Here is a 144,179-nt window from a genome sequence, read left to right as displayed (position 1 = left end):
TGCAGTTGCTCAACTTTTTGTCAAGGGGGGGTTGGCTGCTTTGATTTTTCTGATCAATTGTGGAGCATTAAGATCAAAAAATGGAAGAGGTACCCATCCTTTTTATACCAGTAATCTCATTCCTGAAATTTGGAATTGGGCCAATACCTTTGCCAGATGGGCAATCAGAAGTCCTGCTCTGCCATTCTTCTGCCATTCAAATGACACTTGCGGAATTTTAGAATCCTAGTCCAGTAAATTTCATAATGGTTCCCTGACTTCCTGCTGATATTTTGAGTGGAGATCAGCCAAAACCCAAGAGAAATAGCATAAATGGCCATTTATGCTACTTCACTGGAGTTTGTTGACCTTCCAGTGAAGTTACGTCATGAAAATTTTATTCCTTTGTGTCCATATGCAACATCATTTGTCTTAAAAAAAAAGTACAGGAGATATGTACTTATGCGGATGTTCTTCTTGAACACTCCAGTTTCTGTGTCATTTGGACAATGGAAATGCCAGCAGTAAAATGCAAGGGTACAGGGTTCGATAATATAAATTTTAATTAGTTTTATGTTTTGGGGTTTAGTTCTGTTACCTTCAGGCATCAGGGCGTAACTTAGAAGGTTTTCATTTTTTGGCATTTTGATTATTGTTTTCTCAAGAATGTGAATCAATTGTGAATCAAGGACATGAAAATGTCTGTTAAAAGACTAATGGATTATACAGGAGTTGTTGTTCCATATGTCCTTAATATTATCAATGGCTAGGCAAGTTGGTAATGGTTGACCACACACACTGCCTTCTGGAATGGACAAAGGTTTGAACAATTATTCTAGAATAGTACATTTTGTAGCAAATGTATGTTTCAACTTTGCTTATTTTGGCTACTTTTAAACTGCAACTTAATATCTTGTGATTTGACATAAAGAAATGCATGAGGGTTATAAACAATTTATTTCTGCCTTCGTAGTTGTGATGCCTGCTTTATTGAGTGTTAGAATCTGCTTTTGATATGTTATCAACATGACTGTCATTTACAAGTACCCCCATCTCCATTTGATATTCTGGATGTGTGAACCAAACAGCTGAAAGACGATGCTTTATAGAGCAGTTATTTCTAGAACACGGATCATTTCAAGTTAGTAGGTCTTCTGTCATTTTGCTCGTCTGGTTGAGCAATTTGTCTGATCTCTGGAAAAGCAGTGAGCATTGCAAGTTGTTTCAATGACAATGCCTGTCTGGGACATCAGCCAAAATGTTGGAAGTTGAAGTATAAAAATCCTATGCTGTTTGAGTACTGCTACAGTTTCTAGCTGTTTTTTTGGCTCGACAGTGAAACATGTTGAGTTGTAGGTGTCCACTGATCCAAGGTTTTGCATGTGACTTCCCATTGGCAATGCTGATTGCAGAACCAGCATTAAAGAATAAGGGCAGCAATAGTGGCTGTATCACACTTTTTGACTTTCTTGTTATGTTCCTTTTCTATAATATAATCTGAAGCATTGAGAGCAACGGCAAGACCTGTTCCCAATATGTTGCTACTGTTTCATGTAAGAGACGGTTGGTTACTGTGCAGGCATCACTGTCCCCATTGATTTTTTCCTCTATGCCTAATTGTATCAAACAGGCATGCTAACGTTAAATTATTAAATTGAACCAACTGAGCACTAGCAGATTTTTTTTGTTGCAAATATCAAAGCATTTTATTCTCCACTTCTTGAAGCTGTCCTATTTGACACTAGTCAGCACTGGACAAAAAATTGACGGAGGAAACACCTTTGTTAAAATTTCACACAGGCATTAACCCATTAAAAATAAATAGTCTAATTTTTGGTAGTATTGGTTAAAATAGCAGACATGGATATCATAGGTATGCATTAATTAAAACTATCATACATCAAAATTTCAACCAAATATTGAGAGTTCAGAGAATAAATAAATTGCTAGGGGATATGCAGAATTAGATTTTATACATTCACGCATAGTAGTTGGTAGCATTGGCAGAAAGTTCTTTCTGTTCAAAGCCAGAGATGGTTATTGCCTCAGAGGCAAGGTGGGGGATGCTACCATTGGTGTGACCACAATTGATCCAACTTTATTTTTATTCATTCACGGGATGTGGGCTTTGCTGACTAGGACAGCATTTATTCCCCATTCCTAGTTGCCCTTGAGAAGCTGGTGGTTAGCTGCCTTCTTGAACCACAGCAGTCCATGTGGTATAGGTACCACGACAGTGCTCTAGGAAGGGAGTTCAGGATTTTGACCCAGTGACAGTGAAGGAACAGCAATATATTTCTAAGTCAGGACGGTGAGTGGCTTGGAGGGGAACTTCCAGGTGGTGGTGTTCCCATCCATCTACTGCCCATGTCCTACTAGATGGTCGTAGGTTTGAAAGGTACTGCCTAAGGACCCTTGATGAATTCCTACAGTGCATCTTGTAGATGGTACACACTGCTGCTACTGTGCGTCAGTGGTGGAGAGAGTGAATGTTTGAGGATGGGGTGCCAATCAAGCAGGCTGCTTTGTCCTGGATGGTATCCAGCTTCTTCAGTGTTGTGGGAGCTGCACTCATCCAGGCAAGTGGGGAGTATTCCATCACACTCCTGACTTGTATCTTGTAGATGGTGGACAGGCTTTGCGGAGTCAGGAGGTGAGTTACTCTTCGCAGCATTCCTAGCCTCTGACCTGCTCCTGTAGCCACAGTATTTATATGGCTAGTCCAGTTCAGTTTCTGGTCAATGGTAACCCCCAGGATGTTGATTGTAGTGGATTCAGTGATGGCAATGCTATTGAACGTCAAGAGGCGATGGTTAGATTATCTATTGTTGAAGATGGTCATTGCCTGGCACTTGTGTGGCGCAAAAGTTACTTGCCACTTGTCAGCCCAAGCCTGAATATTGTGCAGGTCTTGTTGCCTTTGGACATGAACTGCTTCAGTATCTGAGGAGTCGCGAATGGTGCTGAACATTGTGCAATCGTCAGCGAACATCCCCACTTCTGACCTCATGTTGGAAGGAAGGTCATTGATGAAGCAGCTAAAGATGGTTGGGCTGAGGACACTACCCTGAGGAGCTCCTGCAGTGATGTCCTGGAGCTGAGATGACTGACCTCAAACAACCACAACCATCTTCCTTTGTGCTAGGTATGACTCCAACCAGTGGAGATTTTTTACCCTGATTCCCATTGACTCAGTTTTGCCAGGGTTCCTTGATGCCATGCTCAGTCACATGCAGCTTTGATGTTAAGGGCAGTCTCACTTCACCTCGGTGGTTCACCTCCTTTTTGTTCATGTTTGAATCAAGGTTGTTCTGAAGTCAGGAGCTGAGTGGTCCTGTCAGAACCCAAACTGGGCATCAGTGAGCAGGTTATTGCAATGCAAGTGCGTTGGATAGCAGTGTTGATGACCCCTTCCATTACTTTAGTAATGATGGAGAGTAGACTGATGGGTCGGTAATTGGCCAGGTTGGATTTGTCCTGCTTTTTATGTACAGGACATACTTGGGCAATTTTCCAGATAGCCGGGTAGATGCCAGTGATGCAGCTGTATTGAGACAGCTTGGCTCGGGGCGAGGCAAGTTCTGGAGTACAAGTCTTCAATATATTGACGGAATCTTGTCAGGGCCCATTGCCTTTCCACTATTCAGTGCCTTCAGCCGTTTCTTGATATTACGTGGAGTGAATTGAATTGGCTGAAGACTGGCCTCTGTGATTCTAGGAACCTCCAGAGGAGGCCATGATGGATCATCCACTCAGCACTTCTGGCTGAAGATTGTAGCAAATGCTTCAGCATTATCTTTTGCACTGATGTGTTGGGCTCCCCCATCATTGAGGATGGGGACATTTGTGGAACCACCTCCTCCAGTGAGTTGTCTAATTGTCCACCACCATTCATGACTGGATGTGGCAGGACTGCAGAGCTTAGAACTGATCCATTGGTTGTGGGATCGCTTAGCTCTGCCTGTCACTTGCTGCTTATGCTGTTTGGCAGGCGAGTAGTCCTGTATTGTAGCTTCATCAGTTTGACACCTCATTTTTAGGTATGCCTGGTGTTGCTCCTGGCATGTCCTCCTGCACTCTTCGTTGAACCAGGGTTGACCCCTTGGCTTGATGGTAATGGTAGAGTGGGGGATATGCTAGGCCATGAGATTACAGATTGTGTTCGAGTACAATTCTGCTGCTGCTGATGGCCCACAGCGCTTCATGGATGCCCAGTCTGCAGCTGCTAGATCTGTTCGAAATCTATCCCATTTAGCACGGTGGTGGTGTCACACAACACAATGGAGGGTATTCTCAGTGTGAAGGCGGGACTTTGTCTCCACAAGGACTGTACAGTGGTCACTCCTACCGACACTGTCATGGACAGATGCATCTGTGGCAGGCATGTTGGTAAGGATGAGGTCAAGTATATTTTCTCTCACCACCTGCCACAGGTCCAGTCTAGCAGCTATATCCTTTAGGACTCAGCCAGCTTGGTCAGGATCTCAGAATCTTAACGGCACAAAAGGAGGCCATTTGACCCATCATGTCTGCACCAGCTCTCCAAATGATCATTATGACCTACTGTCATTGCCCTGCTTTTACCCCGCACCCTTGCACATTGTTTCTATTCAAATAATCATCTAATGTCCTCTTGAATGCCTCGATTGAACCTGCCTCCACCACACTTCCAGGCAGTGAATTCCAGACCCGAACCACTCGTGTGAAAAAGTTTTTTCTCACATCACACTTGCTTCTTTTGCTAATCACTTTAAATCTGTGCCCTCTCATTCTTGATCATTTTACCAGTGGGAGCAGCTTTTCCCTATCTACTCTGTCCAGACCCCTTATGATTTTGACATCTCTCTTAAATCTCCTCTCAGCCTTCTTCTCTACAGGGAGAACAGACCCAACCTCTCCAATCTATCCTTATAGCTGAAGTTTCTCATCCCTGGAACCATAATTGTAAACCTCTTCTGCACTCTCTCCAGTGTGTTCATATCCTTCCTATAATATGGTCCTCAGAACTGTACACAATATTCCAGCTGAGGTCTAACAAGTGGCATATATGAATTCAACATAACCTCCCTACTCTTGTACTCTATGCCAGTATTAATAAAACCCAGGATACTATATGCTTTATTAACTGTTCTCCATCTATCCTGCCACCTTCAATGAACTATGTACATATACACCCAAGCCTTTCTGCTCTTGCACCCCCTTCAGAATTTCACCCCTTTTTATATTGTCTGTCCATGTTATTCCTACCAAAATGCATCACCTCACACTTCTCCGCATTGAACTTCATCTGCCACCTATCTGCCCACTCTGCCAATTTGTCTATGTCCTCTTGAACTTCCACAATGCCGTCCTCACAGTTCACAACACTCCCAAGCTTCGTATCATCTGCAAACTTTGAAATTGTCCCCTGCACACCAAGAGCTAGGTCATATATCAGGAAAAGCAAGGGTCCCAATACTTCAAAATTTTCAGCCAATTTTGTATCAATGTTGCTACTGTCCCTTTTATTCCATGAGCAATAACTTTTCTCACAAGTCGGTTGTGTGGCACTGTGTCAAATGCCTTTTGAAAGTCCATGTACGCCACATCAACAGCATTACTCTCATTGACCTTTTCTGTTACCTCTTCAAAAAACTCCAGCAAGTTAGTTAAACATGATTTCCCCTTTAGAAATCCATGCTTGCTCTTAATTATTAACCCACATTTTTCCATGTGACTACTAATTCTAATAATTGTTTCTAGAATCTTGCCCACCACTGAAGTTAAACTAACTGGCCTGTAATTGTTGGGCTTATCCTTACAACCTTTTTGAACAAGGGCATAATGTTTGCAATTCTCCAGTTCTCTGGCACCACCATTGAGTCTAGGGAAGATTGAAAGATTATGGCCAATGCCCCTGCAATTTCTACTCTCACTTCCTTCACTATACATGGGAGCACCTCATCCGGTCCCAGTGCCTTGTCAAGTTTAGATAATGACAGTCTATTCAACACTTCCTCCTTATCAATTTTGAACCCTTCTAGGGACAGAGTTTCCTCGTCTGTCACCATAGCCTGGGTAGCATCTACCTCCTTGATAAAGATGGATGCAAAGTATTAATTTAGTTCCCTAGCCATGGCCCCTTTGTCCATGTGTAAATTCCCCTTTAGGTCCCTAATCAGACCTACTCCTCCTTTTACCACCCTGTTACTATTTATATGCCTATAGAAGACTTTGGGATTCCTCTATATGTTGGCTGCCCGTCTTTTCTCATAATCCCTCTTCGCTTCTCTAATATGCTTTTTCACCTCCCCTCTGAACCTTCTGTATTCCTCTTGGTTCTCAATTATATTTTCTACCTGACACCTGTCATAAGCACACTTTTTCTTCTTTATCTTAATTTCAACCTCTGTTTTCATCCAGGGAGCTCTGGAATTGTTTGTTCTACCTTCCCCTTTCGATGGAATATACTTTGACTAGGCCCGAGCCAATTCTTTTTTGAAGGTAGCCCTCCTCCTTTCCTTCCAGTTACAGCTTTCCCACCAATCTTTCATTCCAGTCTATCTGGCCCAGCTCCGTTCTTGCCCCATCGAAATCGGCTGTTGTCCAGTTAATTGTTTTTACTCTGAATTGCCTATCATCCTTTTCTATCATCATCCTGAAACGTACAATACAATGATCACTATCTCCTAAATGTTCCCCCACTGACACTTGATCTACTTGGCCTGCCTCATTTCCAAGAACCAGGCCCAACAGTGCATCTTTTCTTGTTGGATTGGACACATGCTGCTGTAGAAAATTCTCTTGAACACAACCTAGGAACTTTTGCCCCTCTCCACCCTTTACAGTATCATTGTCCCAGCCTACATTCGGGTAATTAAAGTCCTCCATTATAACTACTCTATGATGCCTACATCTCTCTGTAATTCCCTTGCAGATTTGTTCTTTTAAGTCCTTCTCACTATTTGGTGGTCTATAGACTACACCGAGCAATGTAATTGCACCCTTTTTGTTCCTTAGCTCGAGCCAAATTGATTCTGTCCTTGAACCCTTTGGGACATCCTCTTTCTCCAGCACTGCAATGCTCCCCTTAACCAATATTGCCAACCCTCCTCCTTTCCTTCCTTTCCTATCTCTTATAAACACCTTGTATCCAGGAATATTTAACACCCAGTTCTGTCCTTCCTTGAGCCAGGTCTCTGTTATCTCTACCTCATCTTTCCACTTGGCAATCCGCGCCTGTAACTCCCCAATCTTATTTACTATACTCCATGCTTTCACATATATGCACAGTGACCCTGATTTCGATTTTGTTACTTTCTTCCTTACCCTAACTTTACCTATTAACGTACTATTCTCTATATTTGTGCTAACTGTCCCTTGCAGTATTTTGTGCACCCTGGTATTCCTCTCTAATATTTTTTCTTGGTTCCCACACCCCCTGCCAAGTTAGTTTAAAGCCCTAGCAAACAACATTAGCAAAATGCCCCACAAGGAACTCAGTCCCAGCTCTGTTCAGGTGTAACCCGTCTGGCTTGTACAGGTGCCATCTCCCCCAGAGCCAGTCTCAGTGTCCCAGGAACTTAAAGCCCTCCCTCCTGCACCTTCTTGCCAGCCACACATTCATCTGCCTTATCCTCCTATTTCTGTACTCACTGGCACGTAGCACTGGGAGCAATCCGGCGATTACTACATTCGAGGTCCTGCTTGCTAATTTCCTACCTAGCTCCCTTAATCCTGATTGCAGGACCACATCCCCCTTCCTACCTAAGTCATTAGTACCAATGTGGACCAATGCTGATCAGCCTTCCCCAGAAGAAGAATATCCTGCAGCCTCTCTGACATCCTTGACCCTGGCACCAGGGAGGCAGCATACCATCCTGGAGTCACGTCTACGGCCACAGAAACGCCTGTCTGTTCCCCTAACCAATGAGTTCCCTATCACTATAGTTCTTCCTTTCTTCTTCCTCCCCTCCTGTACAGCCGAGCCGCTCGTGGTGCCACAAACCTGGCTCTGACTGCACTTCTCTGAGGAACCAGCACCCTCACCAGCTTCCAAAACAGAAAACCAATTTGTGAGCAGGACCCCAAGGGAGTCCTGCACTACCTGCCAACTTCCCTTGGACTGCCTGATGGTCACCCTCTCTGTCTCCAGGCCCTTAAGCTGCGGTGCGACCACCTCTCTGAACGTGCTACCCACGTAGCTCTCAGTCTTGTGGATGCACCACAGTGACTCCAGCCGTCGCTCAAGCTCTGAAACCTGGAGCTCAATTCTCTGCAGCTGACAGCACTTCCTGCACATGTAGTCATCTAGGACACTGGTAGTGTCCATGACTTCGCACATATTACAGGACACGTCTTCCACTTGACTGAGCTGCCCTGCCTTGTCTTAACTCTACTTCCCTTACATTAACTTTATTCTACTTTGGATTATTTATATTACTTAATTTTATTTGCTCTAAATTTCTCTTATTCCTTTGCAGTTAAATCCAAGTATAGGAACTTTAAAAATATTACACTCTCTACTGCAGTCAAAAACAGCACTCCAGTGTAGACAAAGTCGGCACTATAAGATAGCCTACTTTTATACTCTCTGAGTCTATCCTCTGAAAACTTGATTAAGCCAGTTATCTAATTAATTAAGATAAAAGCAAAAAACTGGATGCTGGAAATCCAAAACAAAAACAAAAATGCCTGGAAAAACTCAGGAACTCTGACAGCATCTGCAGAGAGGAACACAGTTAACGTTTCGAGTCCGTATGACTCTGCAACAGAACTAAGGAAAAATAGAAAAGAGGTGAAATATAAGCTGTTTTAAGGCGGGGCGGGACAGGTAGAGCTGGATAGAGGGCCAGTGATAGGTGGAGATAACCAAAAGATGTCATAGACAAAAGGACAAAGAGGTGTTGAAGGTGGTGATATTATCTAAGGAATGTGATAATAAGTGACAAAGCAGGATGAGCAAGGTAAAGATAGCCCTAGTGGGGGTGAGGTGGGGGGAAGGGATCGAAATAAGCTAAAAGGTAGAGATAAAACAATGGATGGAAATACATTTAAAAATAATGGAAATAGCTGGGAAAAGAAAAATCTATATAAATTATTGGATGAAAAGGGGAATTGGAAAGGGGGTGGGGATGGAGGAGAGAGTTCATGATCTAAAATTGTTGAACTCAATATTCAGTCCGGAAGGCTGTAAAGTGCCTAGTCGGAAGATGAGGTGATGTTCCTCCAGTTTGTGTTGAGCTTCACTGGAACAATGCAGCAGGCCAAGGACGGACATGCGGGCATGAGAGCAGGGTGGAGTGTTGAAATAGCAAGCGACAGGGAGGTCTGGGTCATGCTTGCGGACAGACCGAATATGTTAACTAATTAACTAGTTGGAGTTGCCAGTGAAGCCTGTATGCGCCCTGTTTTAAGCCTGGACTAAAACTTACCTTCTTCCAACGCTGACAGCAACTCTTAGTTAATTGCTAAATTAAAGCAAGAATAGACTTTAGATAGAATTTAACCCTTAATCTAACCCTTAAACTCCCTCAGTCACCAAACCTCAAGTGAAGCACTCTACTGCAGCCAAAAACAGCATTCCAGTAATGATGCCACCTAGTTACTCATGGTGATGGACATTGAAGTCCCCCACCCAGAGTACATTCTGTGCCCTTGCCACCCTTAGTGCTTCCTCCAAGTAGTGTTCAACATGGAGGAGCCCTGATTTATTAGCTGAGGGAGGGTGGTACATGGTAATCAGCAGGAGGTTTCCTTGCCCATGTCTGACCTAATGCCATGAGGCTTCATAGGGTCCAGAATCAATGTTAAGGACTCCCAGGGCAACTCCCTCCCGACTGTATACCACTATGCCACCACCTCTGCTGGGTTTGTCCTACCAGTGTGACAGGACATAGCCAGGGATGGTGATGGTGGTGTCTGGGACATTATCTGTAAGATAGGTTCTGTGAAGGTAACTATGTCAGGCTGTTGCTTGACTAGTCTGTGAGACAGCTCTCAATTTTGGCACTAGCCCCAGCTGTTAATAAGGAGGACTTTGCAGTGCTGAGTTTGCCGTAGTCGTTTCTGGTGCCTAGGTCGCTGCTGGGTGCTCTGTCCAGTTTCATCCCTTTCTTGAGGCTTTGTAGTGGTTTGAAACAACTGAGTGTCTTACTAGACCACTTCAGAGGGCATTTGTGTCATTTATGATCTGGAGTCTCATAAGGCCAGTCCAGGTAAGGATGGCAGATTTCCTTCCCTAAAGAGCATTAGTGAACCAGATGGGTTTTTACAACAATGGTTTCATGGTCATCATTAGACTTTATGGAATTCAAATTCCACCATCTGCCATGGCAGGATCCGACCCCAGTTTTCCAGAGCATTACCCTGGGTCTCTGAATGACTAGTCCGGCGACAATACCATTACCCCATTTCTCACAATCTCTTATGATTTACAAGCTGAAGATGGTGAAAGCATGCACCTCTTGCTTTCACCCCTCTCCCTCACTGCTACCCTACCCTCCTGACTTTCTTCTCTCAGGTACTCAAGAACAGTCACATGGCTAGGCACTGCTGTGAGACCGTCTAATCCAAGAGGAGGAGGTGGAGACTGATCATGACAAAACACCATTGCTCAATCTCACATTCACAGCCGGCAGCTCAGATAGTGGTCTTGTGCATTCTTTAGAAGACAGCATAGAGATGGGATCTGCATGTGGTGAGCCACTGGACACGAGTGGGCTGCAACCAAGTCAGGAGGATAGTTTCATGCCAGTGCTATCTCTCCGAGGGCAAAGTGTACACAAGTTCTGCTGCAGAGAATTCAGATGGGGACTTCAAAGGGTGATGTATGGAAGAAGGCTTATGGGCATACACAATGAAATGCTTGGAGTTGTGCAGGCCTGTCAGAAAGCCTGCTGTCATTATCAAGGAATATGGAGCAGTCCTGCACTAACTTGGCACAGGGCTTTGCACAGAACTTGGAGACACTCCTCTCCAGCGTGGGATGATAGACAGCTCCATTAGAACACTTGCAGAGCAAACCGTGATTCAGCAACTGATGTTTGATGTCTCAGCTTCCATTGCAGCTCAAGCAGAAGCCACCCAGTGCCTGAGTGTTGCATTGGAAGATCAGGCTGAGGTCCTGTAATCTTAACTTATTGTTCTGAAGGTTCAGACTGCTGCCATTATGTCTACAGATACTAGGGCTGGCAGGGTTTCACAATAGTCCAGCTTCCTGTCCTCCAACAGATTACTAGGATTGTTGAGGAGCCACCTAGGTTTTTTTTGAGGGGTGGGTGGTGGTGGGGTGAGGAGGAGGTGTGGTGGTGGCACTGGTTCCATGGAAAGGAACCTACTGATGTCTGTCAGAATGAAAGCATTCATCCGCTCATCATTGCGTGTCCAGCAGCTGCTGCCTGTCAGCCAGCCAGCCCACCCAGACTGAGGAATGGTACGCTAGAAGGAATGTCAAATGAGACCATATGGGTTGAATGGAGGAGCAAAAATGGGACAATCACATTGCTGGGAGTTTATAGATATAAAATTGCTGAGAAGTGCAGAAACCAAAGGGCAGTAATAATAGGGGATTTCAACTACCCTAGTACTCTAGCTGCAGTGTACCTAGTGTTTAATACAGTTATAGCATAACACCCCTGCTCTTCTACTCATAGCCTCAGCCGATAAAGGAAAGTATTTTATTTGCCTTCTTGACCACCTTTCTACCTATCCTGACCTATCCTGCTACATTCAGGCATCTGTGGACATGCACTCCAAGGTCCCTCTATCCATCTAAACTTCTTAGAATCCTGCAATTTATTGTGGATTCCCTTGTCTTGTTCACCCAATCAAAATGAATAACTTCATATTTTATAATTTTATAATTCCATTTGTCATTTTTTTCTCTCAACCTGGCCAGATCATTGTTATCTTCCTGCAATCTCCAGCTTATTTCCTGTCTAACAACCACACAACCTATTTTGGTATGATCTGCAAACTTCTTAATCATGGTCCCTACATTCAAGTCCAAATCATTGATGTATTCCACATACAGCAAGGGCCCTGGTACTAAACCCTGCACAACAACCTTCCAGTCACAAAAACACCTGTCTACCATAACCCTTTGCTTCCCATCACTGAGCCAATTTTAGGTCCAATTTGCCACTTTCTCTTGGACCCCATGGCCAGAATATTGCCGTTGGCATGCGGGGGGGGCGGGCCCAACATGCCAACACGCAAAATGATGTGAGATGATGCTGGGCGTGCGTCCAGATGTCATCACGCATCATCTTGATCTTTCATTCGGCGGGTGCGCGCCGGAAGCGGCTGCGCACCTGCCGAACTGTCTATGGCCTATTAAGGCCATTAAAAAAGTAATTACCCCTATTACAATGCTGCCTGTCCAACCTCAGGTTGGTGGCAGGTGAAGAGCCCAAGCAGCCTTAGTGTTTTCCAGGAAACCTCATCCACGAGTGGGATGAGGTTTCCTGAAGGTTTAATAAAATAAATTAATTAATTTTGCTACATTGACAAACGTGTCCCAGGGGACACGTCTGAATAATTTTTCACTAAAAAGTTTCACTATCAACTTAATCTCCCTGAGACTGCTCCGTGCCTCAGGGAGGTGCTGTGCTCTTTCACACACATGTGCGAAAGGCCACTGGCTCTAACTCTCCCTCTTCCACCCACCCGCACAAGGAGCACTGAGCGCTACTGGCTGTGTGTCACGCTGGGCGGGCCTTAATTGGGCCACCCGCGTAAAATGGCAGCACGCAGCCGATCGCGGGCGGCATTTGGCTCCGCACCCGCTCCTGCCCAGCACGCCCGACGTAGGTAAGACACAGCCCTATGAACTTTTAATTTTCTGACCAATCTGCCATGTAGCTCCTTGTCAAAATTTGCTAAAATCCAAGTAGACTCCATCAAACATAGCCTAACTTCGGCGGTGGGCAAATTATTGGAAAAAATTCTGAAAAATAGCATAAATCATGATTTAGGAAGGCAGGGATTAATTAAGAACAGTCAGCATGGAAGTTAAGGGAAGTCGTGTTTAACTGACTTTGAATTTTTTGAGGAAGTAACAAGAAGGATCAATGAGGTTAGTGCGCTGGTATGGACACGATGAAAAGGCTCTTTCTGTGCCAGAAATCATTCTATGGCTGGATTTTAAACTCTCCTGCTGGTGGGCTTGAAGAAGGGAAGGGCACTTAAAATCCAGCAGATAGCCTTATTCTGCAGCTTCCACACCCATCCCCAACTGCCTGAAATTTTATGGGGGGCAGAGGAGGCATCATGGGGGCCCACCACCCTTCGTCCTCTTGATGTTCTTAAGTGGTCAATTAATGGCCAATTAAGGGCCTTCTGCCACCACTGCCAGTATTCTACCTGTGGCAGGGAAAGGCCTTCACCATGAGATGCCTGGCAGCTTTAGCTGTCAGGGCTGATGTCGGGCAAAGGGTAACAGGGCCCTCCTTTGCAGGCCCTCTAGGCCCATCTGAGGCACCATTTCACCTCAAAGTAATTCCTCCTTTAAACCTCACTCATGGCCTCTTGAACCCAATCCTGCACCCCCCCCCATCCACCTCCCTCACTGAGACCCCAAACCAAGGGCTTACCTAAGCACCTCGGCATGATGGGACATCCTGTAGCCACAGCAGTGGCCAGACCTCCCACTGGCACTGCGGGGACCACAGAGCTTCTGGTCATCTGATTGTCTGGCAGCCTTCTAAGGCAGGACTTCCTCCCAAGAAAGGGGCAAAAGTCTCACCTTAAAGTGGTTAACACTGCTCCCAGCATTAAATTGCCGCAGGACAGCCATCAGGATCATGGGCAGGTTCCCCTCCCACCCCCCCAAACATTTTAGCCAGGTTGGGGCCCGAGGTGCCCTGTAAAATCCAGCCCCAAGTTTCTAACCTGTTTCCCCTGCCAAGATGGTGCAGTCCAAAAGGCAGGCGTGCTAGGTCCAGAACTGTTTAAGGATTCCCTCCAAGGATATCTGCAGTCTCCCTTGGTGAAAGCCTTCTGCCAGCCATTCTACAGCCACTGGAGAGCATTGCATTCGAGCACAAGGCCAGGCTAAGGCACTAAGGGAGTGCCCAATCGAGATTGGTTTGTATGGAATGTTGGATGGGTTTGTTTGTTAAAGTTAGTTTGGAATGTTTATTTTGAGGTAGTTTTTATTTCACCATTATGGCCAAGGAGAACACCATGATGGTCAGTGATACAGAGAAGGTCAGGTGTGGCTGTTTAGAATGGGGATTTTGGGTAGTCTTTCAAGGAACTGTAGTCAGATGAGGCAGTTTTGGCCAGCCCCCAGCTGAAAAAGGGATGTTTTGGTTGTTTTCTCCTTTCCTCCCACTCCTCCTCATCCACCTCCTCCATCTCCCCTTGCTCAGTTGCAAGCTCTATCCCCAGTGGCAGAAGCTCTGCTCTCATGATTATGCGGTAATGCTAGATGCAGAATACAGAAGGCCACAGTGAACCATGGTTCACACTCCAGCAAATACTACAGGGATCTTTCAGAGCAGTCATGGCAGTGGAATAAGTGCTTGAGCACCAGAGCCTGCTCAAAGCGTCCTGGCTCTCACCATATGCATACTGCCCACATGTGGTTGGGCTGCGGAATGAAGTCCTATGCCAGATCATCATTAGATAGCCCTTGTCACCTACCAGCCACTTTCTGGTTAGACATGATGACTAAGGGACAATGGACTGGTGCGGAATAAAGGCATCATAACTGCGGCATCATGAATAGTGGGCATTCACCTGCACAGTGTGTTGCTGAGGGTCACACACCAACTGGAAATTCAGGAAATGAAATCATTTGAGGTTGCAGTGCATCTCCACATTTGGATGCGGTGCCTGCTTGCAAAGTCATGTGTGTGCACTTGATGGTACCCTACACCATTGAGAAACCCACTGTCCTGGCAAAGCCAAATGCACACTCCACCTTGTTCTATCTGGTCAGAGAGAGCACAGTGTACTCCTCTCACCTGGGAAAATGAATGCTAGCCACATCCCTATGCAGCACTGGATGGCAAACTGGGAAATGCTCGAGATGTTGTCTCCTTCAGCTTGGAAGGATCCAAACGCAAAGTAATTCGTAGCCATGGACATCTTCATAGACATTAGTAGCCCCATCCTTGCCCTGCTCTGAGGCTGAAGGGCTGTCTGCAAGAGATGGCAGATTTCTATAAACACCTTATTGGTAAAATGGAGTTGATCCAGACATTGTTCCTGGCTTAGGTTGAGGTAAGAGAAGTGCCCTTTGACGAACCTAGGTAGATAAGTCCTCCTGCTAAGAGCCCATCCCTCCCTCCTCCTCCCCCTGCAAGTAGCTTGTCTTCTTCTGTGCTGGCCCTGTTCAATCTCTCACTTGTACTGTAAACCAATGGGGATGGTAAAGCCAGGGAGGAAACAGCGGATGCTCTGAGGATCATTTTCCAATCCTCACGAGATACAGGTGAGGTCCCAGAGGATTGAAAGCCTGAGAACATTGTACCATTATTTAAAAAGGGTGTAAGGGATATGCCTGAAAATTAAAGGCTGTTCAGCCTGACTTTGGTGGTGGGCAAATTATTGGAAACAGTCCTGAGAGACAGGATAAATTGTCACTTAGAAAGGCACAATTTGATCAGGATAGTCAGCATGGTTTTGTTAGGGGAAAATCGTGTCTTACTAAGAGGAAGTAATAAGGAGGATTGATGAGGGTAGTGTAGTGGATGTTGTCTACGTGGATTTTAGTAAGGCATTTCACAAGGACCTACATGGCAGACTGGTCAGGAAAATTAGATCTCATGGGGTACAGTGGAAGGTGGTGGGTTACATCCAAAATTGGCTCAGTGACAGGAAACAAAGGGTAATGGTCGATGGGTGTTTTTGCAAATGGAAAACGGTTTCCACTGGTGTTCCACAGGGCTCAGTGTTGGGGCCCTTACTGTTTGTTGTACCTATTAATGATTTAGACTTAAATGTGGGAGGCATAATTGGAAAATTTGCAGGTGACACAAAAATTGGCCGTGTAGTTGACAGTGAAAATGATAGCTGTCGACTCCAGAACTATATCAATGGTTTGGTTGAGTGGGCGAAGAAGTGGCAAATGGAGTTCAATCCAGAAAAGTGTAAGGTAATACATTTGGGGAGGGCAAACAAAGCAAGGGAATATTCAATAAATGGGAAGTTATTGAGAGGCGTTGAGGAAGTGGGAGACCTTGGAGTGCATCTCCACAGGTCCTTGAAGGTGGCAGGACAGGTGGACAAGGTGGTCAAGAAAGCATATGGAATGCTTTCCTTTATTGGGTGAAGTATTAAATACAAAAGCAGGGATGTAATGATGGAACTATATAAAATGCTGGTTAGGCCACAGCTGGAATTTTGTGTACAGCTCCAGTCACCACATTAGAGGAAGGACATAATTGTTCTGGAGAGAGTGCAGAGGAGATTTACAAGAATGTTGCCAGGGCTTGAAAATTACAGCTATGAGATAGGCTAGGGCTGTTTTCCTTAGAACAGAGGAGGCTAGGGGCTGACCTAATTGAGGTGTACAAAATTATGAGGGGCCTAGATAGGATAGACAGGAAAGACTTGTTTTCCCTAGCTGAGAGGTCAACTACCAGGGAACATAGATTTAAGGTGATTGGTAGAAGGAGTAGCGGAGACATAAGGAAAAACCTTTTTACCCAGAGGGTGGTGATGGGCATCTGGAATTCACTGCCTAAGTTGGTGGTTGAGGCTGAAATGCTCAGCTCATTTAAAAGGTTCCTAGATCTGCATCTGAAGTGCTGTAACCTGCAAGGCTCCAGACCAGGTGCTGGAAAGTGGGATTAAAATGAGCGGCTAGTTTATTTTTTCTCTTTTTGGCTGGTACAGACATGATGGGCTGAATGGCCTCTTTTTGCACTGTAACCTTTCTATGGTTAAATACAGTACCCATGACTGGGATGCCCTGAATGCATGACATCAGACCAAAGGCAGCAAACCCAAGGCCCTCTACACATGCAGCAGCACTCCTTGTCCACTTTTCCTTGTCCACTTCACCAACTTTAAAGAGTGGTAGAAAACTCACAGCACTTCTACAAACTCAGACAAGAAACACAGAGCCAATAGAAATCAATCAGCAACTAAACCAATTGTAGTTGATGATCCTTTTAAATAGCACTTGAAACGAAGTTCAAACACCCTCCGATCCTGCAGAGACCACACGAGACTCAAGCTTCTTTTCACCAGTTTATTCAAGCATATGCAGGGGAGCTGCATCCATTCTCAGATTGGCATACAAACTCATTGATTGATTACATTCCATTACCTTTGTACTAATTGCTTATCATAGTTCATTTGAATACGCCAACCAGTTATCGACACATTTCTTATTCTAATATCTCTACCCAATTGAACTCATCTACACATGATTAGGGTGTTCTATTACATTCAAGGCATGTATACATGATTACACTATCCAATTACATTCAAGGCATATACACATGAGCTCTGACCTTTGTCTCTGTGACTCAAGGCTACTTGTGGATTACCAAAGCTTCTTCCCTGTCCTTGTTCTAGTCTTCTAACTTTTTCATTTCCCCCTTCACACTGATGGAGTGTTCTTCCTGCTGCTGAATGCATGTTCAGATGTGTGTTGTTTAAGAGAGGATGAAGCTGGAACAGCAAGGTCAGCATCATAACAGCATTACACACTTACTGATGTCATGGTCTGCCTCTCCTGCAAACTTCTGGTGCACACTCCTAACGCTTGCACTTATCAAAATAGTGCAGATACCATTCTGTACCAAAATAACACCCGCAGGATCAAAATACAGGTGCTAAAGAGTTGAATTTTAAGGCCAATATGTATATAATTTTTTAATAATCAATGGCATTATCTGTACTACTTCAGTCATATATCATAGACGGTAATGCAACAAAATACAAAAAACATTAGAGCAGAGCATCATTGAGAACAGAGGTCAGCTGAGTATTTTGTGTTTTAATGAAACATATGAACATACGAATTAGGAGCCGGAGTAGATGATTCGGCCCCTTGAGCCTGTTCAACCGTTCAATAAGATCATGGCTGATTGATTTCTCCACATCCCTGCCTACCCCTATAACCTTTCTTACTTATCAAGAATCTATCTACCTCTGCCTTAAAAATATTCAGAGACTCTGCTTCCACCATTGTTTGAGGAAGAGTTCCAAAGACTCACAGCCGTCTGTGAGAAAAAAATTCTCCTAATTTCTGTCTTAAATGGATGACCCCTTATTTTTAAACAGTGACGCCTGGTTCTGGATTCTCCCACAAGAGGAAACATCCTTCCCACAGCCACCCTGCCAAGACCCCTCAGGATCTTTTATGCTTTAATTAAGTCACCTCTTACTCTCCTAAACTCCAGTGAATACAAGCCTAGCCTGTCCAATCTTCCCTCATAAGACAACCCGCCAATTCCAGGTATTAATCTAATAAAGCTTCTCTGAACTGCTTCCAATCCATCCTTCCATAAATGGAGACCAATATCGTATTTTAAACTTAAAAAAGGGCAACCATGTGGGCATGAAAGCTGAGCTAGCTGCAGTGAACTGGGATACTCGGCAAGGGGATAGATCAGTAGAGAAGCAGAGGCAGACATTTAAGGGGATATTTCAGAATACTCAGAATAAGTATATTCCTACTATAAAGGAAAATTCTAAAGGGAGAACCCACCATCCACGGTTAACTAAAGAAGTTAGAGAAAGTGTCAAACTTAAGAAAAAAGCATATAACTGAGCAAAGATGAGTGGCAGGTTAGATGATTGATCAGAATATAAAGAATAGCAGAGAATGACTAAAAGGTTAACCAGGAGGAAGGAATTATAGTATGAGAGGAAGCTGGCTAGGAATGTAAAAATGGATAACATGAGTTTATACAGGTATTTAAAAAGGAAAAGAGTAGGTAAAGTGAGTGTTGGTTCTCTGGAGAGTGAGAATGGGGAGTTAAAAGTAGATAATAAGGAAATGGTGGATGAAATGGACAAATAATTTGCTTCTGTCTTCACTATAGAGGACACAAAAAAATCCAGTAATAGCTGTATATCGGGAGGTGGAGGGGATAGAGGAACTTAGTGAAGTTACAATCACCAGGGAAGCAGTAATGAGGAAACTGATGGAGTTGTGGGCTGCCAAGTCTCCGGGTCCAGATGGACTTCATCCTAAGGTCTTAAATGAGGTTGTAGATACGTTGGTTTTAATTTTCAAAAATTCCCTAGATTCTGGAAAGGTTCCATCAGATTAGAAAGTAACAAATATAGCCCCTCTATTCAAGAAGGGAGGGAGGCACAAAACAGGAAACTTTAGACCAGTTAGCTTGACGTCTGTCATGGGGAAGGTGTTAGAGTCGATTATTAAAGAGGTTATAGCTGGGCATTTAAAAAAGTTCAAGGTAATCAGGAAGAGTCATCATGGTTTTATGAAAGGGAAATCATGTTTAACCAATTTATTGGAGTTCTTTGAAGGAATAACGTGCAGTGGATAGGGGCAAGCCTGTAGACAAACTGTACTTGGATTTCCAGAAAGCATTTGGTAAGATGCCACATCAAAGGTTATTGTGGAAAATAAAAGCTCATGGTGTAGGGGGTAACATATTAGCCTGGATAGAAGATTGTCAGGCTGGCAGAAAACAGAAAGCATGCACAAATGGGTCTTTGTCTGATTGGCAGGATGTGACAAATAGAGTCCTGCAGGGGTCTATGCTGGGGCCTCAACTTTTTACAATTTACATCAATGACTTAGATGGGACAGGGGGTGAGGGGCAAAGGCATGGCTGCTAAATTTGCCGATGACACAAAGATAGGTAGGAAAGCATGTTATGAAGAAGACGTAAGGGGTTTGCAGTCGGATATAGATAAGTTGAGTGAGTGGGCAAAAAATCTGGCAGATGGGATGTAATGTGAGGAAAGGCAGAGTTGCTCGCTTTGGCAGGAAGAATAAAAAAGCAGAGTATTACTTAAACGGAGAATGACTGCAGAATTCCGAGGTGCAGAGGGATCTAAGTGTTCTCATGCATGAGTCACAAAAAGTTAGTATGCAGGTACAGCATGTAATCGAGAAGGTTAATGGAATGCTATCCTTTATTACGAGAGGAATTGAACATAAAAGTGAGGATGTTATGCTTCAGCTATACAGGGTATTGGTGAGACTGTATCTCAAATTCTGTATGCGGTTTTGGTCTCCTTGCTTAACATGGAGGCAGTTCAGAGGAGGTTTACTAGACTGATGCCTGTAATGATCAAGTTGTCTTATGAGGATAGATTAGACAGGCTGGGCTTGTTTCCACTGAAGTTTAGAAGAGTGAGGGGTGACTTGATTAAAGTATACAAGATCCTAAACGGTCTTGGCAAGGTGGACAGCAAAAGGTTGTTTCCTCTTGTGGGTGAGGCCAAAACTAGGGGGCAATGTTTTAAAATTAGGGGTCGCCCTCATAGGACAGAGATGAGGAGAATTTTTTTCTCTAAGGGTTATGTGGCTTTGGAACTCTCTGCCTCAGAAGGTGGTGGAGGTGGGGGTCACTGAATGTTTTTAAGCTAGAGGCAGATAGATTTTTGGTAGGCAAGGGAATCAAAGGTTATCGGTGGTAGATGAGAAAGTGGAACTCGAAATACAAACTGAGCAGCCATGATCTTATTGAACGTGAAGCAGGCTTGAGGGGCCTAATGGGCCTACTTCTGCTCCTATTTTGTATGCCTGTATGCCAGATGTGGATGTACACTCAGACAGAGCATGTATGAGGATAAATTTATATCTTTGAGCGTTGAGAGAAGAGAGAGAACAGAAATGATGAAAATGAAGAGTTTCAAGTCAGTTTTGCTTTAATTTTCATAATTCGTGAGTAAATAATTTCAAAAATATGAACACATTTTCAGTCCTTATAGAGATCAATATTTCTCTTCTTAAAAAAAAAACCAGGAGCGTGTCCTTCTAGCCATTAATGACTGCTATAAAATTTCAGAAATCTGAGGCGTTGTGATTTCTGAAAATGCAATTTTTGAGTTTTTGTTGAAAGAAAAATTCCATCTTCACTATGGTTTCTAAGTCCTGCAATATCACTATATTATTTCTGCAAGATGGGCACATGCTAGGTTAGTGAGGGAATAAAGGGTGGAAAGAGCAGAGGCTCCAGCCACAACCTCTGAATCTGCATTGGATATAAACGTGGTGCTGGAGGACTGGAGGGTTCCGAATGTTAAACCCCTGTTCAAAAGAGGATAAAAATAAAACAAGAATTTGGTGGCCGGTCAGTCTAACATTGATGGTGGAGAAACTTCTAAAGACAATAATCTGATTATTTAAATTATTTACCACTAGGAAGAACTTGAGTTAATAAATGACAGCCAACATGGATTAGCTAAAGGTGCTTTGGGTTTGTCTAAGTTGATTAAGTTTTTCAATGAAGTGAGGGGCAGAATTTTGCCCTTGATGGGCGGGCGGGCCCCACCGGCTTGGCGGCGGGCAGGCAGCTGATCACCACCGCTGAAGCGGGCCCCGCCGCCATTTTAAGTGGACATGCCAATTAAGGCGCATCCAGCAAACAGCCCGATGGGAATGCGCTTCCTATGGTGGGGGGGGATTTGCCAACTGTCAGAGTGCGCTCTTTCACACATGCGCACGAAAGAGTACACATCTCCCTGAGGCAAAGTGCTGCCTCAGGGAGATCGCTGAAAAGCTGGCAAATGTAAAAAATAGAACAATGAATTCATTAACATGTACCCCTCATGTGAAAATGTCACACGAGATGGGACATGTTAATGAAATAAACAAAAACTTTATTAAACTTTTTTACACCCGATATCAAACCTCATCCCGCCACTGGATGAGGTTTGTAAAAAAATCATCTACCCGCCTGCCTGTTGGGCCCGAGCGCTGAGCCGAAGTTCGCAAGGGCCCCTTAAAATCATTGACAATTGGCAAGTTAAGGGCCTTAACGAGGCCTTTAATTAATGGTGGGTGTGCACCCCGCTGCATAGCGCGCCCGCCAACTGAAATATCGTGATGCCGCACGCTGACGTTGGGACGCGTGCGCGACATTTTAAGAGCTGGCGTGCGGACTCCGCCACCCGCACGCCAGCCAGAAGATTCTGCCCGAAAGGCTTGATGAAGATAGTGTAGTTGTTATTGTGCAGCTGGAAGGAAAGCGTGCAGAGAAATTTTAGCAAAATGGTTCCAGTGTTAAGGGGACTCAGTTATCTGGAGAGACTAGAGAAACTAGAATTGTTCTCCTTAAAACAAAGGAGGCTCAGGAGAGACCTTACAGAGGCGTTCAAAATCATGAATTTTGATAGACTAGATAGATAAAACTACACTAACTGGGGAGTCAATAACCAGAGGACACAGATTTAAGATAAGTGGTAAAAAAAAGACAGGGTAGATGAGAAGTTTTTTTTTAATGTATTGACTTATGACTGAGAAATCTTACTGAGTAGTGGAGCAGGCCCATGGGTTTACTCCTGCTTCTATTTCATATGTTCTTATGTGGATTGCACTGCCTGAAAAGGTAATAGAAGTTGATGCAACAGTTGTTTCAAAGTAGGTAAAGACTTAAAAAGGAAAAATATGCAGGACTATGGGAAAGAGGGATGTGAGACTAATTGATAGTTCTTTCAAAGAGCCATCATAAGCATGATGGTCCGAATTGATGCCTCCTGCACTGTATGATATATAATTCTATTTGTCATATCACAACAACTGGCTGCTGTTTGATTTATATAATATTCTTTTCACTTGCTGTTTGTTCTAGTTAGACTACCAGACAATGGCGAGGCCACTGGTCTGTTCTGCTATTTGAGGGAAATTGTCTTTCTTTCTGCCATCACATACACACAGAGCTTGACTGTACTATTTTTTCAAAAAATAACATTAATATGAATGTTTGGAGTGGTGAAAAATTGTGCCATAGTTCTAAATTGACTTAGCAAATGTGACTCAAAGCGTAGCCTATCAATACAAATACTAGCACCTCAAATTATAAACATTAATGTTAATATGATAACCGTGCACAGGAAAAGGGCTAAGTCAATTACAAGATAATTCAGAGTTTTTTGAACTCTCCTTTGCATATTTCAATTTTAGCTAAACGTTTGAGTTTCATTGAAATTCTATTTCAACACAGACTGATATTTTCACATATATTTGATAGCATCACTTGATCACTAGATTATAGAACTAATAGCAGCCATTGATATAAAGTGGTGATATTAGCAAACTACTTACTACTTGTTGGAATAAATGGGAGAAGACATGGTAACATGGGATTTAAGCACAAAGATGGCATGAGGGGTTAAAAAAAAAGTTTCCATTATTCCACTGGCATCAAAACTGTATAAACTTTCAAGGGAAAGCGTAATTCCAAGAAACAAACTATTACAGAGAATATTCACTGCCAGTGCTCCAGATCTCTGGCCTACTCGAGGCTTCGGCTTCTCAACGCAGTGACTCACCAAGCTTGTTCTGCTGCCCAGCTCCTGGCTACAGTCCTGCTCTGTCCCCTTCTTCATGAGGCTTCTCCTCCTCCTGCCTCCTCCTTCAACCTGTACTCCCAGCTCAGATTCCACCTCCAGCTGTCTTCATCCCATGAACTAGGCTTGGACTCAGCCACCAGATTCTTCAGGCCTTCAGCTATTGTTCCAAGTGGAGCCCCCAGGCTGACCTCCGTCTGATGCCCTCATGGGCCAGAGACATCTGCTGGTGAGGACGTAGTGCCCCGCAGTGAATGCCCTGCGGTGGATGGGGCCTGGGCTCCTGCCCCGCTCCAAAGTCAGAAGTCGGGGTGCCAAGGGCCGGTTCTCCTCTGCTGCTACAAGTGGACAAATTTTGTTAAACTCTGCCAGTGGCATGGCTATTGGGTACAAGGCATAAAATCAAATGTGATGTCATACACCTTAATTTGCTGTACACCCAGTTTCCCAAGCTGTGGCTGTGAAAACACAATAAGACCAAGATATAGGCACGGATGAGCTTCCTGTAAATTAGGATCTATAACAAATTCCATGTCCAAGGGTAATGCTCTTTACTGTCTGTGCACCTCACCATGTAACTTGGACTCATAACTGCTGAATAGACCGGATCTGCTTAAAGCAGTGTTGCTGTTCTTTAGCTGCTGTTGATGTTTTGACTGGGTGTGTTTATAAGAATGTATGGGTTAGAACCAGGAGCAGGCCAAAGTCTAATTCTGCATTAAATAGCTTGCACACCTTTAATTCATGCCATATTTCTGCCTTTTTGCTAAAGACTTCAGTTTACAACAATAATCTTATGGCGGAATCATCCTAGATTTGCACTAAGTGCAGTAAATGACGTTTTACCTGCTGGCCACAACGGCAGCTTCTCATGCTGCATTATCCCAAACCCACCGTATTAATTATGCATTCCCGGGCAACATGTCGTTTCCATCACAGGCAGGCTCTCATTCACCTGCCACAGCATCAACTCATCGTTTCATCACGCCGGGCACACCTCTTAATGCTTCCAGCACAGGACTGCTGCACGAAAGACATGGCCACAAGAGGCAAGAAGACTGCAGCCTCCACGTTCAATTACATGTCCCTCGGGCACCTTTCTGGCACAGTAGAGACCCATCATGATGTCCTCTATGCCCGCTCTGGCCAGAGGATGGGCAGCAACATCACCAATCTGGCTTGGGAGGCAGTGGCAGCAGGGGTCAGTGCCAACGTCCTGCAAAAGAGGACAGCCACCCAGTGCCAAAAGAGGATGAATGATCTCAGCGTAAATTACTCTTCTCATCAGTCTCAACTCACACACTCACAAACCCATCACACATCCACAGGGATCTCACTCAATGTCAGTTCAAGGGACATCACCATTCACTCTCTCATACATACCCTCATTGTCCTCATCCCATCCATGGGACCACTCACCACCCACACATGCCGGGTATACTTATCATCTGGCCTGGTGGGCATGCTGCTTACGCTCTCTCCATCTCTATTCAGGCACAACAAGCTGGCACACAACAAGAGGGAGAGGCCGCAGGCTGGTGAAGAAATGCCTGAAATCAAGGTCCTCATGGACTTTGAAAATAGTGCCATCCAGCTGGCCAGAGAGGATCTGGACCGTTCCTGTGCTGAAGGTGAGGTTGGCTGTGTTCTATCAAGTGAGGATCCAGCAGTGCACTATTCATCAGACAACCGTGCTGTGAGTGATGTGCCCTGTTTCACAGGCCCCTGGACCAATTATCTCTCCCTGATTTTGCTGGCATATCTGGGAAACAGCTTAGAGAGCCCATGACCCAGGGCTTCCAATCAAGCCCCAAGGGAAGATCAGAAGAGGAATCCATTGAAACCCTCCATGAAGACCTGTCGGGGCACTCACCCACATCTTCCACCAGCGCAGAGACACGAACTGTAGCTTTGCAATCAGAGTCTGGTGAGCACATCGCACTTTCGGATCCACTGCAGGCAGCAGCAGCGACTTCCCAGGAAGTCTGCTGGAGGCCAGAAATTTCCTGAGTCTGAGTCAGATGACAAGCCTCTGGATTCAGTCAAGTCACAGTTGCTGGAGCTGCAAAGGCAAGCTCGGGAACATCAGGAAGGGATGTCCACTGCACTCCTCAGATTGCAAGGCACGATGGAGGAGTCTGTCCTCCTTCAGGCTGAGGTGATAGCGCCGTTATGCCAACGTGCCGAGGTCAACACTGGTATGATGACAGCCGCCATGAAGACCTTTGTCCAGCACATCAGTCCTGCACTGCTGCGCAGGTTGAATTCCATCGCTGATGCTATAGTTGGCCTTCAACAGGGTCAACGCGAGAGGGGTGCGGGGCAGCTCAATCTCACTCCAGCTATCCCCTCTCCTCAAGGAGTCAGCCAGGAGCCCTTGGGCACCCATAGGGAGGAGGATCAGCAGGTGCACGCTCTGGGGCCATACATCCAGGTGACTGCAGGTGTGTCCAGCCCATCCGAATCCCCTCTTCCTGTGACCCCAGCAGCTCCAGCTCCACAGCTTAAGGAGGATGCCACTGCCACACAGAGGTCTCGGCCCTCCAGAGGACGCCCATCAAGTTCAGCACAGACAGGACATAGCAGACAGCAGACTGTCTCCACCGCTGTTGTGGATATTCGGGGAGCACCAAGACATAGAAGCAAAGTTAGGATGGTTAAGAAGATGTAACTCTTTCGGGTTATCAACAGTCACAGATTGTAACTCTTTCGAGTACATTCACAGTTCTTGGTTTCCGGGAGTGGGACATGAACCCACAACCTTCTGATTCAAAGGCGAGGGTGCTATGAACTGAGCCACAGCTGATACAGTTGCACAGCCTGGACACGGATGTTAATCACTTGGACATAATATTCACTATTGTCAATTAACTCTCTCTGCCTATGGCACCTTGTTCTGATGAGGAGTGTTCGTGTCACTCAGAAGTGAAATCTTTCTGCACAAGATAGAGGCAGGTGTCTCAGTCCAGGGCCTCTTCCTTGTGCTCTGTGCAGCCTTCAGACCAAAGTGATGATTCAACCTCACACTTTTTGGACCCATTAGTTATGCCTGCACTTCAAGGATGCTTGTAATTTCTACCAAAATGTCGTGGGCAGGCACCACAGAGTTCCATCATTCTCTCTGTGTGCTCTCAGCGCCTTTAAGGTGGGGCTGGCCCCCATCTGTTCAGCATCTGTGACCGGTGACACTGTGCTCCTGAAGGGGTCAGGTGCTGAAGGCGGACAAAGGATCAGATGCTTCTAAATTTTCATGGCTGTGTCTCTGAAATGGCCCTGATCATGGAGCGCAAGCGAGCTGCCCTTGGCCAAACAGGAGTCAGACATTCTCAGAGGCTATGTGAAGATCTATGGAGTGTCCTCACTGTATGTCATCATCATCCTCCTGGAATTGAGTGACTATTAGGGCCTCCACTGCGTCTCAATGACAGGAGCGTTATCATAGAGGCTGTATGTGCTACCATATGCCAGACTGGAGTCAAACATTCATAGATGTAATGTGAGGATTCATGGCATCTCTTCACTGCACGTTGTCATCATCTTCCACAAATATAGCAGCTATGAGGGCCTCCCGAGCAGGCCTGCCTTGTCTGGCCAGTGCGAGTATCTCCTCACCCTCATCACCGTCGATGTCCTCCTCATCGGAGGAGACCTCCAGCTCCTGCATCTCCTCCTCAGCTAGCTCCCCTCCCCATTGCAGCGCCAGGTTGTAGAGGGCACAATAGGCAATGACAATGTGTGACACCCTCTGTGGATTTATATTGCAGGGCTCCACCAGACCGGTCCAGATATGGAAAGCACATTTTCAGCATCCCAATTGGGTTTGCTCCACCAAGTTGCAAGTTGCAGTATGAGCCTCGTTATAACTTCATTCTGCTGCAGTCTGAGGCTACCACACGGGTGTCATCAGCCACATTCTCTGTGGGTAGCCCTTATTCCCAGGAGCTAACCCTGCAGCCTCTGTGGACCCTGGAAGACGTCAGGGATCTGTGAATGACTGAGAACGTAGGAATTGTGGGCACGCCTTGGAAACCATGCGCAGACTAATAGAATGTGTTTGTGGTGGTCGCACACCAGCTGCACATGCAACCAATGGAAGCCCTTGCGGTTGACATAGTTGACCCCTTGTTTCGACGGAGATCAGAGCGCCATGTGAGCACAGTCAAAGGCACCCTATACCTGTGGGAAATCTAATCAGTTTTGCATCCTGGCTGTCCTGGTCCCAGGCGAAATGCACAAAGCTGTGTGCCCCTGTAAAGACGACATCCACGACCACATGGATGCATTTGTGGTGGATGCTTGTGATATCCCACAGAGGTCTCCTGTGGAGCCCTGAAAGGAGCCACTGGCATAAAAATTGAGTGCCAGGGCCACATCCACTGGCAGTGGATGCCCTCCATGTCATCATGGCAAAATCCTGCAGTAGCTGGCAGATGCGACCGACCAGTTCCCTAGACATGCGCAGTCTTCAGGGATACTGGTTGTCGGTCTGCAGGAATGAAAGGCAGTGTCTCTAGACCCTGGGTTGAGCTAAGCGCCGACCAACAATGGCTCACTGTGGCTCTTCAGCAGCATGTGTGGGAGCCCCAGCCTCCCCTTCTTCCTGAGGGTGCAGCTCATCCCTCTGTGCAGCCAGGTGCCTCCATCGCTCTCTTCTCTGTTGTCTCTGCTCTCTACGCCACAAGGCTTCCAGATAGTTCACCAGGCTCCATGCTCCTAATGTACTCCTCCTGCAGGATGAAAGAGAGAGATGCATGAGTTAGCTTCGGTATGCTAAGAACCTCGCTTGGTTAAGTCTGAAGACCCCTTAACGCATCCTGGAGAGTGCTGGCCACCACTTGGATGGCCAAAGTTTAGTACGTTACATGGGTGCCCGGAACCCCAACCACATTCGCCCCAGTCTATATGACCGATTGACGGCAGCTTTGCCCCTTTGACTGCATGCTGTGCTCTCAGCTCAGGCGCAGGCATTCTCCTAACCCACACTGCATGTCTGCACTGTTAGCTTGAACCATGGGAAGACTGGTCCAAACTGGGATGATGACATTGCAAGGGGCTGTGAGCGCCTCCACCAGTGACTGCTCCATGGCCAGCTTTAGCAAGGAGATTGTACAATGTGTGCAGTCGTCCAACTGTTCTGCAGTCCACTAAAATGTTCATTAGTTTGCCGTCTGTGCCCAAGGACTGAAAAGCACTGGAGCACTTGGTAGCACTTTCATGCCTCCTGTGTTGCTTGAGTGGGCAGATAAATTAGAGACCCCACTTCACGCATGTCAATGTGGCTGTGTCTAAACTGTCTCAGCTGCAGAGGAATGGTCACCTTATATAAGGTTTCTCTAATGTGTGGCCACTTCCCTCCCCCCCACCCCACACTTGCTTGTGCACTACTTTCAACTGCAGAGCAGCCCTTCCCTCACCCCCGCCAAGTCTCCTCAACTGCAGTCAGCCCTTGCCCCCACCCCAAAGTCACCTCAACTGCAGGGCAGCCCTCACTCCCATGCCTCCAATGTGCCTCACGCTTGAAGTCCAACAGGCAACCCAGGCGAATGCTGCTCAACGTTACTGCGTACTCACCTCTGAGTTCCCCTCAAAGTGTAGCCTGCCAAGTGCATGCCTTATATATGCTGTTGTGAAACATGTCGGCGTGTAATCATGCTGACGTGGGTGGAATTCTGGCAGGCTGGCCTTATAATGATATGCAGATGTATTACAATGAGGTTCCCGACGTCTGGCGGCGGGAAACGCGGCCGGCCACGATGGACTGAGTGGACGATCACAAACTGCTTTCACAATGCCGTGACACCGATTTCTGGCCTTCTCGCCATATTGTTTGCTCACATCACCGAGCACACCTGATGCCAGCAGGCACGGACGATTCTGCCCTTACTTGCTGTAGTATGCATAGCACCTGATTAGGTTGAGAGAATTGGAAACCCTCTGTATTTTCCTAAAGTATGAAATGAATTAGAATTGTACCAATTTATGAAGGAGAAAATACCTATAGGTGCAAAGGCAATTCAAGCAGGGTGGTTACTAGCATTAAAATTCAAAGGCCCACATTACTGATCACACACTATTACCTGAGTATATCACAGGAGACCTGTGTTGATCATTGCATCTGCATTGCAGGAGCCTTGACAACGCTACTCGACCTGCTGTAGGTTGACTTAATGATAACCGAAATGACCCTTATAGTTCTCCCCATAATTTTGTAGGACACAATGGCATTAAGTTTCAATGCAAGAAAATCATTCCAGGGCTGCTGGAAAAGCCAATCTCCAAATCATACTTTTATGAAGTATTTGATGAACAAATGTTTGACAGGAGAAATACCTTTCTCACTTCCGCAATGATAGGAGACACCACTCGATAGGGCACAAAACTTCTATCACCTGGCTAACTTTTAAATAGTTTTGAGCTTTATAGATTGGATTTGTGTTGGCCAACAAGGCTCTATGTATCAACCTAACTGCACACATGAGCAGGAAATGAGAGCATGCAATGAATGTTCAATGATTTCACACCTGATAATATGATCTTGCAAGTCAGTGTCAGTTATCTGGGGAGCTGCCATGGTTCTTTTATTCAGCTTGAAGCCCATGGTCCAAGATAATGAGCAGATGGCTGTTGACAGATGAAAGCTAGTTTGTGCAACTATTGTTCATAACCTCAATTACAAGTCCTTACACACATACTTAAGCACCACCTGCATTTTTGTGCAGCACACCATATGGATCCTGAAGCAATAATTGTATTGTTTGGACTGCTCAAGAAATGTATTTGCTCTAAAGTTCAGCTAAAGCCTCCAAAATGATTCCCATCTATGCATAGTGCATAGTTTTGTCATCCAAAAAGGAGTGTGTGTGAACATAAGGGAACAGGAGTAGGCCATCTGGTCCCTCAAGCTTGCTCCACCATTCAATAAGTTCATGGCTGATTTAATTATGGGCTTAACTACACTTTCCTGCCTACCCTCCATAACCCTCGACTCCCTTGTCAATCAAAAATCTGTCTAACTCAGCTTTGAATATATTCAATGATTCAGCCTCTACTTCTCTCTGGAGTAGAGAATTCCAAGGTCTAACAAGCCTCTGTGAGAAAAAAAATGCTCCTCATCTGTATCTTAAACAGATGACCACTTATTTTTAAACTGTGCTGCCTAGTTCTAGATTCCCCCATGAGGGGAAACATCCTCTCAGCATCTACCCTGTCAAGCTCCCTCAGAATCTTATATGTTTCAATAAGATCGCCTCTCATTCTTCTAAACTCCAATGAGTACAGGCCCAACCTGCTCAACTTCTCTTCATAAGACCATCTTTTCATCGCAGGAATCAGCCGAGTCAACCTTCTCTGAACTGCCTCCATGGAAGTAAGTTCCTCCTTAAGGAGATCAAAATGGTACACAGTGTTCGGGATGTGGTCTCACCAATGTTCTGTATAGTAGTAGGACTTTCCAACTTTTATACTCCATCCTCCCTGCAATTAAGATAAACATTGTGTTTGCCTTCCTAATTACTTGCTGTACCTGCACCTTGGCTTTTTGTGGTTTATGTACAAGGATACCCAAGTCCATCTGTACTATAGTATTCTCTATTTAAATAACAAGCTGTATTTCTATTGTTCTTTCCGAAATGGACAAGCTCACATTTTCCCACATTATACTCTGATAGATTTTTGCCCATGCATTTAACCTATCTATATTCCTTTGGAGATTCTTTGTATCCTCCTCACAACTTCCATTCCTATTTACCTTTATATCGTGGCAAATTTGGTTACCGAAGGTGTTCTGCAAAGCGGTCACCCAGTCTACGTTTGAACACCTTCGGTCTGTCCGCAAGCATTACCCAGACCTCCCTGTCGCTTGCCATTTCAACACTCCACCCTGCTCTCATGCCCAAATGTCCGTCCTTGGTCTGCTGCATTGTTCCAGTGAAGCTCAACGCAAACTGGAGGAACAGCACCTCATCTTCTGACTAGGCACTTTACAGCCTTCCGGTCTGAATATTGAGTTCAACAATTTTAGATCATGAACTCTCTCCTCCATCCCCACCCCCTTTCCGATTCCCCCCCCTTTTTTTCCCAATAATTTATATAGATTTTTTTTTTCCCACCTATTTCCATTATTTTTAAATGTATTTCCATCCATTGTTTTATCTCTACCTTTTAGCCTTTTTCGATTCCTTCACCCCACCCCACCCCCACTAGGGCTATCTGTACCTTGCTTGTCCTGCTTTCTACCCTTAATTAGCACATTCCTTAGATAATATCACCACCTTCAACACCTCTTTGTCCTTTTGTCTGTGACATCTTTTGGTTATCTCCACCTATCACTGGCCCCTTTATCCAGCTCTACTTGTCCCACCCCCCCTCTTAAACCATTTTATATTTCACCTCTTTTCTATTTTTACTTAGTTCTGTTGAAGGGTCATTCGGACTCGAAACATTAACTGTGCTCCTCTCCACAGATGCTGCCAGACCTGCTGAGTTTTTCCAGGTATTTTTGTTTTTGTTTCAGATTTCCAGCATCCGCAGTTTTTTGCTTTTATCTTGGTTACAATACAGTTGGCCCATTCATCCAAGTCATAAATATGGATCAGAAATAGTTGAGGCCCCAGCACGGATCCCTGCGGCACTCCACTAGTTACAGTTTGCCGTCCTGAAAATGACCCATTTATCTTGACTCTTTTGATTCCTGTTAGTTCATCAGACTTCTTGTTCATGCTAATATATCACCCCAACAACATGAGCTCTTATCTTGTGTAGTAACATTTTATGTGGCACCTTACTGAATGCCTTTTGGAAATCCAAATAAACTACATCTACTGGTTCCTCTTTATCCAACCTGCTGGTTATTGCCTCAAAGAACTTTAATTTCCCTTTCCCGAAACCATGTTGACTCTGCCTGATTATATTCTGATTTTCTAAAAATCCTGCTGCTACCTCTTTAGTAATGGATTCTAGCATTTTCCCAATGACAGCCATTAGGCTAACTGGCCTACGGTGTTCTGCTTTCTGTCTCCCTCCTTTCTTGAGCAGAGTTGTTACATTTGAAGTTTTCCAATCTGCCCCAGCCTTTCCAGAATATAGGAAATTTTGGAAGATTACAACCAATGCATCCATTATCTCTGCAGCCACTTCTTTTAAGGCCCTAGGATTCAGACAGTCAGGTCCAGGGGTCAGTCTTTAGCTCCATTTGTATTCCCATTACTTTTTCTCTAGGTGATGGTGATTGTTCTAAGTTCCTCCCTCACTTTCCATCTTGATTTTCAACTATTCTTCTACTGTGAAGACAAATACAAAATATTTGCTCAAAACCTCTGCCATTTCCTATTTCCATTGTTTATTCCCCAGTCTCACTGTTTAAAGGAACAATGTTCACTTCGCTACTATTTTCCTTTTTTAAAATTTATTCTTTCATGATATGAGCATTGCTTGCTAGGCCAACATTTATTGACCGTTCCTAATTGCCCTTAAGCATATATATGTTTATTTTTTATACTTGAATCTTTTACTCTCTGTTTTATATTTATTGCTAGTTTTCTCTAGTACTCCAATTTCTCCCTCATTTTTTTTAGTAATCCTTTGCTGGTTCCTAAAACTTTCCCAATCTGCTGGCCTACCACTAATCTTCACAGCATTGTATGCCTTTTCTTTCAATTTGATACTACCCTTAACCTCCTTATTGTTACAAAAGCAGCTGATGATAATGCTAAGCAAACCGGAGCTCAGATTGAAATCCGTCTTAGCTGATCATAATCTGTTTTTTTCTTGTATTGTAGAAACATGGAGGGATGGTTACTGAACGCAGAAGCACAGGACTTCAGCGATAACTTTTAAAATTTGAAGAATTAAAATGTTTATTAAAAGAAAACACTTAAACACACAAGTAAAAAGATGCACAATTAGAAAAGATCTTACAAAATAACCCCCAAAAATGGTTTACCCAAAGGTACACAATGAGAATATCTTTTTTGGCAACAGCCCTTGTAGATTCTTAACTGTAAAATCCAGGAAACGTTACCCAAATCAAGACATTGCCTTTCACTGCAAACAGAAGTGCAATCCATGACTTCCCAGAACCAAACATACGCATGTGGTTTTCCAAAGGCAGATTCAAAGCAAACCGTTTCACAGGGCAAATATTCTCCTGGCCTCAAACTGAGTTGCTTTCTTCAGTTAAAAATTTTTCACAGCCAAAAACAAAAGAGCTGGCCTTCAGTGAGATTTCCCCCATTGCAACTCAGTCCAGCTGAAAATTTGCTCTCATAAATACTTTTTTTTCTTTCATCTTCGATCTCTATTGTCTTTACAAATCCTTTAGAATTTAGATTGCCCAAATATTAAAACCTTTTGAGCTGCATCTTCCGGTCGGCGAGTGGGAGGCGGGGCCCGCTCGCTGACATGTAAAATGATGTGGGGTGATGGCGGGCGGGCGTCCTGATGTCACCCCACGTCATTTACATTTTCAGGTCGGCGGGAGCAAAGCCAAGTCGGCTGGTTGCCCGCCGACCTGTCAACGGCCACTTAAGACCATTAATAAAGTAACTTTAAGGTTGGCTGGCAGGCTGGAGCCCAGGCGGGCTTCTGAAAAAACATGAAACCTCATCCACGGGTGGGATGAGGTTTCATAGAGGTATTAAAATTTGTATGAAATGTCTAAATAAAAGAAATTGACATGTCCCAGCTCATATGACAGTGGCACATGAGGGGACATGCCAGTAATTTTTTTTCTCATCTTTATTCAATGTTTGAAACCTGAGCTGATCTCCCTGAGGCAGCACTTTGCCTCATGGAGATCTGTGCGCTCTTTCGTGCGCATGTGCGGAAGAGCGCAATCCCGGCTCAGGGAATCCCCCCCCCCCACACAGGGAGCGCATAGCGCTTACTGGCTGACTGGCACACGTCACGCTGGGAACCCGCCCGCTCCCGCATGACCCCCCCCCCCCCCCCCCCCCCCCCGGATGGGGGGAAGATCCTGCCCTTTATGTTCCTATGTCACCTCTATTTTGGACCAATAACTTTAAAAATGTCTGCCTCTGTTTACTCACAAATCTCCTGTAAGATGCAAATGTTCCTTTTTTACCTTTGAACCTCTTTGGAAATGCAATAGCTACACATCAATTTCAACACTTAACCCCAAATATAAATTTCAAATCAATTCTGTTTACTTGTAAATTAGAACCCATCATAAGGCCTCATTACAAATGCAGAGAGATAATATCCTTAACCTTTCACCCCTTAGATTCCACAGACAATTTGACTCCAAAAATCTCTCCTTTGATTAACCCTGGACACACACTAACACAGCTTTCCTTTACCCACACAGAATATATACATAAACACAAACATATATAAAAATATACATATCATCACATTAGTTAGCCATAGATTGTGCATCCTTCTAGTAGAGTCTTTCATTCCCAATGGAATATATTATTGAGAGTTATGAACTATCTCCTTAAATGTCTGGTGTGGCATCTCCGCCATCTTACTGTTTAACAATTTTCCCAGTCCACTTTGGATAGCTCTGTCGTCATACACTTTGTACTTGCCTTTATTTAGGCTCCTGACACTAATTATGAACCCACATTTTTCACCATCAAACTGAATGTGAAATTCTATCAAGTTATGATCACTCTTGCCTAAAGGATCATTTGCTATGAGGTCCTTAATTAATCCTGTCTCATTATACATTAGCAGGTCCAAAATAGATTGGACCCTGGTAGGTTTCAGAGCATAGTGTTCTAAGGAACTGTCCCAAATACATTATATGAACTCATCTTCCAGGCTACCATTGCCAATTTGATTTGTCCAATTGCTGTGAAGATTAAAGAAGCCCATAATCATTGCAGTACCTTCCTTACAAGACTTGATTTTTTTTTGACATATACTATGCATATGTCCTACTATGTAACTAGTGTTAGGGGCTCTCCCATCAGTGACTTCTTTCCTTTGCTATTTCTCCACCCAGACTGATTCTACATTCTGATCTTCTGAACCGAAGATCATTTCTCACTATTGTACTCATCCTTTGTTGCCAGAGCTATTCCACCTCCTTTTCCTTCCCTCCTTTTCTTATGAAATGTGAAATACCCTTGAATATTCAGGTACCAGTTTTGGCCACATTTCAACCATATCTCTATAATGGCAATTATAACACACACATCACTTTCTATTTATGCTATCAATTCATCCACCTTGTCATGAATGCTGTGAGCATTTAGATAAAGAGCTTTTAATTCTGTTTTTTTAACCTTTTTCTTACTCTGACCTTATTTCCTTGTGCACACTTAGATTTGTACAGTCTGTTGTTTCCTGTCACATCAATTATCATTACCCGCACTATTGCCTTGTCCAATGTCCAATAGGGAGATGAGAATGTTTTTTTTTCTGTCAGGGTTATGAGTCTGTAGAATCTTTCCTAGTGGAGACAAGGTCATTGAATATTTCTAAGGCAGAGGTAGATAGATTTTTGACTAACAAGGGAGTCAAAGGGTATCTGGGGGTAGGTAGGTATTTGGCTTTGATACCACAATCAGATCAGCCATTATCTTATCAAATGGCAGTGCAGGCTCAAGGAACCAAATGATCTACTCCTGCTCCTAAGTCATATTGTTATGATCACCAGCTGAGGTTACCACTGGACAACCTGATCCAAATTTGTTTGTTTAGCTATGAGGAGGGGGGCTACTGAACAGAGTCACCGGAGCCAGTTAATGAACTTTCAACAAAAGCATAAAACATTTATTAAACAAGAAAAGTTGAACTATATTAGAATACTCCTTCACCCACAACTATGTCTTTACAATATATATAGATTTGTAAGGATAACACAAAGTTACAAAAGCTATCTTATACCCTAATGTTCACAGTAGGTTCACAGTCCCTGTAAACCAATTGGCAATCTGTGGTCAGACACAACACACTCTGAAGCCAAGTGACAGCTGCCGCCCCAGACAGATCCTATGCATCTCTCCTCAACTCCTCCAGACGCCTGTTAAACCGTGAGCCAGCCAGTCTCACTGAACTCCGTCTTTCACACAAGGGTTTCCAATCTCCACTTTCCAAGAATTCACTTTGGAATCTTCTCCCAAACCAACATCACATAGCTTCCGCAAGGGTTCACCTCCAGGGTTTTGAACTCTCCTTCCAATGTTTCTCTCCCCTCGATCACCACATGCATTCATGCTTTCTTCCACGCAATCTCTCGCACTGACACAGCTGTCAACAGTACACCACTGTTTCACATGCACATAGCAAGAGTTACAGACCTTCAGTTGCCTCTTTGGACCTTCTGACTTCTCACAAGCCTTTAATAATGCTTTGATTCTGCTTCCTGAAACTTGGAGCTTTAAGTTTTGCTTGGGACTGGCTATCTGTTCCCTTTGCTCTTCCTGGAAGTTACTTTCAACCAACTTTAGCTTGGAACTGCTATCTCAGCCTTCTAGTTTGCTTCTGCAAGGCAGCTGTCCTCAAAATTGAACTCAAAAACAGCTGTTTCTAGTTTCTTCTGTGTGTGTCTGTGGGAGGGTCCTTCTTCTCTGAACCCCTGTTGCTAGGCAATAGCCCAGCTTTTCTACTCTTGTGTTTGCTTAATTCTCTTACAGTCATAAACTCTCATTAGAAATGCAGGCACCTTTTTAAAAAAGTGAACTAAAACTCAACTTGACCTTTTCTTAACACACAGATACAGAAATATAAATCAAACTTAAATATTAAAGCTAAAACTCATTCCTAACACCCACAAATGCTATTCTTATATTACTTACCTTATTTCCTAAAAGTATGTTTATTTATTGGGCATCTCTTGGTAATACAGAGTGCCGAATATGGAAATACACCAGCATGCAGGGATCCCCAGCATGTTTGTCCTATTAAATCAGCAGTGATTCCATTAGCTGGATCGTATAAGGCAGATCCCCAAAAACATGCTCTATGGCAAGCTTGTTATCGACACCAGCCCAACAGGTCATCCACGTCGGTGATACAAGGATTTCTGCAAGTAAAACCTCAAGTTGACCCGGATTGGAGTCAATGCATGGGAATTCCTCACTGTTGACCAGAGTGCCTAGACACAAGCAGTAAGGAAGGGCATGGAAAAAGCAGAGGACAAAGCAAATGCACAGATAGCTGAAAAGAGAGCCCTCCAGAAGGAAAAAACATCAGCTGACCTCAGGTCAACACTGTTTCTCTGTGCCAGCTATGGAAAGAACTGTCATTCACGAAGAAGCCTCTATAGTCACAACAGACAATGTTCAATTCAGAAGTGACATACACCCTGGGCGTAGGCTATTGTTTTCTGAGATGGACAGGTACCATTCATTTCCTTGTCTTTTCTCTTTAACTTGCCAAATCTCCCCTCATGTGAACACTCAACTCTATTTAGTTTAGAGCCCTCTTTATAGTCCTAGATATACAATTTGCCAGGACATTAGTCCCAGCATGGTTCAGGTGAAGGTCGTCCCAACAGTACAGCTCCCTCTTCCCCCAGTACTGGTACTACCACCTCATGAATCAAAACCCGTTTCTCCCACACCAGTCTTTGAGCTATGCATTTGACTCTCTGTTCCTATGTATCCTGTGCCCCACTCGAATGGTCTCTGCACCATGGTGCTGTGGTCAGTTTACTCATCCTCCCTGCAGTCCCTGCTCTTGTCCACACAAGCTGCAAGAACCTTTGACCTGTTAGACAATTGCAAGGGCTGTGGCTCCTCCATTTCTACCTTTTGGATCCCCATACATGCCCACGAGCAGTTACACCTTCCTATCCCTGACCACTGAGCAAATAGGAAGACCCTAGCCTAAGGGGTGTGACCATCTCCTGGAAACATGGGCAATAGGAACAGGAATATTTGGCCCTATGAGCCTGTTCAGCTATTCAATATGATCATGGCTGAACCTCTATTTCGATGTCATATTCCTGTGCTCTCCCCATACCCCTTGACGCCTTTCAAGTCTAGAAATCTATCTATTTCCTTTATAAATATATTCAGTGACTTGGCCTGCACAGCCTTCTGTGGTAGAGAATTCCACAGGTTCACCACCCTCAGTGAAGAAGTTTCTCCTCATCTCAGTTCTAAATGGCCTACCTCATTTCCTAAGACTGTGACCCCTTGTTCTAGATGCCCAGCCAGAGGAAACATCATCCCTGCATCCAGTCTGTCCATCCCTTTTATACATGTTTAGACTTTTATACGCTTCAATGAGATCCCTTCTCATTCTTCTAAACCCCAGTGAATACAGGCCTAGTCAGCTCAATCTCTCCTCATACAACAATCTTGCCATCCCAGAAATCAGTCTGGTGAATCTTCACTGCACTCCCTCTATGGCAAGTATATCCTTCCTTAGGTAAGAAGAGCAAAACTGCACACGGTACTCCAGGTGTGGTCTCACCAAGGCTCTGTACAGCTGCAGTAAGACATCCTTGCTCCTGTACTCAAGTCCTCTCGCAATGAAGGCCAGCATACCATTTGCAAGTGTTCAGATAACTTTCCCCCTTCCTGAATCATTGCATTGCCTGAACCTTCAACTGAGCCAAAGTACGTTGAGCGCTAGACACTTGCTGTAGATGCGGTTGCTGTGGATCACACAGGTATCCACCCATACCCATATGCCACAACTGCAGCATATCACCTGCTCTGCCACCTTTATAGTGCTTTATTTATCTAATTAAGTTTAGAAATCTCAGTCAATGATTATCAGTGGTTCAACGAGCGAAGCTATAAATTTAATGCAATACATGTATCTCCCCAATACCAGGATAAACTACTTCCCCCATTTAGAAAGAAAAACAAATTTAAAACTCACCAACCATTCACTTATCTGCTCAATTAATGCTTCCGGGTATCAGCTCTCATGTCCTGCTGGTCCCTGGCTCCCTCTCTCGGCAGACCCCTTTTATGTAACAGGTTAGAGCAACACCAAATTCCCTTACTGCACCAAATTCCCAAGCTCACACTCTATTTTGAGCCCAGTGAATTCCCAAGCTCACACTCTGCCTCGAGCTGCTATCTTTGTGCTTGCTTTGTGATATTAGATGAAGAAAAGTTCTATGTGGCTGCACAATAGGAAAAGTTGTATGGGAAATTTGTCCTAATTCTGTGACTGAGAACTACTTCCAATAATGGGCACATCATCCCTTTGAACAACTTCTTTTGGCAATAAAATCACATTTTACCCACCAAGGACATGCCTCACACTTATTCTATTCAAATTTAGCTGCCATCTTTCTAGTCCCTCCCAGTACAGAGTATGATTAACTGTTCTGTTGAAAGGTGGGAAATAATCAGTTAATAGGGGGAAAAAATCCTGAGACTAGATTTTATTCTCTATTTAGTCTTTATTAGCATTGTTGTCAATAGCAAGCATTTGTTCCAAAGCATAAGCTACTGTATAAATGCAGGTTTGTGATGTGGATACATATGCATAGTGACACATCACTGCAGAGATAAATATAGTTCTGTAAGTCCAATTGCGCAAAGGTTGGCACTTGATGTGCATAACTTAAACCATGTTAGCCTATTTTTGGACATGAGTGCCTGTGCCTGCAATGTGCCCTGACATGCCTAGCACCAATAAGCATGAAAGGCACAAGGAGCCTACATGCAAACTGTGCACTAGGCTCATTTTTTTAAAAAAAATTACATTTAAGAGATTTATTCAACAAAGTCAACTGGCCAGATTCCAGGATGTGTGCTCTTCCTATAGATGAATCCAACATTTAGTTCTCTCCGCCAAGAGAAATTTTAGAGTTAATTTTATGATTGACTCCTAAAAGGGAGCAGCACTTACAGAAAGCATTGGCTGGGAAATCGTGGGCTCACAGCCGGTGATATTCTGCCCATAATTTTAATTATTGGAAAATTAGAGGCTGGCTTTCTGCTGTTTTGCAACCAACACCTTGTTTATCATTTTTTTAAAAATTGAAAACACACAATGCTGGAAATACTCAGCAGGTCAGACAGCCTTTGTGGAAAGAGAAACGGATTTGACATTTTGGATCAATGACTTTTCACTCACTTTTTCCCAATTCTGGTAAAATGTCATCGACCTGAAATGTTAATTCTGTTTTTATTTCAGATTTCCAGCATCTGCAGTATTTTGCTGCTGACTTAGATTATCATGAATTGAGTTTTCCTGATGGGGAGTTTTTTTTTCATGATTCTAACATTTAATAGATCCAAAATCAAAACAAAGGCTCCTAACATTCATTCAATTCTACAAAGAGCAGATTACACTTCTTAACCTGATCTAGGGTTATTAACCCAGCATAATTCATATAGCAATCCTGGCAGATCTTACACATGGACAAGAGTGATCTGCTCACTGTCCAATCATGGCATTTTAATGGCTTTACACAGATCACCCTGTAATATTGTCACTGAAATTCTCTCAGGCTCCAACAGCTTTATTAGATCACAGAAGATCACGTCCTCAAACACACCCACCTTAGCGCAGCCTCCCCACTGGTAACATTGAAACTCTTTCGAGTTATCAACAGTCACAGATTGCAACTCTTTCGAGTACAATCACAGTTCTTGGTTTCCGGGAGTGGGACATGAACCCACAACCCTCTGATTCAAAGGCGAGGGTGCTATGAACTGAGCCACAGCTGACACCGATCAACACTCTCTTCCAACCAGGAACACTTTATCAGCACTCCCCATTGGTGGATGAAAATAGGCAATCGTGACTCTGCCACCTGTTTTACATCCTGCCTGATTTTTCATTGAAGTCAAAAATATGGATGCACCACAGGCAACTGATTTCCTGTCACTTGTTTTCTACCTTCCGATGCAAGTTAAAATTACTTCCCCTAACTTCAGATAAGCTCAAGATAGGTCTGACTCTGCCCCCAAAATATGAATAGAGCCACTTTGAATGCAGGCAGTGAGTCTACTCAGGCAGTATACCACAAAAAGGCAAACCGATGCTTCAAAATCTCTTCTGTAACACAATCCAACTACTCCAACATTGAGCAGGAAGCATTAGTTTTAGTGTTTGGAGTCATGCCTTTTCATACGTATCTATTTGGCAAAAGATTTATGGTAGAGATTGACCACAAAATACTGGAGATGATTTGGCAAAAACTATTGGCCAGTGCATTGCCAAGATTGGTACATCATTTGATTAAGATTCAGGGTTATGCCTGTTAGATTAGGTACAAGCCAGGTAACTTGATGATCACATCAGACACACTTAACAGATTGCCTAACTCAGCAAAAACAGAAGATACATCCTTAGATCTACAAGTTGACTTCATTGGCATTGAATTTGAAGGTGTTCCCCAAATTGATCTGGTGCATTTTGTGCAATGCAAATGCAAGCAGCTATAAGGAGAAACAATAAGGAATCTACATTACAGAAACTGTGGGCAATCATCATTGAAGGATGGTGTGATTCAAATCAGCATGTCCACGAACGCTTGAGACCATTTTGGCCAAGCTAGGCCTCTCCTGTGAAATCATTTTTAAAGGCAGGCAGGTCATCATACTGGAATCTTTGGGACCTGATATTCTTTAACAACTTCATCACTCACACATGAGCATAAACCAGACAAGAAATCTCACAAGAGAGACAGCCTATATGCCAGTTATAAACAATGACATTGGAATCGTCATGAAGAAGTGCAGAGCATGTCAAGAGCATATACCAAGTCAGCACAAAGCACCATTGATTGCACATATGTTCCTACCCATCCTTGGTCCAAAAATACATCCAACCTCTTTCAGAGCACTGACTTCATCATCATCGTTGACTACTTTACAAGTACCCCATTATTCAACAATTGTGCAATACATCAAGCACAACTGTCATGCATACTCTAAGTGCTATTTTGGGTTTATATGGCGTGTCTAGAGAGATCATTATGGATAACGATCTGCAATTTATTGGTAAGCTACTTCAGGATATGTGTGAGAAGTGGAATAGCGATCACACTATTTCTCCTCATTACCCTAGATCTACAGGCCTAGCAGGACGAATGATTCACACTGTAAAATCCATAATTCTCAAATGTAGACAGACCAAGCAAGATCTACGCATTGCAATGTTACATTTGAGGGCAATAGCTTTAAGTACAACTATTCCATCATCTGAAGACTCATGTTTGGCAGACCAGTGCATCCCAATTTACCTCACTTACCATTCTACTCTCTCAGAAACTAGAGAGAAGATGACCAATGTGTATGATTAAAAATGCAGGATTGCCAAGTTTACAGTTGGGACAAGTTCACATCCAGGATTCCACCCAAGATAGCAACCAGCCAAGGTGACAAGGATTTGTTCAGAACCAAGGTCCTGTGAAGTCATTACTGACAAAGACGCAATGGTGAGGTGTAGCCGAGGACAAATCAAATCCATTCCAGCTCCTCTACCATCATACAGTCATACTGCATCATGGGCAGGATTCCAAATGCAACCAGGAACAACATCTAGGAATGACAATCCACAGATCACTGTAATCAATTCAAGAAACCTCCAGACAAGTTTACCATCATGAGATCTAGGTGTGCCAGTAGATTACCTTTACACTTTAGAGACTCATAAATTCATCAGTTCTATGCACTTCTGTAATGGTAACTAAATTTGAACATGTATTATAAATAGTAATACTTCTTTGAAAGGGAGGGGAAAAGTAACTTTAAAAAGAAAGGGGAGTACTATAATATGCCTTTAAGAGATATCAACATGACATCACTAGAAGGGAAATGTCTTAGTTTCACTTTTGCGTTGAGCAGAGCACACACACAGCTCTGATGCCTTCAAGCTTTATACCTATGTTTTACTGTTCTTAAGTGCCTAGTCTTAATAAATGAACCCACAACATGTTTACCCGATCCCTTATGAGTGATTGGTGCCTTGTGTCTTGCACAGTAAATAAGCCGAAGGTATTATGTCATTTTAATAACACTACACCAGGCAAAGTCCATCTCCTACAGGAGAGAACTTAGTTATGTCCCCTTGACATTAAATGGTATTACCATTTCTGAATCCCGTACCATCAACATCCTCTGGGTCACCATTGACCAGAACTTAAGTAACCAGCCTTTCAAGTGCTCTGGCTACAAGAGCAGGTCAGTGGATGGGTATTCTGTGACAACTCATCTCCTGACTTCCCAAAGCCCTTCCATCATCTATAAAGTACAAGTCAGAAGTGTGATGGTATATTCCCTCATTTTGCTTGAATAATTGCAGCTCCAACAAGATTCTAGACACTCTGCATCATCCAGGAGAAAGTGGTTCACTTAATTCTCACCCCATCTGCCACTTTAATCGTTCATTCCCTGCACAATGACGCACAATGACATCAGTGTACACTATCTTCAAGATGCACTGCAGTAACTCACCAAGGGTCTTTCAATAGTACCTTCCAATCTATGACCTTTACCACCTAGAAGGCCAAGGGCAGCAGGCCACCGCCTGCAACATCCCCTCTAAGCTGCATGCCATCCTGACTTGGAATTTTACTACTGATCCTTCACTGTCGCTTGGTTAAATTCAGAAAGGTTGCTCACCACCTCTTAAGGGCAGTTAGGAATGAGCAATAAATACTAGTCTTGTCAACAATGCACACATCCCATAAAATTAAAAAATATATTTCGGAAATTCTGAAAGAAACCCTGGATAATGTTCTCAAGATGTTCATTCTTTTTGTCTAATTCTGAGTGTTACTTTCCTTCAACTGATGAATTAGAAGCAAGATTGTGTCGAACCATTCTATCCATTAAGGACTAAATGATAAAAGTAAAATTTAATCACCATCAGTTGCTGATGAGAAAGAACGTTCTTTCAATTGTGCTGATCACTGCTCTTCGGTGGAGGTGCCATTGTTTAACCAATAAACTAGTTCAGTGCCAAGAGACAAAGCAACAGTTATATGAGTTTTCTACCTGTCAGCATTGCTTATTTTTGGAGGGATAAATTACTTTATTTCCTGTATATGAAATTTCACATTGATTCTTGTGCTAACCAAAAAACGAATTGCTTTTGAACTGAGTTTGATAACTTTTACATTATAAGATCATTACCCACAAAAATGGAGTTAGTGGAGTTTGTTACAGACAGGGAATGGAGCTTATAATGTCTTGCAATTATTGTTCAAGTCATATTTGTCTAGAATCCTTTGATCACAGTTATTTGCAACACTGTAAAGTCATCCTAAGAAGAAAGTGACAACAGTAATTTATATATTTTCATCATTACTTCATTGCTAATTTTCAGTTTAGGACAGAAATCAAAGTGGTTGTTATCTGTCCCTATGAATACCATTGAGTCAGTAAGTTAAAAGACTAAAGGCAATTGGAAATAAATACTAAACAGCCTCCATCAGAGAGAATCACCAAGGTGGGCAGAATTCTGTTCCTTGCTTCGTATGTGTAGCTTGAATTTAGTGCTGTGGGCATTTTTGTATATGAAAATGTGATGGCCATCAAGTTATTATTTGAATTCATTACATTAAGCTGGAAATGTTTATGGGTACCAGGAATGAAAGTGCCATACACAAACCAAAGTAAAAAATTCCAGGGTCATTTATTCATTAGTCAGTGCAGCCAGAATAAGAGGATGTAAATGAACTGTGGCTACTTGAACCCATAAGTGCTCTTAAACTGCAAAACGAAAGTTACTACTCATGGCTACATGTGCATATGCACACTGTTCCTCAAAAGACGGTATAGGGTCAAGGATGATATAGTTAAAAATTCAATTTAACTGTAACATTATGAAAGCACATTAATATTATGCTGATCATCCTTAGATAATGGCAGCCTGAGGTATTTTCACAAGTGAGAATGAGTGGGAGGTTGGTGCTGAATCATTTGGGTGTATGACAATAAATAACCCAATACAATTGTACAGCAACCCACAGACAATAAAATCATTTGAGAAGAGAATACTTATATGAATCTTTTATTTTGTGTTAGGAGATTTAAAAATTAATAAGGACATTCTGAAATTTCCTGGCCATTCTATGTCAATCTTCAATTATACCTGAGAGGATGATAGGGTAACTGTAAAGTAGGGTAGCACAGATCAGATATGCAGTTTATCTTTGGTAGGCTTGTCAACTCTGGTTGGGCATATTTCTGGAAGTTTCGCCGTCTGATGTCCTAGCTCCAAACACATCACCCAGTCGATCAGCATTTTTTTCCCCATCTCCAATATTTTTATAACTAATTCAAAGATTTTTTTTAAAAGACCATTTTTTTTGATGTCCTGATGATTTTTCTCTTGGGTTGCACATAGCTGCGTTCAAGAGATTAATCTTTAATCCTGGAAACTAAGGAACTATTTTCCATAATCAATATCTTTCAGCAGACTCCAGGGAAAATGTCATTGCTACATTTGCAACAAATTGTATTTTTCTTTTCAAATAAAACTAAAACAATACTCAAGGGTACAACTATATAAACCGTTTGATAACACTTTTATTTTGGGAGGAAGTCTAATACTCTGTCCACTTGCGTGCACCTATTAATTATCTCACTAGATTATTCCTCTTCCGCCAAACTGTTACTATTCTCTACTGTTCATTTTAGTCACTACCCAGGCTCAAGTTCCTCCTGAATTTACTCTGTCTCCCTTGGCTCCATACCAGCATTCTGCTCTATGCTAACTGTGACACCCAATACTCGCTGTGCCAGACCATCAACTCCAGTGATCTCATTTATCTATTCCAGTGCCTAACTGTACAACTTGCTCTGTGAATAAACATCTTTAGCTTTCTCTCTGTCCCCTGTGTCCTTTTGTCTGATGCTGGGCTTTGCAAAATATCCACTCCCTTGCAGACAAAAAACTCTCCGTCTGTAAAATTATGGATGCAGCCAACTACAGCTTCGGCTTGACTCCCTACACCATAGCGTCAACTGTGTCCTAAAATTTCTTGTTTTTCTCCGTTATTTACCTCTTTACTCTTTTGAGCAACCAATTAAACTAAATTAAAGAAAATGAAGGACAAAGCAAGAAAAAGCCCCTTAAAGGGATACAGCAAAAAGAAAAACTAATCTTAAAGGAAACCTACAACATCAAATTGAAATGTGATTCCAGAGTTTAATAAAGCATCCCAGTCGCCGCGGTTCCTACCGAGCACGGAAGGCCTCGATGGTGCTGGCGGACACTGCATGCATTCACCTCTTTATGTTGCTCCCTCTGGAAATTCATTTATATGCACAGAGTCAGTTTTCATATGTATATGCTGATGCCACCTTAGACTACCTATTTATTAATATTCTTAATTCACCACCATCACTTTCTGTCTGACTACTAATGCAACATCAAGTCATGGATGATAGCACAAACCAGGCAGCAGCCAGTTCCCACAGACTGTGGGAAGGAAGAAGGCATGGAAAAAGTCCTGCCGTGTTTTAAAGCACAGCAGAAAGCCATTCAGGTCTGTGCATCTGAGCTATTTCTTTGGTAGAACTTTGGTAGAACAAAGCTAATTTCTTTCTCCCACTTTCTTAGTTTTCTATCATTCTTATTTCAAATGTTAAATGCTATTCTCTCAGCAATGTTTCTTTACATCCCATTTGACCTACCTTTTTTCAGCTTCAGCTCATGTGTCCTCATTTTACTATCCTATCCCAAAGTTAGAAATGTGATAGGTTACATGTTACATCTCTCCACAGATGCTGTCAGACCTGCTGAGTAGCTCTTGCATTTTCTGTCTTTATTTCAGTTAAAATTATCCCTTTTGTTTGCATTGCTATAACTGAAACTGTAAATGTACCTGGGAAAGCAACTTGGATCTGAACACTGCTTATCCTGGCCAGTTCTCTCAAATCAGTTTGCTTTAGGCAAGCTGCCTCTTATTCCCCATCCTTGGACTCTGCTGTTATGACTGTCTTGGTGGATTGTTGGTGTTGCTCTCAATTAGCTCTTCCACTCTAACTCATGCTAGGCCTGTTGCCGTCTTTCCGTGTGTCTGGAACCAGCTACCACAATAACATTTCAGGTTTTGATTCTTTCCTTGAATTTTTTCAGATGATCCAGCACCAATCAATGTTTTTCTGACTCATTCTTGTGACTGCCTTGCTCTCATGCTGTCTCTTGACCTCTTTACTAATTTTCTAGTGCTAAGAAATAAATAGTTAATGTTTATTTCTCCAAGTGCTTTAAGTATTATAAATTGAACAAAATATTTAAATATCTTTGTACTGTAAACCATTGCTAAAGCTACTTTTCTCATCAGCAGTGGCATTGCTTTCCTACTCCCAGCTGCCATGCTACCTCTCTTCCCATCTTCAAAAGACTCTTCAAAAACCAGCCTCTTCCAATACACCTTTCTGTGCTCCCCTATCACTTCCTCAATTCCTTTTCAGTGTCCAGCACCCTTTGGTGAAGCACATTTTGATGTTTAGTTATGGCGTCAGTTTCAGTTTTGGAGCACAATTGGTAGCATAGGCTCCATATGCTATTTTTTATCTGTCTTAATAAATGCTCCAATTGAAATATGGTCATTTGTCCTTCTGATCTGATGGTATCATAGGGTGTTTAACAAACAATGCCAATGCTTTGACTGAGTAAGGATTTGTAAATGTAGTTTGGTCAAGTATAATTGCTTGTCATATAGTCTGTTTTCTTCTTCCCATCCATAGCAATTTCAAAGGCCAAAAACATAGGGACATAAGAGCAGGTGTAGGCCATTCCACGCCTTGAGCTTTCTCCTCCATTTAATTAGATCATGGCTGATCTACTATCTTAATTCCATCTTCTTACACTATTCCCATATCATTTGATGTCATTGATATCTAGAAATCTATTGACCTCTGCTTTGAAAATACTCAATGACTGAGCCTCCACAACCCTCTGGGATAGAGAACTCCAAAGATTCATCGCCCTCTGAGTGAAGAAATTCTTCCTTGTCTCAGTCCTAAGTGGCCTCTTATTCTGAGATTGTGTTCCCTGGTTCTAGACGCCCCCAACCAGGGGAAAACTGCTTCCTGCATCTACACTGTTGAGCCCTGTAAGAATTTTGTACACTTCAATGAGATCATGTCTCATTCTTCAAAACTCTAGAGAATACACAGAATCACAGAATGACACAGTGCAGAAGAGGCCCTTCGGCTCATCGAGTCTGCACCAACACGTGAGAAACACCTGACCTCCCTACCTAATCCCATTTACCAGCACTTGGCCCATAGCCTTGAAGGCCCAGTCTGCTCAATATTTCCTCAGGATAACCCCGTCACTCTAGGGATTAGTCTGGTAAACCTTTGTTGCACTTCCTTTATGGCCAGTATGTCCTTCCTTAGGTAAGGAGACCAAAACTGCCCATAATACTGCAGGGGCAGAATTTTAAGTCCCACAGGCGGGTATGCAACCGATCCAATTAGGTGTAAAATCACGCGAGATGACGTCGGGCGAGCGTCCTGACATCATCGTGCACTCATGCGATATTTCGCTCAGCGGGCACGCACAAAAGTCAGAAGCATGCCCGTCAACAATTAAGAGGGCAATTAAGCCCATTAACGACACATTTGGCTCCGATTTTTTGTGGCCTATCCAACCTTACAGTTGGCAGATGGGCCAATCGGCCAGGCGGCCTTTACATTTTTCATCAAACCTCATCCAAGGGTGGGATGAAATCTCCGTTATGAAATAAAATAAAAATAAATATCTGTGAACATCATTTTTATGAGGTATATTTTCAGGTGCTTGATTGTGAAGCATGGACATTTTTTTTGCAGCTTTTTAAACCATTAATCATTTGAAGATCTGCAGCTCCCTGAGGCAGATGTCTGCCTTCAGGAAGTGCTCTCGCAGCGCTCACCCACGTCCACGATGATGTTATTGCCCACCCTCTTTCCGCCCCCATTCCGGCAGCGCTGAGCTTTTCAGTGTGCGTTTCATGCTGGCTGATCATTAATTGGCCAATCAGCGTGAAATCGCGGTCGGGGACCAATCACGGTCAGCCGTCCATTTCCCAGCTGCTCCCGTGCCCGCCGATCATTCGCAGCCTCCAAAGGTAAAATTCAGGCCCAGGTGTGGTCTCACCAAGGCTCTATGCATCTGCAGCAAGACTTCCTCACTGTACTCAAAAGGCTTTGTAATAAAGGCTAACATACTGTTTGCTTTCCTAATTAGTGGCACCTGCATTTTGGCAGTGACTTATGAATAAGAACACCCAGGTGTCTTTGGGCATCAACACGTCCCAATCTTTCCACAATTAAGAAATACTCTGCATTTGTTTTTCATACCAAAGTGGATAACTTTACATTTTTCCACATTGTATTCCATTTGCTGTATTCTTGCCCAGTCACTTAGTCTGTCTAAATCTCTTTGCATCCTCCTCACAACTCATACCCCCACCAAGTTTTGTGCCATCAGCAAACTCAGAAATATTACATTTGGTCCCTACATCCAAATCATTGATATAAATTGTGAATAGTACCAAGCACTGATCCTTGTGGTGGTCTTCTTCTTAGGCAGTCCCTCAGGACCGAGGATGACTTTCTTCCGCTCCAAGGTTGTGGGTCCTGAGGTGACTAAAACATCCAATGCTGGATCTGCACACTCTGCCACGGATGGGGCAGGTAGTGTTTGTGGAGGAGGGTGGGGGGGTGCTCGGATTTTGGTACGCTTTGTCCGCTGTTCGCATTTAGCCTCCACCTGGGCCTGTTGGAGATGCTCGAAATGGTTGACATCTTCGCGGATGCTTCTTCTTCAGTTTGGGCGGCCTCAAGCAAGAGATTCCCACAAATCGGATGGGATGTTGAATTTTTTCATTGAGGCTTTGAGGACGCCCGTGAAGTGTTTCCCCTGCTCTCCTGTTAATAGCTTGCATGATAAAATTTAGAGTAGAGAGCTTTCTTTGGGATCCTGTGTCAGGCACGCAGATGATGTGGCCCACCCAACGTAGCTGATTAACCATAACCAGTGTCTTGATACTGGGTATATTGGCTAGAGAGAGGACACTGATATTGGAGCATCTAGCTTCCCACTGAATTTGCAGGATTTTGTGGAGGCATTGCTGGTGATACTTCTCCAGGGATTTAGGGTGTCCGCTGTACATTGTCCATGGGCAAAATCATCCCAGATTTGCACTAAGTGTGGTAGCAGGTGGGAAAAAGAACGTTTTTCCCATCAGCCACAATGGCGTGTTTTTGCACTTTATTGTCCCATTCCCCCTCATTAATCATGCATTCCCGGGAAACAAACCATTTCGATGGTGTCTGGGTTCTAATTCATCTGCCATGCCATCACCTCGTCGCTTCATCACGCTGGGCGCCATATTTAAAGTGCAGCCATGTGCACACCTCTTGGTGTTTCCAGCCCAGGACTACCACACAGAAGACATTTCCCCAAAAGGCAAGAATATTGCAGCGTCCCCCCTCCCCCCCGCAACATAGTTAAATGACACATCCTTCGAGCACCTTTTGGACACTGCGGAGGCCTGCCGTGATGTCCTCTACCCCTGGTTTTGGCCAAAGGAGAAGCAGCAACATCATTAATAATGTTGAGTCAGTGACAGCGGTGGTCAGTGCAAATGCCTTGCAAAAGAAGACGGCGAGCCAGTGCTGCAATAGGATGAATGGTCTCATCCATTCTGCCAGGGTAAGTCACTCTTCTCATCACTCTCAACCCTCACACTCACAAACCTATCACACATCCACAGGGATCTCACACCTCAAGAAACCTCGTCAACCTCATCTTCTGTCGCCACAGAGGGAGCAGCTGGCCCATAGGAGGACAGCTAAAGCAAGCCAGGGCCCCCAAGACCTTGACTCTCCAGAGAACTCACGCCGAAGGCATCAGAGGCAACAGGGCCAACCATTGCACAGGCTGTCTCCACCCCTGCTGCGGATGTCAGGGCAGCACCTAGAGGTCTAAGGCATTCAAAAGTTGAGAAATTTTGATCACAGTTGGTTGCAAGGGCGAATGCACTTTGTCACTTTACAATCTGGAAATATATTCCCTTTCATTGAATAATAAATAATATATTGAATAATGGTGTCTTTCAGGTTCATTGATAGGCTTTGCGAATCCTCCCACTGCATCTCCCAACCACCACCACCCACCCCCCCAGCCCCACCATTAGCCGATGAGCTGGACGCAGATGGTCCATGAGTAATTCTGGTGGGAGACATATGTGTGGCAGGGCCTTTCCGAGCCTTGTGCAAGCCTCAGTCACACATGCGGAGCCTCCCTGCATGACACTCATCCCAATGTCTTGAGCATTTTCAATGCTGCCACCTGGGGTTCTCTTTCAGTTGTTCATCTGAGCTGACCTGCATCTCCATCCACCCACTGATCACACTCCCATGCAGCACCTGGTCTTACTCACCATGACTCTTGTTTCACTTTCAATTTGGCAAGCATGGTGCGTCTAACATTTTTCTTCAGGTCCCCCATCCTTTCCCCTCCCTATTTGCCCATTTTCTTCCCCATCACTGTTAATCCCCCTGGCATCACTTTCCACCCCTCCTCTGTGACCTAGCAGCCACAACTCTTTTCTTTCGGGGGTGTCTAGGTGAACGTGCACATTCTCTTCCTACCTGAAAATCCAACTCCCCTTCCATATTAACCTCTCTGACCTTGTCCTTCCCACCGCTACGGTCCTTGTCTGCCTCTGAGTCCCCACCAACCAGCCTCACAGTCCCTTCTACTGATACCGTCGCACCTAACCCTACCACCTCACTCTGCCCTCGGTTACTCTCACCATACCTTCATACCACACCCACCCTCGCTTCCCAGGAGGCAGACATGGACTCATCAGAGCCCTCCCTTGCATGGTCAGGTGGACATACCCTCTTCCGGACTCCTTTGAAACTCCTTCTCCCCTTGGAACTCCTTCCCCCAACCAGACTTCCCCCCCCCCCACCCCACCTCCCCCTGCCTATAGTCTTTCCCCCTACCTGACTACTTCAGACACCCTTACTCCTTCCCCTCTCCAGGAATGCTTCCCCTCTCTGCACTCCTTCCTCACCTGGATTCCTTCCCCTCTTGAAAATCCTTTCTCCCCCAGGACTCCTTCCTCCCCCGGGCTCTTTCCCCTCTCTGCACTCCTTTCCCCCTCCGAGCTCCCTACCTTCCACCTTCCACTCCCCCTTACACCTATCTCCCCAGTTGCCGTCTTCACCCCCTGTTCCCCTGTTACTTCCTCCTCCCCCCATAGTCCCTCGCCCCCAACACCTTCATTCCCCCCCCCCGCCCCCCCAATCTCACCACCCCTCCGACACCTCTCCCTCTCCCAGTCAATCCTAAACCTTCCTCTACCAGCCTCCAGTACATCTTCCTCTCTCAAGCAGAGCTGGACCTTCCTCTCCACCCCCTCGACCATCATCCGTTGTGAGCAGGCCCCGAACCCTCACCCTCTGTGAGCAGCTTCGCAGCAGAAACAAGTCCATGAGAATCCACCCAGCATGTCATGGACATTCCTCCAGGGTCCCGTTGCTGTCGGGTTCCAGTATCCAATGCTCCTCGAAGGTCTGCGATGTGAGCAAGGCCCTGGTGGTAAGTCCTGACTTCTGCACATCACACTTGTTAAGACGTGTTCTGCCCCAGCGTGTTTTCCCACCAACATGGTTGGATGATCCAGCGGTGGAGGGGGGGGCTGATTCTGACAGGCTGGCAAATCAGCGGATGCATTAGTGGAGTACAGAAAGTGCAGGGTGGAGCTTAAGAAAGCAATTAGGAGAGCAAAGAGGGGATATGAGAAAGCTCTGGCTGGTAAAAGTAGGGAAAATCCCAAGATATTCTATAAATATATCAATGGGAAGAGGATAACCAGAGAAAGAGTAGGGCCCATAGGGAACAAAGGGGGCAATCTATGGGTGGAGCCAGATGACATTGCTAGAGTGTTGAATGAATACTTCACATCCGTCTTCCCCCAAGAGAATGAGGATGAAGGTATCAAACTCAGGGAGAGAGACTGCGAGGTTCTTAAGCAAATTGATATAGGGAGTGACAAGGTATTGGAGGTAAGGTATTGGATGATTCTTTAGTTCTGTTGAAGGGTCATGAGGACTCGAAACGTCAACTTTGCTCTTCTCCGCCGACTCTGCCAGACCTGCTGAGTTTTTCCAGGTATTTCTGTTTTTGTTTTGGATTTCTAGCATCCGCAGTTTTTTGTTTTTATATGGTATTGGAGGTGTTGGCAGGCTTAAAAGTGGACAAATCTCCAGGTCCGGGTGATTTGTGTCCTAGACTGCTGAGGGAGTCAAGGGAGGAGATCACAGGGGCTCTGACCCAAATCTTTAATTCCTCGCTGGCCACGGAGGAGGTGCCAGAGGAGTGGCGAACAGCTAATGTGGTTCCGCTATTTAAGGAGGGCTGTAGAGATAAACCAGGGAACTACAGACCAGTGGTAGGGAAACTATTGGAGAAAATTCTGAAGGAGAGAATCTATCTCCACTTGGAGAGGCAAGGTTTGATCAGGGATAGTCAGCATGGCTTTGTCAGAGGGAGGTCATGCGTAACAAAATTGATAGAATTTTTTGAGGAGGTGACCAGGTGTGTAGATGAGGGTAGTGCAGTTGATGTAGTTTATATGGATTTCAGCAAAGCCTTTGACAAGGTCCCACATGGGAGACTTATAAAGAAGGCAAATGCACATGGGATATAGGGTAATTTGATAAGATGGATTCAAAATTGGCTTAGTTGTAGGAGGCAGAGGGTGATGACAGAAGGATGCTTTAGTGACTGGAAGCCGGTGTCCAGTGGTGTAACACAGGGATCTGTGCTGGGTCCCTTATTATTTGTCATTTATATAAATGACATAGATGACTATGTGGGGGATAGGATTAATAAGTTTGCGGATGACACAAAGATTGGCTGGGTGGTTAACAGTGAGGTTGAGTGTCTTGGGCTATAGGAAGATATAGACAGGATGGTCAAATGGGCAGATAAGTGGCAGATGGAATTTAACCCTGAAAAGTGTGAGGTGATACACTTTGGAAGGAGTAATTTGACATGGAAGTATTCAATGAACGCCATGACATTAGGAAGTTCTGAGGAACAAAGGAACCTTGGCGTGTGTGTCCATAGATCTCTGAAGGCGGAGGCGGATGTTAGTGGGGTGGTGAAAAAGGCATACAGGACACTTGCCTTTATCAATTGAGGCCTAGATTACAAAAGTAGGGAGGTCATGTTGGAGTTGTATAGTACCTTGGTGAGGCCACAGCTGGAGTACTGTGTGCGGTTCTGGTCGCCACATTATAGGAAGGATGTGATTGCACTGGAGAGGGTGCAGAGGAGATTCACCAGGATGTTGCCTGGGATGAAACATTTAAGTTATGAAGAGAGGTTGGATAGATTTGGGTTGTTTTCGTTGGAGCAGAGAAGACTGAGGGGCGACCTGATTGAGGTGTACAAGATTATGAGTGGCATGGACAGGGTGGATAGGGAGCAGCTGTTCCTCTTAGTTGAAGGGTCAGTCCCAAGGGGACACAAGTTCAAGGTGAGGGGCAGGAGGTTTAGCGGGGATGTTAGGAAAAACTTTTTTACCCAGAGGGTGGTGACGGTCTGGAATGCGCTGCCTGGGAGGGTGGTGGAGGCGGGTTGCCTCACAATTTTTAAAAAGTACCTGGATGAGCACTTGGCATGTCATAACATTCAAGGCTATGGGCCAAGTGCTGGTAAATGGGATTAGGCAGGTAGGTCAGGTGTTTCTCACGTGTCAGTGCAGACTCGATGGGCTGAAGAACCTCTTCTACTCTGTGATTCTGTGATAATGATATGCCGATGAAGTTCCCAAATTCTGATGGCGGGAAACGCAGCCTGCCATTGACGGTCAGAGTGGACGATTGCAGCCTGGTTTCATGACATGGTGAAACTGATTTTTAGCCTTCTTGCCATATTGTCTGCTTATTTTGCTGAACACGCCCAATGACAGCGGGCACGGAAAATTTTGCCCCATGCCTCTGGCACATACAAGAGGGCAGGTAGCACTATAGCACTGTAGACCGTGAGCTTGGTACTGGATTTGTCATCAAACACTCTATACCTCAGACTCCTTTGCTGGCACACTGGAGGCAATGTTGAGTTTCATCATAGATGTCTGCCCTCGCTGATAGGAGGCTGCTAAGGTATGAGAAATGACCTTTGTTGTTCATTGATTCGCCATCCATTTTGATAGTTGGGGGTGGGGGCAGTGTTGCACAGCGGGAGCAAGCTGGTAGAGTATCTTTTTCTTCCGGATGTTTAGCCTAAGGCCCATTTTTTCATACGCTTCTGTGAATGCGTCGACAATAATTTGGAGCTCGTCCTCTTAATGTGCGCATACGCAAGTGTTATCAGCGTTCAGCAGTTCAATAATAGAGTTTGGGATGATCTTTGTACTGGAATAGAGGCGTCATAGATTGAGCACTTTCCTGCTTGTCCTGTAGAGTAGCTCCACTCCAGCGGGGAGCTTTGTGGAGGTGGAGTGAAGTGTTGCGGTGAGAAAGATGGAAAAGAGTGTTGGTGCGATGACATAGCCTTGCTTGACCCAGTTTACACTCGTATTGGATCTGTGGTAGATCCGTTGGTAAGGGTCATGGCTTGCATGCCATCATGCAGCAGGTGGAGGATGGTGATGAATTTCTGTGGGCAGCCAAATTTGAGGAGGATGGTCCATAGTCCCTCCTGGTCGATAGAGTTGAAGGCCTTTGTGAGGTTAAAGAAGGCCATGAATAGAGATTTCTGCTGCTCTCTGCATTTTTTTTGGATTTGTATTGCGTAAAGATCATGTCTACTGTCCCTCTTGATGGACAGAAGCTGCATTGTGACTCCAGTACGAACTCTTCAGCCAGTTGGGGAAGAAGATTGAGAAGGATTCTTGCAATGACTTTCCCTGCAGTGGACAGCAGAGATACCCCTCTATAGCTACTGCAGTAGGTCTTGTCTCCTTTTTTGAAGATGGTCACAACTACGGCATCTCAGAGATCCGTTGGCATTCTCTCCTATTCCAGATGAGAGAGATCAGGTCATATATTCATGTCAAGAGTACTTCTCCGCCATATTTTAGCATTTCGGCGGGGATTTCGTCTGTGCTTGCGGCCTTGTTGTTTCTTAGCTGTCAAGTGGCCTTTTCAACCTCATGTCAGGCTGTACCCTACTAGTCACAGCCTGCCAACCTGAGAATGATCCGTTTATCCCTACTCTCTGTTTTCTAGTCCGTTAACCAACCCTCAAAACATGCTGGTATATTCCCCCCAATCCCACCAGCACTAATACTAACTTCTTGTGTGGGGCTTAACAAAAGCCTTCTGAAAATCCAAATACACCACACCCACTAGTTCCCTCTTATTTATTCTGCTTGTAACATCTTCAAAAACTCCAACAGGTTTGTCAAACGTGAGTTCCCTTTCATAAATCCATGTTGACTGCCCAGTTCTGCCATTATTTTCTAAGTGCCCAGTTATCACACCCTTTAAAATAGATTCTAGCATTTTCCTTACTACTGATGTCAGGCTAACAGATCTGTAGTTCCCTGTTTTTTCTCTCTCTCCTTTCTTAAATAGTGGGATTACATTTGCTACCTGGAAGTTCCCATCCAAGCCACTCACCATCCTGACTTGGAAATATATCACTGTTCCTTCACTGTCGCTGGGTCAAAATCCTGGAACTCCCTTTCTAACAGCACTTAGGGTGTACCTACACCACATGGACTGCAGTGGTTCAAGAAGGCAGCTCACCACCACCTTCTCAAGGGCAACTAGGGATGGACAATAAATGCTGGCCCAGCCAGCGATGCCCACATCCTGAGAATGAATAAAAAAAAACCTTCCAATCTGCAGGCACTGTTCCAGAATCTATAGAACTTTGAAAGATGATGCATCACTATCTTTACAGCCACCTCTTTGAACAGTCTGGGATGTAGATTATCAGTTCCAGGGGATTTATCAATTTTCAGTCCCATTAATTTCTCCAGGACTACTTTTTAATAATACTAATTCCTTTCAGTTCCTCATATCCACTAGTTCCTTGGCTCCCCATTATTTCAGGAAGGTATTTTGTATCTTCCTCCATGAAGACAGACATGAAGGGCAGAATTTTACACCTCGCAGTCGGGCGTGTGCCCAACCCGATCGGGCGTAAAATAGCACAAGAAGATGTTGGGCGAGCGTCCCAACATCATCCCTCACGCGCATAATCTTCAGGTCGGCGGGCACCGAGCATGTCAGAGGCGCGTCTGCCATCAATTAAAGAGGTCACTTAAGGCCATTAAAAATCTAATTGAACCCGATTTTACGTTGCCCGTGCGATTTTGCGATCGTCGCACAGGAAAAACGGGCAGGCAGGCAGGCAGCCTACATTTTGCAAAACCTCATCCAAGGGTGGGATAAAAAGGGTCAGCAGCATTGCCAGTGTGAGTAGTGAAGAGTTAGGAGATAGTTTGCTGCTGGTTGCTTATTTGAACATGACAGCTTCATCTCAGATCTGAGCTTCATTATTAGCATTTCCAGGCTTCATTTCAGGATGTATTGGTGTCTCCAAGGCTCCTGGAGGATTCCGACCAGGTGGACCCTTCCAGGTATCAGGCAGCCTTCTTTTACCCTTGTAATGGGGATTGTGGTGTCCGCTGGTGGCACCTCCTCTGAGGAGGAATAGTGGGGCAGAAGGGAGGGGAGGCCAGGTGTCCCAGTGCAGCGTCCAGGGGAGGGACCTGTGGGAAGAGAGGTGTAGGCACAAGGGGTGCAGAACTAGCAGGTCCAAGGCGGAAGGGGCTGCAGAAGATGCCACTATCCTGCTGCCAGGGTTTACAGGTGGTGATGCTGCTATCTCAGTACGTCCGAGGTGCAATGCTGAAGGAGGCTCCGCCTCTCCAGGGAGACTGTGACATCCATTTGTCAGATGATTGGGCCTGAGATCAGGTCCGACTGTGTGGGTGGAAACCCCATGCCAGTGGCTCTGAAGGTCATAGTGGCCCTCAACATCTTTGCCTCCAGCTCTTTCCAAGGGCCAGCAGGGTATCTTTGTGGAGTCTCCCAATCAGCTGTCCACAGTTGTGTCAAGCTGGTGAAAGAAGCTCTGTTCAGATGGGTAATGGCATTTATTCATTTCCATGTGGACGAGGCCAGCCAGGCTGAGCGAGGCAGAGGTTTTGCAATGATTGCTGGATTCCCCTGCATCCAGGGTGTAATCGACTGCACATGTGGCCATCAAGGAGCCAATGGGTCAGCTAGCTGCCTTCATCAACAGGAAAGGATTCCACTCAATGAAGGTCCAGATAGTGTGTGACCGCAGGATGCAGATTCTGCAAGTCTGTGCAAGGTACCCGGCAGCTCCCATGACTCGTACATCCTCAGACACTCCCAGGTGCCAAGGCTATTTAGTGCTACAGCCTGACTGTATGAATGGCTGCTGGATGACAAGGGCTATCTGTTGAAAAGGTGGCTCATGACGCCTCTCCAACACCCAAAAGTAGAGGCAGAGCAGAGTTATAATAAGAGTCATGTCTCCACAAGGGCGGTGATAGCAAGGACCATAGGCCTTCTGAAGGTGCATTTCCGATGCCTGGACCACTCAGAGGGAGCTCTACAATGCCCCCCAGAGCGGGTGTCACTGATTGTGGTTGCATGCTGCACTCTCCACAGTCTGGCACTGGCAAGAAGGGACCCACTGGAGGAAGAGGATCTTGAGGCAGCTCCACAGGTCACAGAGGATGAATCCAGTAGTGGGTCAGAAGAGAAGCACAGTGAGGAGAATGCTGAGGGCGTGGAGGCAAGCCTCAGTAACCTCCAGGGAGGCAGGGACACCAGCGTCACCTTGATCCAACGTTCCTTCAACTAGGCTGCCAAAGATCTACTTCCACCTCATGCCAGGACTGCCGCGTCTATCCCGGATGTCTGAAATGACCCTTTCATTTGAACCCAAAGTCCACTCAATGCCTGTGCAATAAAGTTTAGAGCTACTCACATCCAGCATTACATGCTGGCATACCCTGCATCCAAAAAACAAAAAACTCAGGCCATTACAACAAAAACAAAATTTATCTCATTTTGACAATCCTAAAAAATTTACATAATCTTCTCTGGTCTTCATTCCCAGACCAGTAAACATAAACAGAACATTAAACAACAAAAGATCACCCAGTCCTTCTTGTGCTCATGGTATCTTAAGTTACTTTTGCAAGTGCTATGTCTTGGTGCTGGCTCCTCGCTGGCAGCGGCATTGGAGACAGCTGCTGACTCTGATGCCTTGTTGACCATGATGACCTTGGCGGTCGTCCTCTGGGCAGTGGAGCCTGTGCTGGCCCTGCCTGGGAGGGAGCGGCCAGTGCCACGGCTGACATCTCCCCAGTAATTGCAGCCTCATCAAATGCCACGGTCACTGGCAGAGGGGCGGAGAAGCTGCTGCTGTTATCCAGAGTGCCCTGAGAGGAGCCCGCAGAGATGAGAAGTAGCTCATACGCCAATGTGAGGTCACTCTGGACCTCCCTGTTTGCCATTGACGGACAGGCACCTAGCTGGGATACTGGGTACCGCACCCATCTCCCATACTGCCACTGACCACTTGAGGTCATTGCCTGTGTGAAGGTTTGCAGATCCGAGTGCAATCCCAGGAACCCCTAATTCTGTTCCTGGAGCTGCCTCTCCATGAAAATCACTACTCTCTCAATGGAAGAGGCAGTGCACTAAGACATGAGGGTCAATGCAGTGCTTATGCTCCGCATGGACTCTTCCACAACAGAGACCATGGCATGTATACCCTCATGCATCTCTGCCAGATCCTCCCACACATCTCGCTGGACATCCAGCATCTGCTGCCTAATGGATGATTCCTGAGGGTCATCATCTACCTTCAACTCAGCATCGTCCTGGTCTCCAGCCGTCCTCCGACTGCCAGTGCCCTGCGCACTTTCTGCCTCCGCCTGATATTAAGCGAGCGTGAAGTTCCCTCACCACTGCGCTCCGACATTCTAGCCGAGGATCTAACGTCCACCAAGGTGCTGGTATCTGCCCTGGTGCCTGTTTCAGAGAGCGGGTGTGACGCAGTTGCATGTGACACCCGGCAATCCTTTGGACTCAGAGATGGCTCTTCAGGGTCCTGCGATTGAGTGCGTGCTGGCAAATCTAAGGGAGAACAACAACATGCCATTAGTTAAACTCATCACACTGTTACTGCGCATGCCAGACACCCTGGTGAGACAATGGAGATCTGCATCACAGTGCCATCGTCTTTCAATGATCAATGGGGAATCCAGTTTTGAGGCTTCCATCAATGATGAAACTACACAAGAATGTATGCACAATCCGAAACTCTCACCTCTGTGCACTGCACTCACCTTCGTCTGACACACCAGCCTCTCTGCAGCTGGTTGACCAAGGTGTGTGTCACCTCTCCAACTCCCAGGCATCCTGCTCAAATCTGGATAGGATTAGGAGGTTTTGGGGGAGCCCTTGCCTGTCCCTGACCTTTCAATGTTGTTATGGGTCGTCTTCTCCTGAAAGGATGTAGGAGCATGGGTTAGTCTACTCTCTACCTGCAGCGCCATTGCAGCCTGGCCAATCCCACCTGAGGAACACCTTGCAGGGCACATCTGAGTCATGAGTCTCGAGCCGCAAGGCACTCAGTCCAAGCAGCCAGGGCTCATCCCCTTGGCCAGCTCTGGTGTCATTGACAGCTGGCACTCAGCCTCTAGCACCCCTGAGCTCCATGGGGGGATGGCCAGCCCTTAACACTTCGCCGCACTGATCCATGGATACGTGGTACTCATTGTCCTCGAGTGCAGCAGATCGTTAAACCTTTTGCGGCACTACACCCATGTGCGCCACACGATGTCGTGGCTGCTGTCCTGCGCTGCCACCTCCTCCCAAGCTCTTTTTGTTAGGTGCGGTGGCCTCTTCCTTCCATCTCTAGGGACAAGGGCTTCCCTCCTGGCAGCCACCTCCTTCAGAAGGACCCTGAGGCTCTCGTCCGAAAACCGGCAGGGGGGTGGGGGGTGGGGTGGGGGTGGGGGTGAGTGCACACCCGACCTGCCCTCTCATCTGGCATCTCCAGCCACACTTGAGGCCATAACTTCGGTGTTCAGAATGCTGCAAATATGTTCTTCCCTGGCAGCCTTCAAGGAGGTGCCTGTGCCATTTTTAAACCGCCCGCTGGGTCGCCATTGGACCCCATGGCTGACAGGCCATCGCCCCCGCTCGGCCCTTCCCGATCACTGGGAAAACACGTTTCACACTGGGCTGGCATGAATTGGCCAGCCAGCATGAAATTGGGTTCGAGGACCGATTGCAGCCCGTTTCCCGACCGGTCACGGGCCCACCGATCACACCTGCCTGCCAAGGGTAAAATTCAGGCCTAAGTATTAATTTAGTTTCTCTGCCATTTCCTTATTACCCATTATAAATTCTCCATTCTCTGCCTATGATGGGCCTAGATTTGTCTTTACTAACCTTTTCCTGTTTACATACTTGTAGAAGCTTTGATAGTTCGTTTTTATGTTCCTCACTAGTTTAATTTCATATTCTATTTTCTCTTTCTTTATCAATTTCTTGCGTCTCCTTTGCTGAATTTTAAAATGCTCCCAATCATCAGGCTTAACACTTTTTCGTCAACTTATAAGCTTCTTCCTTTAGTCTGATAGAACCCTTAACTTCTCTTGTTTTCCATGGTTGGATCACTTTTCCTGCTGGCTTTTTGAACTTTAAAGGAATATAAATTTTTTGTAAATTATGTATTAATTATTTAAATACTAGCCATTGCCTGTCTACCATCATGCCTTTTAATATAGTTCTCTAATCAACTTCAGCCAACTTGCCCCATATACCTTTGTAGTTTCCTTTGTTTAGATTTAGGACTCCAGTTTTGGATTGAACTACATCACTCTCGAACTTCATGTAAAATTCTAGCATATTCTGGCTACTCTTCCCTAAAAGCTCCTTTACAACGAGATTATCAATTAGCACTTTCTCATTGTACATTACTAGATCAAAAATAGCCTGTTTTCTAATTGGTTCCTCAACATACTGTTCTGAAAAACCATTGCATATACATTCCAGTAATTCGTCCTCCTCAGCATTAGTACTAATTAGGTTTACCCAATCTAGATGTAGATTGAAGTCCCCATGATTACTGTATTACCCTTATTGCGTGCACCTCTGATTTCCTTATTCATACAATGCCCCACATTACTACTACTATTTGGTGGCCCATAAACAACTCCTACCAATGTTTGCTGCAACTTGTTGTCTCTTAGCTCCACCCAAACTGATTCTACATCTTGATCTTCTGATCTAAGATGCTCTCTCACTAATGTACTGATCCCATTTTTTATTAACAGTGTGACCCCACCTCCTTTTTCTTTATTGCTTATCCTTCCTAAATGCCAAATACCTTTGAACTTTCAGTTCTCAGCCTTGGTCACCCTGCTGCCATGTCTCCGTAATGACAATTAAATCATATCTGTTTACTTCTAATTGTGCTGTCAATTCATCTACCTTGTTGCAGTTGCTGCCTGCATTCAGGTAGAGTGCCTTTAATTCTGACTTATTATTTTCGCAATTTCTAGCCTTAACTTAGCTGGCACACTCATATGTTTATCTGTTCTGTCCCTTCCTGACACACTTTGATGACCATTTCCCCTATTGCTATTCTGTTATCTTACCTTCTCCTTTCTCTTTAGTTTATCAGATCTTTCCTCACCCCCCACTATTTAGTTTAAAGCCCTCTCTATCGCCTTAGTTGCACAACTCGTCAGAACACTGCTACCAGCATTGTTGAGCTGAAGACCTTCCCAATGGTATTGCTCTCACTTTCCCCAATACTGATGTCAGTGTCCCAGAAATCAAAACCCATTTCTCCCACATCAATCTTTTAGCCATGCATTTAACTTTCTAATATTATTTATCCCATGCCAATTTGCTCATGGCTTTGAGGTTCTGCTTTTTAATTTAGTCCCTAGCTGCTCATACTCTCTAAACTGAACCACCTTCCTAGTTCTACCTATTTGGTGGTACCAACATGGACCATTGGACCCTTCCCCTCCCACTGCAGGTTCCTCTCCAGACCAGAGCAGATGACCCAAAACCTGGTACCGGGCTGGCAACACAGCCTTTTGGATTCTCGCTCTCAGATGCAGAGAACTGTCTATGCACCACCACACCCCCCCACCGCCACCCTACGCTGTCCCCCGCTACCACTATTTTCCTGTTACATTCCGCTACTTGAATGCCTTCCTGTACCATGGTGCCATGATCAGTTTGCTCGTCCATCCTGCAGTCCCTACACTTATCTGTACAGGCTGCAACCACCTCAAACCTATTGGAAGGACTGGGGCTCTTCCACTTTTACCTTCTCAATCTCCTTACCTGCCTCACTTGCAGTCACAGCCCCTGTCCCTAACCACTGACCAAATGAGAAGACCCTATCCTAAGTGGCGTGACTGCCTCCTAGAACAAAGTGTCCAGATAACTTTCCCACTCCCTGATGTGTTGCAGTGTCCGCAGCTCAGCCTCCAGTTCAATGACTTTGCGCCGAAGCTCCTCAAGCCGCAGACACTTACTGCAGACATGTTTGCCCTGGATCACCCTGGCATCCAGGAGCTCCCATATCCTACAGTGGCAGCAAAACACCTGCCCTGCCATCCTTATTGTATCTTAATTAAGTAAGTAATTAATTATTTTCTTAATTATCTTGAATTAAATTAATGCCTCGTCTCACCATCTCTTACTTTACTAATTTAAACCTTAGTAATCCAACAAATGCTATCAGTTAAGAACCAATGAAATAATATTCACTGGTTTCTTACTTTCCTTCTGCTAATGTCACTAAATTAATTAAAATAAATTAATTAATTAATGACAAGTCACAGGAAATTTACAATGTTATATGGGGGAAGGGCTACTTAAGGATCCAGGGGTAGCAACAAACTACTTTTTAAAATTCTTTTTACATTAGCTAAATGTTTCTTAGTGAATGATGGGGATAATTCTTAGATCACGTGTAGTTCCATAGGTTGCAGGGTAATTAGTAGCACTTTTGTGCTCTGCAACATTGATTGCTGATTAAGAAGAAAGGATTTAGCTATCATGAATGAAGGACCTTCTCCTGCACCAGTCTCACTAGCATTCATCCAACCCCACCCCAAAGTTACACTGCTGGTGGGCAACACTGCTCAGTTCAATCCCTATCATCTTTCACCTATTTGATGTTGGACTCAACTGACATCTAACCTTGTTCCAACACATTCATGCTACACCTGTACTTAAGTATGTTTAATAACTTTCCATTCTCTTGCTGACTGAAAGGGGTGAAAGTAAGAATAAAAAATAAATACACTTCTCCTTTCACAATAGAATCTCCCTGTCGCTGCCCCCTGTCTTTTTCTTGCCCTCTTTCTATCTCTTTTTCTCTGTCTCTTTGCTTCAGCAGGATCTCTCTTCTACTGTTCCTCAAAGGGATCCCTTTTGCTGCTTGTCAATGAGCTCTGTCTCTGTCTTTCTTCCCTCATGCAGAGTTGTCTTCCCTCATCACCATGGCCCATTCAGTTGTGCCCAGTTCTCACCAGGGCTCTTTGTTTGGCTGGTTATTTATTGGGTTCTAGTACTATTCCATTGAGTGCTTGCTTTTGTTTGTTATTTTTTAGTTTTGTTGTTAACATTCTATTCCTACCATATATTTGTTTTGGAAATCTGCTTTAAGACTAAACCAACTAGAATCAATGACACACTATCCTTTTTTTTTCATTCTCAGGATAAAGGCATTTTCTACCCATTCCTAGCTGCCCTTGAGAAGGGAGTGGTGGCCCTTCTTTTTGAGCCATTGTGGTCCCAAGTAGTGAAGGTGTTCCAAAATTCTGTTGGGTGGGGTATTCCAGGGTTTTCATCAATGAAAAAATATGTCTGAGTCAGGATGGTATGTGATTTGGCTGGTGATGGTGCTTCGATGCTCTTCTTACTCTTATCCCTCCAGGTTTGTTAATTGCTACAGTGCACACTATAGCCACATTACACTAGTGGCTGCAGGAATAGATGTTTAAATCAGTAGGTGAGATACTGATCAAACGGACCGCATTTTCCTGAATGGTGTTGAGCTTCTCAAGTTGGAGTTTCACCCATCCAGGCAAGTGGAGGATATCCTATCTCACTCCTGCCTTGTGTCTTATATGTAATAGAGAGGCTTTGGGATGTTGGGAGGTGACATACTTGATACAGTGTCAAGCCTTTGACCTGCTCTAGCAGCCACAGCATTTATATGGCTGGCCTAGTGAGTTTATGGTCAATGGTGACTCCCAAGTTGTTTATAATGAGGGACAGAGACACAGTTCTCTGCAGCAAGTGATAGAGCTAAGTGATCCCACAACCAACGGATCAGACCTAACCTCTGCAGTATTGCCACACCCAGCCATGAATGGTGGTGGACAATTAAACAACTCACTGTGGGAGGAGACCAAATATCCCCATCCTCAATGATGGGGGAGCCCAGCACATCAGTGCAAAAGATAAGGCTGAAGCATTCGCTATAATCTTCAGCCAGAAGTGCCGAGTGGATGATCCATCTTTGCCTCCTCTGGAGGTCCCCAGCATCACAGATGCGAGTCTTCAGCCAATTCGAATCACTCCATATGATATCAAGAAATGGCTGAAGACTTTGCTACTTTTGTACTCAAATCCTCTTGCGATAAAGGCCAACGTACCATTAACCTTCCTAATGGCCTGCTGCACCTGCATGTTAGCTTTCAGTGACTTATTGATGAGGACACCCAGATTATTTTGTACATCTATATTTTCTAATTTCTTACCATTTAAGAAATACTCTGCGGTTAGATACCTGTGGAACAGGGCTCCAGCGCAAATTCCTCTCAATCCCTTGCCCTATATAATTTTTGTGCTCAACATGTTAATGATTTTAAAAACATAAGAACATAAGAAGGAGTAGACCACATGGCCCATTGCTCCCCCATTCAATACAATCTTGGCTGATCTTGGGCTTCATCTCCATTTTCTCACTGCTCTTCAATATCCCTTAATTCCCTGAGAGACCAAAAATCTGTCTGTCCCAGCCTTAAATGTATTCAATGGTGGAGCATTCACAACCCTCTGGGGCAGGGAATTCCAAATATTCACAAGACATTTTTGCTCATCTCAGTCCTAAATGATTGACCCCTTATCCTGAGACTGTGCCCCTCTGCTTTAGATTCCCCGACCAATGGAAACAATCTCTCAGCATCATCCCTATCAGGCCCCTTCAAAATTTTGTAGGTTTCAATAAGATCGCCTCTCATTCTTCTAAACGCCAGAGAATATGAGCCCAATTTACCCTGCCACTCATCATAGGATAACCCCCCTCATCCTAGGGACCAATTCAGTGAACTCACTGTACTGCCTCCAAAGCAAGTATATCTTTTCTTAACTGCACGCAGTACATTTTGGGGTTAGGATATTGATGCATACGGTTATGTACAGGGAACAATATTTATATTTATGTAGATTTGAATTCATTTGCTTAGATTTTCAAATTGGGCCCTCTCCATTCAAAAAATTAAATTGGACAGTGCTCTAATTCTCCAGATCTACATCCGTTCTATTTCCCAATGTTATTTCCAGTGGCCACAGGAGAACCCAGCCATGTTTTTTTAGGGTTTCTGAGGAAACAAGGCAAAAAAAGCACTGTAGCGTAATCCATCTCCTATTTTACATCATTTCAACCACATTAACATTGTTTATCTTCTCATCTATAGACAACAGTTCTCCAGGGGTGCTGTATGAAAAACAATTTAACAACCCTCATACTAATATTGATAGCATCATTTTAGAGTTTATTTTTAGCTTGCTTTTGAGGAGTTTTTTGTTTGCTATTGTCAACTGCTTTGACACCTGGTTTTGTACTGTTTACTGTGTGGGGGGTGGTGGGGTTGGCGGGTGCCAAGTTTTCTGCTACATTTTCAGATATGGCACCATCATGAATTCCGCTCGAACTTTGCTTTTTGTTAGAGGAGGAATAAGAACAGAGACTGGTCTGGTTTAAACCTTCAAGAATCACAATTCTGGTGCTGGTTATCAGTTCTTCCCTGTGCTACTCTCCTAATACCAGTCAATGCAGATGCCATTGGGATATGACATTGTGGGGACTACTTATCGCATGTGCTTCGTCATGCTATTGTCATTAGGGCTGGCCATACACTATAAATTCATAAATATTTCTACTGTACAGTCACCAGACAGTTATGGACAAACTTCAAGACATTGAAATGTCAAGGACTGGGCACAGATGATCAAAGCTTAATTACCAGGAATCAAATACATATTGAATTTATGACCTTTTGCTGACTTCCAAAAATTTTACACAAACTATCCACAACAAGGTAAGATGCGGACACTCAACCCAGTAAAATACGTTCAATAACATTTAACTAATCAATTAAAAAGACACCCATGTTGCAGCTGTCATTCGTGGCAATATACTTGTGACCATATTATGAATAGCATCATGCATTTAAAGTTCAAATCCAGGTTATCTTGGTTCCCTGTATTATGTTTTAGTGACCCAGATTTGGCATTCATAACAGATTATATAATTACATGGCCAGATAAAATTTCCTAAAGGCCAGATTGTAAGAAATATCTCTATATGGAATATGAAATCTGCTTCATGTTGTTGTACAGTGTCGGGATGAGGTTTCATGTTTTTTCTAGTTCCCGCTGGGGCCCCTGGCCTGCCCGCCAACCTTATGGTTGAATGGGCAGGTCCTTTAATTACTTAATTGACCCTGTCAATGGCCTCAATTGGCCATTGACAGGTCAGCGGGCGCACAGTTGATTTCGCTGCGCCACCACCTTCGTGAAAATTTAAATCAGGCGCTGTGACATCGGGAGTTTCCACCAACGTCACTGCGCGTCATTTTACACATCTGCGAGCGGGCCCCGCCCCCGCTCACCGACTCATAAAATTCTGCCCAATAAGTATATAACTGTTTATTGAACAAATTGTCTTTAACCAGTGGCAAAAGAAAGAAATATGAACTGCTAATTTCTAACTCTATAACCTAAGTTCTACCCCTTCTTAAATCCCTATGCACATACATACAAGACACATAAAGCACACAAAAACATGGATTTTAAGGATGGGATAAAACAGTTCAATAGCACCAATTCCAGAGTACAGGATTCAATGGGTTGATTTTGATCGATGTCTTCCAAATTCCTTTCAGTTCTTTGTTGATGACACGAAGTAGTCTTCCAGCACTTTCATATTTAGTTCACTGGTTGAGCACTTGCCTTTCAATGTCTCTAACAAGTGATTTCCCCTTTTGCCTTCTGACAGAGGTTTTCAGAGAGAGAGCAGGTTATAGAGGTACGAGGAGAAAAATCCAGCTAGCTATTATTGTAGAATTTCTGGAATCTTACACACAGAAGAGAGAGGTTTTAGGTCTTTTTGCCTTTCAGGCTAGGAGCTATTCTGCTGCACTGCTCTCACACAAACCTGGTCACCTGATCAGAAGCCAATTAAAACGTTGTTGCCAGGCAGTTCCCCATTAGACCAGACTCCTCCTCGACACCATCCTGTCTTTCATGGCACACTCTGTTCCAGGACAGAAAATTGTATATATCCCTCACACTGTTCCAGTAGACATGTCCTTCAAACTGCAGCCATTGTAATTTTAATACACAGTCCAACAGAAATAAAAAATAAAATTAAAAATACCTGGAAAAACTCAGCAGGTCTGACAGCATCTGCGGAGAGGAACACAGTTAACATTTTGAGTCCGTATGACTCTTCAACAGAACTAAGGAAAAATAGAAAAGAGGTGAAATATAAGCTGGTTTAAGGGGAGGTGGGACAGGTAGAGCAGGATAGAGGGCCAGTGATAGGTGGAGGTAGCCAAAAGATGTCATGGACAAAAGGACAAAGAGGTGTTGAAGGTGGTAATTTAATCTAAGGAATGTGCTAATAGGTGACATTAAGGGTAGAAAGCAGGACGAGCAAGGTACAGATAGCCCTAGTGGGGGTGGGGTGGGGGCAAGGGATCGAAATAGGCTAAAAGGTAGAGATAAAACAATGGATGGAAATACATTTAAAAATAATAAAATAGGTGGGAAAAGAAAAATCTATATAAATTGTTGTAAAAAAGGGGGATCGGAAAGGGGGTGGGGATGGAGGAGAGAGTTCATGATCTAAAGCTGTTGAACTCAATATTCAGTCCAGAAGGCTGTAAAGTGCCTAGTTGGAAGATGAGGTGCTGTTCCTCCAGTTTGCGTTGAGCTTCACTGGAACAATGCAGCAGGGCAAAGATGGACATGTGGGCATGAGAGCAGGGCGGAGTGTTGAAATGGCAAGCGACAGGAAGGCCTGGGTCATGCTAGCGGACAGACTGAAGGTGTTCCGCAAAGCGGTCACCCAGTCTGCGTTTGGTCTCTCCAGTGTAGATATATGTTCTTTACATGCCTCCACCCTTAAAAGAAATGAAACAACATTTCAAAATGCGTTTCATCACAAGATATGTGACACATGGACAACATGAGACTTACTTCCATTGATCCTTCTTCCCCCTTATACAATCTTCAGCATTTCTTACCCCTTTAACTTATTTTAGTATTTTACACCGGGGCAATGCACCTGCGATCACATTATCTTTGCCGGCAATGTGAACAACCTTTACACTGAATAGTTGAAACAATAGGTGCCATCTAAGCAGTTTCACATTTCGAGTTTTAAACTTTTCAATGAACGACAGCAGATTATGTTCAGTTAGATTAATGTTTCTTTGTTATCGTGTCGGACATAAACTTCAAATTGTTGAAGGGACAACAACAACGCTAGAGTTTCTTTTTCTACTGTAGAGTACTTCCTCTGATATTGATTTAGGTTCTTGGAAAAGTACCCCACTGGCTTCTCTATCTCTAATTTATCATATTGTAATGGAACTGCACCTACCCCCAAGTCAGCAGCACCAATTGCCATTTTAAAAGATTTGGTAAAGCCAGGGGCGGTCAACACTGGTTCACTTATTAAGATTGTCCTCAGCTTTTCAAAGGTTGCTTGTCATTCTGCTTACCATACAACTTTTGCCTATTTTCTTAACAAATTGGTGAGAGGTGCAGCTATTGTGCTGAAGTTCGGCACAAACTCCCTATAAAACCCATAAATTTCCTAAAACCTCATGATTTCTTGTTTAGTTTTTGGAATGGGGAATTCTATTAGAGCATTCACTTTTGCTGTTCGTGGCAACACATGCCCTTGTCCTAAGATTCCTGGAATCTTACATACACAGAAGAAAGAGGTTTTAGATAAGCTACCCTTGCTTTTGCAAATTCGCTTTTGGCCAAATTTAAATGATTTATTTAAGCCAGCCAACTGCAATTGCTTAAACCGGTCTTCTAATTGCTTTACATGTTCTTCCCATGTGTTACTATATATTACAATATCGGCTATGAATTGATTCATAAGTCTCTGGAATGTAGATGGGAAGTTTTTAAACCTAAATGGCATAACTCGACATTGATGCAATCTACTTAATGTAACAAAGGCGGATATTTCTTTGCCCCTTGATGTAAATGGCACTTGTCAGTACCCCTTCAATAGATCAATTTTAGATATGAAGTTAGAACCTTGGTCAGATTGTATTTTAATTAGTTTTTCACCTGTTATCACCTACCAATTAAATTAGAAGACCGGTTTAAGCAATTGCAGTTGGCTGGCTTAAATAAATCATTTAAATTTGGCCAAAAGCGAATTTGCAAAAGCAAGGGTAGCTTATCTAAAACCTCTTTCTTCTGTGTATGTAAGATTCCAGGAATCTTAGGACAAGGGCAAGTATTATGGATATGACAACCCAATTTCCAGAAGCTATTCCTTTAAGCTAAGGTAGTAGTGGAAAAGTTAACTCAGTTTTTCACCTGTTATCACCTACCGAGTTAACTTTTCCACTACTACCTTAGCTTAAAGGAATAGCTTCTGGAAATTGGGTTGTCATATCCATGATTGTAAGGATATGCTGATGTCTTGCTTTCATTTTAGGTAATGGTCCTACACAACCTACTAATACCCGACTGAATAGTTCTTCAAAAACTGCTATGAGTATTAAGGGTGCTGGTTCGATTATATTTTGAGGCTTACCCACTACATGACATGTATGACATGCTTCACAAAATTGCACTACATCCTTATGAAGTCTTGGCCAGGTAAAATGCCTGTTTATCGATGATTGGGTTTTCCGTATTCCTACATGTCCTGCCATAGGAATTTTATGTGCTACTTGCAATACCCCCTTTCGATATTTGGGAGGTACCACTATCTGATGCACATTCCTCATCTGCAGGTCTGTGAGGTCTGTTTTTAATGTAATAGCGCTCTGGAATTCCTTCGGCCTCAGCTTCATTGTAAGCTGACTGTGCTAACTTTTTTAACACTGGATCTGTTTTCTGAGCCTCAATTAACAAAGACTGCCAAACTTCCTTTGAATTATCTTCATCCTTAAAGAATGTTTTAGCTACTCTAATATCTGCTCATGGTATTATTTTGACCTCTGGTGATGGACTCTGTTTAGCCATTGCTCTAGTCACCACACACGATGGAAAAATACCAGGAACTTGTTGGCAAAGCTATAACCTTCACTCCTGCCCAGAAAATCTTTCCCCAGGAGTAAATGAACTCCATCCATGGGTAATTTCTTAACCACTCCTACAACGACCGATCCAGACAACACATCACACTCCAATTGCACTTTGTACAATGGAACCGGGATATACTCTACAGTTATCTCCTTTACCAATAACTTAGCTTTCATTGAACTCCCTGGAGGGAAAACTAGGTCCTTCTCCAGCAAAAGAGTCTTGAGTAGCTCCTGTGTCCCTTAATATAGTTATGGGTTTAGCTGCATCATTTGATGATAAAGGGGTTATCTTTCCTTTAGACAAAAACCCTTTATATCTCTCATCTACCTTGTTCCCTTCACCCGTATTCACAGCAGTAGTTACCTCCAGTCCCTTATTTGTAGTTAAAGCTACAATTTGATCCATGCCATTTTCTTTTTGAGGTCCCTTTTCGGATTCAATCATACGAACTCCAATAAGTCTCATGGGCTTCCCTCACAACTTCCAGCATTCTGAATGAATGTGTCTCACTTTAATACAATGGAAACACTTAGGCCTTGAGTTTCACCTCCACCCTCAGTACCTTCCTTTCTGATCTGAGGGGGAGATCTCAAGGTATTCCCAGCTATCCATTCTTTGTCCTTGCTACCCACCTTTCTTCCACTCTCCCACTTTCTATCCTTTTCAAATTTATGGGGGTGATGGAAAAAAGGTTTAGTTTTATGGATCAGCTCATAATCATCAGCCATTACAGCTGCTTGTCTAGCAGTTGCAACCCTTTGGTCTTCATCATGGGTTCTTATTACAGAGGGTAGGGAGTTTTTAAATTCTTCCAAGAGAATGGCTCTCTTAGAACTTCATAGGTAACTTCAACTCTTAATGCTCATATCCACTTGTCAAAACTACCATGCCTAATCCATTCAAATTCAATGTAAGTTTGCCCAGGCTGTATCTTTAAATTTCAAAAGTTTTGTCTGTATGCTTCAGGGACCAACTCATATGCACTCAACATGGCCTTTTTCACCACTTCATAATCCCTAGAAACCTCTTCTGACAGTGAAGCATAAATTTCCTGTGCTCTACCTGTCAATTTTCTCTGCATGAGCAATGTCCAGTTTTCCTTTGGCCAGTTCATCTGTTTAGCTATCTTTTCAAATGAAATAAAGAATCCTTCAACATCCCTTTCCTCAAACCTTGGAAGAGCTTGTACAAATTGAAACACCTCCCCACTGGGTTCTGATCTGGAAGTAAGTCCTGCCTCAACTACTGGTGTCTCTTTTTTAACTGCCAGCATTCTAAGATGGAATTCTCTCTCTCTCTCTTTTTCTCTTTCCTCCTTTTCTAACCTCACAATTTCTAATTCACTTTCTTGATTTCTTTCTCTCTCCTGCCTTTCTGCCTGTTCCCTTTGGAATACCTATTCTCTTATATTTTCTTGCTGCTTCTAACTCAAGTATTTTTTCATTTGCAACTGAATTTCAGCCCATTCCAATGAACCATCCCTTGGAGAAAACCCTTGGGTATTCCTTCCTATTTCAAATGCTGTGCCATCTCTTCGATTACCACTGCCTCCCTGCTCTTAATTAACTTGCCAATTCGATTAACCTGGCTTTTGGGATCTCTTGTAAAATTGTCAGGGCATCTCTCCCACTTGCAGGAAAGCTTTAGCAGTTTCCAGTGCCACCTTGTTTTTGACAGCACAAACCTGATGTTTTCTTTTAGCTTTTATTACTTACTAAATCTATACACAAGTTGTCGTTGTCTTTTGTTCCAAAATTTCCTGGAACCGAACGCCCAAGCTTTGTCACAACTCACTGGGGATAGTGCGCTGCAATATCAAGCCCCGCTGCTCCCCGAGTCTCAACAAATGTGAAAAAGTTTGATCAACTCACCTAATTGTTTAATTTAGGTTAACAGAATAGAAGCACCATGTTTGTAAACTTAATAAGTAAATAACTGTTTATTGAACAAATTGTCTTTAACCAACGGCAAAAGAAAGAAATATGAACTGCTAATTTCTAACTCTATAACCTAAATTCTACCCCTTCTTAAATCCGAACACACACACATACAAGACACATGAAAATATGGATTTTAAGGGTGGGATAAAACAGTTCAATAGCACCAATTCTGGAGTACAGGATTCAATGGGTTGCTTTTAATCAATGTCTTCCAAATTCCTTTCAGTTCTTTGTTGATGACACAAAGTGGTCTTCCAGCACTTTCAGCCTTTACTTCACTGGTTGAGCATTTGCCTTTCAATGTTTCTAACAGTGATTTTCCTCTTTTGCCTCTTGACAGGGGTTTTCAGAGAGAGAGAGAGCAGGTTATAGAGATATGAGGAGATAAAGCCAACTAGCTATTATTGTAGAATTATTGGAATCTTACACACACAGGAGAGAGGTTTTAGGTCTTTTTCCTTTCAGGTTAGGAGCTATTCTGCTGCACTGCTCTCACACAAACCCTGGTCACCTGGCCAAGAGCCAATTAAGATGTCGCTGCCAGGCAGTTCCCCATTAGACCAGACTCCTCCTCAGCATCGTCTTGTTTTTCATGGCACACTCTGTTCCAGGACAGAAAAAATTGTATATATCCCGCACGCTGTTGTAGTAGACATATCCCTCAAACTGCAGTCATTATAATTTTAATCCACTGTGCAACAGAAATAAAAAGATATGTTCTTTACAACAGACACACAGGAAATGATGGTAAAGTCAACTGTGGGTTTTATTCAGTTAGTCACATGAGGATACCTGGACTACTCTGTTCATTCTGTTGACAGGAAGACTTCACAATATCACCCTATGGGAAAACATTTACAGCTATCAATGGCTAACTGCAAAAATCCATTAACTGTAAGATTTTTTTTTAAAAGTCTGCATTGTTAATCTTGGAACATAGGAATATAGGATTTAGGAGCAGAAGAAGGCCTTTCAGACCTTTGAGCCTGCCCCACCATTCAATAAGATCATGGCTGATCTGGTTGTGATCTCAATTCACTTTCCTGTCTTCTCCCCAATAACCCTTGACTCCCTTGTAAATCAAAAATCTGTCTAACTCAGCCTTGAATAAATTTAATGGCCCAGCCTCCACTTCTCTCTGGGGAAGAGAATTCTATTTACAACAACTCTGAGAGAGGGTCATCATCTCAGTCTGAAAAGGGAAATCTCTTATCTTAAACTGTGTCCACTAGTTCTAGTCTCCCACACAAGAGGAAACATCTTCCTGGTATGCTCCCTATTAATTCCCCCCAGGATAATGTATGTTTCAATAAGATCACCTCTCGCACTTCTCAATTCCCAAAGGGTTTAGACCCAACCTGTTCAAACTTTCTTCATAGGATAAGCCTTTCATCCCAGGAATGAGTCGAGTGAACCTTCTCTTAATTGCTTCTAACACAATTATATATATTTCAAATAAGGAGACCAAAACTATGCACATTACTCCGGATGTGGTCTCACCAATGCCCTGAATGGCTGCAGTAAAGTTTCTCAATTTGGTGTTCCATTCCTCTTGCAATAAACGCCAACATTCCATTTGCCTTCCTAATCACCTGCTATGCCAGTACGCTAACCTTTTGTCATTTTTCATTGAAAAGGTTTTTTAGTATTTAATATTGAAAATTTCTTTTCTAATCATCATTACATATTTGGATCACAGGAGAATCATGTAACTACAATTTGTCACTATTTTGATATCACACTTAATATCTTAATTGTGGGAAACATCTATGGTACCTGTTTCAAACAGTGTCATCATAAAACTTATGTCATTCTATTTGTGCATATCTGTGTTTTTGCTACATCATTCAGTATTAGAATTACATGTAAGGTCAGACCCTAAGGTCACTTGCACTTGACGTCATAAGGCTCCTGGGTTTTGAATTTTTAATCGGGAGATAAGGGACAGGCCAGCAGGTTAGAATGCACTGTGCTAGCTGCAGCAAGCTCTTTTTTGGGCTGCTCTATGAAAATGAATCCTTGGAGCTTGCTCAAGGACATTGACAGCAGATTACTGTCATAATTGTTACTGGATGCAAAAAAAAAATCAGTTTTCATATTGTGAAACAAATTGACTTTATTATAATGGGTGACAATTTCTCATAAATCCTCATTATTAACATTCAAGCTAGTAATGCCCGGAGGTCATGCGAATGTAAGGCTCTTTTTCACATAGTCACAATCAAATTGTTTCACGAAGTGGTGCGACAATCCAGCAATTGATGTTGTACCTTTATTGTGTTTCCTTTAGGTGCTACAGTTAAAGGAAAATCCAATAAGATCACATTAAGAGGCAGTATTATCTAAACAGCTTGTAATCATGACAACAGGAAGAATGAGGATAAAATATGACTCTTAAAATGTATGGTGTTCCCAATTTAATTATCATCTTTGGCTGTGTTTTGTTTGTAATATTTCAGGTCAGCTCTCTGTTCCATGTGTAGCAGTGCCTTTAATCTTTGCACTTCTTTAATGGCTTGCACACTGTGATTCGTTTGTTGTAATGATGCAAAATGTTAATCACCCACTCTTTTTAAATACTGTATATAATGCGGTCTATCGCATGACTGCTTCATCACCTGCTGCCATGCTTATTCTTTGAGGACAGATTTCAGTAGCTATACAGGAGAAGCAGGCCCCACCCCCTAGTCAATGGTCTGTGAGGATAGAATATCTACAGACGCTGTGTGAGTCAGTAATATGTAAACTGCTACACTGGCAGCTCTCATCCACTCTAGACTTTCAGCCTCAACTGACCAATGCCGACTGCCACAGCTGACCTAACAAAAAAAAGCCGATTGGGCAGAGCAATTAGTATTTGCTTCACTAGCTGAAAATTTATTTGACAGACATCTGAGGTAAATCAAAAGCTTTTTATTTCCACGAGCCAAAGCAAGTGGGATAGCAGCCTGCAGTCTGAACTGTGAAACAAGTTTTCTGTTACAGACACCACTGTTCAGTGGCCTAGTCTTCTCTTTATTCTGTGCGAAGAATATAATCCAGTTTAGCATGAGTGGCTGTAGGAAAAGGTGTAAGCGTGAAATTCTGAAATTTGCCCAGTACCTGTTCAGGTTTATTACCGGCTCACTAAGCACAGGTAATGCTGTGTTTCTATTTTTAAACTAGTTTTTCTTGTAAAATGCTATTTTATGGATTGTGTGAAAACATGTTTATGCCTTCAGCTTTTGAAATCAGTCTTTTCAATTTTTCATTTACTACTGAATACTGTATGCTTGGTGTTTGTTCATTATGTTTAAAAGAAGATTGAATGTAACAGAAGATGCCCAGGCATTCCATGTTCCTTGTCAATAGATGTAGAATGTGAAATGAACGTGTAACATAAATGTAGCTACACTGGACATATGAGCACTTCTATCCTTCACATTTTTGATGAACATGAAGACCGAATGTTTAAGAAGCGGCAATAGACTAGGATGTACTTGTTGCATTAAATGTTGCTTTGAAAGCCAGTTATTAATAGTTACTGTGCCGTCTGGAGGATCCTGTTTGTTTCTTTATTCTAACTCCAGTACTGTTGAATTGACCATTTTACTTGAATGTTACATTAATCAAACAGAGCAGAGCAGAAATGCTACTTATTCAAGGCTTGTGTCAAGCTTATAAGGACACATCAGAATGTTTTAATGATGACTTCTATTTCTCAGGAATGAATAGTTCAGTGAACAGCTGTAGACAACATTTAATCAAAGTACAGTTCCAAGAAAGCTCTAGACAAATGGAATATCATAAACAGTTTTAGAAGAACTGATACATCTGAAATAGTTTGTCTACACTACCAGTTTTGTTCATGATATAATAATTAAGAGCTTCTTAACACATGTTATCTTTAGTGCTGGATAATACGATGGAAACAATTGTTAACTGTTACACAATTCTAGCTTCAAATTTCACTGAAGAGAAAAAAATAATATAAACTGTTAATTGTCACAACATGTTTTTTGATATTTAACTGAGTATCAGCTAAGAACTGTGATTGGCAGTAAGTCTTTCCAACCATAAAATGATTTTTGACAGTTAAACTTTTAAAAAAAACTTATAGAGCATAATTATTCAACATTGTATTATTATATATGGTTTATTGCATTTGAGGTTTTTTATTCTGAGACAAGAACAAGCCCGAAAACTAATGCTTCAGTATAAGTGAGTGACACAATTTCCAAAATATGGTTTGGAAATATGATGTCACAGTCATGTTATAATGCAGCTGAGCAATGATACTTGTGTTGTGATTTGCTAATCTAGCACTAAAATAAATCCATATGTGTTTGATATTATTTTAGAGAAATCACCAGTCTCTATTCCTCTTTTGCTCTTTTGTTAGATATATCAGGCAATGTAATTTAAAGTGACATTAACCTTTATGGATGACATCTATCTGTTTTTTGTTTTGTTCTTTTTTTTGGGTGAGGATGGTCAACTTGAATCCAGGTCATGAGACTAATAAGATAGCATTGATGCATAATACCTTGTCACATCTTTTGCATCTTCTGGTATGCAAATATGTTTGTTGTTAGTTAAGTGGTGAGAAAGTATATTTGATTCTACATCAAGTCAAATTTAAATCCTCATTTTTTTTTAAAGTAAAAGTCTAACCTTATACTTGGATATTTCAGGTATCAGAATATAAATTACAATAATGCCCTAACTTCACAAATGCCGAAAATTTCAGCATAAACTACAAAGTAGATCATCATGTTTCCTAGCCACTAAGATGAAATGGCAAGCATTTCAGAGATTTACGTGAATATGTAAGAGCTGTGTTGATATAGGAGTTGAAACTGTGAATGGTGCACGCTGTTCTTCACATTGTCTAGATTGTGTCCTATTCAAGAATGCAAATATCTTCATAATTCAGTTCTGCAGTCAGCTGCTATTCTAGTACTTGATGTTTGATATTGTTGCAGTTTTATATGGTTTGCTATTTTAGATATATCATTCAGCAAAAACTCTCTATTTGTTATTAAATTAAGATATCTAGGTTGCTGATGAGGAAGAGTGAAATGTATTCTCCTGGTTGCTATGGCAATTGAATGATATGCCATTTATGGGAGATGCTTGATTGGAACCCAAAGCTACGATTCTGTCTCTCGTTGTTGCAATCTGGAACAAGGTTTTGTATCTGCTATTTTTTGTTTCTTAAAACAAAAATACCACTGAGTATTTATAGTTGTGTGTTTCCATAGTAAACCAAGTGAATTATTAACCCATTGAGTACATGATCAATCATCCATGCTTAGATTGCATAAAACTGAACAATGTAGGAGTGTAATATCTTAATGCTCTGATGCTCACTTCTGCAGACCACATGTAAGTAATTTAAAGGTGGTATTTAGAAAGCTCTCAAATGCAAGAATTCCATAACATCCCTTGTTTTTTGAATCCTGGTCTCATAGTTTCAAATGTGTGCAAATAGTTGTATTTTTAAACAGCAAAAGAATGAGTAGTTCGAACCATCAACTGAAGTGTAAGTTTTAACATCTTTCCACCAATGATGTCTGGCAATGATCCTCACCAAGTATGTGGAGTATGGGGTGAGATTATGTATTTAAATATGCCAAGTGGACATCTCATATCATCAGAGGCAAGAGGCCACAAAATGCAGTGAACAATGCCATTCTTGGGGATGCCCTGGTTCCTGCTAGAGTGTGCCAACAGCTTTCATTAGAAACAGGGGAATAAGCTAGTACTTCTTCTGTTACTCGGTTACCAGAATAGAGATGAAGAAACACCTGGCTTGAGAGACCCTTCGCTTGGCCATGACCCCTCTTGTGCCTTGTTCCTTGTTTGAAATGGTTGAAGATTCTGCCTTAAACAAGGCCCTGCAGAAACAGGTGGGAAAGGCATATCTAACTCCCAGCTACATTTCCAACTCTTGCCTGCACTCCTGCCAGATTCATGGTGAAAGTGCACTCGACGGCTGTGGATTTTTGGCCCCTATATTGCTTTGTGGTGAACTTGTATGAAATCTACAGATATTTTCATGAATGATATACATGTAAACGACAGAGCACATACTAAATATAGCTGATAACATTTATTTCAGTGCATTACAAAATATTAATCATGTGGCTTATTGGGAATGCGGAGGTGGTGATTGCATTTTTTGAATAGCAGATAAGAAGTGATTAACAATCACTATCATTCTATGTGTACTTCAAATTTTTTGTGTGCTTCTGAGTAAATTGGTACAGTGAAAAACAATGTGCAAGAATATTTTGTGTTTGTTGGCTTTCTCATGAAATGGTATCTAACACAGGTGTAAGCACTTACCTCAGCATCAAAGAAACACCAGCAAAACTGTATAGAGAGGGGAGCAATCAACATGGTCAAATAACCCCCCAGGCCAGCAGGAGAAAGGAAGACCAACCAACCAGTAATGAGCAGTTCCAACAGGGCAAAACATGCAGCACCCAATCACATTCTGGGGGCTGATTGGGGCAGATCTGGTGTCAATTATCTCAGGAATCACCCTGATTGAGTCGAAGTACTACCTCGCCTTTGAATCAGAGGATTGTGGGTTCATATCCCACTCCCGGAAACCAAGAACTGTGATTGTACTCGAAAGAGTTGCAATCTGTGACTGTTGATAACTCGAAAGAATTTTTAATTGAGGTGTCAGCTGTGGCTCAGTTCATAGCACCCTCCCCTTTCAATCAGAGGGTTGTGGGTTCATGTCCCACTCCCGGAAAACCAAGAACTGTGATTGTACTCGAAAGAAGTTGCAATCTGTGACTGTTGGTAACTTGAAAGAGTTTCCAACAGTTGAAAAAAACCTGGAAGCTCAACTAAGATGCATTGTACCTAATAATATCATATTAGAATTTTAAACTTAGGTAAAAGAGAAAGGCTGCAAAGTTTTGCCCTGAATATTGATAGATGTTTGTTAAATAAGTATGCGTGTGAAGCACACTTACCTGCATTGTGTATAAGAGTTTTGCACTAAAATTTGTGCATGTGGCAAAAATTGTGACATTGTAGTCATGCCTATGGTTGATCAGTGATTTTTATTGGACATCAATGGTTGACTTCATTGTGAACCATTCTTCCATTTATTATGTATTAAAACAATGGGATGCAAATTCGACATCATTGTGCCACCTGAAATGAAACACATGTGTTCATTTCTAGCCTGGATCTGTAAATTTGTTTACAGTAGTCCAAGCTTGCACTTTGCAAGCTGACTAGTATTTTGAGGTCTTGAGTGGCCTAACCTGTGTTTCTTATAGAGACTGCTGTGTCCACTCAAAAAGACCACAAACCTATTGGCTGCCTCAATCACAATTGATTATCAACGTTAACAAGTTTGTGTGGTTTCAAGATTCCAAGAATACTGCACTCGTAGGTGGAAATGTAAACCTGATGTTACATGACCAAGTACAATTGAACAGCACCTAATATTACATGATAGCCTCACTGTTACTCCTCAGCGGTGTGGACTTTTGAATTTTTTACTATTATATGTTTCCTATCTTGACTAAAACAACTGCTCAGAAAATTAAATACACAATTGGCCCTGGAGATAAGTAATAGGATGTGATGATTGGGTTCACAGTAAGTTGTCAGGCATAGCAAATGCTATTAAGTAACTTCCATGTGAACCATGTAAATGTAAAAAGAGGTGGTTGTGCTGCCAAAATGCCAAGTCTACCCTATCATTATCAATTGTGACCTCTAAACTTCACTGTTTATCCACAGTTAAAATTAATTTGCCCTTCTCTCCCCTCCCTGCTGAGATGAAAAGTCCTGTCATGGAGAATTCCCCAGAAGTGCATTTTTAAAAATGAATTTGTCTTTAGGCTGCATAAACAAGTGTCAGTGGCAAGCAAACTTCAGAAGCACGCATGATTGATACCCACATTATTGCATTCATCAGTGTCAAAGTATACCATCATTCCTCTCTGAAATATTAAGAGCAACATGAAACCATCCATATATATATATATAAAAGAACAACACTGTGGATGCTGTAAATCTGAAAGAAAAACAGAAAATGCTGGAAAAACTCAGCAGGTCTGAGAGCATCTGTGGAGAGAACAGAGTTGATGTTTTGAGTCCGTATGACCCTTCTTCAGAATGAAGAAGGGTTATATGGACTTAAAACAACAACTCTGTTTTTCTCTCCACAGATGCTCTCAGACCTGCTGAGTTTTTCCAGCATTTTCTGTTTTTCTTCCATGAAACCATCCATACCGTGAGCACAGACTGTCTTTCAACCTCAGCTCTTCCATCACACCAAAACCCCTATATTTAAATCTTTCTTCACACTTCGAAATTTCAGCTCCCCCCCTCTCCAACTGAGTAAAACCTCTGGCTTTAATCCATCTTATTCTATCCATTGAGTGAAATTCTTCCACTTCTCACAGAAAAAACTTCAACCCTCTTGTTTCCCACCCTTCTTCCCCACTTCCAACCAGTAGCAATTGGTGAACTATTTCCCAGGAAGTAATTTTCATATTTGATCCCTCCCTCCCATCTTACCTCACAATAGATAGATCAGAACATTTTCAGCAGGAAATTCAACAGTAGGATATCAACCCTGTGCCTTTCCTTCTTCCTGTCTACTGGCTGAATTTCATATGCAAAGAGGCAATCCATCATTTCTCCTTTTGTCTTTCTGTTATTCTCTCTTTTTTTTGCAACACTTCCCATGCCCCTCCACCTCTCCCCTTTCCCTCTTCCTATCTCCTTTTCCCTTGCCCTATCCAAAAATTGGGTGGATGTAAAAGAGCCTTCCAATTCATTGTTGCCTACTTTGCTGATGGCCAACTTCACCACTGAGGACTTGACTTCTGGCCAGCTCCATTTGTTTAATTGTACCGTTACTATCTACTGCAGCCATGCTTGTCCGTTTTCTCTTCATTTATATACATTCAAAATGGTAGTACCTTCCTAGAATGCATAATTAAGACTGTAGAACATCAATGAATTCCAGTTTCCGGTTCTACTCTGCTAATTGATCAACTTAACTTTGTTTCATTGCTATGTACTCTACCGATATTAATTCTGTCATGGACATAATCCCTCACTTCCCGTGATCAGTACAGTTGTATGGAAAGAAGTGTGTGTTTTCTTACTCTTGGAGTCTGTATTCCAATTAAATAATTCAACAGCAGGCTTTTGTGAGTTTAAAGATAAATAAGCTTATTTATAAGCTTACCCAAAATTAAACGCAATGTCTCACACACACAGTCTCACACACCCACACACCTCCATGATTGGATACAAATAAAGGTCATGCACTTTTACAGATTACAGTTATCTTAGTCTATAATTTACAATCACTGGTCTCCCGTATAGCAGGCCTGTGGTCTTTTGAATATATTCAATGATATAAAGTTGGAGTGAAGGCCCTGTAAATTGAAAGGTTCACAGAGGTTGTGAGGTTCCTTGTAGTCGAATAGATAGGAGGTTGGCTCTCAAGTGAACTCTGAAACTGGAATAGGTTACATATTCTGGCTGCTTGATGTCTTGCAGCTTGTTTCCAAGTCTGATTAACAGATTGGTTGAACTGAAGCTGTTGATGGCTTTGGTGGAATTGCCTGCATACAGCTCCTAGCTAATCTTTTAAACAGGCAAAGAAAACATGGCTGTCTTCATATGGCTTTTCACAAGTACAAGGTTTTTTTCCAAATAAGGTGTGGTGCTCATGTTGATTCCACATACTGTGTTGTGGTTAACACGCTGAGGGTTTGAAATAGTCAGTGTCTTTGTTTTAGAATGACCCATTCAAATCAGATAATATCCTTTTGATCAGTTTCTGGGAAGCACACTGACTCTCATCACCCTGGAATCATCTTTGGTTCCCTCTGGAGACAGGGGAGTGGTTCTAACCTGCAAAAGAATTCAGGTGACTTTGGGTGGTCACCTTTTCCATGATGTTCAGCCAGAAATTCAACAGTAAGATATCAGTTTCTTTTAAAATATATAATTAGTTTGAAGTTCAGAATATAACATACCAATAGTGGGCATGACAATGTTGTCTTTTGTTTTATACAATTTTCTTGCAAAGCTATAATCTATTATCCTATTCTCTTGTCATTGTATGTCAGTTATATTGTATATCAAACAATACAAAAAGATATTTGCACAAGATTTTTGGCATTCAAATAAGCGGTTGATTCTTATTTGGAAATTATGGGCAGGATTTTCCCATTGGTGAGCGGACCCCACCCCCCCGCTCGCCGACACTGGATGACATCGGGCTGAACTCCCAACGTCACCGCACCCCATTTAAATTTTCCGGTAGGTGGGGGCGCAGCAAAATCAGCTGTGCACCCACCGACCTGTCAATGGCCAATTGAGGCCATTGACAGAGTCATTAAACTAATAAATGCACCTGCCCATCCAACCTTAAGGTTGGCGGGCAGGCCAGGAGTCCTGGCGGGAATTAGAAAAAGCATGAAAGCTCATCCACGGGTGGGATGAGGTTTCATGTAGGTTTTTAAACAGGAGCACTTAGCCTCAGGGAGATTAGTGTGCTCTTTTGTGCGCATGCATGAAAGAGTGCATTCGCAGGTTTAGGGATTCCCCCCCCGACCACACAGGGAACGCAAAGCGCTTCCATGCGGATGTCACGCTGGGTGGGCCTTAATTGGCCCGCCCATGTAAAATGGCGCCGCGCCCCCGTTTGGGGGCGCCAATTGGAGGCGCACCTGTGCCCGCCCACACTTCAACTTAGCCCCCAACAGGGGGAAAATCCTGCCCTATGAAACTGTATTCATTGATATTCGCAAGGTTTCTAAGGAAGCCTAAATAACAGCAAATAATGGTAGAATTCAAATTACACAATTAATGTCCTGTTTTAGTCCCATAAACAGTATTTTAGTGTCTCTAATATGCAGTTCAGTTTTCGCTCACATGTGAATGCATTACCTGGACAGTGTGTTGTTATTGTCATGTTTGCATTTCATTTTATCTTTGCAATCAGGTTCCCTACTGATAGAATGCTTTACTGCCATCATGTAAATGACTAATTTAGTTATAGCATCTACCATGCAACCAGCAGCACTCACTACAGAAGTGGCTTACTACTTAATGATGAAGATTTTGTTGTTGAATGTTTCACCTTGAAAGTAACAATAAAAGATAATGCGCATATGATCCTCGTGAGTAGATTACCACCCACGCAATAAAGACCCACAGAGAGTGATAAGCATAGTTTAATCAGGATGCTACCATGGATGGAGTGATACTTGAGGTACTGGGACTAAAGCCATTGGAGCAGAAAAAGTTGAGGTTTTTCAAATGATCAATTTTGATAGAATTAAAAAGACATATAAGAAAATACAATTTCCTTTGTTTGGGAAAATAATAACCAGGGTTCATCAATTTAAAATAAGTACTAAGGAAGGAAAGATGTCAAGAGAGTTTCCTTTGCACCGAGAATTGTTGGGTGCATGGAATGCTTTTCACAGGAATTGGTTGAGGCAGAGATTATTGCATCTTTAAATGGAAATTTGAAATAAAGGAAGATACAAAGATATGGGATAAATTTAAGGGCACTTGAGATTCATTTTAGATTGCTCTAGAGCACAGTCCAATAGTTATATTATGTAACACTACTGTAGCAAATATCTAGCAGTCATGATGGGCCAAATGGTGGCCTTCTGCGCTGTAATCTTTTATGGTTGTATCTTATATGAAACAATGTCAATTTAATTAAAAGATAATTTTTGCACATTGATGAAAATATACCTGTCATTGTAGCAGTTTAGCTAAAGCAAACTTTTTCTATGTCAAATGTGACAATGCTAAATAGCAACAATTAAGCCTCAAAAGGAGAAAATGTTTCATCCTTCATCAGTGACATCTCTCTCTTTGAGTACAACAATTTGTTAATGAGGAATATAATTTATGTTATTGCAACATGCAACATTTTGATTCAGATGCAGGAAAATTAGGCAGTAGACTAATACAAGGTGGATTAGTCTTTCTTTAGTGGCATCATGTAGATAAGGGACAGTAAGCTACCAATCTTCATGCATACAAGATAAATTTCCTTGTGCGATATGCAAAGTAATCATAAATGCTTCCTTTATAGACAGTTTTATCTTTCAGTGCACAGAATAGTGTGCTTGGACATTTTTGTAGAAATAAAGCCAGATGGTGAAAGATATGTGCCTGAAGCAGTAAAATCCATACAGTTATTGTGGGTTTTGCTACTCAAACTAATTTATACATTATTAGTCAACAAGAACATTACACATGGGCATTCTGTAAGTACTTTTTTTTAAACTAATTCATTTAAGTATTTGTTTCATGCTGTGGTCCCAGCAACAACTAGATTCATCTTGGTATCTAGCCTAAACCTCTTACTGCTAACTGTTTTTATGACCCAAATCTTCCGATCAGAGTCAGAGCCACTGCATCTGAATTTCCTGATTAGCCTAAACCACCTACTCACCTGAATACATTTAAAAAAGGTCAAACTTCCAATCCACAATGCAGAAGAACTCCTTCAGCACAGAAGTTCACACAGAGAGCAATGAAGAGAATCAGCGCAGAAGACATGCCCCAGTTTTGCGGCACCAGCTGCCATAAGGTAAGTTTTTAAGGGTTCAGTGTGAATGTTAGTGAATAGGCAAGTGGATGAATGAATGAATGGGTAGAGTGGTAGGGTGGGTGAGGAAAGAGGGTAAGTGGGTGGGGCAAGTGCAGCAAGTGGGTGGTAGAGGAGGGGAGGGGTTGTCAGGTCGGGGCTGGTCAGGTGGCTGATTGAGTGGGGAGTCGGGGGTGGGGTGGGTTAATGTGAGTGATAGAGGTTAGTTGTATAGTTACCCAGGAGTTACACTGGAACTTTTTTTGTTTAACATTTTTGGGAAACTATTCAGGTACTGCAGAACTGTCCAAAGTCAAAGTTCCCAGGCAATTCCAATGGAGTCAGCACTTTGGGCCTTCCATGGAGCCCCAACACACATCTTGGGTAGTCTGTCCGGAGATCAGAGGATCTGAGCCTACGTGTTTACGTTGCAAGAGGGTCACTCAATCCCACTTATTTTCTAATAATTTTATGTATTGTTTATCAAATTTTGTACTTGGTGTTGATATTATTAATATTGAATATTTTGTAATTACAAGCCTTGAATTAGTTTAGAAATTAATGTTGATATAATGTTGATACATATATAGTTTTACACCTTTGTCATTCTCATTTCAAATTATAAGAAACTCAACAGCGCTAAAAATCCATGGGCTAATGATTCCAACTATTATGATGAACTGTGTCCAATGAGAACATTTGCTGCTGAACATTCCATGTGAGGGGTGGCTCCATATCTTGCTTTGCAATGGCAAGCATCCATGAGTTTATGGATGCATCTTGGTCACAGATCTGCTATCAGTGACTACAATAAATGACATCTGTGGCAGTTCTTACAGGATATCAGTAATCATCCTTCGAAAAAATGTTTTAATTTCCTCGGTGGCTCCTTAGCTTGGGGAAAAATTTCAAAAGATTTGGGTCCCTCCTCAGGAATCCAGATCTCAATTCTGGCCTGAACAGACACTCAGATGTGCCAGTCAGTGGGCCAATATGCTTCATACTGGCAATCATTCCAACTTCCACCAGCTGAGGAGCTGGGAATACCAGAATGCCTGGCATTGGCAGTTCCGCTATATCTCCATCTCCTCTGATGCCACTGGATAATGAAAGCCATGCCCACTACAAGGGTCCACAAAATCCTAAAATCATGTTAGGACCCAGCACATTGGGCTCTCCTCTGCACTACCATCAGATTTACATCAAGGGCAGAATTTTTCCCTTGGCGGCGGTGCTCGGTGGGGGCAGGCGGGGGTGGTCGGGAAGTTGACTGCTACCCACGATCAGCACTACACTGTGATTTCACACTGGCGGGCCAATTGAAGCCCACCCAGTGTGAAATGCGAGCGGCAGCGCTGAGCGCGAGCTGGCCGAGCGTGAACTTTGTGCATACGCGCGAGTGAGCGCTGCATAAAGTCCCTGAGGTACGGAGCTGCCTCAAGGAGATGGAGAGATTTTTAAAAATTTTTTAAAAATAAAAATGTAATAAAACATGTCTCCTCATGTGACATGTTATCAATGAAAAATTAAAGTTTTTATTTTATTTTTATTTGCTTTTGGAAACCTCATCCAGCCCATGGATGAGGTTTCCAAAAAAAAGCAAAGGCTGGCCTTTTTGCCTGCCCACCAACTGTTAGGTTGGATGCGCAGCGAAAACATTACATTATTTGATAACTTAATGGCCTGAATAGGCTTTTTAATTGTTGGTGGGTACGTTGCCAACTCCGGCGTGCGCCTGCCGACTGAACTATTGCGCGACTGCGTGTTGACGTCGGCACACTCAGCCAACATCAACGTGAGTCATTTCACGCTTGAGCGGGTCAGGTGTGCACCTGCCGACCGAGCAAAAATTTCTGCCCCAAAAGTGCACTGAAAAAGCTCTTGATTTTTGGCCCCAATATATTTTCATATCTATTTACCAAATTGGGCTGATCACTATAAATTTTCTTTGCTGTAATATGTGGTTAGGCTGAATATATATGCAATTACTAAATAATATCCAATGTGTCTCACATTCATTTGGGAGGAAAGGCATTATTCATTTGTCAATATGTTTTGATTGCAAGGAAACTAGAAATCACTTAATGCTAATTAGTTGCTTTGTCCTGAAAATAATAAGCTTAAGGTAAAAGATTTGGTAACCTCCAAATAGGTTTTGGTGCAGCATCCAGGTAGAGTTTGGAAAATGATTATTTGAACTTCATGTGTTTATTCAATTGTGCAAGACCCTGAGGTAATTTTGATTTTGGGTAATTGTGTAAAATGGATGATATTTATTTCTGATGACTTCAATCAATAGTGCCCATTTTATACTTTTTAACCAGAGTCAAAATTATCCCACTGTTCATTCCATGCATCCCAGTTTGAATTTTAAAGAATGCTTGAGGTATAGCTTAGACAGTGTGCTTTAACTTTTTAAGTTCTTTGGATCCTAGTCAGATAAAGCTGAGAGGCTACATTCTGGTTAAAAAATATAAAACCATAGAATTTTCAGCACAGGAAGACATTTGGTCTATTGTGTCTATGCTGAAACTTTGTTCAAGTAATCCAAAACTAATCACATTGTGGAACCTCTGTCCATTGCCTTGTATTATCCTCTGCTTCAAATATTTATTCAATGATCTGTCTCAATCAATCCATATGGCAAAACATTTCCATCTCTAAACTTACTCTACATAAAAATATTCTAGAGTTGCTCCTCAGGCTCTTAGTAATCATTTTAAATTCATAGCCACCTGTTACTGACTCCCTGTTTGTGCAATTAAATCCCTCTATAATTTTAAAAATCTTTATTGATTCTTCTAACCTTTTCTGCTCCAGTGAAAGTTGCCCAAGCAGCTAAAATGTCTCATAATTGTAGTTTCACATTAGATCATAGAATCACACAGCAGAAAAGGAGGCTACATGGCCCATCCATGCCTTTGAAAGAGCTACCAGTCATTTTAATTTCCCTGATGTTTCCTGTAAATTTTTCCTTTTCAAATATTTATCCTACTTCCACTGCCCTTTCAAGTAGATAATTTCAGAATCAAAACAGCTCGCTGTGTAAAATACTCTTCTCATGTTCCATCTGGTTCTTCTGCCAATATCTTAAATCTGTGTCCTCTGGTTAGACAGTCTCCTGCCAGCCAGTGGAAACAATTCCTCCCTATTTACTTTATCAAAACCCTTCATCATTTTACATAGTTCTATTAAATCTCCCTCAATCTTCTCTCCTCTAAAGAAAACAACCCCAGCTACTTAGATCTCTACACATCCACTACATATCTTAGTAAATCCATGCTGCATGTACACAATGGATTGAATATCCTTTCTATAATGGGGGGCAGAATTTTCTGCCTGTTGGGTGGGCGGACCCGACCCAATCTCCAGCGGGTGGGGAGCCGATCCCTGCCGGAGAAGCGGGCCCCCCTGCCATTTTAAGTGGGCGGGCCAATTAAGGCCCGCCCAGCGTGACGTCCGCCGGGAAGCGCTATGTGCTTCCTGTGCAGGCGGGGGATGATTCCCCAAATGCGAGAGTGCGCTCTTTCGCGCATGCGCACGAAAGAGCGCACATCTCCCTGAGGCTAAGTGCTGCCTCAGGAGATCGCTGACAGCTTTATGAACTTTAAAAATAGAAAAATAAAAAAATCCTTAACATGTTCCCCTCATGTGACAATGTCACGCGAGATGGGACATGTTAATAAATTTCACTGAAACTTTAATAAACTTTTTTAAACCCCACACGAAACCTTATCCCGCTGGTGGATGAGGTTTCATGTTTCTTCAGAAGCTCGCTGGGGGTCCTGGCCTGCCCACCAACCTTAAGGTTGGACGGGCAGGTCCTTTAATTGTTTAATTATCCAGTCAATGGCCTCAATTGGCCATTGACAGGTCGGCGGATGGCCAGCTGATCTCACTGTGCCCCCACTTTCCTGAAGATTTAAATGGGGCGGGATGACGTCGGGGATTCCCCCCGACGTCATCCCACGTAATTTTCGTTTTGGCGAGCGGGCCCCGCCCCCTGCTCGCCGACGGAAAAATTCAGCCCAGGGTGTCTAAGATTGAACAAAGTACTCTAACTGTGACCTAACCAATGTTTTGTATTAATTTATTGTTACTTCTTTATTCTTGTATCCCAAAGCCCTGATTTATAATGCCCAAAATGCTTTTGGTGTTTTTATAGCTTTATGTACCTGCACTTTCATGGAATTATGCATTTAAAACATTTTATGATCCTGGATCCCCACCTGTTTGGGATGATCTGGTAAGGGACGAGTAACTTTTTGTTTAAAGCAGACAAAGTTTGAGATCCAGACACTTGCTTAGAGAATAATGCCTACGAGCGATGGCTCGCTGTGGATCTTCAGCTGCATACACAGGATGCTCTGCCGCACCTTCATCTTGAGGGTGGTGCTCCTCCCATTCACGTGTCAGGCACCTCCATCACATTTTTCTCCTTCTTCTCTGCTTCCTGTAAGCCATGAGGCATACCGTTAGATCACCAGGCTCCATGATCCTGATGTTCTCCTCCTGCAGGATCAAAGAGAGAGATGCGTGGGTTAGCATATCTGCTCTAAGGACCTCCCTTGGTTAAGTCTCAAGGCTCCTTCACGCATGCCAGAGAGTGCTGGCCACCACTTGGATGGCCAGTGTGCAGTGTGCTTCATGGCTGCCCGAAACTCCACCCACCTCCGCCCCACTCCACTTGACCGATTAGCAGCAGCTTCATCCACTGGACTGCATGTTGTGCTCTCAGCTCAGGCGCAGGCATTCTCCTAACCTGCACTGCAAGGCTGTGCTGTTAACTTGAACCATAATGGATACTGGTCCAAACCTTAATAAAGACATTGCAAGGGATTCTGAGTGCCTCTACCAGTGACTGTGCCATGGCCACCTTTCGCAAGGGGATTCTACAACTTGCCCAGTTGCCCAATTTTTCTGCAGCCCCCTAAAAGTCACATTAATTTGCAGTCTGCATCCGAGGGGTGAAAAGTTCTGGAGCATTTAGGGGCACATTCATGCATTTGTGTCATTTGTGTATAATGCTGCCTCAGACTTCTCATATACTAACAAGGCATCTCCCTTATCGAGCATTCCCTTTACCTTCCTTGTACACTAACAGAAAGACTGCAGACTCAAACTGCACATTAAAAAGCAACTGCAACCAAGATGGGTCCTACAGATTTCTCAGCAATCCACTTAGATGTCAGTAAACACTTGTGAGTCAACCTATCTCACTGAAACTCTGTCTCTCTCACAAGAGTTTTCAGTCTTCACCTTTGAAGATCTAGCCTTCGAATTCCCTCCAAAGGTTGCTCCGACTTGGACTGCCTCAATGATTGCTCACCTCCCAGGGTTTCAGTCTCATCTCCCTAAACTCCATTCCCCTGGATTCCTGAGCCTGCGCTCCAGCACCAACTCACAAGCACAACTTCAGGTCTTTGGCCGTGCTGAGCAAAATGCTGCCCCAACACAAAATCACGAACCTCCTGCTGCTTTTTCTGATCTCCAGGACTTCTCCCAAGCCCTCATTACCTAAAGCCCCTAAAAGTTACATTAATTTGCAGTCTGCGTCCAAGGAACTCCCAACGTCACCCCGCGTCATTTGCATTTTCAGGTAGGCGGAGGCACAGCTGAGTCAGCTGTGCACCCGTCGACCTGCCAACGGCCTATTGAGGCCATTCAAAAATCAATTAAGCTCATTAGTGGACCTGCCCATCCAACCTTAAGGTTGGCGGGCAGGTTGGGAGTGCTGGCAGCCATCTGAAAAAGCATGAAACCTCATCCCCGGGCAGGATGAGGCTTCATTGCTGAATCAAAAAATTAACAGACACTTTTAATTAACGTTATGTCCATGTCCCAACTCATGTGACATTGTCATGCTCCTTCATGTGCATGCGCAAAGGACTGCACATCTGATTTTAGGAATCCCTCCCCACCCACATAGGGCTTCCCTGCGGACATCACACTGGGCAGGCTTTAATTGGCCCGCTCACTAAAAATGGGGCGCACCCCCGATCAGGGCCGCCGATAGGAGGGCCGCCCACCCCCGCACTTCCCCCCCAATGGGGAGAAAACTTTGCCCTAGGTCTCCAGCATCCACAGTATTTTGGTTTTAACTAAAATACTTTGTTTCCTGCCCATCAACCAACTTTATATCTATGCTGCTGCATTTTCTCTTAGACCACACATCTAATCCTTTGGAACAAATGTCATGTGAGAAATCTTACTGAATGCCGTCTGAAAACCCATATTCATTACTTATACTGGATTTCATTTATCTTGCCAATCAATCGCCTTTACAAAAATTATTTTACATTTGTCAAACATGACTTACCTTTAACAAATCCATGCTGCCAGTTCTTGATTAATCCATGTGTTTCCTCCATGTGTTTCTGAATGTTCACTAATTTTACCTGTAATCATGGATTCCCGGGATTTGCTCACACTGTTAAGCTAACTGGTTTCAGTTATAAACTTCTCTCCTCTTTGAACAAAGGTATTACATTAGCTGCTTTCATGTATGAGCTTAGTATTACAAAATTGTGTATTTTTACTTTTGTACATCCAAAGGCATATGAGTTAAAAGTTCTGTAATCAAGTAAAATCTGCCATACTTATTTTCTGTTGGACTGCAAACTGAAAATCAGGTTTAAGTCTTACAATCTGATAGAATGTTTATTTTTCTGCTATCTGAAGACTTGGAGAACATAAAGGACAGAATCGCACTAAGTCTGGTAGCGGACATGAAAAAAGACATTTTACCTGTTGGCCACAATGGTGGGTTTTCACCCCATATCATCCCCTTCTCTCCTCATTAATTAAGCAGCAACAGGAAACACACTGTCTCGCTGGTCAGTGGCCTTAAATTTTCCCACCATGCCGTTACCTTGCCACTTCCTCAAGCTGGGCACCATATTTAGTGCAGGTGCGCACACACGTATCAATGCTTGCAGTCCAGGACTGCTCCTGTGAAGACATGGCTCCAAAAGCCAAAAGAATGCACCCCCCCCCCCACCCCATTTCAGTGACACATTCCTGGCTCACCTCCTGGATGCTGTGGAGGCCCACCGTGATGTCCTCTACCCCCACTCTGGCTGTAGGAGGCCCATCTGTTTCACCACCCTGGTTTGGGAGGCAGTGGCAGAGGTGATCAGTACCAACATTGCACACAAGAGATTGGCCATCCAGTGCAGAAAACAGATGAATGATCTCATCCGTGCTGCTAGGGTAAGTCAATCATCTCATCACTCTAAACTCACACACTCACAAGCCTATCAAACATTCACTGGCATCTCACTCACTGCCAGCTCAAGGGACATCATCAATCACTCTATCACACATGCCCTCACATCTTCATCTGGCCTCATCTCCTCTGGAGACTGCCTCCTCAGCCCTCACCATCTTGAAGCCGCTTGCACAGATCAACATGTGCCCCCATGCACACCCTGCGATATCCCCCTTCCATAGTACAACCCTCACTCTGCAGCCTCTTCGCTTGCCTAAAGCCACTTCTCCCCCTTTTCCAAGCAAGTCCTAAACCTGCAGCCATTGAAAAACCTTACGGCTGGTCTGTCAGGTAGAGACTTGCCCGTGAGCCCCTCTAAAATTGACATGGTGCTGCTTGGTGCTGTTGACCGTGATTTCTGCCCAAAGTAAGGTAGGATAACAATCCTTGAAGCCCTGAGCGAAGTGCAGCTCGCCAGGTGCACGTTGCTTATGTACAGTTGTGAAACATGTCAGCGTGCCCAGATGATCCAGTATGGGGGGATTATTCTGGCGAGCAGGGTTTATAATGAGATGGAAAATATTAAAATTAGATTCCTGACGTGCGGAGGTGGGAAATGTGGCCCACCATTGACGGGTGGAGCAGATGATTGCAAACTGGTTTCACGATGGCGTAAAACCGAGTTTTGGCCTTCTCACCATATTGTCCACTCATGCTTGCCATGACGCCCCCCGCCCCCCCGCCAACGGGACCGGATGATTCCGCCCAAAGGGCTAATACAGTGTGCTATAGGCAAGGAATAAAGATCTTGTTTCTACCTGTAGGTAAATATTGTGTCCTTTATAGTTATACCCTGATTTTTTGCAAATGGGCACTTGTTTCTGGCAGTGGATACATAGCAAAATAGCTATTGAAGCTTTATATGTAATGGTATGGTTTGAACTTCATTTTGACAGTGAAGAAACTCTTCAAATAAAATCTTAAAAATAAAATAAATGTTTTGTACCCAGCAGTAACCTCAAAAAATTTTTTAACTGACATCTTGTTTAACACTCTTCTCTCATCAGTTAATAGAGTTCATACTGTCAGGTTGATACATATTCTGACCAATAAGAATTGCAACATCCTAAGAGAGGCTTGTGAAAGCAGGCTTGTGCAGCCTTGTGCTCCACAAAGCCACTATCTTAATTGTGTTGCCTCAGCAGTCCTCGTAATTTATTGGTTTAGATTGCTGGACTGCTATGCCACCCTTTAAACAATGGTACCTGCAACCATGATAGCAGAAGCTTGAGATTGCATGGCAGAAACTAGAGCTTGCATGACAAAAGTCTGAACTTCTACTGCGGCGCTTGGATGTTGGGTTGCTTCTGCTTGTGGTGCATTGGAAGCTGAGGCATCAGCCATCAGACACAGCATCATGGTTGTGTCCAAAGATGTGCAGTGAAATTAGTCACCACTTCCATGCTGGAAAGTATAGAGGCTCCAAGCTGTCCATAAAGCCCTGTGCCAAGTTTATGTCAGACACTTCCCTGCTACTTCACATTGCACACAGGCTTTCTTACAAGCCTGACAATGGACCAACATTTGATTGTGCATACCAATCACCCTTCTTCTATTGCCCCTCATTGACCTTAAAGTGATCATTTGTGTCCTCTGCAACACAACATAAGTGTCCTCGTGATCAGATGAGCTGGAATCTCCACTGAGCAGTTTCTGAGGCCACTGATGCAGTTGGTGGAATATGGAGTTGTAATTCAATGACCTTGGCTACTCATATGAGATAAGGTAATTGTGGTGTTGCATCCAGGTTCTTGGGGCTTAACCCCTGGAATTGACCACCAAATCTGGTTCCACTGTCTTTTGAGCGTTTGTCTGGAGGGCCTCCTGGTCGCGAGTGGGCAAAGCACTTCCCTCCTTTGCATCTTATCCACCAGGATCTTCAGTGCATTGTCTGAAGATGTTAAAGTATGGTCTCTTCCATGTTGTACTGTTTTTCAGTCTTTTTTCACATTGAAGTGATTTCTATCGGGCTTCCATCATCTGTTGCAGCTCCCCTTTAAAGAGTGCAGGAAGGTTTTAAGTAGTGCAGGCTTGCTTTAACTTGTGCTGGGTCTCATGATTTTAGGCCCCCTGTTGAAGTGTGCAGACACTCAATAGTGTAGTTATCTTTGCTGCATCCTACATAATAAATAGGCAGCATGAGGTTGCCATGCTGCCTACATTTCATTGAACAGGTACGGGGTAATAATGCCCATTTTCGGAGGTTGTCCACTTTAGTCCCCAACATTTCTAATCAACAAGAAGCACAAGCTTTGTTTAAGCCTATGACTTGTGAGTGCCTTGTACAATTACTAACAAACAGCAAACTTGTCACAGTGGAGTATAATTCACTTAATGTAATTTTATTTATATCCCACTAGCTATTTATGAGATGTTTTGAATGTTATTCCTGATACATTGTGTGCTACAATGTGTCATTGATTTGCTTTTCCATATATCTGCATTTGCATTCTGGATGTTTAGCTAGGTAGAATTCAATTTTGACAGAGATGCAAGGAAGTGGATTGGCTTCCCATTATGCCCACTTTGAGTTTTCTTTCTATTGGAAATGGTAAGAGTAATCCAGCAAAGTATTTAACAAGCAGCCAATCTGCTTCTTCCTATTTTACACCCCTGTGAATTTGAATATTATCCCAATGATGTGCAAAGGATACACGACAGATACAGAGACAATTTCATTCCTATGTTCTAAAACCAGGGAAGAAAACAGGATGAAATCAGTTTTGGACGATAGTACAGAATGGCTGTAAACGAATTGACAAATGGTTTTACACTGCACCTGATTTTCTTTAGCATTGAAACCAATACTACTTACACCCCAAAGCATTACTTTAGAGGTCTATTGGAATTAACTCCACCAGGCTTGATTTAAGCACATTTTTATTAAGCGCTAAATTAAATCCTCAGTGTCTCAATGAGATGCACAGTGTGGTATTACCCAAGTTAAAATCATTTGGGTTTTTGTAGTAATCTAATGTGCAACGTACCTTTAAGACAAATCTTGTATTGGAAGATTACATGACCTTGGTATCCAATACCAGAGTAGCGCGGGCTACCTCTGTAGTCAGTAGTCTAGAGTTGGGGTGTGAGGTATAAAGACAGAAATATTTTGGACCTCTATTTCCTCCTCCTTTCTCTCTCCTCTCAGGATTATCTCCATTGCATTTATTTTGCTTAGTTCCACTTCTACCTATGCCAACTAAGCCAATAGATCCTATGCAATAGTTTCTCTTTTTGCACCTGCATTATCACTTGGGGAAGATCTTTGGGGTACACCCATCTTTCTTCTTCTCCTTATCTTCATGCATTGGCATCTGGTCAGCTTTTGCATGCCCATTAATGACACTTATCTCTATCATTCTGCCATCATCCATGATTCCTTAGCCAATACTTTGCTCCTGATTATTTAGTTGATAGTAGGTTTTAGATGAACAAAAATTTCATTCAACTCAACACCATGAGGCTATGCCAAATTGGCTGGAATCAAAAATCTTCTCTTTGCCTGTGCCTTGGCTGCTAGCTAAGGACCTATCTTTGGCCCCCTCCTATTTCTCATCTACATGCAGCCCCTCGGTGACATCATCTGAGGGCACAGCATTATTCTGCACATATATTATGACAACACTCATTTTTACTTACCACCACCACCAACTCTGTTGATTTCTTGAGCGTCCTGATGTCATCGTGCACTCGTGCAATATTTCGGTCGGCGGATGCGCGCTAAAGTTTTATGCGCGCCCGCTGACAATTAAAAGGGCAATTAAGCCCATTAATGGCACAGTTGTCTGTCATTTTTCGTTGCCCATCCAACCTTCTGATTGGCAGATGGGCAAATCGGCCAGGCGGCCTTTACATTTTTCATCAACCCTCATCCAAGGGCAAGATGAGACTTCCGTTATGAAATAAAATAAAAATAAAAATCCGTTAGCAGCATTTTTATCACCTATATTTTCAGGTGCCTGGTTGTGATGCTCAGACTTTTTTTGTGCTTTTTAAAACTTTATTGGAACATTTTCGGGTCTGCAGCTCCCTGAGGCAGTTCTCTGCCTTCAGGGAGCTTTCTCTCAGTGTTCGCCTGGGTCACGGTCAGGGGCTGATTGCGGTCGGCCGTCCATTTCCTGGCCGATCCCGTGCCCGCCAATCGCACCCACCTGTTGAGCTAAAAATTCAAGCCCATGTCTCTCCATAGCAACAGTCTGAAATTAAACCAGTCTATTCGTAGCCTTGCTATCATAGTTGACCTGGAGATTAGTGTCCAATCTCATATTCATGCCATCACTAAGTTTGCCTATTTCCATCTTTGTAGCATCGCCTGACTTTACCCCTGTCTCAGTTCAACTGCAGTTGAAAACCCCCATTCATGCCTTTGTTACCTCTAAACTCGATTATTTCAATGCACCCTTAGCCGGTCTCCCATATTCTACCCTCTGTATATTTGAAGTCATCCAAAACTCTGCTGGCTATATCTTAACTTGTACCAATTCCCATTCCCCTATCGCCCTTGTGGTTTACTGACCTACACTGGCTCCCGGTGAAGCAATGTCTTGATTTTAAATATTTCACCCTTGTTTTCAAACCCCTCCATGGCCTCGCCCCTCCTTATCTCTGTAATCTCCAGCTCCACAATCCTCCAAGAGATCTTTGCTCCTCTAATTCTGACCTCGGCTTTAAGCTCTGGAATACCGTCCCCACACCTCTCCGATCCTCTACTCGATTTCCTGCCTTAAGACATTCATTAAAACTTACTAATTTGACCAAGCTTTTGGTCATCTGACCCAATATCTCCTATGTGGCTCGGTGTCGTACTTTGTTTTATGATACTCCTGTGAAGGACCTTGGGACATTTCCTTACATGAAAGGTGCTAAATAAATGTAAGTTGTTGTCCACACTTGAATACTGTATTGTCATATTGCCATGTATTGTCATATTGTGATATTGTCATCAGATGACCTCTGCACAAAAATGCATGTGCAGATTTAGATTGTGATACATTTAGATAGATTGTAAACATTGGCAGATGTTTTAGTGCATTTGAATCTTCATAGGTAATTACTTTTATACTTCATTCTAATGGTAGTATTACCTAAATCTATGAACTCAAGGGCAGGGGAAGTTATTTACTCAAATATAAACTGTAACTACATCTTCATAACTGAAACTTGGCAGCATCTGTATTTTCACTTCCAAACTGGAATATGGTGCTCAATAATATTGATTGAAAATATTACTGCATTTATTTCTACAGCCATATGAAGACTAATAGTTCTGCATTTGCAAGTAGGTGATTCTTTCATTCTGGTCATATCTTAAGCTAAAGCACAATTAAACTGCAAAACTGTGGCAAGTTATATTCTTAGTAGTTTCCCTATATATAGGACAGGATTTTTCAGTTGGTGTGCGGGAGCAGGCCCGACACGCTGACGCGTAAAAAGGCGTGCGATGACGTCGGGCGTGTGTCCCAATGTCATCGCGCTGAGTAGCGATGTTTCGCTCAGCGGGCACGCACCGGAGTCGGCTGCATACCCGCCGATTTGTTAACAGCCGATTAAGGCCATTAAGGATCTAATTAAGGTTATTGTGAACGCTGCCTGTCCAACTTTAAGGTTGGCGGCAGGTGAAAAGACCAAGCGGCCTTCGCATTTTTTAGGAAATGTCATCCACGAGCGGGATGAGGTTTCCTAAAGCTTTTATTAAATAAATGAAAAAAATTTCAAAAATATAAAAACATGTCCCATCTCATGTGACACAGTCACATGAGGGAACATGTTTAAATCAATTTATAAACCTTTCATTTAATAATTTCAGAAGCCCTTCTATCTCCCTGAAGAAGCTCTGTGCCTCAGGGAGATTGAAGTGCTCTTTCGCGCACATGCATGAAAGAACGCTGGCCCTGACTCTCCCTCCTCCCCCACCGTCCGCACAAAGAACGCTGAGTGCTACTGCTCGTGTCTTATGCTGGGTGGGCCTTAAATGGCCCTCCCGCATAAAATGGCGGCGCGGAGCCAATCGCGGGCAGCGATCAGCTCCCCAACCGCTCCCGCTGAGCCCGTCCGTCAACTGAAAATTCCTGCCCATAGTATTCGAATCTTACAGCACAGATGGCAGTCCATCACACCTGCACAGGGCCTTTGAAAGAGCTGTCCAATTATTCCCAGCTCTTTCCCCATTGCCCTGCAAATTTTTCTCCAAGCATACATCCTATTCCCTTTTAAAAGTTACTAATGAATTTGCTTGCACCATCCTTTTGAAGTAATGTATTCCAGATCATAACATCTGGTTTAAATAAAAAACTGCTTATCTTTCCCTTGATTCTTTTGTCCATTATTTTAAATCTATGCCCATTGGTTACTGATCTACCAGTCAGTGAAAGCAATTTCTTTTTGCTCTTATGAAAACTTCCCATAATTTTGTACATCACTATTAAATCATTTAACCTTCCCTGCTCCAAAGCAAACAATCCTAGCTACACTAGGGTCTCCACAGAACTAAAGCCTTTCGCCCATGGTATGATTCTGGTAAATCTCTGCTGCACTCACAGGGTTTGAGATCCATTCTAAAGAGTGGTGTCCAGAGTTGGCTGTGGCCTAACTAGTGATTTATAACGCCTTTGCTTATACCATGTGGCAAAGACTTCCTGACCAATAGGTGTCCTAGAGAATATTTATCTCTCAATCAACATTATAAAATCAGATAAAAGCAAAATACTGTGGATGCTGGAAATCTGAAATAAAAGCAGAAAATACTGGTAAAACTCAGCAGGTCTGGCAGCATCTGTAGAGTTAACACTTCGAGTCCGTGTGACTCTTCTTCAGAGCTAAAGAGAAGTAGAAATGTGATGGATTTTATACTGTTTAATGGGGGTGGAGCAGGTGGAACAAGGTAGAAAGTCAGGGATAGGTGATAGCTAAGGAGAATAAGGAGAGATTGACAAAGATGTCATGGACACAAGACAAGAGGAAAGTTAATGGTTGTGGTAAAGAGTAAAGAAGGTGTTGATAGTGACATAAAGGTAACATAGCAGAAGGTATTAATACCAGAACAAGGGTCAGCAGTCCCTTGTCCTACACTTGTAATTTCAAGTAGTTTTATGGATTTACTTTTCCATGGTATTTCCCATCTTTTACACTTCTATAAGATCACCTCTCAGATGTCACCTTTAAGGTCGAAAGCTGCAGTTTCTCCAGTCTTTTCTTTTAACTTAGACCTATGACACCGAGGATCAGTCTTGTTGGTCTGCTCTGCACTGCCTCCAGTGCTTGTTCTTTTGGAACTGGATGCAGTATTTGAGGCATGGACCCAAGAGCATTCTCTTGGGTTATTATCTCCTCTAACTTGTGCTGTATTAGCTATAGAGTTCAATGCTCCATTAGCTCTGTCAGTTGCTGTTCTGCAATAGTTAGGTAGGCTAAGTGGCTAAGTGTCAAGTCTGCCATCATTCCTAGGTCCTTTTCAATTTTCTCCTTGATTATTTCATCACATTCATTGAGTATGAGTGCTGTCCATTTTCCCTTCAGTGTACAGAACTGTTTGTATGTCTGTGTTAAATTTCATCTGCCATTGTTCTGCCCACTTAAATAATTTGTTCAACTCATTCTGCAATTTATTTGCTGCCATCTCCAATTCCATTGCTTCATCTTCAAATGAAACCTATTGGGTATCTGAGTCTAAGTCAATGTAAATTAAAAGCAATAGTGGTCCTAAAACCAATCCCCAAAACACTGTACTCAGCACTTCTCTCCTCCTGCGCCCTACCCAACTGCAACTCCTCTAACCTGTTGTTTTCTATGCTTCGGACAATTCCTTACACTTACTCAGGATTTATCCTGAATCCCCATAGCTTTCAGCACTATCTGTTCAAGCACAATAGCGAAAGACTCGAGCCATTTTCATAACCTGGTCTGATTATAATTTGACTGGCAAGCTGCCAGCACTCAAGCGTTGACAGGCAGCTCACCCATCAGGGAAGGGCTGAGAAATCCAACAAGTCCTGCACATAAAAAATCCACATGTTAAATGTTCAAGAGGGGAGAGGGAGGCAATCCCAGGGTTGGGGCACTGAGCAATAAGCGGCAGGTGAGAAGATTTATGGCAAAGCCAAGATGAGCATTCATGTTCTACCTAGTTCCACAAAAATCAGCAGTGATCCCGTAAGGAACACTAGTTAGGCTACTCTGTGTCTGGTACATTTTGTATGCGCTGTCCTTTGGTATTTGAAGTTTGCACCAGGGTCCTTCAACCAGAATAGTGTTACAACCAGGTTAGGAGGGGTAAGCTGACACCTCACTTTATCCCATTCTGGGATTGGTTATAACAGAGTTTGAATTTTAAAAAAGATGTAATATTGCCAATTTAATATGTACTTAATTGTGTATAGCTCAGTGTAAGAATTAAGCCACCAAGATTCCTTGAGTTGACAAGTGAGGGGTTAGTTTATTTACTGAAACTCACTCAAGTAGAGATACAGACGTTGTTAATGAAAATATTTAAAATGTATAAATATATCCAATTTGCCACTAATGCAAAAACTTCCCTAGGCATGCAGAAAAAGAAATAAAACTTTACGGAGTATCAGATGTTAAAACTTGGTCAAGTAAAAAAAGGTAAAGTCAGGAAAATTATTCAGACACCGTCCGAATGCTTGTTCACAGCTAGAGTCACTTTCCGCAGTGGCTGCTGATACTTCGGTTTCTCACTGAAGCAGCCGCTCTGCAGTCGTGGCTGGTTTCTTCTCTTTTTCCTTGAAGACAGTGGTGTTGAGTTGGAATTGTTCTTTAAGAGCTCTGGCTTTGCAGTAATGAGGTTAACTGGTGGGTTTTTGGGGCTCAGCTTTGTTGAGGGAAGGCTGGGATTTTCCGGCCCTGTTGTGGCGGGACCCACTGTGGGACATTAGGCAGCCCAGCCAAAAGTCCCATTGACTTTCGGTGAGACTGGATGATCCCAGTGGCAGGCAGGGCCAGAAAATCTCACCCAGAGAGAAGGGGTAAAACTGTTGCCCCTACTGTCCCTGTGGCAGTTGCTGTCTGTTCAAATCCAATGTATATCACCCCCAAGAGCTGGGTCACATGATCTCTCTCTGGTTTCAATCTGGGGTTTTAGCACAAAATGTTCTTTTCAAAAGGCTATATAAACATAAAATATGTATATGCACATCTTTGTAACAATAGGATCACAATTTAAATGTTTAAATAAGATTCCTATCCATTTTGCCAAGTGCACGAGTTATCCAATTCAATGCTTATTTGGGCATGATTTTAGCAGGGTTCTTTTTTTCTAATTGTCTACTACTAACTCGTTCAAAGCAAAAATTAGGACAGTACTGGGACAAAAATTACACCCAAACTCTATCATGTGGAACTTTGTCTGATAACTGGAAGTCCAAGTACAATACACTGTAAGGCACAACGCTGTACTCTCAGGATTTCACTTCCTCAAAGAAGTTAAGGTGATTGGTCAGGCAGCTTCTTTCCTTTACAACTATTTGCTGTGAAATTCAGCGTGGTTTTATATTTTGATTTCCATTTTATGATTTACAGTAAACAGAGTTGTGATATATATCACAAAAAGAATTCTTAGGCCAGAATTTTCGGGTCGGTGTGCGGGGGCGGGCTCCGCTTGCCGACACGTAAAATGACATGCGGTGACGCCGGCCATACGTCCTGACGTCACCGTGCGTCATTCAAATCTTGAGTTCGGCAGGCACGCAGCCCACTCAGTTGCACGCCCACAGCACTGTCAAAGGCCTATTAAGGCCATTTAAAAATTACTTAAAGTATTTAACTGAATTGCCCGTCCAAGTGTCACATGAGCTGGGACATGTCTTAATTTTTTTTTAATTTTCTTTCTAAAATTTTTCAAAATCAAACTAATCTCCCTGAGGCAGCTCTGTGCCTCAGGGAGATTTCTGCGCTCTTTCGCACGCATGCGCAAAAGTGCGCAGGCCCCGACTCAGCCTACTCCCCCCGCCCGCACAGGGAGTGCTCAGTGCTTTCGGGTGTGCATCACACTGGGCGGGCCTTAATTGGCCCAACCACGTAAAATGGCGGCCTGCAGCCGCCAACCCCCTCCCCCCCCGAAACGGGGAGAAAATTCTCCCCGTAATTTCTAAATTCTCTGATTAGCTCAATTCACTTCATTGTATTTTGATCATACGTTGTTAAGTACATCTGAATGATGAAATCTATTCCTTTTATTTGCACAGCTCTTTGATCCACCAACCTGATACTATCCTTGTTGAAGGGAAACTGCAATTGCTATCCATCTAATACATTTTTTTTATCATTATGAAATTTAAGTCCATTGTTATTTTTAAAGGAGCTAATTTATAAGCATTTAGCAGCTGTCCTATATTTGATCCATAAATTTTTAAGAGGGTTCTATTGAGTTCATGCCATTACTTCAACAAACAGGAGAAAGCAGCTGTTTCTCCAGAGGTAGAATTTTCACCTCAGTGGGCAGGCGCATGCCCGACCCACTCGAGCATGAAATGATGCGCGTTGATGTTGGATGAGTGTCCTGACGTCAACGCGCAGTTGCGCGATAGTTCGGTTGGCGGGCGTGCGTAGGAATCGGCAGTGTGCCCACCAGCAATTAAAACGCCCATTAAGGCCATTAAAGTATCAATTAACTTAAATTTTTGGCTGCTCATCCAACCTTATGGTTGGCAGGCAGGTGAAAAGGCCAAGCGGCCTTTGCATTTTTTGGAAACCTCATCCATGAGCGGGATGAGTTTTCCAACATCAAATAAAAATAAAATACTTTTTTTTTGAAATCTCACTTATAACATGTCCCTACTCAGAGTCACATGAGGGGATGTTTCATAACATTTTTCAAAGCTTCATTTTTTTTTTGAAAACTCTTCATCTCCCTGAGGCAACTCTATACCTCAGAGATTCACAACCCCCCCCCCACCCCAACCTCCGGATACAGGCAGTGATGAGCACTGCCACTCGTGTTTCACGCTGGGCGGGCCTTAATTGGCCTGCCAACGTGAAATCGCCTTCAGGCCTTGATTGCGGGTGGTGGTCGGCTTCCCAACTGCTACCGCCTGCCCCCACCAAGCCCGCCGGCCGAGGGCAAAATTCTGGCCCAGTAAGCTGCAGGTATTAGGGCAGGAGGTTGAATCAACACTTCCTCTACAAATTCCCTCCATCCCTAATTTGAGTGTATTTTCCACAATTTATTTTAGTGAGTTGAATTTGTATATTTTATGTAAACTGCAGAATTCTACATTTGAAATCTAAGGCAATATTCTTTAAGATGTATTAAAACTTTCATTTAAGAAACTACAACCAGTTGAGAAACTTTACTATGAAACTGGACTAGATTTAAACAGAGGCCTGAGATTAGTGTGATAAATATCAATACTAATGAGTCCCCAGATGTTCAAACTGTCTTGACATGTCACATTTTAGAGAGTTCCACATTTTTCTTTGTGGAATTTCTGGTTATTAAGACAAGAGATATTCGCCTGGCACCAATATCAAAATGAGATGGCCTGGCAGCTAGAACCAGAGCTGCAACTGCACCTAGTGGAATTTTGCCAATTTTGACACATTGGTGTAGAGTTTGACTTTATGTGATAGTGAGTTGATAGCCATCTTTCCCAATCTTTATTTCCATTGAGATTGTCTCATTTCCCACACCAGCCAAATTTATAGCTCTATAAATGAGTCTGAAAATTTGTACAGAATTGTGACCAATTACCTCCTGTGACAAGCTGCCTACTTAGGATGGAGTTGAGACCACTCGAGCTTCAGAGCTAAAGGGGCAGAACACTAGTCTACTGCATCACCTAAATCAGTTTCAAATCTGTTGAATATTGTTATCTTCACAAAGAGCAGATAAATGATTTTGACAAACCATTTATGAGAGTTTGTTAAACAATTGGGATAAATTTCCAAAATTCCTCATTTGCAATGAACCTATGAATATGAAAACAAAGAAGGTGTTTATGATTTTGCTGTAAATGATGAACAGAATTATTTTGTTCCTTTTTTATTTAATAGTTTATTTACATGAATTCAATAACCTTCTAGTGTATGCCCTGTGGCATTACTTAAGGTGAGTCAGAGGTTATACTGTTCTACGATGACTGCAGCATTATACCATGCAACATTTAATAATGTATTATTATATAATAGCAGGACTAAACCCCATATTCTGTGGTAATGTTTTACCTGGAAACAAATATAAAATAATAAGCCTCTAAAGAAATAAAACAAATGCAGAAATTCTCCTGGAGTGCAAATATCATTTATTCCCTTTCTGTTTGAACAGAAGTTGTTTATTGCATCTCTTCTGAAATTATCCCTCTGGATGTACTAAAATAGGACTTAATAGCAGCTTGCAAATAACTATAAAATTGTAAAAAGTGAGAAACAGCGCAAAAAAAACCCTTGCTCCTTGAAAGTAAGTGGTGTAAGGTTGTTGTTTGACCGTAACTTGATAAATTCCTTGCAATTGATCCTATTGTCCCAACACACTGGGTTTCCATGTTTATTATTTCCACTGCTTTTATCCCATTAGTTGGAATATGTGTCACTCTGTTTTACAGAATTACCACATCTTACTCGGAAGCACTTCAACAAATCTGCATAGTTCCATCACCCCACCAATGTGGTTTGACTTCATGTGCTTCTCCTGCAGATGAGTCCTGACTAGAGATTTTATACTTGGTGTTCTCCAAGCTGGTTTTACATTCCAAGAGCATACAATAAGGCTGCAACTAGTAATACTTTCCCCGCTACCCCCACCCCCTCACCCTTCCACCCTGCCCACGATTCATACTGCACTGCAGCAACCATACAGACCTATCGCTGGTGGACAGACATGTCTAACAATGGCCTTGCTGCAGTTGCTATCCCAACCCAGTTGCTAGACCATCTGATCTTGTTATCAATGTCAGTGAGAAGCCTCTGTGAATATTGTTATTTTCTGAATGCTGAAAGGGGAGAAAATTTACATGCTTAAACATTGAGTGATTCAACGGCAGAGGAGTATGATGGATCATTGTATAAATAGAGAGAGAATATGCTCAGAGCTCAAGTACTGACGTAAGTGGCCCTGGAACTCTATGGGACAACATTTCAGTATGATTATCCCTGACTTATTTTCACTCTGGCACGGGTGATGTTATTTGGGACTGATGAAAGCTATCCTAATGACGGATGGTGAACATACACCAGAAAAGCTGCAGAATTTTAAGCTCAATTGTTTTATAATTGTTTGCTGTGAAATTTGAACCAATCATCATGTCTTCCATTCTTTGAACATGTGATCACCTCGGACACTGTCACATGCAAAACCTTTAGTTATATGAGTTTTTAACATCTTTATAAAAATCGTATCGAACTAACATGGCACATGTATCCAATATGGCTAACAAACTCCACATTGTACAAAATATCAATCACTTTTAATAACTCATGTTTTGAAGATAAAATATATATTTTAAAAACCTGCTTAATCCCTCGTAGTTTTCTTCGATTAGATTATAAAGTGAAATTTATGTGAGGCCCTCTGTTTCTTCTTGTAACTTCAGCAATAATTCTATCCCAATACATATTCAGAATAAAAAAGAATGCTGCTTTCTCTGTACAGCAAGGAGGTAACATGATGAATATTTGACAGAATTTAGTTATACAAAAATATTATGGGATGGCAAAATTAAAATACATAATGAATCATCATTAAGAGCAATTTTTAAATATGCAGGACTAATGGGCAACTACAAAATCTATTATATTAGGATGCTTTAATTTAATAACACTTTAGAAGGCATCCATGCCTGCGATACTTCTAGACTTGACTAATCTAATGCCCTCTTGGCTGGCCTCCCAGCTTCTACGTTCTGTAAACTTGGGGTCATTCAAAACTTTACTGCCCATGTCCTTACTCGTATCAAGTCCCGTTCACAGTCACCCCTGTGTTCACTGATTTATGTTGGCTCACAGGTAAACCAAACCTTGATTTTAAAATTCTCATTTTTTTTTTCAAACTCTTCCGTATCCTTGCATCTCCCTATCTCTGTAATCTCCTCCAATCTCACTACCCACTGAAATATCTGCATTCCCTCAATTCTGGTCTCTTGAGCATCCTCAAATTGAAATTGCTGCATCATTGCTCCTCTAAATTCATCTGCAAAGCATTCAGAGTTTCAACAGTACAAGTGCTGTTTTGGAACTGAAATGGCATCTGCACTGTGAATGCACACTTCCAGCCTGGCCAGCATTAGAAACAATTTTGGTGAGGGTGATGTTAGAAGCATGTACCAGAAGTATGCAGGGTAGGCAGATGGCGGCTTCAGTCACCATGTAACACTGATTTGACGCCGGAACTGCCATTTTTTTTATCACCGCTTCAGTTAATGTTTTTTCTTAAATATACACAGCTGAACATGCATTCAGTATCATGAAGGTCCCTCTCACCAGCACTATTTAAAATGACCACCAACTACTTACAGGTTAGTTGCTGATGAATTTCAATTGGCTCTGACTGAGTTTAGTAGAAGTACTGAGTTTTCTACTGCTGCTTAAACTTGGAGTCAATAAGGAGTGGTGGTGTAGGTGGAGTAGGTTTTGGTTCTGACTATGTAGGTTTTGTTCAGACTACTTACTCCTAATTTTGAATGCAGTAATTACCATCCTCTTTTGGCCTGCATCACAAACTGGAGATTGAGCAGAGGAGTCACAGAAAAGGGCAAGCTACTCACAGGGAGGAGGGGGAGAAGGGATCACAGCAGGAGGTCTTGTCTATCTAAGGTCTTCAGGGGCATTTATTTTACCTCAACCTAAGCCCGAAAGAGTTTATGCATTGTTTCCATTTTATAAAGAAGGTGCTCACAGAGAACTGCCATCTCCTGCAAGCAACCTTGCATCCTCAGAGCCGGGTGAGGATATCACTGCCAGTGGCTGTTAAGGTGACTAGCCCAGCCCATGAGATTTTTGCACCAGGATCCTTCCCGTTTGGAGTAGACAACTTCTGTAGCATCTCCCAGTTCGCTGTTCCCTCATCATGTCAAACCAGAGGATGGCTGCTGGGTGACGAGGATTATTTGCTGACCACTTGGCTTGTGACTCTGGTGCCCAGCTAAACCACACGTGGGCATTATGCATGTAATAAGAACTACTCTGTCACATGGTTCATCATTGTGCAGACGACTGGGGTGCTTAAGCAACACTTCCCCTGCCTGGACCCTTCTGGAAGCACCCTGTACTCATTGACAGAGTGTGTGCCGTGATTCATCATGATCTACTGCATCCTGCACAACCTTGCCATTATGAGGTCTTGACACTTGCCACCAGGGATATGGTGAGCAGCTGAGGGGGAGGAAGAGAGGAGGCAACCAACATATCCACTTTCCAGCCTGATTTTCTATGATTGCCTCATCCAACTGCAGTACCAGTGAACACAAGACCAGCTTATGTTCTGAAACGATCCCATAGCTTACCTCTCCTTTGACACTGGTGATCACAGTACCTCAATGGTGAACTAAAAAGCCACCATAAACAACTACTCCAAGCCAACTTTATCAATTAAACCATCCAATGTTCCATAATAAAGTCAACTAATCACCTTTGTGCATTTCGTAGTGACTGTCTTGAAGGTTCCTTTGCCTGGCCTACTGCTCTTCTGTCATACGATCCCAGTGGCTGCAGAATGGCAGGCGGAAGGTGTTGACTTTCAGTGGCAGGTGGACTTGCAGGATACCCTTGAGCAGCTCTGGTTGTGGAAGCCTGGCTTTGGATTCCTCTACTTTGGCATGGGTGGCAACAATTTGGACTGGCTGGCTGAGAGGCAACAACAAGGCAGAATAGCAATGGTGGGTGGATGAATGGTGCCATCCCGAGAGAGGACCGCAGGTTTATATTTCACAGTCACTTTTACTCTCCTGGGCTGATGCCTGAGCAGTCCTGGCAATCTGTTCGGAGGACCAGCAAACAGCTTTGAGCACTGGCATCCACAACCATGATGGCAACAGTCTGAGCCTATGTTTGCATGAAAGCAAGCTCAGATTGTGCTGCAATGGAAGCCAAGACATGGGCCGTCAAACTCTGTATCATGGTTGGGTCTGCAAGTATGCTCATGGAGTTAGCCACCTCTTCAACATTGGAAAGATGGGCTCCAAGATCTGCTCTAAGCCCTGTGTCATGTTTGAGTTGGACTCCTCCATGCTTCTTGATAGTGACAGTAGGTTTTCTGGCAGGCCTGCCAATACACCAAGCAATTCATTGTGCATGCCAATCAGCTTTTTTCTATATGTTGCCCCATCAAAATCATCATCTGATCCCTCTACAGCAGAAATTGTGTGGCTTCATCCTCCGGGGATTTCACTTGTGTGACCCTTTCCGCCTGCCCTGGCTGCAGGCAGCTTGTGCCCTGTGACTCATCAGGTGCAGATCCTGCTATTATGCTGCTCTCTAAAGTACATTCAGAGCCATTATCTGAGCCAGTGTCTTCTCATGTGAGATTGAGTGATGGTGCCTTACCACCATCAGTCCCTTGTTCCTCTTAGACTTCAGACTCCCACACCACTGACCAGGTGGCAGTTCATGGTGATCTGAAAGGAGAAAGGCTTAAAGGTAGGATTGCGGTAGGGAGAGAATATGCAAGAAGTCCGTGCTAACACCATCTGCAACTTGTAAGCCAGAGGAGATGACTGGGATGAGGGGCATGTTGCAATGTGGTAGAAACGTACCGTCACCTTCAGTGGTTTCATCCCTACCACTGTCTATGACCTCAGCCATGGCTGCTCCATGGTGGCCAGCATTGTCTCCTCCATCAGAGTGAAGATGTGCAGCCATGCCTGTCACCTGTCAGTTAAGTGTTGCCATCTCTGCTTATGCAGTACCTTGTCCTGTAAGGAAGAGGGAAATGTGTTTGTCTGTGAGTGGGGTGCAATGTATTTGGATGATGTGCCTGTTATAGTTGAATAGCTGGCAATGTGAGCAAGCTGTGACATGCGGGTGTGAGGCTTACAACAGTGTTAAGTGGAATCTCTACTCCTAAAAATGATCTTGATCATATTGAGAAGCTGGAGTGCACTTTTTGTTTTACTCATTCATGGGAAGTGGGTGTTGCTGACAAGGTCAGCATTTATTACCAATCAGTTGAGTTGCCGTCTTGAACCACTGAATTCAAGTGGTGTAGGTACGCTCACCGGGTTGTTAGGGAGTTCCAGTATTTTGATCCAGCAATGATGAAGGTACAGCAACATATTTCCAGATCAGAATAGTGTGTGTTCAATGTGATTTTTTTTTCTCATGTGCTTGTTGTCCTTATTCTTTTAGGTGGTAGAGCTTGTGTGTTTGAGAGGTGCTGTCAAAGATGCCTTGGCAAGTTGCTGTGGTGCATCTTGTAGATGGCACACACTGCAACCGCAATGTGCCAATTAATTAGGGAGTGAATGTTTAAGATGATGGATGTGATGCCAATAAAGCAGGTTACTTTGTCCTGAATGGTGTCTAGTCACATTGCAGCTGCAGCCATCCAGACAAGTGGAGAGTATTCCATCACACTCCTGACTTGTGCCTTGTGAATAGTAGAAAGGCTTTGGGGAATCAGGAGGTGAGTCACTCACTGCACCCTCTGACCTGCTATTGTAGCCACAGTATTTATGTGGCTGGCCCAATTAAGTTTCTGGTGACTTGCAGGATGTTTTTGGTGGGGCATTCAGTGATGGTAATGCTATTGAATGTCAAGGGAAGGTAGTTAGAGTCTCTTGTTGGAGATGGTCATTACCTGGCACTTTGTAGTATGAACTTTACTTACCATTTACCAGCCCAGGCCTGAATTTTGTCCAGATCTTGCTGCTTGTCCAGGACTGCTTCAGTATCTGAGAAATTGTGAATGAAACTGAAAACTGTGCAATCCTCAACAAACATCCCTACTTTTGATATTGGGATGGAGGTAAGGCCTGTGATGAAACATCTGAAGATAACTAAGCCTAGGACACTGCCCTCAAGAGCTCTGCAGGGATGTCCTGGAGCTGAAATGATTTTTGTGCTAGATAAGACTCCAGCCAATGGAGAGTTTCCCCCCTGATTCCAATTGATTTCAATTTTGCTAGGACTCCTTGATGTTACATTGGGTCAAATGCTGCCTTGATGTCAAGAACAGTCACTCTCACCCCACCTTTGGAATTTTTTTTTTTTGTCCATGTTTGGATCAAAGCTGTAGTGAGGTCTGGAATCAAGTAGTCTAGATGAACTCGAACCATCAGTGAGAAGGATATTGGTGAGTTAGTGTCACCTTTGATGGAACTGTTGGTGACACTTTCCATCACTTAGCTGATGATTGAGAGAGGAATGATGGGGCGGTTACCGACCAGATTGGATTTGTCCTGCTTTTTGACGATAATGTATCGCCGGATTTGGATTTGCTCTTTTTCTGGACAGATTTTACAATGTAAGTTATTTAGGATAGAGAGCAGGAGAAACTTTCTTACATAGAGGGTTGTGAGGCTGTGTGATTTGATTGAAGCAGTGAACATGCCAACATTTAAGATTAGGTTAGATAGTTGGTTGAAGGAAAGAAGTCTAAAGAAAGATAGAGGGATAACAATGGTATATTGACTACTGCTCTTGTGGAGGATATGCACTAACATGGCTTGCTTCAGTGTTGTAATTTTTTGTAATGCTTGGTCAGAAACCTGGTAAATTCCAGAGATGAACTGGGCAAGTAAGTAGAATTCTAAAATAGCCTTTATGATTTGAAAGTGCAGACAGGGTTCATAGCTGCCAATAAATAAATTGCTGAACCCCACCCCTGGAAATTTCTCGGATTTCTCTGGACTCCTGGAGAAGTGGAGAAAATTGTTAAATGTAGCAGTTTAAATCATTTCTCTGAGCGTTCCTTCAAACTCTGGACAAAGTTACGGGCAGGAGATTTGGAGTGTTCTATAGAAATTCAAAACTTCTGTGGCAATCTTTTTGTAATAGGGTGGAATTTTCTGTGCCAGCTGGTGTCGGGCATGTTCGGCGGCCTTCGCAGATATTATGGCGAGAAGGCCAAAAATTGGTTTCATGACGTTGTGAAACCAGTTTGCAATCGTCTGCTTTGTCCGTCAATGGCGAGCTGTGTTTCACACCGTCAGATGTTGGGAACCTCATTGTAATACATCTGCATATGAATATAAGGCCAGCCTGCTGGAATCATCCCCCCACATTGGATCGTCCGCACATGTCGGTGGGAAAACATGTGTGTCACAACAGCATATATATACCTAGCGGGCTGTCGTTACCTCCTTAACCTGCTCACAAATCATGAATTGTACAGATCGGAAGGCAACCATTACCAAAGCTAATTAAACCAATCCTGCTCTTTCTTAAAATGCTCAAGTGTTTGTGAGATTTTTGCTGGCAGTTTACAGAGATGTTCAGTGAGTTACTTTATTTTAAAGTGCTTGTATTAGCTGGACAACCTGAAGAAATGTGAGTCTCTGTGGCACATCCTACACCCGAAGGGTTGAAAACCTGGTGGACAAATGGGTGAACAAAGCTTTGGTAGAGCATAGTCTCGAGTCAATATCTGCCCGCACTCAGCAATCCTGTACAGATTCTAGGGAGGCAGAATATCCATGTCATAACTTGCAAACTACTACCATCACTGCATATATCGAAAAAAAAGGAACTGATCAAGAAATTAATGTAGCTAATTCCTTTAAATTCCTTTAAACACAAAAACGCCTGCAATATAATAACTAAGGTGGATTTAGATACATGTCAAAAGAAGGAGGAATGGAAGACCAAAGATAGATAACATGTCCGTCAAAATAGCAAAGTGCTAAAAAGACAATGGTTTGAATTTTTTGTTCTGTGATTGGGACCCTGACATGGTGTTCATTTCTGAGCCCCAACATCGGATCACATTGGCCGGATTTTTGAAGAGCAGGCCAATTAATTGACATCTAATTAAGGACGATGGGTGGGCTACTCGTCCCCTGTGCAGCCACTCTGGACCCTGGAAGATGTCAGGGATCTGACTCCTGACTCTTGCCGGAGTCGTGGACACTGTCTGGGAAAAGCAGACCTGTAGGATGTGTTTGTGGTATTCGCACACCAGCTGAACATTTAGAGAGTGAAAGCCCTTGCGGTTGATGGAATCGACTGCTTGTTACCACAAAGATTTAAGCGCCACGTGAGTGGCCAAATTTTGGAGCATTTGGTGACACATTTATGCTTTTGCGTTGCTTGAGTGAGCAGAAATGCTTCAGAGGTCGGACTCCAAGCATGTCAATGGAGCTGCAGGTGAACGGTCTCAGCTGTGGAAGAATACTCACTTTCGACAAGATTTTCCAAGTGCGTGGCTGCTTCCCTCACACTCCCCTCCACCCCACCTTCCCTGACATGTGCTTAAGTATTTCCTTCAGACTGTGCTGCCTTGCCCCCAACCCTTGCAACACCCCCCCCCCCCCCGGCCCCTCCTCCCGCCTACCCCCGTCCCACCCTGGCATGACCAGCGCTGGAACCCTTGCTCCTGCACCGCTCTGAAAGCCAGTTGGGGAGAAGCGGAGAAGCGACTTGACTGTGAACCCCCCCACAAATGCATGGCACCTCTTCCTTGATGTCCTACGGGCAAGGCTAGCGAGCGCTGCAGAAGGTTGTGTGTGGTCATTTCTGAGTTCTCCTTGAAATTCAGGTCGTCAGGCGCACGTCGTTTATAAATAGATGCAAATATATGAAAATGATACCCCCCCTTCTCCAGTATAGCCCTTGCCCTGTAGCCGTTGAAAAGCCACCCCCGCCTAACAGCAGGTCTGGTAGGTAGAGGCCTGCCTGTGAGCCTGCGAATCCTGGTGCTGATGACCGCAAGTGCTGCCCAAAGCAAGATAGGGAAATAAACCTTCAAGTCTCAAATGAAGTGCAGCTTGCCAAGTGCACATTGCTAATGTACAGTTGTGAAACATGTCAGCGTGCCTGGATGATCCAGTGTGGGGGATGATTCTGGTGAGCAGGGCTTACAATGAGATGCTAAAGTATTGAAATTAGGTTCCCGACGTGCAGCGGTGGGAGACGCCACCCGCCATTGACTGGTGAAGCGAATGATCGCAAACTGGTTTCGCAACATCGTAAAACTGAATTTTGGCCTTCTCACCAGATTACCCCCCTCCCCCACCAGCTCCCCCTCCACCCCGCCCCCCATGACGCCCAACACCAACGGGTCCAGAAAATTTTGGCCATAGCGTTCAGCAATTGGCTTCCATGCCTGAGACTTGTCCTTGTTAATTGGATTCAACAAGTGCATTCCTCATCTCTCTCACTTTTTAAAGGACAATCTGCAGGGCATTCTTAACAAACCTATGCTTTGCTTTCTTCATTGGGCTTCCAAATGTGACCATAGCTGTATTTATTCACTCTATCCTATTAATAAGTCCTATGTGCCAATTATGATTAGAGTGATTGAAAACATGCCTGCAGCTATGATCAGGTTGACGGCTGTATCGTATGTCAATCAAAGCTCAAAGAGGAAATAGCCTGGAACTTATGCTAAAAAAATAGCTGCAGTTTTAAATAATATATGGGATGTCGGCACCGCTGCAAGACCAGAATTTATTGCCCATCCCTAATTGCCCTTGAGAAGGTAGTGGTGAGCTGCCGTCTTGAACCGCTGCGTCCATGTGGTGTAGGTACACCCACAGTGCTGTTAAGGGGGTGAGTTGCAGGATTTTTATCCAACAGTGCAGGAACAACAAGTCAGGATGGTGAGTGGTTTGGAGGGGATCTTCCAGGTGTTCCAATGTATCTCCTGCCCTTGTCCTTCTAAACCTTGTCCTTCTAAATGGTAGCGGTCATGGGTTTGGAAGCTGCTGTCTAAAGAGGTTTTGTGAGTTCCTGCAGTGCATCTTGTAGATGGCACACACTGCTGCCACTGTGCATCAGTGGTGGAGAGACTGAATGTTTGTGGATGGGGTGCCAATCAAGTGGGCTGCTTTATCCTGGATGGTGTTGAGCTTCTTGATGTTGTTGGAACTGCACTCATCCAGGCAAGTGAAGATCATTCCATCACACTTCTGACTTGTGCCTTGTAGATGATGGAAAGGCTTTGGGGAATCAGGAGGTGAGTTACTTGCTGCAGGATTCCCAGCCTCTGACCTGCTCCTGTAGCCACATTATTTATATGGCTAGTTCAGTTCAGTTTCTGGTCAGTGGTAACCCTCAGGATGTTGATAGTGGGGGATTCAGCGATGGTGATGCAATTGAATGTCAAGGGGTGATAGTTAGATTCTCTTTGATTGGAGATAGTCATTGCCTGGCACTTGTGTGGCATGAATGTTAATTGCCACTTGTCAGCCCAAGTCTCGATATTGTCCAGGTCTTGCTGCATTTGGACATGGACTGCTTCAGTATCCGAGGAGTCATAAATGGTGCTGAACATTATGCAATCATCAGTGCACATCCCTACTTTTGACCTTATGATGGATGGAAGGTCATTGATGAAGCAGCTGAAGATGGTTGGGCCTACTACCCTGAGGAACTCCTGCAGTGATGTCCTGGAACTGAGATGATTGACTTCCAACAACTACAACCATCTTCCTTTGTGCTAGGTATGACTCCAGCCAGCGGAGAGTTTTCCCCCTGATTCCCATTGACTCCAGTTTTGCTAGGGCTCCTTGATGCCACACTCACCAAGCTGCTGCTTTGGTGTCAAAGGCAGTCACTCTCATCTCACCTCTGGAGTTCACCACTTTTGTCCATATTTGAACCAAGGCTGTAATGAGGTCAGGAGCTGAGTGGCCCTGGCGGAACCCAGACTGAATGTCAGTGGGCAGGTTCTTGTGAAGCAAGTGCTGCTTGATAGTGCTGTTGATGATCCCTTCCATCCCTTTCGTTCAGTGCATTCTCTGAACTATAGAGAAAATTAGTCCCTAGTGTGAGTTCTCAATTGCGACTCTCCCAAGAGAGAACAAAAATTGGACATTAGATCACTCCTATCTAATCTTCAATGAGATATGTTGCTTTTCAGCTAATGATTCTTCTAATATGGGGGAGAGAAAACATTTCCATTAATGGAGATGAGCTAAAACCTTCTGGAAAGGTATACATCAATAAAAATGAATATAGTAATGATCCTATTCCAAACTCTTACTTAAGAGTTGAATAAGCTCATGCATTATCCTCCATATTGATTTATATCAGTTCAAAGGATAGGTTAAAAAGGAAGAGGAAGGTGTTATTACTTCATTGTATGAAATCACTTCCATATACAGTAGCTTTACAGTTTCCACAAAATATTGCTATAGAAAATCTTTTAATGATAAAAACATTTTGGAAGATATTATTGCATTTATAGAGTAATTGAATCTAATTAAATTGTAATTATGTGCTTAATATATTTAGCGAAAATCGTTTACTGTAGCTAGAAAAAGTAGTTTATAGATGAGATCCTAATGCCCAGGTTGGGGTGGATTTGATCAACAATAGTGTAAGAAGAGCAGGAGTTGTAGTAAAATATTACAGTGAAAATGATGCATTGTTGAATAATTACAGAAGTGCCAAATCTAATGTTGGTTGCATGTCTAGGCAGTATTTGGTCATATAGGCTGTATAAGAAAAAAGTCAGGGTCAGACTGTCTTGAGACCAAGAGCACAACATTTATTCAAAAGCAAAATACTATGGACATTGGGAATCTGAAATAATAATAGAAAACACTGGGAATAATCAGCTTTTCTGGCAGCAACATTTGCGGAGAGAGAATTAACGTTTACCGAGATGTCAGTGCATTGGCAGGAAGCCAGAATGCCTACAGCCATTGGCTAGGAGCATGGAGAGGTATGGCTTCAACGGGGCATAAGGTATCACACAGAGTTTGGAGACCATCCTTCTCACCATGGAAGCAGTGGGCAATTCCATGGCAGCTCTGCCCAATTGACCCACGATGGAGTGCCTGCTGGCCAGATTCTCAGCTTCCACTGCAACACAGGCAGAGGCCTTCTGATGTATCAGTGCAGGAGTGGAAGCTCAGAGAGAGGTCGTAAGATCCTTGGCTGCTGACATGCAGGTTCAGACTGCTATCATCCAGTCTCAAACTGCCACCAATCAGGCATAGACTGCTGCCATCATGGATGAGAATCTCAGTGCTCGATGGGTTAGGCAGGCTCATGGAATAGTCCAGTAATCTGTGCTCAGCAGGTTAAGAATTTTGCTGAGGTGCCACCCAATTTTGGTGTTCTGACCTCACATCAGCCCATTGATGGTCGTGTCAATCTGATAGTGCACTTTCAGCAACTTTGGGCACAAGCAGTGGATGCAAGTGTGTGCACCACTCCAGTTTAATTATGCCATGCAGGACGCTCATAAAATGGCCAGTGGCCAGCAGTGCATGCACACTACTAATCATTAAGTCGGCCTTCGTAGCCCCACTTCTAGTTCACCCCTACAAGGTCGTCATTTGAGGCCCCTGAGGTGTAACTGTTAGGTGGCCTTGCTGTCCGGGGCTTTGCACATGAGCTAACCTATCCCCTGTCCTGACTGCAGCATTCTCTTGTTGGTACCTCACCACATGCAGACCCTGACACTAAACTAATCTCTAAGGTACTTGCAGTGCTAACATCTGAGCTAGTGCCTGTGAGTGTAAGATCAAGTGATCTTACACTCTCTTCCATAGAGGGTTTCTCTTCCCCTCACCTTTCCATTTGAGGCTACAGTGGTTGAGCAGGCTGCAGTTTATGACAATGTGAAAGCATAAAAATATAAGGAGAGGATAGTGGTGAGGCAAGAGAGGGTGAGGAGGAATGCAGAAGGTGCATGGTCACCTCATTGGCAGTTTGCAATTCATGCCACCTTTCAGAAGGAGAGTGAGGATATGGATGCGTGCTGCTCCTCCACTGGTCCTGTGGACTTCCCTCTTGTGGTGGGCAACTTTTTCCTGAGAGAGGGAGGGAAGAATGTTAGTAACTGTGTATCAGAACATAAGAAATAGGAGTTAGAGTCGGTCGTTCAGCACTTCACCTCTGCCATTTAATGAGATCATGGCTGATCTTCTACTTCAACACCATTTTCCTATACCAACCCCGTACCCCTTGATGTTTTCAATATGTAGTAATCTATCAATCTCGATCTTGAAAATATTCAACAACTGAGACTCCACGTATCTGTAGTATAAGGGTCTGGCACATATAGGGTTAATGTGCGACTGAGTATAGTACTCAGGAACTGTAGCACTGAGTGATGTAAGAGAACACATGACCCACACTTAGGGGTAAGTCCTAATGTTAGCAGAGCCGTGTGTACCAGCAAGCATGGAGTCAGCTCCTAGCTTGAATCCTTTACTGTATATTTGTACACAGTTCTTGTAGTTAATAATTCTTTAAGACCTACCAAATGGTATGTAACACCCTACAGCAGTGTATAGAATTAGAATCACAGAATCACAGTGCAGAAGAGGCCCTTCGGCCCATCGAGTCTGCACCGACACGTGAGAAACACCTGACCTACCTACCTAATCCCATTTACCAGCACTTGCCTCATAGCCTTGAATGTTATGATGTGCAACGTGCTCATCCAGGTACTTTGTAAAGGATATGAGGCAACCTACCTCCACCACCCTCCCAGGCAGTGCATTCCAGACCGTCACCACCCTCTGGGTAAAAAAGTTTTTCCTCACATCCCCCCTAAACCTCCTGCCCCTCACCTTGAACTTATGCCCCCTTGTGACTGACCCTTCAACTAAGGGGAACAGCTGCTCCCTATCCACCCTGTCCATGCCCCTCATAATCTTGTACACCTCGATCAGGTCGCCCCTCAGTCTTCTCTGCTCCAACGAAAACAACCCAAGTCTATCCAAGCAACATCCTGGTGAATCTCCTCTGCACCCTCTCCAGTGCAGTCACATCCTTCCTATAATGTGGCGACCAGAACTGCACACAGTACTCCAGCTGTGGCCTCACCAAGGTTCTATACAACTCCAACATGACCTCCCTACTTTTGTAATTTATGCCTCGATTGATAAAGGCAAGTGTCCTATATGCCTTTTTCACCACCCCACTAACATGCCCCTCCGCCTTCAGAGATCTATGGACACACACGCCAAGATCCCTTTGTTCCTCAGAACTTCGTAGTGCCATGCCGTTCATTGAATACTTCCTTGTCAAATTACTCCTTCCAAAGTGTATCACCTCACACTTTTCAGGGTTAAATTCCATCTGCCACTTATCTGCCCATATAATCCACCTTGTTCCTCAGTGCCAAAATGTGAACCTCAATGCTTATCCAGCTGCCCTCAGTGCATTACTGTAACTTCCATTTTATAGGGGCTGTGCCTTTAAAAATAGAAGGTTGCCTTGATCATGTGGTTTCTTCACAATACTATTCACCCTCCTGTGATTCTGCAGAAGATGCTGTCAGTGCAAAGGAGTTGCCCATGGCCACACTACTAACAGGGTAAGGAGGTGGGTGCATGAATTTTAGGTGCTACCAACCTCGTTTCCAATAGGCATGGGCAGCTCTGCCAAAAACCTGGGCTGATAAATTTCATTTCCCAATAGTGCCTGAGTTCAGCAGATTAGCTGAAAGGGAAAAAAAGATGTTGCTTACCTCAAAAGCATGTCTTCGAAAATAATACATGACAATGTTATTATGACAAAAGGCCGTAGTTTGTCTTTATTGTATACAAATAGAAGCCCTTTGCACAAGGGAGCTAACATGTCCCCTTTGATTTATGGACATTCCTCCTCATTTTGGAAGGAAGTCAATTTATGTTTCACTTTAAAAATACCAGTAGATGAACAAAAGCTGAGTTTATTAGTAAGGTAAATCAGGCCAAGGATATAAGAACATTTGAAAAACAGGGCTACAGGTTGAAGCTAGAATCTTACTACAAGTGAAAAGCTGTGTAACATTCAGAATAGAGTCTCTGAAGTGTTCTGTGACAACGATTATAACAATGTACTTATACAGGACTTGAAATTGCTCACAAGTATTCTATAAAAAAATTACAATCCTGAGCAATAATTTTCTCAAGGGTCACCCTCACACCTTAAAGTAATGGACTCCTTATTTGATTTTTTCAAATCGTCCTCTTATAAATAAAATATCTCTCTTTCACCTCTCTTTTCATCTCTTCCCTAAACTCCAGCAACACCAACATCCCAGAACTGGTGAGCTGTGAATTGAGGCTGAAAATACATGGGCTTTAAATCTGCTGAGGCTCACAGGTAGGAAAGAGTTGGCTGTCTTATGAATATCACTGATGGTGAGCTTGATTAGTATAGCAACTTATAAATCAGAAGGTTCATGATATCCAATCAAAATCTGCTGGGAACACAACATCTTAACGTGAAAAATTTTGTAGCAACATCCCTCAGGAATGTGTTTATTATAATACAATAAATATCCACTTATTAAACATCTAATGTGAAAGAGCAATAATCCACTGTGAAAAATCCAGGTTTCATGGGGCCTGCAGCTCCACAGACCATTAAACCAGTGTTCCAAACCCATACAAGAGTGATGCTTTTTGATATCACAAGTATATACTATTTTGGACCACTAGTGAAAACATGGCTTAATTCTGAAAAGTTGTTCATAACATCACAATGTAAGGAAATGTCTAACATAAATTTAGTGGTGGCCCTTCATAAAAACATAAAATCAACAGAAACCGATCATTTACCAATAAATGTGGGGAGGCAGTGGCATAGTGGTATTGTCACTGGGCTGGGAATCTAGAGACTTAGGGGAATGTTCTGGGGATCTGGGTTTGAATCCCACCATAATAGATGGTGGAATTTGAATTCAATAAATATTTGGAATTAAAAATCTAATGATGACCATGACATAATTGTCATAAAAACCCATCTGGTTCACTAATGTCCTTTAGGGAAGGAAATCTGCTGTTCTCACCTGGTCTGGCCTACATGCAACATTTTGTGTGAAATTTGATTTTTATCACCTTTCTCTCTTTCTCCAAACTTCATTGGATTGATATTAATCCTAATGATGGGTGGGAGAGGGTTGGAGGTTAGAAAATAAAAATTAGGGGATGCATACTCAACTCAACATGGATGCACACGGGCCATTTTTTTATGGGTTGCAAGACATGTCTGTGTCCCATCATGCAGAGGCAGGAAAGTTAATTATAAATCAGGCTCCTGTGCAGTTGGGAGTGTCCAAGCAGCAGTACCCTTCCGCTCTTGGTCTCCAAAGCCAAGGTAAATGATTTTCTGAACACTCACTGTGAGCCAGGAGCAGCAAGAGTGCACCTCCAGCAACCTTCTGATTGTGGCCTCTCCTGATTGTTGTGATGTTAGACACCCCTTGCCCGGCAACTACTGATTTTCCACTCCTTTCCTCTAATGCTCAATCTCCAACCTGCCCATGTCCTGCATTGTACATTACTGATGATATTTCACATTGCCTAACTCACAAGTGCACCATTCACATATATGTTGGCACAAAATCAACTTAATTCTTGGCAAAAATCTGCAAATAAGCCTGAATAATCCATGACCTTATACATCCAATACCTTATGCAGTTCTACCAAGGTATTTGGTTCGCTATCATATTACTCAAATCAGCTGTTTCTCCTTCCTCTTGTTAAGACATGGACTCTTTGGTCAAGTATGGTTCCACTGAAACTCTCCAGTTCTTCACTCAATTATTAGTATCTGAACGTGGGCTGGGAGTGTCAGCAGATAACTTGATGGATGACAACATAACCAAATTGAGCTCCATTCTCATTTAGCATCAATGCATGTTCAGTTGCGGCAGGGGTTGCTGGAGAGCAGTCAGGATGCAAAAACAGAACGTTATTTCCCCCACCCTTATTTGTAATGCTAGAAGCAATTTTAATGGCTTCACTATCTCCCGAGCAATAAGCACCACCCCAACACAGACTGAGATCTTCCTAATCGGTATGATTCAGCTACTGGAAAAAAAAACATGGGAAGCAATCAGCAAAGAGACCAATAACTTTTTAAAAGATATTTGAATTCTCAGTGATCAACTTACAAGAATTTTATGACAGGATTTCAAGGTTTAAGATTTTTACTCTAACAAAAACTAAAAGCAACATTGACTAAACAGTATTTATTGGTCAACAAATACTCTAAACCACAGAGAGAAAAAAATCTTCATTAATGCTTTATTGTAACTGATAACCTCATGCTGCAAACATATACATTACAACGCACTCTCCGCAGAATTACAGTCTTTATAGGAAATGGTCCACAGCCACTCCCAGATTCCAATGTGTCTATGTCCCCCTGCTTAGCTGAGCCATAACGTCAAGTGAACTTTGGAAGTTGCTTCCTTCAGTTTTCAGAGAATTTCCAAACAGACTGCCAGCAATGAGTTCTGTTGAAAGACCATTGACCTGAAATATTAACTCTGTTTCTCTCCACAGATGCTGTCTGATCTGCTGATTATTTCAAGCATTTTTTATTTTTATTTCAAATTTCCAGCATCTGAAGTATTTTGCTTTTGTACCAGCAGTAAGATCTGCTCCGGTGATTTCTCTTTCTGGCCTCACCAGGACAAATCTTCCAGAGTCTTTAGATTCCAGAGGATGCACCTCTTTGACCTGAGACTGTTCTCGCTCCCACATTCTGCCTGGAAGCTTGCAGAGAACTCATAGCTTGCTTCTCTCTGCTGACCTCACCAGCTTCAGCCTTTTGTCCCTGTGAGACCTCCCTCTCTCTCTCTCACTCATTTTTTGTTCAAAAACTCAGAGATCAAAAGCTGTCCATTTAGCCCAGCTGCTCTTGCCTTTATTTTCACATGTGAAATATGGCATGTACGTTTCAATAGCCTCTGACCTGGGCCTCTCTGTCCCTGTGTTAACCAAGCCACACAGGCTTGTTGTCGGGCAGAAATCATAGCAGATCACATGACCCACTTCCTTCCTTCATTTTACCTTGATTTAAAGAGAGAGTCCAAAACACAATCATCTTATAAAACATCGCATTTGTAACAAATAGGAGAAGCCAGCTTATTTTTTAATTCACATAATTACAGAAAAATATATAAAACAGTTACCATGTCTGTATTATTGTCAAGCAGATTATAAAATACTTTTGATGGTTAGGAATAGCTCAGCAAACACTGTTGCAGGCGCAATCAGATAAAATGACAACAGACAATGACAACTAGTCTTCTAAATCTGGAAACTATGAGCTCCGGGCATATTGATAATGAAACTGACATTGTACAGGGAAAGGAGTGCCTTCATTCTGAATGATCAGTGTCATGAAATGACACAAATCACAAGAATGCCATTCCCCACAAGCCACTTTGCCATGATCTTTTTCCTATGATTGTCGAGATGAATGTCATTCCAGGCCCTTGTTGCAAAGGGAGAGAACATTAACAAAAGGGTCATCTTACATCGTCCTGCCTATTTCAAAGTGGCAGGTATAAAATAAACTTTGGAGGAGGCCTGGGGCCAGGCTACTTCTATACCATGAGCACAAAATCCAGTATACTGTAGATGCTGGAAATTTGAAACAAAAGCAGAAAACACTCTGTGTGGAGAGGACAAATGAGTTAATGTTCAAAATATAGACCCGTTACATCTGAAGCATTGTGGAAAAATTAATCATGTCCAAAAACTTTTCAGAAATGGGCAAGTTACTAGCTTGAATTTGGGCCTCATAACTCAGATTAGGGGTTTATAAGGTGGAACCAGGAGGAGCACTCCTCCACGGGAAGACCTTTTTTGGAAAACTCATTTTTGGTGGGGTACACCATTTAGGCTGCCACCATTGCTCAGGAAGCCTGAGTGGCAGAGAGCTATGCAGTGATGACGAGATGTTAGCCATCCTTTCAGTGAACTAACTCCTAGATCATCCTGTCCCTTGCCCTTGATCCTGCTTGTGCTAAGTGCATCCTTCTGTTCAGTCACCTCTTGCTTACCCTCTAAAATACGTGTGGTGCCAGTCTTTGACCCACTGCCTGCAAGTGTAAAGTTGAGTGATGTCTCCTGTTATGTTGTGCTCCTCTTCATGTGCTTCCTGCGAGCTGAGTGGAACTGCTGGAAATGAAATAGAAGAAAGGGATAAGTGTTAGTATTTAGTGGCATATAGATAAGCAAAGACAGATGGCTGGCTTCCAAAAGCAGCAACAATTTGTCATGTATCACTTGTAAGGGTGAAATTTAAGTTTGAAGGGAAGAAGGAGAAAATGGTTTAAAACCGTACAGAACTTTTTCTTCCACGTTCCCAAATGCAACACTCCTTACACAGCTGCTACCCACCATTTCCATTGCCTGTTCGTCAAGTGGACACAGCAGTTGGATGCATTGTAACCTTCTTTCTATGGCTGCCTGTTCCTTTCTACTACATGGCCTACAAGGAAAGAAGGAAGCGTGACAATGCGAAGACATGTATGTGATGATAGAATATGCTTGCTGGTGTGTAAAAAGAAAAGAAAAAAAATAGCTGAGGTGTTAAGAGCTGAAGGAAGTAATAATGAGGAAAGTAGCAAGTTAAGCTTGTGGCAGAAGGAAATGGAGTAAAGTGTGCTGCTGTAATGGATGAGAGTGTTGGTAATCAAAGGAAGGAAGCATTATGAGTGTTGGGAAAAGTAGTGCAAGGCTGAACAGAAAGTAATGATAAAAATGAGCTGGGGGGGTGGAATTTTCCGGTCCCACTAACGGCAGGTTTTGTGGTGGGGGGAGTGGAAAATTCAGAGTGAGGCCAAAAGTCAGATTCCTGCCGATGGTTCCTGCTCCGGTTCCTCAGCGATGCCAATGTTAGCCCATACTGGTGGGGGTGTATGGTGGGGCTGCTCACAATGGCTGCCTCGGGTGTTGAGCTTGGCTGCTCACTGTGCTGCCAAGCTACTCTTGGAGGACAGCATTGTTTGCTGTGAGTCTCAGCCAGGACTGCACTCTAAAAAAGAGATCAGCATGGTAATTGGAGGGGGTGGGGTGGGAGGGTGCAGATGACAAAGGCATGACGGTGAAAGGGGTTTGGAAGTTTTGGAAGGGATTGGAAATGACAGGCATGTTGGTGAAGGGGGTTTGGGAGGGCTGAAGGTGGAGAGATGACCGAGACATGAGAGTGAAGAGGGTTTGGTAGGGTTAGAGAGGGGAATATTGGAGATAGGGAAGCTGGAACCCGACATAGAACAGTAGAATGCAGACACAGGAGGGGGCGGATGGAATTTGATTTGCATGAAGGGAAGGGGATGCACGCAGGTATTCTAGAGAATGAAAGGGGAGTGCAATTAGTGTGGCACAAGAGCAAAGAGTTGCATAGAGACTCATGAGTGGGGTCGGGGGCAGGGAGGCTTGCACAAGAGGGATGAGTTGCACAGAGGACTGATGGAGTGGGGTGCGGGGAAGGGAAATGATCTGGTGGTCATTCATAAAGGAGCCGGAGAGCTGAGTGAAAAACAATCATAGTCCCTGGACTGGTGCCAAGAGGTTTGGGGTTAGAGATTTAAGGCAGTCTTGGGGCTCTGTGGACCTCGAGGTCAGGGTGAGGGATTAAAGGCAGACCTGGGGCTCGATGGGCCATGCTACATGGCTATGCATGAGATGCATGTCGTGTTCCTGCTCCAGGGAGGGGCAGGGCCTGTGTGCTCAATGTGGATCAGGCACATCTGCTTCTACATCTTATGGTCTTATAGACAGATTTTTAATCAGTAAGGGAATCAAGGGTTATGGGGAAAAGGCAAGTAAGTGGAATTGAGGATTATCAGATCAACTATGATCTCATTGAATGGTGGAGCAGACTCAATGGACTGAATGGCCTACTTCTGCTCCTACATCTTATGTTCTCATGGTCTTACATCTTGGTATGCAGGGTGTGGTCATAGCCTCACAGTCTTTGGTGATGGGGCTGTTTGGCTTGGTACTGGACTGCAGATGGGGTGGTTATGGTCAGTGGAGGAAATGGCAGCCTTTAAATGGGGAATAACGTAATAGGTGGGGGAGGCAGTTCTCAAAACTCTCCTGGTGGTGGTGGTGGGATGGTGGGTCATCTCTATGTGACCATGCACACAGCCTCAAGATGATGAGGGGTGAGATCCACATGGGGTATTAGGACATCAACAGTGATGGTTTCAGCGGGGAGGGCAGGAATGTTCTCTACAATGACAATGGGACCCAGGGTTACTGGAGGAGGCTGGAGAATAACTGGGGGGTGTTCCACCTGCACATTATGAGGCTTTAGGAAGATCGGGGAGCGTCAAAGACAGGGAGGGTCGAAGCTTGTCTCAAAGTAAAAATGCAGCACCAGCATCTTGAGACCTCAAAGTTATGATGCAGTTTAAAATTGAAACTGGAAAAGAATCTGCAAGGGAGGGGGTTGAGGCAGTGTGGGAGGAGCCCACGGCTGGACTCAAGGGCCCTAACAGGGGGCAGCCTCACACTGCTTAGAGTAACAACATGGAAATCGAGTCTCAGCTGATAGAACCCAGGAAGAGTTTATTGAGAAGGTGCAATTGGAGTCACTGATATTTGGAACACTTTAACGTGAGACTGCAGGAGTCATTGGGTTCACAATTTCAGCATTAACAGAGAGGAGTGTGAGAATGGAAGATGCAGCCAGCCATGAAGGGAGCATAGCTGCTGGATATCTGCAACATGATCAATGAAAGCCTCTAAAATGTTTTCTCCAGTTGGAGACAGGTCAAAGAGCATCCAGTCATTCCAAAAATGCAGATTAGGCATCATCAATATATCAGATCAGACATAGTAGGAGTGCATTAGGTAAGGTTGAACTTATCCTGAATGCACTCAAGTCTCTTCCAACCTCTCTACGATTAAGATGTCAAGTAGCTGATGTGGCACCTTGGTCACCTAGATCTGTGAGGTAACATCTCACTGGAACGTTGGATTAGGGTAAGGCGAGTAGCATAAATGCAGCTGTAGGGCATGACAGTGGCTTTCTGGTCATGATTGGGAGATCTACTATAGTTGCCCATTACTCTTTAATCTGTTGGATCTATCTGTCCACAGTGAGAATGAGGATTGCATAACGGAGCAAGCGCTCAATGCTGCCTTCTTAATGTCAGTGATCCGATTGAGAAGAAGAAGGGCCCGGTACCACCTGGCACAGCTTCAAGAAGAGGCCTGGCCTGAGGATCATGGCCCAGAGGAGCCCCAGCAAGACCCGGAGGATGAGGAGGTCAGACCAATTCTACAGAGCTGACTCGTCTGACCAAGGGTCTACCGAAGACACGGTCTACCGAAGACACCATTCCTGTCTGGAGATGACCAAGAGACAATGCTGCATATGTTTACGCTTGTCAAGAGATGTGATGGCTCATATCTGCCACACTCTGCGGGTGGAGCTAACACCATATGGACTGGGAGGACACCCTCTGCCAGTGCCCTGAAGGTCACCGCTGCACTCAATTCTTTTGCCAGCGGATCATTCCAGGGATCCACAGGGTACCTATGCGGCATCTTAGTCCTCGACACATAAATGTATCAAGGAGGTGGCAGATGTCCTCCACAGTAAGGCTCATCATTTTGTAAAGCTCACACTGGATGAAGCTAGCCAGGCTGCTAGACTCCTGGGTCTTATGGCAAATCTCTGGCTTCCTTAGAGTACAGAGCACGATCGATTGCACACATGTGGCTTTGAGAGCTCCATGGCAGCAGTCCTTGATGTTCATTAACAGGAGGGCTTTCCACTCACTAAACTTTCACCTGGTGTGCAACCATCAGAAGCACAGCACGCATGTTTGTGCTAGATACCCTGGGAGTTCCCATGACTCATACATCCTAAGTCACTCCCAGGTACCTCAGGTATTTGAAAGGCCACAGCACTTACAGGGCTGGTTGCTTGGGGATAAAGGGTACCCGCTGAAACAATGGCTCATGACACCAAGCACCATCCTGAAAGTGCCTCAGAGGAAAGCTACAAGCAGTGCATAGTTCAACAAGGCCCATCATTGAGCAGACCAATGGCATCCTTAAGATGCACTTCCGATGCTTGAACCGCTCAGGTGGAGCTCTGCAGTACTCTCCAGAGATGGTGTCCCTCATCATCATGGTCTGTTGTGCCCTGCACAGCCTGGCACTTCACAGGGGAGATCACTTGCCAGAAGGAGACATGGAGGAGGCTGAGAACTCCTTGGATGATGATGAACTGGAAGAGCAGGAGCCTGAAGAGGGTGATTATGGGGAGCTTCCACATGAGGATATGATCAAAGTCACAAGACGTGGAAGATGATGACACACTCAGAGCCACAAGGTTCTAGGAGGAGTAAAGTGGCAGGCGAGGGTACCCAAGCGCATTTCTCCTGTCCCTTAGTGGTATGCCAGTGATCTGAAAGGCTTTTACAATGACTAACATCAAGATCAATGTCAGCATTGGGCCTTGGACCTCCAACCCTCATGTTTCATCAGGCCCTAATCCTTGGAAAGGTCAGCAGTCAAAGCTGTATGCAACCGCATACGCAGCGCACCAGTGCAAAGCCCCTGTCAGATGGACTTGATGCACTTGTGGCCACTTGAATGAGACACTTCTTGCTGCCACAAAGATGCGCACATGACTGGAGAGACCATCAAGGCCGTAGGTCTTGTGCTTTGGCACAAACAATGAAGGCAGCTATTTGATGATGAGGCAACATGAGTGGTAACCCTCCAATGCAACTGAGCATGCATAACTCCATGATGTCTTTTAATGAATATCACTTTTTAAACCAATTTGCAGTCACTTTTAATAAAGACATTGACTCATCTCCCTGATATTGGACAAGGGGCGAGTAACTAACATGAGCCAGCTAGACATCACATGGATGTGTGGCTGACAAAGGGAGGCAATCATGGAAAGGGAGCTTGGGCCATCCTCGCAATAAGAGGCGCATAGATGCATATGCATGGCACATTCAAATGACAAGACCATTGTCATGAACATCAAATGTATTTAGGAAGATTCATGATGCACACAGTGAGTGAACACCTGTGAACCAAAAGTGATGTCAAGGTTTCTTAATCTTTCTAACCCTACCACTACATCTTGGTGGATCCCTGAAATCCTCTGCAGAAGTGGAGGCAGCCTGCTCACTGCTCCCGCCTGTTGTCTTTGATGACTTTGCAAGTGTCCTCTGGCGAACTGAGGCCTGGAGGACCCCAGTCTACTTGGGTCTCCTACAGTGAGGCAGGTGCACTCTCCTCAGCATGTGTAGCTTGAGGTGAGGGAGTCACAGGCAGAGGGGATTGGGAATGGCTGAACACTCACGGAGTCACCAGAGTGGATAGCCCCGGGTGACCAACTGATGATCCTCCTCCCTGTTGGTGCCCGAGGACCCCTACTTGACTCCTTGAGGAGATGGGGCACCTGGAGGGAGGTTGAGATGCCCTGACCCCTCTTGCCTAGCCACTGATAGATCTTACCAATGCCTAAAAGTGATGGAGTGCAGGTCAGAGCGAAAATCCAGCAGAACCTGCTGGACCAAGGTTTCCAAGGTGGCTGCCACCTTGCCATAGAGACCTCAAGGTACTCGCATGTTGGTGCCATGACATCAAACAGAAAATGGATGGACTCCCCCATCCTTCGTTGTAGTCTGTCACCTGCCTCTTACAACTCTGCCTGATGTTCGGCTGCCTGTCTTTGCATCTCCAGCAGATGGCTGTTCTCCAAGTGCCAGAGACGTGGGCTGTCACTGCCTCCAACTGCTGCAGTGATGCATCAGTAAGGAGTTCCCCAGAATGTGACCCCAAGCCTAATCTAGATCTGTGATCCATCGGGGAGTGTACCTGTGTTGGTAGAGGGTGCAGGTGAACACTGTGATGGGTCTTCTTCAAATGGCTCCTCAGCATGCTCCTCTGAGGTGGAATGGGGACTGGGGCTTACGTTGCCTGTGCAGGTCTGTCTAGACCTGCTGCTGCTTATAAGAGAGAAAGAGAAAATAGATTTAGTTCATTAACAGGCTGAAAACAACATTTCTTGTCACTCACTGTGAATGACAGGATGTGATCAGCTCATGGAGGGCTCATCCATACTGGCTTGCTTGGAGAGGCCGATCTTGCCTTCACCACAGGAACAATCACTGTCCTCCCCTGCCAACTCGGCGGCATTCCTCCTCGAACATGGAGAGCTCCTGGATGTTGGCCGTCCCTCCTCCAGTCTGGCATCTCTCCCTCCTGTGGGAAAGCTTGGCCTGCATGAAGACAAATGGATGGGATGTGATGAGATGGAATGGAGGAAAGGCTGGGAAGCACACATGCCTGCTGTGTGCTGACCAACCCACAGTAAAGGCTAAAGATGCTATTTGTGCAGGATGATGGATGAGATGCTGGTGAATAGGCTTTCAATGCTGATATCTCCCCTGCTAGTATTGTGTGAGATCCCTGAGCTGTGTGATGCTTTGAGTGCATAATGCCATTATGAGAGTGTGGGTTTGGAGAGAGCTGAAGGTTGGCTTACCCTGGTGGTGCAGATGAGATGACTCATCCTCTTCCTGCACTGGATGGCATTTTCCTGGCAGTTGCCAGTGGAGCCATCTCCGGAATGTCCAACCACGTAGCTGGGCTGCAGAGAGTAATATGTGTATTCGGATGGTGTTTAAATATGGCAGCAGAAATTTTGACTCCCTGACGTGATTGTGGGCAGACAAATCAGTGCCCGCCCTGTCACGGGATTCAGCGAGCAGTTCACCTATACATGATTAATGAGGTTTCAAAAAGAAGATCGGGTGTAACAACCTGACTCGCCAATCAGCGGGAAACTTGCCGCTAGTCCCACCCATCGCCACACTTAATCTCCAGAATGGAAAATTCCACCAAGGATGTTTACCTTAACTATATGGTGAGGATATGGAATCTTTTCCTGCATTGCAGCCATGTCTGGGAGCCAATGCCTCTGGCACTGATGTGCTTTACTACTTCTGCCCACTCAGGTAGGAAGCTGGCCTGGATATCTTCCTGCTGTCTGGTGGATAGAGGATGGCCCTCACCCCCAACTGATCTTCTCTGCCAAAACTTCCAGTACGATGTCAGAAAACCAGAGCATCCTTGCAATGTCTGCTAGGTCTTTCATTGTGCAGAATTCTTCTTATTCATTCATGGGATGTGGGTGTCGCTGGCTGGGCCGTCATTTATTGACCATTCCTAAATGCCCTTGAGAAGGTGGTGGTGAGCTACCTTCTTGAACTACTGCTGTTCATATGGTGTAGGTACAACCACAGTGCCGATAGCGAGGGAGTTCCAGGATTTTGACCCAGCGACAGTGAAGGAATGGCGATATCTTTCCAAGTCAGGATGGTGAGTGGCTTGGAGGGCAACTTCCAGGTGGTGGTGTTCCCATGTGTCTGCTGTCTTTGTCCTTCTAGATGGTAGTGGTCGTGGGTTTGGAAGGTCCTGTCTAAGGGGGCTTGGTGAGTTCCTGCAGTGCATCTTGTAGATGGTTCACACTGCTGCCACTGTGCATCGGTGGTAGAGGGAGTGAATGTTTGTGGATGTGGTGCCAATCAAGCGAGTTGCTTTTCCCTGGATGATGTTGAGCTTCTTGAGTGTTGTTGGAGCTGCACTCATCAAGGCAAGTGGGGAGTATTCATTCACACTCCTGCCTTGTGCCTTGTAGATGGTGGACAGGCTTTGGGGGGTCAGGAGGTGAGTTACTCGCTGCAGGATTCCTAGTCTCTAACCTGCTCTTGTAAGGAGAGGTGGTGGCATAGTGGTATTTTCACTGGACTGATGTTCCAGAGACCCAGGGTAATGCTCTGGAGACTCAGTTTCAAATGCACGGCAGATGGTGAAATTTGAATCCAATAAAAATTTGGAATTAAACGTTTGATGATGACCTTGAAACCATTGCTGATTGTTGTAAAAACCCATCTGGTTCACTAATGTCCTTTAGGGAAGGAAATCTGCAATCCTTACCTGGTGTGGCCTACATGTGACTCCAGACCCACAGCAATGTAGTTGACTCTTTTTTAAAAAATGCCGTGTTAATGAGGGCAATTAGGGATGGGCAATAAATGCTGGCCTAGCCAGTGACACCCACATCCCATGAACAAAAAAAAGTATTTATATGGCTGGTCCAGTTCAGTTACTGGTCAATTTCTGGTCAACAGGATGTTGATAGTGTTGATAGTCGCAAATTCAGCGATGGTAATGCCCTTGAATGTCAAGGGGTGATGGTTAGATTCTCTCTTGTTGGAGATGGTCATTGCTTTGTCAGCATAAGCCTAAATATTGTCCACGTCTTGCTGCATTTGTACATGAACTGCTTTGGTGCTGCAAATGTGCAATCATCAGTGAACATCCCCACTTCTGACCTTATGATGGACGGAAGCTCTTAGCTGAAGATGGTTGGGCCTAGGACACTACCCTGAGGGACTCCTGCAGTGATGTCCTGAAACTGAGATCATTGACCTCCAACAACCACAACGAACTTCCTTTGTGCTAGGTATGACTTCAACCTTTGGAGAGTTTTCCCCCTGATTCCCATTGACTTCAGTTTTGCTAGGGCTTCTTGATGCCACACTCAGTCAACTGCTGCTTTGATGTCAAGGGCAGTCACTCTCACCTCACCTCTGGAGTTAAGCTCTTTTGTCCATGTTTGAATCAAAGCTGTAATGAGGTCAGGAGCTGAATGGCCCTGGCAGAACCCAAACTGAGCATCAGTGAGCAGATTATTGCTAAGCAGGTGCCACTTGATAGCACTCTTGATGACCCCGTCCATTATTTTACTGATGATTGAGATTGGACTGATGGGGCAGTAATTGTCCATGTTAGATTTGTCCTGCATTTTGTGTACAGGACACACCTGGGCAATTTTTAACATAGTCGGGTAGATGCCAGTGCTGTAGCTATATTGGAACAGCTTGGATAGGGGCGCAGAAAGTTCTGGAGCACAAGTCTTCAGTGCTGTTGCCGAAATATTGTCAGGGCCCATAGCCTTTGCAGTACCCAGTGCCTTCAGCTGTTTCTTGATATCATGTGGAGTGAATCGAATTGGCCGAAGACTGGCATCTGTGATGATGGGGACCTTCGGAGGAAGCAGAAATGGACCATCTACTTGGCACTTCTGGCTGAAGATTGCTGCAAATGCTTCAGCCTTACCTTTTGCGCTGATGTGCTGGGCTCCCCCATCATTGAGGATGGGGATATTTATGGAGCCTTGTCCTCCAGTGAGTTGTTTAATTGTCCACGATCATTCACGCCTGGATGTGGCAGGACTGCAGAGCTTAAATCTGATCCGTTGGTTGTGAAATCGCTTAGTGCTGCCTGTCGCTTGATGTTCATGCTGTTTGGCATGCGAGTAATCCTGTGTTGTAGCTTCACCAGGCTGTCACCTCATTTTTAGGTATGCCTAGTGCTGCTCCAGGCATGTGCTCCTGCAATGTTCATTGAACCACAGTTGATTCCCTGGTTTGGTGGTAATGGTAGAGTTGGGGATATGCTGGGTCATGAGGTTACAGATTGTGGTTGAGTACAATTCCGCTGCTGCTGATGGCCCACAGCACCTCATGGTTGCGCTGTCTTGAGTTGCTAGATCTGCTCAAAATTTATCCCATTTAGCACGGTGGTTGTGCCACACAACACGATGGAGGATATCCTCAGTGTGAAGGTGGGACTTCATTTCCACCATTAATGTGTGGTGGACTCTCCTACCGATACTGTCACGGACAGATGCATCTGCGGCAGGCAGGTTGGTAATGATGAGGTCAATCATGTTTTTCCCTCTTCTTGGTTCCCTCACCCCCTGATGCTGACCCAGTCAAGCAGTTATGTCCTTTAGTCCTCGGTCTACAGTAGTGCTACTGAGCCACTCATGGTGGTGCACATTGAAGTCTAACACCTAAAGTACATTTTGTGCCCTTCTCACCATGAACACCTGCAAGTGGTGTTCAAAGTGGAGGGACACTGATTCATTAGCTGATTGGGGGGGGTGGGGGCATGGTAATCAGCAGGAGGTTTCCTTGCCCATGTTTGAGTCGGACTGGATTCTATGTCGAGGACTCCCAGGGCAACTCCCTCCCGACTGTATACCACTGTGCCACCACCTGTGCTGGATCTGTCCTGCTGGTGGGACAGGACATACCCAGGGATGGTGACGGTGATTTCTGGGACATTATCTGTAAGGTATGATTCCATGAGTATGACTAGTCTGTGAGACAGCTGTCCCAATTTTGGCACTAGCCCCCTGATGTGAGTAAAGAGGACTTTGCAGGGTGTGCAGTTGTCATTTCTGGTGCCTAGGTTGATGCTGTGTGGTCCGCCCAGTTTCATTCCTTTGAGGCTTTTTAATGGCTTGATACAACTGAGTGGCTTGCTAGGCCATTTCACAAGATACTTGCTGTGGATCTGGAGTCAAATGTAGGCCAGACCAGGTAAGGATGGCAGATTTCCTTCCTTGAAGGGAATTAGTGAATTTTATGACAATGGTTTCATGGTCATCTTTTCATTTCTTATTGAAATCAAATTTCACCATCTGATATGGTGGGATTTGAATCTGGGTCCCCAGAGCATTTCCCTGCGTCTCTGGGTTATTAGTCCAGTGACAATGCCACTACGCAACCGCCTCCCCATACATTCAGGAATGGTTGCCTGCAACCAAAGATCCCCTCTGAGAGGCGTAGGCTGCCTTTAAGTGACAACAGCAATGTGCAAAATTGACTTAATCAATCTTGCGAGCTGCCAACAAGCTGCATGAGTCAGCCTGTATATTTTATATTAAATTAATAAGTGGGGTGAATTTAAGGATGCTTTGTGGCATATGATTGGGCACATGCTTCAATCGCAGCGCTCATTCTGCACACCAAAACACACAACATTTCTACACCTCTCTTTATCTGAAATATGTGTCAGTAATGCTACTGCAATGCGAGGCAAATTTTCGGGTCAGTCATTATTAATGTTATATAACTAAGTTTTAGACATGCACATCAGGAGGATATTTAATTTGTCAATTTAACTTCAATCCATTTGCATGTCGATGCTGTTTTTTCCACGTGCAGACTGATTTCTGCTTTGAAAGTGTTAGATGGAGAAGCAAACCTATTCATAAAAAGACCTGGGGCAGGATTTTCCCCTCGTCGGGCGGGCCCGGGAACAGCCGCGAAACGGACTGCAGCCCACAATTGGGCCAGCCAGCATGAAACCCACGCTGACAGCCTTAGCGCTGCCGGGGTGGGGATGGGAGGAACGCGAGCGCTGAAGTCTGCGCTTGTGCTGGGGAGTACGCACTGAAAGCTCCCTGAAGGCACAGAGCTGCCTCAGGGAACTGAAGAATTTTAAAATGAAAAATAAAGCTTTTGCAAATGATATAAACCTGTCCCCCCATGTGACTCAGTCACATGTAGAGGGACATGTTAAAAATTATTTTAAAAATGTTTCATTTTTTAAATTTACCTGTGGATGAAGTTTCACAAAAAATGCAAAGGCCGCCTGGCCTATTCGCCTGTTCGCCAACCAGACGGTTGAGCGGACAGCAAAAAATACAAATTAATTACTTGTTTAAGGGCCTTAATAGGCCTCTTGATGGTCGCCAGGTGTGCTGCCGACTCTTGTGTGCGCCCACCAACCGAAAGGTCACGTGAGAGCTCGATGATATTGGGACGCTCACCCAATGTCATCGCACATTATTTTACTCCTGATTGGGTCGGGCGCACACCCACCCATGGGACAAAAAATTCTGCCCCTGGAATCATTCACTTCCACACTGAATTAATTGGTGGTCTAGAAAATCACACATATCATCCGTTTTTGTGGGCGTTCAGTTACACGGAGGGATAGCAAGAACTTTGACATTACTTGATTATTTTTCCTCTGAGGAGTCCTCAGAGTGGGAATAGGAAAAGCCTTACTGTCTGGAAACTCGTACTTAATCCAACCCACCTAAAGCAAAACTTTAATCCTTTTTTCGTTGAAAAAACTGCTTTACCTTTTCCACCCTGAATGTTTGCTCCTTTAATTTTTTCTCTCAGAGGGTTGTACGACTTTGGAATTCTCTGCTCAGAGGGTGGTGGAGGCAGGGTCATTAAATATTTTTAAGACAGAGGTAGATAGATTCCTGTTCGGCAAGGAAATCAAAGATTACTGGGGTTAGATGGGAATGTGGAAATCCAAACGCAAGAAGATCAACCATAATCTTATTGAATGGCGGGGCAGGCTCAAGGGGCCGAATGGTCTACTCCTGTTCCTATTTCTTACGTTCTAATCATTTCCTCTCTGTAAACAATTTGTTCTACATGACAAGTAGAAATCCAAATTGTTGCCTTTGGAAGTGAGCCTATTCTGGTGACATCTTCAGAAAATTAGAGCAGGATAAACTCCCTCTATACAATTGCACTTTTTCAGATGTTTGTTAAAACCTTGACTTAACACTCACAAACAAGGAAATGCATTAATGTAAGAGTTACTATATTGAATAATGCATAGAACGTAACTCTTTGGATTCTGATTTTTCAAAATGAAATTGACTAGTTTATAGATATTTATCTGACTTTTGCATGAAGTAAAGGTTTAAACAGAGATTGTCTTAATAATTGGCAAGCAAGAGATTGTCTTAATAAATCTCAAAGTGATTGATTATAGAGTTCATGAAATTCTGATTGAGCAAATGAAAATTAGTATTAACATGTTCAGCTTTTCAAGGACAAAGACAAAGCTCAATATCACCAGGCTGCATTTCATCCTCTAACAATACTTAGTGATTTATTTCATCTTCTCTCCTACTATTTCATTAATTGTGTCTTGTGTTAGAGGTATGGCTTTCTAAGTTTCTCAAATATAAAGAAAATCATAATTTGTTTCCCCTCAATGTCTAAATTAGGACTTTAAATAAACAAAAAATACATTTCACAATAGCATGAGTAAATGTATCCATTTAATCCTTTGTTGCCTCTTAATTACTTCATTAGGAGATTGGACTTCGAATTGGCATTTTTTGCTTGAAGCAATTGCTCTGTATTCATGTAAAATTTAAGTTGAGTTTCTTTTGAAAAAAGCAAGTGTGTATATGCATATGAGAAATAGTAGGGTAGCTAAATTGGAGAGCCCATGAAAACAGGCAGGGGGATTATATTGCTTATTTTGAATCTGTTGATTAAAATGCAGCCGGCACATGAATGTTGTGCTGCCTGGTCATTAGAATTATTGCTTTGAGTAGCCAGTGCTAACTGTACTGTTTATTGCCTGTGTCCTTCAGAAGGGAGCCTTTATCTTAACTTTCTAGCACCACTAAAAGCTATCCTGCATTGCATAAAGCTTGCCTGCAATGCTTGAAGGGGAGGGTCATTCTGGCTGGAACAGGTGTTGGCAGTTGAATCTGATCTGGGAAGCAGTGAAGAATGGCACAATATAGGAGAAAGTGGACTGGAAGATTTTCAGATGCACCTTGGTGAGGAGGTGGAAAGTAGAACATTAATCTTTTATCCACAAGAGGCCTGCCAGATGCACTCAAAGAAGGCAATAGGAGCAGATGGCTGTTGAGTTGAATGCTAGGAATCTGGCTCCAAGGACCTAGATCCAGCGCTACAAGAAGCTCAGCGGCCTTACACACATGTGATCAAGGTTTGTGAGTGGAACTATGCATATTCAAATCCCATATCCTACCAATGGCACCACTAACCTCAGACATTCCTCAATTTATCACATCTTAGAAGAGTGACCATAGCATGATAGAATTCTTCATTAGGATGCAAAGTGAAGTAGTCCAATCCAAAACTAGGATCCTAAATTTAAACACAATTTCGCATTCACCGCCATCAGCTCAGATACCAACACTGTGCGTAATTGCAAAGCTGGGGTCTTCATGTGGTGAGACGCTGGTATCGACTGCCTTGTAGCCAGGGAAGGTGGCAAGGATAGTCAGATGTCAGCCATGCCAGAAGGCATGGTCACACAGAATTCTGCTGCAGAGGACTCAGATGAAGACTTTGTGGCTCGCTACGATGAAAGGATGATGAGAATGCACACAAAGTGCTTGATGCATAGGAAGCCAGAAATCCCACAGTCACTGTCCAGGATCATTGTGAAGCCCAGCACCAACTTGGCACAGGGCCTTTCACAGAGCTTGGAGCAAGTCTTTTCCAGCATGAAAGTGTTGGCAACTCCATTCGCATGCTTGGGGACTAAGCGCTGATGCAGTATCTGATTGCTGATGCCTTAGCTTCCATTGATCGCAAGCGGCTTCCACCAGAAACCTGACTGACGCAGCTAAGTCTGATTATGCAGGGCCGGTTTACTGCATTGCAAGCTCAGTCCACTGCTATCATGATTGCAAATACTAATGTTCAAAGGGGCTTATAGGATGTCAAAACAACTTGTATCTATATAGCACCATTAGCTCCACAAGGGTAATATAAAACAAAATATGACACTGAACCACATAAGGAGATAGTGGGTCAGATGACCAAAAGTTTGATCAAAAAGGTCGGTTTTAAGAAATGTCTTAAAGGAAGAAAACGAGGTGGAGAGTTGTAAGGAGGGTATTCCAGAGCTGAGGACACAGGAGGAAAATGAGGTGGAGAGTTGTAAGGAGGGTATTCCAGAGCTGAGGACATAGAAGGCACAGCCAGCAAAGGTGGAGCGATTAAAATCAGACACACTTAAACAGCCAGAATTAGAGGAGCACAGATATCTCGGAGGTTTCTGGGGCTGGAAGAAGTTAGAGATAGGGAGGGGTGAGGTCATTGAGGGATTTGACAACAAAGAGAATTTTAAAATCAAGATGTTGCTTGACTGGCTGCCAGTGTAGGTCAGGGAGCAAAAAGGTGATAGGGGAACAGGTCTTTCAGTGAGTTAAGACATGGACAATAGAGCTTTGGATGACTTTGAGTTTACGGAGGGCAGAATGTGAGAGACCAGCCAGGAATGTGTTGGAATAATCAAGCCTAGAGGTAACAAAGATCTGAATGAGGGTTTCGACAGCAGATAAGCTGAGACGGGGTGAAGTCAGGTGATGTTATGAATGGATAGTCTTAATGATGGCACGAACATGAGACTGGAAGCTCGTCTTAGGATCAAGTGTGACAACAAGGTTGCCAATAGATTTGCTTGTTCCCAGACTGTTACCCCGTGAAGAGGGATGGGGTCAGTAGCTAGAGGATGGAGTTTGGAGAAGGGACCAAAAACAATGGCTTCAGTTTTCCCAATGTTTAATGGAAGGAAGTTCCTACTCATCCCGTGCTGGATGTCAGGTGGACAGTCTGATGATTTAGCAACGGTGGGGGGAGGTAAGAGAGTTGGTGCTGAGGTAAAGCATACATGTGAAAACTAATGCTGTGCCATTGGATGAGGCCATCGAGAAGCAGCATGTAGATGAGAAATAGGAGGGGGCCAATTTTTGATCCTTGGGGGACACCAGAGGTAATAGTGTGGGAGCAGTAAGAGAAGCAATTGCAAGTAATTCTCTGGCTACCAGCTGTTCAGAAATCTATTCTTCCAAAAGGTTACTAGGCACCAATTAGTTTGAACAGAAGCCTTGAAATTAGTAATATGTTTTTCAGCATGTGCTACACCCGATAGACCTTTGCATTTTTAAACAACTTTGAAAAGCATTGTACCAACAGTCAGAAGAAATCAACCAGAAACTAACCTCTAAGTAGTTTATGATCCATTTAAATGTCACTGGTATTGGGGTGGGACGGGGGTGTGGTGGGGTCCTTCCTGCTGCTGTACACATCGTTATCACTCCTCAGGAGACCAATAACTTTTTAACGAGAGATATGAATTTCCCAGGGACCAACGGAAAGCATTACATGACAAAAATTCACATTTTAAGACTAAACATTTAGTAGGCAACTCAAATATTAAACTACAGACAAGGATTTCCCCCATTAACTAATTAACACAACCAAAAACCTAACACCACTGACATTATGCCATGCTCTCAGCAGATATGTAGCCTTGCAGATTCCAGTCCAAGCCCCTGCCGACCTTTTCTAGCAGGTTCCCTTCTCCCTATGGGGAGAGCCTTCCAGTGCTCTTTTGGAAGTTGCTTCACTCAGTGTTCCAGCACTTCCAGCAGCAAGGTACTTTCTGGTGACTCCTTGGTTCTTAAATCGCCACAAGTTCTGGCACTTTGAACAGAGAACTATTTCCCTACCAGCATTCTGCTTGATCTAGCACAACAACTGTATGTTCCCCACTGCTTCAAAGAGCAGCATCTCTCTGTCTTTTTTTGGGGTCTCTCTAAGACTGAGGGCTCAATTTTTTCTCCTTAATCAGGAGTGCAGAGTCAGGAAAACTACCAACTTCGCAAACCTGACTGAGGAGAAAGTGCCCTGAATGCTGGGATTTTCATTCTGGGGGGGTGTAGGCGCTAACTGCAGCCACAATGGCTGCCAGGTGCTGAGGTGGTGTGGTAAAAAGGCACGCCTCAGTGCTCTGGGACTTCAGCTCAGTTGTAAAGAAAAGCAATAAAATGTAAAACAGCCCTCGAGCCCTCACCTCTCACATCCATTCATGTGCCTCGCCCACCTCCCCATGGCCCCCATACCAACTTAGTGCCAACCTATGACCTCCATTCATCCCATAGCCCTTTATAGCTACTATGCCAACTTAGTGCCAACTCGTGACTCCAACTCATCCCCATAGCCTTTTACAGACTCTATGCCAACTCCTGCGAACCCATGCCCCCCCATCCACCACACTTTGCCTTTACATCCTCCATGTCAACTTGCTTAATATCGATCATGGGTAGACCTCAGGAGCCGTGATGAGATGAAATAAAATAAAGTTCTGAGCATCTATAAGAAACTTCACTATATTCCAAAGAGCACTCTCGTTGATAAAAGTCCGTACCATACATTCAAATCCCTTCAAGTGCTTAATCTCTTATTTAAAAAGAAACAAACATTTGTATTCATAGCCCCACATCAAAGACAGCCAGCCTCTTTATAACCACATGGAACTGTTAATCAAACCATAAACTTGCAAGCCCCCACTGTGATAATGATAGGTTGTAGAAACAGTCAAGCAAAAATAATATGATATTGATAACCCTCAAGCTGACATCAAACAAACATCCAGTGAAATTTCAAGTACCATTTTTTTTCAACTGCAGGGCGTGGTTTTTTATTTAAAGGGCAGGAGATTTACAAGACTTGACAGCTTGATAGTTCCATAGAGCTTATCCATTTTTTATGTACATTCATTTCTACTCTTAACAATCCCAAGAAGTACCTGATCTCTCCCAAAAGGGTACCTGATCTCCCCCAGAGGAGTACCTTACATCTCCAAAAGTGTACCTTACCTTTCCAAAGAACTCAAGTAGATTCAAACCATTTCCTCAAATGTCTAAAGCCCATGGATCATGTTTCTGAAACTTGGATGACCAAAATTGCTTGAGTCAAGGCAGCCGCACATTTAAACTGCAGATGGGCAAAATGCCATTTTGCCCCGGTTTCTCCACCACCCCTCCCCACAGTGAAAATAGTGGGTACCGGGTTTGGTGTGGGGCTTCTGGAATTGGGGCTCTGGCACCATTTTAGCTAAGGTGCACAGTTTACAAAAATTCGAACCTGAGAGCCTGCACCCAGAGAAACCAGATGCCCCTTTTTTGTGACAAGGTGTGAAAATTGGCACTTGAATTTCTCTGGATTTTGACCTGGGCTTCTGTCTCCCATGGCAGCCAAATCAAATGGGCCTGTTTCCTGGCAGAGTTTGGAATGATAACCATCCCCCTCTTCAGGACATCCTGTTTTGCCTTAAGTTCAAGGAAACATTTTATAAACATAACCGTCTTATAAAGTCTCACATTCGCAACAACATGTTTAACCATGTGATGTTAAGAGGGGACATCAATTGGAGTGTCAGCTCCAAAGTGGCAGAGCTGTTGTCAAACCAGTGTTACATATTGATTGACTTCATGATCTGCCTGCTCTGCCTACTTTTGGTGGACTTAGCTGTGCGCGTGCTATTGCCTTTACCAATATGGCACTGGCGCGATTCATAGAAGAAGTGCACACATGTTAGTCCCCAAAGTGAATGATACTGAGCCCAATTTTGCACCCAGTGAACCTTACTAGAGCCTAGTGAACGCTCCTCTGCTGGTGTTACGGATGGGAAAGGGTGTGGAAACAAATTATGTTGGGCAATTAAAAAACCCAGAGGCCAATGCAGGGTTCTCTGATATATAAGAGCAGTTTTAATTTCATTTTCTATATGGTCCTCTGCAACCTGCAGCTGCATTTCTGCTTCTGCTCTCATTTTCCAGCATATGCACTTGCCAGGTATTGGGTTTGTATCCATGAGATTATCCGGAAGCCCCTGAAAATATATTGATTTGTTGATTGTGGAGGAGGTCAATGTGCTGTTTCTTCATACAAAGTTCATGCGGCTCAGTTACTTGTTACCCACAAAGCACTTAGAGAGTGCTAGCATTCCACATGAATGTTATTGTATTTTCTTATTGAAATTTCTTACTGGTGCACTTTGAATATTCTTTAGCTCCAGGCATACTTCATGGGATCCAGGAACATTTGGCACATTATTCAGCTCATAAAAACAAAGCCCATTTATTATAAAACAAAAAATAAATCATACATTAAAAACAATATAAAAGCATAGAAATAGACCATAAGGCCCCTCAAGAATGCTCCACCATTTAATATTATGGATGATCTTCTATTCCAGCTGCACTTTCTAGGATCATACCTCTACTTAATTATCCCTTCAAAATCTAGCAAAATACTGGCCTGATAATCGTTATAAATGTGGAAAATGGAATCAAATGCAATGCAAACAGAATGTCTATTTTGTGGAAAGTTTCCAATTTCTCATCAAATACATTAAGTATTCATCCAGAATAAGGGGCCACCTGCAGGTCTTATTCCCAATATACACTGTGCTTGGAAAATTTAGGTCCTGAAATTCTATGGAAAGCAATCCTGGAGATTACTACTGGACCACCATCGCTGGTGTCCTCCAACATGTGATCTTGCTGGAATTTGCAAGGCCATTTGGTGAGCACCTCATTGATTCGGAGCCAAAGGGCTGAATTGCCACTTGGGATATTTCATTGATGTTTGCCTGCCTCTGCCAGCAGTAATTCCATCAGCTGTCCACCCAATGCTCCCCACCCCCTACCTTCCCCACACATCATTTCTTTGGTTGCTCAAACCTGGCAATTCCATACCTATTTTTTTTTTATTTCCTTCTTTGGGATTTAGTCTATTTACTAGGCTTGGGAGCCATCAGTGGGGCACATGTGCACACTTGAGGATGTTGGTATGCCTCATCTTTCTCACCATTATATATGCTAGGTCCTCATTCACATGGGGCAGAGTTTTAACTGATGAGAAAGGCAGGTTCATTTGTATGCAGGGAGTTAAATCCAGCAGAAATTAAAATTGGGAGGGATATAAAATCCGCAGTCGAATCGATATTGCCTGAATCATTCCGTTGGATCAGGAGCTACAACACTGGCATCTACCCAGAAATGTAGAAAATTGCCTAGATATGTCCTATACACTAAAAGTAGTACAAATCCAACCCGGCCAATTACTGCCCAATCAGTCTACACTCGATCACCAGTAAAGTGATGGAAGGGGTCATCAACAGTGCCATCAAGTAGCACTGGCTTAGCAATAACCTGCACACTGACACTCAATTTTGGTTCCACCAGGGTC

Source organism: Cetorhinus maximus, chromosome 1 (assembly GCF_964194155.1).
Source record: "Cetorhinus maximus chromosome 1, sCetMax3.hap1.1, whole genome shotgun sequence".
Lineage (NCBI taxonomy): Eukaryota > Metazoa > Chordata > Chondrichthyes > Lamniformes > Cetorhinidae > Cetorhinus > Cetorhinus maximus.
This window is presented reverse-complemented; position numbering follows the sequence as displayed.